Raw genomic sequence first — 121,896 nt, 5'->3', positions numbered from 1 at the left:
ACTCCAGGAAATCCAGGAAAGCAGGTTGCAAGGACGTCCAAGCTTTTTTTGTGGGGTAAACTGAGGTTTTTTTTTTTAAATTTGGAGGAGGTAAACAACCCTATACCCCCCCCCCCTTTGACGTCTATAGCAGGTTGTATCAATAAAGAAATTAATAAGATACTTTCTATTAAACCTTTAAGATCTTTTATAATTATGAAAGACAATGTTAATATCCATAAACGTCGTATAGACGGACGTAATTTCCTAATTATAAAGTAGCTTCGCTTCTGAAGATATCGACAAAAAAACCTTGATATTCATATGATAAAAAGCATTAAAGGTTAATCTGGCCAAATCTTGTGCAGGATTGTAGTGCATCAAAAAGTGATCAAAAGATCATATTAGGAAAAACACAGCGGTCTAAAGTAGCATATAGACGATTACGTCCAATTTTAGTAGATTTTTTTGGTGCCTTTACACAAGGTGAATTTTGCTCACTGATAACTCAAAACCTGCAGACCTATCTTGTTCCCAATATGACCTGACCTAACCTGGCTTAAAGTAATGACTAAACAAAAAAACGCCCTTATTTTTAATTAATTTCAAGTTTATGGCGAAGGGTATCAGTACTCAACAGGGTACTTTTTGTGAAGTCCTCTGAATTTTTTATGTAGCTCAAAAAATCAGCCACGTGACATCATCAAAATAAGGGATGAGAGGAGAAGTAGGATAGGAAGCCCCTAAAAAAGAGAAGGATTTAGGCTTAATTTATTACGTTACGCGGCTGATTTTTTAAGATACTTTGTAAAGCTACGTTTTTTAATATGACTCTTGTAATGTTTGTAAAAAAAGAAGTTTTGTTTTGATTAGCAAAAGTAGAGAAATGATGCTTAACTCAAAGAGTAAGAGAGGGGACAATGCTACATTTTTAAATATGACTCTTGTAATGTTTGTAAAAAAAAGAAGTTTTGTTTTGATTAGCAAAAGTAGAGCAATGGTAATAAAGGAATGGGACAATGGGCAATTAATTCAATTTAAGAGTTTTTACTGAAAGGCCATGAAGACCAGAGTTATCCAGAAAATTTTAAGAAAATAGTAAAGTGTTCCTGGTAATCTAAGTTAGAAAAAAATAGTTCTAAGAAAAAAAGCATTTACTTAAAAATAAGGTTACCATTACATCGCAATGTAGTAAACATTCTGTAATTAATCACTAGAAAAATCACCCTTAAACTTTGTCATCCCTTCTCCTATATCATTAACTGCCACCTTAACTTCAATATTACACATTAGGGTTTTTAGAATGTTTATTACATGGAGATCACAGTAGAGTTTCTATACATGAAATGACATTTTCTTGGTAAAAAATATTTTTAGAACCACCAACAATAATTTTATTAAATAAAAATTTTTTTGTCTGCTAGAAATTGTGTCATTATATTTATTGATTTTTGTCTGCTATTATCATAACAAATTTAGTGGCAATTACGCGCTAGTACACAAAGTCTCCAAAATCTTGCTAAATAATTCTTGAACACTTTTGGCTGGAACCCAAATTGAGACCCCTATTAATTGAATATTTGATCCATTGTCCCCTCTTTTACTCCCTGTACTTACCTCAATATTCCAATTTTCATCTAATATAAGGAAGGGGAGAGGGGGAGGCACAATTATATTATATTATAAAATTTTTAGTAATTTGTAATTTTTAAGTAGGCACTAAGCTGTAGTTTTTGAAAATATAAGACTCGTTTTTGTGCTATTTGTAGGTAAGGAGCTATGTTGAAAAATGTGAGAAAAAGGATGAAAAGTTTAAAGTAATTGGAACTTTTTACTACATTGCTCCTATACTGTACATAGCACAGGAATGGTTCTTATATATTAAAAAAACTAGAGGCTATGACGGTTCTAACGATATGCATAACATTTTTTCTACTATTAACGCAAGCCACGCAATTCGAATTTTAAAAATGTGTGTATTAAAATACACCCTTTAAATCCATAAATCTTCGAAAAAAAGGCCTTTGGAAAAACCGGTTTTTAGGGCATAATTTGTTGAAATAATCATTTTTAAATATTTGAAACATAAATGTCCCATAATAGGTTTTCCAAATATGTAAAGGATTTTACATAATTGATTTATTTTCTATGCATAATTAACTTTTAAAAAAAATCATTTCTCTTGAATGACCCTGTATAATTATATCCCCGGAAAGCTGTTAATAATCTAATGCAAGCAATAACTATTATTGAATTTTGCTTGGTTGGTTCATTTAGTTGAGTGTCCAAAAATTTCAATAACCAATAATAATCTACAGATGGGGAATTTTGTGTTTCCTCATTAGAGATGTACATCAATTTATGGGCCATTGTCTTATCCCTTTAGATCCATGAGTAATTATAAGTATGTGCATGGCATAAATATTTGTTTGTGAGAATTTATTGTGGCATTGCGCACAAGTGCATCTGAGTCACTAGGCAATTCTGAAAGGTTTATGTGACACTAATTTCTAACAATATAGGAACATTTTACATTTATTCACAGAAACAGACCAATATTAATATAAGAATTTGTGTTTTTGGAAAAATTCTTTTAAATTAAGTAAAACAACTTTTGTTGATCCTGTTGAATGTGTAAGTCTAAAAGTAAGTCTTGCTAACATAGCTCTAATAATTTCAGCTGTCTATCCTGAATAGGAGCAGAGAAAATCACGTTTCCCCCACAGCGTTACGGACTGACTGACATACAGACATAGTGAATAATAGAGTAGCTTTGCTGCTAAAAATATAATCATGATTAAACAATTCTAAAACAACAAAAAGTGAAATTCTAGATATTATGGTGAAAAATATTATTTTTTTTGTTATACTTGAATCCACTGTGTTTACTTATTTATTATGGGTTTTAATAAATACACTTGGGATATATTCTTCATAAATATACATTTTGTTCAGCAAAATCCATGCTTTATTACATGTGTTTTAGTAAAAACATGTAAATATATAGAAATATTGACAATTTTATTTTACATGAGTAATGTAGATATAAAAAGCTATTTACATATCTTAGAAAAGAACAGTATAAACCTTTACATATACAATATTTCTTTTCATAGAGCAAGAGTAGAATTTAAAAAAAACTTAATTAAAGTGTAGCATTCAATATTTAAAGTATAAGCATTGCAGTTTTTTTCCTACTAAGTCTGATTAAAATGGTTTGTAATCGTCATCTTGAGTTGAACAAGGATGACAAAAAATATGGATGGACATTTAGAAAAAAAATTAATTATAGAGAAGTGAAATAAAAAAACATGAAACTTAAAAAAATATATCACGAAACTTTATAACGTGAAAATGTAGGAATCCTAAGAATATTTTTAACAGACGTAGACGGACTGTCTATTTCTAACAATGGTTGTACAGTAACTACACTACAAAATGTATAGCTGGAGCAACACCTATAACTATATGTATGAAGTTTAAGACAGCACTGAAAATTCTATTTATGTTTACAATAATTTGACATTTGATTCCCAACTTACACTGTATGTATTATATATACTTATACAGCTAGCACAAAAATATCAACGAACACAGGGAGTAAGGGGACATTGGGCTGTTTATTACACTAGCCCCATAGATTTTTAATAACGTTTTCTTATTTGTTTACTTAAAACTTTGAGACTTTTTGAATTTTGATTGGTTAGTATATTAATTTGAGAGTCCAAACTAATTTTAGATTACAGAAGGGGTAATTGTGTGTATCATTAATGGTAATGTACATCATTTTATCGGCCATTTTCTTATCCTTTTAGATCCCTGGGACAAACAGGCAAAATTTTACTCCGTTAGTCGTTACCAGGGCTTTAGAAAAGTATTCGTTGGATAAATTTTCTTTTTTTTCTTTCAAAAATAGCATTTTTTAAATCTTTTTTTAGGCGTTTCGTGTTCTTTTCACACCCCTCCCACAAACTAAATTTTACATATTTTGGTATAAAAAATATTGTTTGTAACCTGTGTTAGGTTACCATGATCTCTTAGGGTTCAACACGACCTGCAGGGTTACGCGGCTATAAACAGAATTAAAAGAATTATGGAAGTGGATGTGTGTGGTTTCCTGGTGGAGTAGATATTAAGGGTGCCCTGCGGGGATATCGCCTCTGTAAGGGCTACAAACCCGTTCAGCAAAAACGAAAATAAGATAGATAGATATATAGATATGTATTTCAATTCAACATAAGCAGAAATTCGATTCAAATTTTTCTAATTAGTGTGTTTCATATAAATTTTCAAGTAAAATATTTTCTCGTATTCATTCGAATCCGGTGGATAGGAACCGGTTGTCATCCATACGAAAAAACCATGTCTAGCATCGTATTATATCTAGCTTTCTACGAATATAAAAATGTACAATCATAAGATTAAAACCAGTTTTTTTAGCCGGTGCCTTTGTCACCTCGGGGCTAAAAAAACTAGTTTTTATCTTATAATTGTACATTCTATATCCGCGGAAAGCCGTTTATAATACGATGCGAGAAATAACTATTCTGAAATTAATGTCTTTTTTTGTCTGGAAATTTGTCCCCTTCCCTGGGCGTTAGCTGCAGCCTCTCTCGCGCTCCGACGGAGTCATGAATAAAGGAAGGGGAAAAAATCCTAAAACTTTCTATTTTGAAAAAATATATTAAACACAAATTATACATATAATATTTGTAGTAGTTTTTATGACAAGGGCAAATTTCATTATTTTGAGTCGTAGAATTGTGGAAAATTAAACTATTTAATGGACTTGGTGTAAAAAGGAGGGAATAGTTATTTGTTGCATCGTATTAAAAACAGCTTTCCGCGGATATTAAAATAAAAACTTACAATATTAAAACCAGTTTTGTTAGCCTTGAGAGGCTGAAGGTCAGTGCTAACAAAACTGGTATTACTTTTATGATTTTTATTTTAGTATTCGTGGAAAATTGTCTGTAACATGATTTTTCAGTATGGATGAGAACCGGTTCTAATCCAGTGGATAACAATAAAAAGTTGAAGCCTTACCATGGAAACAATAGTTTTAGGGTTTTCTTTTCGTATGTTTCAGGCAAATGTACAGCATAAACTCTGGTCAAACTGTCCCTATAAGAATTATCCAAAGAAAGTAGTACTTTGATTGCATAACCTTTTCATTGATGCCCTACCCCTACTCTTTTAAAGTAAAGTGTTTGGCATGGAAACACTAAAATATTTTGTAACATCTTTTAATATGCCGGGATTTTGCAATTTATAGTTCATATCCATATTCCTGATATCTCCTAACGAAGCGAACTCTTCAAAATATAAAACAAATATAAGTGTATCAGGAAGGGAGGGGACATTGGGATGTTTATTACACTATTCCCCAAAGTTTTATAATAATGGTTTCTTATTTGTTGGCTTGATATCTTTTGGGACTTTTTGAATTTGATTAGTTGGTTCATTAAGTTGAGTGTCCAAACGTTTCAACCACTAATTATAATCTACAGTAAGAGTAATTTAGTTTATCATCATTTGGAATTTATCGACCATTGTCTTATCCCTTTAGATCCCTGTAAATGTATGCATTTAGAGTGTTTGTCTTATTACCTACAGATTTGATAGCAAATTTACTGGGATAAGAAAATAAATATGGATCTTAAGGGATAAGACATAAACAATTGAAAGTAAAACTTATGGAAAACAAAATTACCCTTTATTTAAATTAGAAATATTAGCGGAAATATTCGGTCAATCTAGACACCTAAAGTCAACGAATGACAAAACGTGTTTTTTTTAACATTTTTGTCGAAACATAAATTTGAACTATGTTCTGTAAACATATATGCATACAGGAGAGACAAGAAAGAGAAAGCAACCGGGATCAGGGATCTAAAGGGATAAGACAATGGCCTATAAATTGATGTATATACCCAATCATTATACACAAAGTTTTCCCTTCTGTAGATTAAAATTAGTGGTTGAATAGTTTGAACAATCATCCAATCAAAATTCTCCAAAGTTGTTAAGAGACGAATAAGAAAACGTTAATATAAAACTTTAAGGACTAGCTTTTGTGCAACATAAGTATATTCTTAATTTAATCCACAGAATATCTTGACTTAGTCGTAATTTTTAGTATTTTCTAGTAATAAAAAGATAATAAATGAAAAAGAAAATTTCCTGATTTTAGCAGGAAGGAAAGGGCTACGAACTTTACAACCTCCCCTCCTAAAAAAATTATAAACTAACATAAGCAGAATTTGACTAAAAAACTTTTTTGGGGAATATATTTATCGTCCATTTTCCTATCTCTTACTCCCTGGAATTTGTATGACTAATGTTTATGTTTAAAAGTGATTAGAATGTGTAAAAATTTTAGTAGCATAGCTACTACATAATCACAAATGTCCGTACTTCCATTTGGTTGTCAAGAAGTCCTTGCGCCTGTAGACGATAAATGGGATTTTGGTAGCTGTTTCTAAAGAATTTGGTAGCTGTTTCTAAAGATTTTGGTAGCTTTTTCTAAAGATTTTGGTAGCTGTTTCTAAAGATTTTGGTAGCTGTTTCTAAAGATTTTGGCAGCTGTTTCTAAAGATTTAGGTAGATGTTTCTAAAGATTTTGGCAGCTGTTTCTAAAGATTTTGGCAGCTGTTTCTAAAGATTTAGGTAGCTGTTTCTAAAGATTATGGTAGCTGTATCTAAAAATTTTTGGTAGCTGTTTCTAAAGATTTTGGTAGCTGTTTCTAAAGATTTTGGTAGCTGCTTCTAAAGATATTTGCAGCTGTTTCTACAGATTTTGGTAGCTGTTTCTAAAGATTTTGGCAGCTGTTTCTAAAGATTTAGGTAGCTGTTTCTAAAGATTATGGTAGCTGTTTCTAAAAATTTTTGGTAGCTGTTTCTAAAGATTTTGGTAGCTGTTTCTAAAGATTTTGGTAGCTTCTTCTAAAGATATTGGCAGCTGTTTCTACAGATTTTGGTAGCTGTTTCTAAAGATTTTGGTAGCTGTTTCTAAAGAATTTGGCAGCTGTTTCTAAATATTTTGGCAGCTGTTTCTAAAAATTTTGGTAGCTGTTTCTAAAGATTTTAGTAGCTGCTTCTACAGATTTTGGTAGCTGTTTCTAAAGATTTTGGTAGCTGTTTCTAAAGATTTTGGTAGCTGTTTCTAAAGATTTTAATAGCTGTTTCTAAAGATTTAGGTAGCTGTTTCTAAAGATTATGGTAGCTGTTTCTAAAAATTTTTGGTAGCTGTTTCTAAAGATTTTAGTAGCTGTTTCTAAAGATTTTAGTAGCTGTTTCTAAAGATTTTGGTAGCTGTTTCTAAAGATTTTGGTAGCTGTTTCTAAAGATTTTAGTAGCTGTTTCTAAAGATTTTGGTAGCTGCTTCTAAAGATATTTGCAGCTGTTTCTACAGATTTTGGTAGCTGTTTCTAAAGATTTTGGCAGCTGTTTCTAAAGATTTAGGTAGCTGTTTCTAAAGATTATGGTAGCTGTTTCTAAAAATTTTTGGTAGCTGTTTCTAAAGATTTTGGTAGCTGTTTCTAAAGATTTGGTAGCTGCTTCTAAAGATATTGGCAGCTGTTTCTACAGATTTTGGTAGCTGTTTCTAAAGATTTTGGTAGCTGTTTCTAAAGAATTTGGCAGCTGTTTCTAAATATTTTGGCAGCTGTTTCTAAAAAATTTTGGTAGCTGTTTCTAAAGATTTTGGCAGCTGTTTCCACAGGTTTTGGTAGCTGTTTCTAAAGATTTTGGTAGCTGTTTCTAAAGATTTTGGTAGCTGTTTCTAAAGATTTTAATAGCTGTTTCTAAAGATTTAGGTAGCTGTTTCTAAAGATTTTGGTAGCTGTTTCTAAAGATTTTGGTAGCTGTTTCTAAAGATTTTAATAGCTGTTTCTAAAGATTTTGGTAGCTATTTCTAAAGATTTTGGTAGCTGTTTCTAAAGATTTGGTAGCTGCTTCTAAAGATATTGGCAGCTGTTTCTACAGATTTTGGTAGCTGTTTCTAAAGATTTTGGTAGCTGTTTCTAAAGAATTTGGCAGCTGTTTCTAAATATTTTGGCAGCTGTTTCTAAAAATTTTGGTAGCTGTTTCTAAAGATTTTGGCAGCTGTTTCCACAGGTTTTGGTAGCTGTTTCTAAAGATTTTGGTAGCTGTTTCTAAAGATTTTGGTAGCTGTTTCTAAAGATTTTAATAGCTGTTTCTAAAGATTTAAGAAGCTGTTTCTAAAGATTATGGTAGCTGTTTCTAAAAATTTTTGGTAGCTGTTTCTAAAGATTTTAGTAGCTGTTTCTAAAGATTTTAGTAGCTGTTTCTAAAGATTTTGGTAGCTGTTTCTAAAGATTTTGGTAGCTGTTTCTAAAGATTTTAGTAGCTGTTTCTAAAGATTTTAGTAGCTGTTTCTAAAGATTTTTGTAGCTGTTTCTAAAGATTTTTGTAGCTGTTTCTAAAGATTTTGGTAGCTGTTTCTAAAGATTTTAGTAGCTGTTTCTAAAGATTTTAGTAGCTGTTTCTAAAGATTTTTGTAGCTGTTTCTAAAGATTTTAGTAGCTGTTTCTAAAGATTTTAGTAGCTGTTTCTAAAGATTTTTGTAGCTGTTTCTAAAGATTTTGGTAGCTGTTTCTAAAGATTTTGGTAGCTGTTTCTAAAGATTTTAGTAGCTGTTTCTAAAGATTTTAGTAGCTGTTTCTAAAGATTTTGGTAGCTGTTTCTAAAGATTTTGGTAGCTGTTTCTAAAGATTGTCGTCTAAAAATATAAAGTATGCTTTCCTTCAAAATCATCCTACCTGTAGATTAAAATTATTGGTTGGAAAGTTTTGACACTGTTTGTTTGAACCAACCAATCATGACTTCATCTGTATTTCTAATTTTCGCTACTTATTGTTATCCTTGTTACTTTAACATTTACTAGCAACTACGCCCCTAAAGGCCTCTACTTGTGGGTAGGGAATTATTTTTTTTTGGGGGGGGGTTTTCCCTCTCCATTTTTAATTTTAGTTTAAAAATTAAACTTTTTTTTTTTGGGGGGGGGAGAATTTTTTCTATGGGCGATTTATCTTGGGATGGTAGTGGCATGACGTGAGTCATGGGGGAGACGTGATTTTCTTTGGTCCTATTAGAGATAGACAGCTGAAATTTTACGTGAAAATTACTATGACATATGCTCATCTAATCTATACATTGTTTTGTCCATCTGTTATTTAATTGGGGTGCTAGATCGATTCCTAGATTATTACATTTTTTGTAATTTTCTCAATTCCTGTTCAAGATGAACTGCTGGAATGTTCAGATTTTAAATAAATTCACACTCTACATATTTCCATCAAGTTTTATTAAGATGCCTGTATTGGTTAGGGTGCTAGATCGATTCCTTGATTTTTAAGTTTCCATGATTTTTTCGATCCCTATACAAGATATACAGCTGAAAGTTTTAGGTATTGTATAAGTTTACACTCTACACATTTCCATCAAGTTTTATTACGATACCCTTATTGGTGTGGGTGATAGATCGATTCCTAGTTTTTCAAGTAATAGTCCTTGTTTAACATGCCGATCGGTGTTTGTGTGTGTGTGTGTGTGTGTGTTTGTTTGTGTGTGTGTGTATGTGTGTGTATGTGTGTGTGTGTAATGTGTATGGATGGGTAGGGATGATAACCAGAGAGAGACATTAAATCCGGAGCTACTACGGCCAAGGTCAATTTACCACAGGTTTCAAAAATCAACCAGATTCTTACAAAATTTTTAAAAAATAATCTACCTTAACTAGAGGATGTATGCAGATCCTTCCGTACGACACAGGAAACCCCCTCCCTCCCAAAAAAGGGATAGCCGTATGCAATTTTTAAAAAAATCTCAAACTCACCAAAAATTTTCTGGCGCTTCACGCCATAGGAAAAAATGTTTCACTGTATAAAATTTTTAGACATTTCTAAAACGTGGTTAAGGTGTTAACCCCTCAAAATTTTTTCACGGGGGCAATTGATTCTTGTATGTCAAAATCCTATTCCCTAGGTAAAACGTTTTGAGTGACAGAGTTGTAAATAAATTGGAGCAATTATCACGCTGACGTTTTATCCCCAATCACCTTCAGAGTTGAATTAGTCCCAAAGAGACAATACTAATATTATTTGATTTTGCAGTTTCATTGGTTTTAAATCCACATTTGATTAATAACAAAATACATTTATTTCAAATAAACGTGCTGCTCTATGACCTAGGTATGTTAGGTTAAGTAACATCCGACAGACAAATAAATGATTTTGGCCAAGGCATATTTATATAGGGGTCTAAAGGGATATGCCAATGGCCAATAAATTAATGTACAATGCAATGTTCATCTCCAATGTTGATACACTTAACTATCCCTTCTGTAGATCAAAATTAGTGGTTGAAACGATTGAAATCAACTTAATAAATAATAATAATGAATAAGAAAACTTAAAACTTTGGGTAATACATAATAGTGTATTAAATAGCCCCATTGTCCTCTCTCTCTGTATTTATTTGCCAACCTTTTTAAAGATATTCCTTGCTTTCCCGACAGGGGAAAATATTTATGGGCCTCATAAAATACAAAACTATTTTTCTCTCGTTCAAAAATGTTTTTCTTCGTTGGTTGCTCAGTTAGTGCAGTGGATATATAAAATGTATGGATGTGTTATTAGGTGTTATGAGTACTATTTAAAGGCGACTGCGCTCCTTCCTTATTTAAAAGCTTTAAAAGTTCTAAATACAAGGACAACCAAGTGGTCCTGGGGCAATGGCTATAAAGCACCCCAAATTAAAATAAATATTTATACCCCATCAAATTTTTAACCCAAAGAAAGTTGATTACACACAGAATAATGCACTGGTAGCACTGGTTGGGGTCGTGATTTAAATCTGTACAACAATCATTTTTTCATTCTCAATTTAGGCGTTTTTATATAATTGCAACATTAATTCCTAGCGATAAATAATTAAGTGTGTACCACTTTTTGTCAAAAATTACATACCTGTGCATATTTTTTTGTAAGATATATCTGTTTCTTAATAAATAAAACCCTACTTATTCAATATATGTAGGACATAGCTATAAAAAATCAAAAATAGCTAAACGGGTGATTGCGCACCTTTCTCTTTTTGTCGACAGATGCACTAGAATAAATTATTTTAAAGAATAAAATATCTGTATTTCCCATTTCGACGTCAGTGTAAATTCTAACGTGTGCTACATTATTGGTGGCATTATTAAATTTTGATAGAAGCATTTCTAAATGAAAGGGAAAGTGGGGAAGAGAACAAGGAAGGGGGTAGAACCGGTAATAATAATGTCGTATTACCCTTTCCCTATTGAGATTTTGTATCATCCAAAAATATAAGTAGCTTGGACGTCCTTAGAGGCTAGATCTAAAATAAAGTTTTCAAAGTTTGTTGCACCAACTATAAAAAAATCTTGTTTTCTTAAAAATTATTACTGTATAAAAATTATTTATCAAAAAGAATTAGAAATATAAATTGTTACCATCCTCTAGTTTAAAGTAGTAAGTACATAAAATATATATTGCTTTATATGGAAATAAGGTATTGATTTTTGTGATGTTTTCTCCATATAAACTAATTTCTAAGTCTAGTGTGTAACTAGAGAAAAGTTAAAGGATGGATCCAAAATTTATGGTAAATTGTTCAAAATTTATTTCTAACCCAAACCAAGTAAAATCGGTAGATAACAAGAATAACATGATCCATAAAAGGGAAGCTCTCAGTTGATTAAAAAAAGTTACATGTCTCAATTACTACAAAATAAAACCAATAAAAAACTATAGCTATTCATTTCTATGTTTTTTAATCATTTACTCCTATTTCACACCCGCGATCGTGGCTCAACACGTAGCGCATCCGCTCGTCGTCGGGAAGGTGATAGGTTCGAATTTCGGTCCGACACCGCGTCATAACTAGAGACGTTAAAAATAGTTCCTACTGCTGCTATGTCAGGTGCGCGACATAAATAGTTAGAGTAGGGGGAATACCTTGGCCCAAAACAGGCGCAACTCACTACCATGCACAGTTAGGACTTCTCAGACAAAGGTCGTGCAATCAAAGGGTTGGTTGTCTGATATGGCAAATGGACGCTTTACACCGCAATCATAGGGCTTAGGGCTGACAACCCTATCCCTTATCCATATAAAGCCACATTGTTACAGAAACACTGACAAATTGTCAGCGGCCTATGCTCCCCTTGTGGAGTGAAAAGGGCTTGTTACTGTTACTGTTACTCCTATTTCACAGCAAAACATTAAGCACTTTTTCCCAGAAAAAAGTATATTTTTAACCGTTACTATTTACTAGAATTAGCGTAAGAAACCTGCGCCAGAATAATTTTTCTTTGGTAAAATATCCACTCTTGTCAAAATTGAAATAAAACATTGTATACAATGCAGTAATAGTTATTTCTCGCATCGTATTATAAACGGCTTTCCGCGGATATAGAATGTACAATTATAAGATTAAAACTAGTTTTTTTAGCCCCGTGGTGCCGAAGGCACCGGCTAAAAAAACTAGTTTTAATCTTTTGATTGTACATTTTTATAGTCGTTGAAAGCTGGATATAATACGATGCTAGACATAGTTTTTTCGTGTGGATGAGAACCGGTTCCTATCCACCGGATTCGAATGAATACGAGAATAGTTATTTCTCGCATCGTATTATAAACGGCTTTACGCGGATATAGAATGTACAATTATGAGATTTAAACTAGTTTTTTTAGCCCCGAGGTGACGAAGTCACCGGCTAAAAAAACTAGTTTTAATCTTTTGATTGTACATTTTTATATTCGTAGAAAGCTGGATATAATACGATGCTAGACATAGTTTTTTCGTGTGGATGAGAACCGGTTCCTATCCACCGGATTCGAATGAATACGAGAAAATAAATTATTTTAACAAGTGCACTATATAGCTGCTTATTATGAAAAAGTGATTTGCCAACTGAAGAAAAAATGCTATTCATTTTACAACTTTTGTGCCAGTCAACAGTCAAATCTCACATTTTTTAAGACAATAGACAATAATTTGATGCATATGCACATACACAATGATATTAAACTAAATTACCCCTTCTGTAGATTGAATTGTTTTGTTTGAAAATTTTTGTAATAGACTCATACTTTTTGTGCCAACGAATAAGATAAAATTTGGATACCAGTAAAGCAATTTAATGTGTGTGTTTCTGTCGTTTTTCAATTTTTTATTTTACCTAAAACTTGCTTTTCTATCCACCCTTTTTACATAAGACTGTTTACTTTTTGATCTATTAAATACTTATCACTAAACTTCTATTAAAAAGTTCCGCTTTTATTTAACAAAATCGTTCTGTCATTGATAATGTATGTATTTTATTTTAACATAGCCTCAGAATGATGTAATGCATAGAAAAAGAGCGAGACATTCACTGGGATATAGACAAATATTCTAGAAACAAAAAGAGCGAGACATTCACTGGTATATAGACAAATATTCTAGAAACAAAAAGAGTGAGGCATTCACTGGTATATAGACAAATATTCTAGAAACAAAAAGAGTGAGGCATTCACTGGTATATAGACAAATATTCTAGAAACAAAAAGAGCGAGACATTCACTGGTATATAGACAAATATTCTAGAAACAAAAAGAGTGAGGCATTCACTGGTATATAGACAAATATTCTAGAAACAAAAAGAGCGAGACATTCACTGGTATATAGACAAATATTCTAGAAACAAAAAGAGTGAGGCATTCACTGGGATATAGACAAATATTCTAGAAACAAAAAGAGTGAGGCATTCACTGGTATATAGACAAATATTCTAGAAACAAAAAGAGTGAGGCATTCACTGGTATATAGACAAATATTCTAGAAACAAAAAGAGTGAGGCATTCACTGGTATATAGACAAATATTCTAGAAGCAAAAAGAGCGAGACATTCACTGGGATATAGACAAATATTCTAGAAACAAAAAGAGCGAGACATTCACTAGGATATAGACAAATATTCTAGAAACAAGCACGATCAGGTACAATAGTTTCTAGAATAGTTTCTAGGTACAAAATTTTCTAGAAACAAGCACGATGAAGTCCAATAGTCACGGATCTACAGGGATAAGACTATGGCAGATAAATTGATGTACATCCTTAATTTTGATACACAAAATTAAATCTTCAGTAGATTTCCATTACCAGTTGAAACTTTTGTATACTCAACTTAATGAACCAACCAATAAAAATTCAATAAAAGTCCCCAAAGTTGTTATGCCAACAAATAAGATACCTTTGGGGACTAGTGTAATAAACAACCCAATGTCCCCTCCCTTCCTGTCTAAAAGAAGAAAAGCTGTTTGGAACTAAAAGCTAGAAACATTAAGGAATACAATAAGAGAAAGAATAAAACAGGGGAAGGGGAAAATAAGGAAAGTTTAGTGATGGGAAAATAAAAGAAAGGGAATTATCTGTACTTCTAATAAAATAATAATACCACCTTAGCATTACTGAAAAATAGACATAATTACTTGGAGCCAGATTTTTTTGGTATAACCTGAAACACTATTAATCGTGACAACCAGGGGCGTCCAAGTTTTTTTTTTTGGGGGGGGGGATTTTTTTAAGGGGGGGTAATTCTTAATTGGGGGGGGGGGGGGGAAATAGCGCCGCAAATTTTTAAAATTCGTTTGGGGGAGGGTAATCCCCACTTTACCCCCTCCCCCCTTGGACGTCCTTGGTGACAACTATCCCTTTTATAGTGCCTATAAAAAATGTCGTCATACTGGCCTGCCATTGGTTAATTAAAATGTATACTAGCCTGCCATTGGTAATTTAGTATTTATCTTGGCCTATAATTCGTCATTGCATTTTATGACGTCATTTTTGTAAAGGCACTATAAACAGCTTCATTTACCTCTTATGTTGTGTACTATTTTAAATTTTAGATTACTTTTAAATATCTTTGAGAGACAAGAATGTGTAAACAAACAAAAGTTATTTTTCATTTTACATTCATGTAGTTAGTCCAGGGATATGAGGATATGACAACAGAGGATTAATATTTTACATTCATGTAGTTAGTCCAGGGATATGGGGATATGACAACAGAGGATAAATATTTTACATTCATGTAGTTAGTCCAGGGATACGGGGATATGACAACAGAGGATTAACATTTTACATTCATGTAGTTAGCCCAGGGATACGGGGATAGGATAACAGAGGATTAATATTTTATTTTCATTTAGTTAGCCCAGGGATACGGAGATATGATAACAGAGGATTAATATTTTACATTCATGTAGTTAGTCCAGGGATACGGGGATATGACAACAGAGGATTAATATTTTACATTCATGTAGTTAGCCCAGGGATACGGGGATATGATAACATAGGATTAATATTTTACATTCATGTAGTTAGTCCAGGGATACGGGTATAGGACAACAGAGGATTAATATTTTACATCCATGTAGTTAGTCCAGGGATACGGGGATATGATAACAGAGGATTAATATTTTACATTCATGTAGTTAGCCCAGGGATACGGGGATATGACAACAGAGGATTAATATTTTACATTCATGTAGTTAGTCCAGGGATAAGGGGATATGATAACAGAGGATTAATATTTTACATTCATGTAGTTAGTCCAGGGATACGAGGATATACAGAGGATTAATATTTTACATTCATGTAGTTAGCCCAGGGATACGGGGATATGATAACAGAGGATTAATATTTTACATTCATGTAGTTAGCCCAGGGATACAGGGATATGACAACATAGGATTAATATTTTACATTCATGTAGTTAGTTCATGGATACGGGGATATGACAACAGAGGATAAATATTTTACATTCATGTAGTTAGTCCAGGGATACGGGGATATGACAACAGAGGATTAACATTTTACATTCATGTAGTTAGCCCAGGGATACGGGGATAGGATAACAGAGGATTGATATTTTACATCCATGTAGTTAGTCCAGGGATACGGGTATAGGACAACAGAGGATTAATATTTTACATTCATGTAGTTAGTCCAGGGATACGGGGATATGACAACATAGCATTAATATTTTACATTCATGTAGTTAGCCCAGGGATACGGGGATATGATAACATAGCATTAATATTTTACATTCATGTAGTTAGTCCAGGGATACGGGTATAGGACAACAGAGGATTAATATTTTACATCCATGTAGTTAGTCAAGGGATACGGGGATATGATAACAGAGGATTAATATTTTACATTCATGTAGTTAGTCCAGGGATACGGGGATATGATAACAGAGGATTAATATTTTACATTCATGTAGTTAGTCCAGGGATACGAGGATATACAGAGGATTAATATTTTACATTCATGTAGTTAGCCCAGGGATACGGGGATATGACAACAGAGGATTAATATTTTACATTCATGTAGTTAGTCCAGGGATAAGGGGATATGATAACAGAGGATTAATATTTTACATTCATGTAGTTAGTCCAGGGATAAGGTGATAGGATAACAGAGGATTAATATTTTATTTTCATGTAGTTAGACCAGGGATAAGGAGATAGGATAACAGAGGATTAATATTTTACATTCATGTAGTTAGCCCAGGGATACGGGGATATGACAACAGAGGATTAATATTTTACATTCATGTAGTTAGTCCAGGGATACGGGGATATGATAACAGAGGATTAATATTTTACATTCATGTAGTTAGTCCAGGGATACGGAGATATGATAACAGAGGATTAATATTTTACATTCATGTAGTTAGCCCAGGGATACGGGGATATGACAACATAGGATTAATATTTTACATTCATGCAGTTAGCCCAGGGATACGGGGATATGATAACAGAGGATTAATATTTTACATTCATGTAGTTAGCCCAGGGATACGGGGATATGACAACAGAGGATTAATATTTTACATTCATGTAGTTAGTCCAGGGATACGGGGATATGATAACAGAGGATTAATATTTTACATTCATGCAGTTAGCCCAGGGATACAAAGATATGACAACAGTGGATTAATATTTTAATATTAAACATGAAAATATCGATCATTTTATTATTTGTTAGACGCTCTTTATAGTGTCTATAAAAAGGGGATAAATTTAAAAACTTATGGACAAGGTATCCCGAGACATTTCTGCCAAAAGTTTTCAAATTTATCCCCTTTTTTATAGGCATTATAAAGAGCTTCAGATAAAACTCACTATGGATGTTGTTTTTCTTGTTATTCAATATTCCATCTACACTAGACAGTACAAGAACATTCATTATAATAAATCTATATTTATTTCTTACACAAACATAACAAAATATTCAATAAACAAATAATATTTCAGAAAATACTATATAATGCTGTAAAAAGATATTCCAGTATGGCTTCGAAACCGATTAATATCCGCTGGATTAGAAATGGTTCTCAACCATAATGAAAAATCATGTATAGAATCGTATTATAGACAATTATAAACAAGGGATAAGACAATGGACAATTAATGGTTGTGCATTCTCAATGATGACATACAAAATTAACCCTACTAAATTGCCAATAAAAGCTGCAAAGGTTGTTATCAAAGATAGAATGTTGATCTTTTGTTTGAAGATTCACATGACAATTGGGTTTTTACTCTACTATTTACTATGTCCGTCTCTTATGCTGTGTTTGGAAAAAATATTAGGTTTTATAATTAAGAACTTCGCTACTTATAAATTAGTCACCCTTGTTTGTAAATCTTTTACATAAACGTTCTTCAATCTCATTTTTTCCATCGAACAAATTAAGTTTGTTAAAGTCTAATAAAAATCTATTAAATTTTTGATAGAAATTCTTGATTTTTTGTGAGAAAAAAATATTACAAAACTTTTAAAGTTTTTTAAAAAAAATATTTGAGCAATATTTCTTTAAAATTGATCTAAAACAGAGGTAGCTTACTTTATAACATATACATATTTAAACAATTTAAGTGTATTAAGTGTAAGATATAAGGGATTTTCACAGCTACTATTTAATGTAGATTTATGAGTTTTGTTGTTGTTTTGGTTTTAACTATTTAACTAAGTGATTTTTTTACTTTGTCTGTATGTTGAAGACACTATCTAAAGTCCTAGGAATCCTTTTTTTTTTTGGGGGGGGGGGTGGTATGATAAGATTATCTCGACCCAATATAATAAAGTTAAGTGTTACGAAATTTCTATGGATTTGCTACTTTTGTAAGCTGTCATCCTTGTTAATACTAAATAATATATAAAGAATTCTAATTAAATACACTAATTAAAGAAACATTTAATTTTAATTGATTGCGATAAAAAAATAATTCGATGGAAAATATAATTAAACTAATTTATAAGGTTATAAATTTTTTAAACAAATTTTCTTACTAAATTTACAAATTACAAAACTTTAAAATTACAAAATAAATTGACAATGCTTTTATAATTTTGTAATCGGAGCAATGAAATACGAAAGAAGATGTTTTTTCTTTGACTTATTAATCATGTTTGACCTCAGACTGTGTTTAAAATTGCAAAAAATACCTTTACCATAAAAAATAAAAATAAATGTACATGTTTTTAACATTGTTGCATTGTATTACATATTATGGTTAGAATTTATCAAAGTTATTTGTTTTATGGCAAAAAAATAATAATAATATTTTAGGCGTACAGAATATTCTGTCATAATGATCAAAACATTTGATTCATGTTTAATATTTTGGTAAAAATAAAATAGGTAGTTCTAATTGTTAGTAGATCTATAGATCTAGATAGACTTGGATCTTGTCGGGTAAAATTGGCAGCTGCAAATTTTAATACAAAACTGCGATAATTTATTGTTGAAGACTTTCAAAGAATGTCTGCAGCTTACTTCAACATATTGCAAAATCAGTTTGTCTTATGATTTTTTGATTGTTTGCGGCTGGCGATTGTCTCAACATTAAGCTGGCAGCTGTGCGTATGCAGATTCTGAGACTGATAAATCTAGCAATCTCCAAACTCAACAAAAGTCAGTTCAATTTATCACAGAAGATCTTTTAACGATAGAGAACAGAATAACGAATGTCGTCGTTTATCCGCCAACAAGCAAGGGTCACCACAGTAGAATATCTGAAGCAATAATTAAGATACTTATTTGTGATAATAGATTTATTATTAATTGGATCTTAAACCAGATTTTTGTAAACTCTAATAAAGTGAAACCTGTAGCTGGCAAAAGTAACAATCCACCCCATCACCTCCTTTATCCCGTACCATTCCTTCTTAATGATGATAAGAGGTGGCTATGTTAGCAACCGAAATTGATGAATTTTTTCCGCTGTCATAATATCCATGTCAGGGGCGTCCAAGCTTTTTATTTTTTTTTTTGGGGGGGGGGGTAATTCGTTTTTTGGGGGGGTAAAAAGGCGCGCAAAGCACGCCGCAAATTTTTTTACCCCCCTCAAAATTTTTACCCCGGGGGTAAAATTTGCTTGGGGGGGGGGGGGTAATTACCCCCCCTGAAATCTGTTGGCAGGGGTAAATTTAGTTTACCCCCCCAAAATTTACCCCCGGGTTAAAATATTTGGGGGGGTAATTTAAATTTTATTAAATATATAGTATTAAAAATGCGCGCGAAGCGCGCAAAATTTTTTTTTATTAGAGATTTTTTATTTGGGGGGGGGGGTAAATACCCCATCCTAAATGGTTGGGGGTGCCTACGGCACCCCCAGGGTAGGGGTAAATTTTCAAGGGGGGGGGGGGTAAAATGAAAAAAAATTTGGGAGGGTGGGGGGTAATCGCCCCATTACCCCCCCCCCCTTGGACGTCTATGATCCATGTATATTCTATACTCATTTTTTTGTGATAATGACAGGAAGAGTTTTGGTCATAAAAAGTTTTATATATAAATGAAAAGCTACAATTGTATCGAAAACCCAATTGAAGGATATAAATCTTGTAAAAGAAAGAAGCTAACAAATATTCAATATATACTAGCGGTTGAGCCCCTAGCGTATAGGGAAAATGGTAAAATAGCCTGAAACCACCCCAATACATTTATATTTTATAAAGCTTCTGAACAAACTCCGCTTAAACAGCTTAAAATTATGATATTCCAATGAATGTAGAATTTACGTGGATATTATGACAGGAGAAAAATCCCCTGTTATTCATTGGTTAGTTCGTTTATGCAGTAGGAGGAGAAGGGATGGGGTATAGGGTGTGGAATAGTGGAATCGTTATTTTAGACCGCTGCATGCTTTACTTTATTAAGAACATGAAAATCTGGTGTAAGATCCAGGAAATAATATATCCATCAAATTAAAAGACTTTTTCTGTCGCTTTAAGGTCTTCAACACTCCATATTGATAATAGGCCATTACAAAAAAGTATCTTTCCTGTTTGCAAGTTTGACAGACAGTCTCGCAGCGCCGCTCCTCCCCGCAGTGCCCGCAGATCCGCAGCCGCATGGCCATCATTAGCCTGTTCTGTATGAGTTGGTTTGCTGCGGCCTGATCTGTGTCTGCAGTCAGGCGGATAACGTCGCAGCTCTCCATATCCTCAATTTTTCCGCTGCGAACTGTAAAAGATTTCAGGAAATTAAAGGAACTGTGAACGTAAATTTTTCTCATCTTAATATCAAATCTTAACATCATCTCATTCATAATATCTCACAGATTGAGCAAAACGCGCTTTTGTTTGCTTAAAAAACGGCTTTTTCCGACGATTTTTATAAGGTACAGGGAAAGGAAGAAATTTTCCGTATTATATAAAATGTGCATTAAATTGCTTTTTTCTCCCATTATAGCTAAAATTAAACTTTTTCACATAGTTCTAGATTTTTCCTAACGGTTAAGCTGACTTTTAACATAATCCTTGCTTTAAAACAATGTATAGTTACTTAGAAATTGATAAAATAAGCAATATTTTTTATTGAAAACCAAATACAATAACAAAGCCAGAAACAGGTTTTTTATTATTATCCAATTAACTTTAGATGGCCCATCTCTCGCCCACCTTTAATTACAAATTTGTAAAAAATAAAGACGCAATATTTCTTTATGAAAAGTCTGATAAAAGTGTAAACTAATTCTCCAAAGTGGGTTATTTATTGTCCAACACAATAAAAAAGGATATTATTATTTTAAATAACCTATGAGATTCAACCCTTTGTAGACAGTGAGGTATTTTTTTTGTCAATAATACGAATTTAAAATAGGTCTTTATTACCTAATTACTACGTTATAAAAAAACTAATTGGCAATTTTACAGCATAAAATAAATCCTTAACAGTAAGTAAATTGTTTCAACTATATATGACACGTTGAATATCCCTACAAACATTATAAGAAATAAAAATGTTCATATTTTCCCTGTTTTTTCCTTTTTCCCTCCCAAAATACCATAAAATCAAGGCATTATTCCTGGATATTTTTGTTAATAGGACGTTTTTGGTTGATCAGTGTAGTGAAATGTGCTTAGAAAATGTTAAGATTTGATAATCAGATGAGAAATTTTTACGTTCACACTCCCTTTAACAATAATAATATTAACCACACATAGCGCAGAAACAACGTAAATAGTAGCATAATAATGATATGTAATATTTCTCAAACGGCTGTACCGATTGTACGTTTTAAGGTTATCCTGCACTGACAAAAACTATTGTTTTATGCTATTTTCTTGTGTGTGTAAAATCTCTTTTAAATAATTCATAAGCCATCGATTCTGACATAGGGCTTTATAAAATTTTTACATTACATTAAAAAAATTCATAAACATTTATGTCTTTGACTGGAAGCGTCGCACAAAACGAAATTGTAAAGTATCTGTACTTATAGAAAGCGAAGAAATAGAGATAGCAAACCCACTGATACTCCTTTTTTAAACCCAAAAATTACAAGGACGAACATCATTTTCTTATTTCATAAAAGAGTAGCTGCGCTACTAAAAATTGTACCTTTCTGTATATCATAAGACAGAGAGCCAGTAAGACCAGGAAGACTCAACTTCTCAAGAACATTCAGCTCTATCCTAGGACCTAGAACAATAATACATTTAGGAAGACTCAACTTCTCAAGAACATTCAGCTCTATCCTAGGACCTAGAACAATAATACATACAGGAAGGATCAACTTCTCAAGAACATTCAGCTCTATCCTAGGACCTAGAACAATAATACATTTAGGAAGACTCAACTTCTCAAGAACATTCAGCTCTATCCTAGGACCTAGAACAATAATACGTACAGGAAGGATCAACTTCTCAAGAACATTCAGCTCTATCCTAGGACCTAGAACAATAATACATTTAGGAAGACTCAACTTCTCAAGAACATTCAGCTCTATCCTAGGACCTAGAACAATAATACATACAGGAAGGATCAACTTCTCAAGAACATTCAGCTCTATCCTAGGACCTAGAACAATAATACATTTAGGAAGACTCAACTTCTCAAGAACATTCAGCTCTATCCTAGGACCTAGAACAATAATACATACAGGAAGGATCAACTTCTCAAGAACATTCAGCTCTATCCTAGGACCTAGAACAATAATACATACAGGAAGGATCAACTTCTCAAGAACATTCAGCTCTATCCTAGGACCTAGAACAATAATACATTTAGGAAGACTCAACTTCTCAAGAACATTCAGCTCTATCCTAGGACCTAGAACAATAATACATACAGGAAGGATCAACTTCTCAAGAACATTCAGCTCTATCCTAGGACCTAGAACAATAATACATACAGGAAGGATCAACTTCTCAAGAACATTCAGCTCTATCCTAGGACCTAGAACAATAATACGTACAGGAAGGATCAACTTCTCAAGAACATTCAGCTCTATCCTAGGACCTAGAACAATAATACGTACAGGAAGGATCAACTTCTCAAGAACATTCAGCTCTATCCTAGGACCTAGAACAATAATACGTACAGGAAGGATCAACTTCTCAAGAACATTCAGCTCTATCCTAGGACCTAGAACAATAATACGTACAGGAAGGATCAACTTCTCTAGAACATTCAGCTCTATCCTAGGACCTAGAACAATAATACATACAGGAAGACTCAACTTCTCAAGAACATTCAGCTCTATCCTAGGACCTAGAACAATAATACGTACAGGAAGGATCAACTTCTCAAGAACATTCAGCTCTATCCTAGGACCTAGAACAATAATACATACAGGAAGGATCAACTTCTCAAGAACATTCAGCTCTATCCTAGGACCTAGAACAATAATACATAAAGGAAGGATCAACTTCTCAAGAACATTCAGCTCTATCCTAGGACCTAAACACAACAATGTTTTTATTGATTTAGTATAAAGATATTTGTGTTCAAGAAATTTACATACAAAATACATATTATGATACAAGTAAAAAATAAATTTTGATATAAATATCTGTGTTTATTTTTACCTGCCGATTTGTAGACGTCCAAACCATTGGCCACATACCGGAATATATTACTGAAAATATAACAAACAATTAATTTTTCGTGGCGAAGCTACTCTATAATTTACTTTGTCTGTCCATCCATCCGTTAGTCCGTCTGCAATTGGCCACATACCGGAATATATTACTGAAAATATTATATACAAATAATTATTATCATATTTTATCAAAACTATCATATATTTTAAAATGTAGCATCAAAAGAAATTTTTATTATCCTCTAAAAATGCTAAGAATATTAGCGGTTCTAATCACATCACTTTTAAAAGGAACTTTCTGCAGTAAAAAACTCAATTCTTTGATAATTCTTGTATGAAAGGTTAGGTTAAGTTAAGGGTATATAGAGTTAATCCGTTTCCTTATCTAGACCAACCCCCGCTTATTTCAAATTTTAAAAATAAGACTTTGGCGAAGGGTTTTAATAGTCATATAAGATATTTGATAGGTTATAACCATATAACAACGCTATGACCGTATGAGTATGGCATTGTCCTAGAAAATGATAAATCTATCAAAGATAGACAGACTCTCAGTGAACAAATCTGTCAAGTACATATAGACAGACTAACAAGAACTAAATATCAACAAAATATTGAAAGGCATACTACACAATAATACAAGGATAAAACATCGCGATAAAAGCGAAGTTTTGAAACGGTAGGACAAACAAACATTGACACTTGTAAAGTGTCATTACTGAATAAGCAGACTATACATGTATAAAATCTATCTAAACAAAATTGTTAGTAAATTTGTCGTAAAACTGCTTGAATAGAGGATACAAAAGGTTAAAAATCAAATGTTTTAATTGGATGTACGGACATTCTGGTAACGATTTTAGAGTTGCTGCGCTTTCAAAATCGTACCTTATTATTATAGGAATCATCATGCAAAGTTTAATATAGCTTCGTTATCAAAAATTTTAGATATCAAATAATCATTGTCGTTCGTCCCATATTCTCCGATGAAGGGAGGTTAGGGAAATAGCCTTAAACCACACAAAGACATATAAAAAGAATCCCTAATAGGTAAAACCTTACTACGTAATATAATAATAATGAATATTTTAGACAAAAAAAGAACAGTAATACTTAGATACAGTATTAGACCAATCCTAAGAACACCACTAGAAGATATGCAGTAAAGACAGGGATTTTAAGGGTTAAGACAAAAAACGATGAATTGATTTACATCCCCCATAATGATGAACAAACTTACCCCTTCTGAGAATAAATTATTGGTTTAAAAGTTTTGACACTGTTAGTTTAAAACATGAAGCCAAGCTTTAATAAAAAGCCCAATGAGTTGTTAGGCCAACAAATGAGAGTTTATAAAACTTTGGGAACCAGTAAAATTTCCAGTCCAATGTCCCCTCTCTCCCTGAGAAAGGGGACATGAAAAGAAAAGCTTTACAATAAAATGTACAACATACATCTTAAGAGAAACAAAAAGATCAGGGATCTAAAGGGATAAGACAATGGCCGATAAATTGATGTATATCCGCAATGATGGTACATAAAATACCCTCTTCTGTAGATTACAGTTATTGGATAAAACGTTTGGACACTCAAATTATTCAATCAAACAATCAAAGTTCTGCAAAAGTTCTGCAAAAGATGTTGAATGAAAACTATGGGGACTAGTGTAATAAACTGCCCAATATCCTCTCCCTCCCTGCAAAAAGATTGTCTAGAAAATGTAATGTCATACTTGGGAAGTAAAAAAGATTTATTCATATTCATATTAAACGGTTCCAGGACAAACACAGGAGTGACAAACATCATAGTGGAAAAACGCAGGATTGTCCAAAATATTAAGTTGATTAAGTATTTACAAACAGCTTGGGTTAGGTTAAGATATGAATATAAAGATAAGCTCCACGCAGGGGTAAGGCATTTGGTTTTAAAGAGGTTAGGTTAGGTTATGTATCCACTCTGACGTTTGTCACTCCTGCGTTTGTACTATGACCTGTTAAAGATATTTTCCAACACGGTTAAGAAAGCAAACCAACCGGGTATAAGTCGTGATAAAAATAAGTGGTACATGATTTTATAAAAATTGTCCATTAGTAAGAAATAAGGGGTATAGTCCAGTTAGAGCCCCCCCGCAGGGACTGAAATAGGCTACTGAGAAAATAAGACGAAACGCCCCTAAAGAGGCGTTGCCACGAAAGGGACTATACCCGAAATAAGTTTTGATTAATGAAAAGACTAAGAAAGTAAATAAATTTGTAAAAATAAAATTAAAGTCTATTAGTGATAAATTTATTAATTTAAAAATATTTCTAAAATATTATTTTTTCTTTATCATATCAATATATTCTAATGAAACTTTAAGCTGGCTAAAATAACGACCCACCCATCCCCCCTTTATCGCATCTTCAACCCCTCCTAATGGATGAACGAAGTGATGTCCATGTTAGCAACCTAAAATGACGACAATCTTAATATCCACGTATATTCAATATTCATAGCTATACGAAACATTAAGATAATAATAAAAGAAAATTTATTATCCCTGCTTCCTTATCCCAAATAAATGAAATAGATAAATGTATTTATTTTAATAAAAAGTTGTTATATGTCAACAATCTGTGCACATTATATTAATGGTTACAAAACCTTCTCAACAGTAAGGGATCGACAGCCGCAAAGTATTCTTATTATATCTGCTCTATTAAGGCTTAGCAGCCGCAGATTACTCTAATACTCCTGTGCTGCTATTCTACAAACATTAATGCTCTACGGTCGCGGATTATTAAGGAATATGTCTAACCAATTACAGCTGTTCATCTTTTTATATGCCAGGCAATTAATGAGAACTTTTATATCCTTATACTAAAGTAACAGGATGTGTGTCTGTGTGTTTGTGTGTTTGTATGTTTGTGTGTTTGTGTGTTTGTTTGTACCGAAGGATCTCACTAACCGCTGAACCGATCGGGTTCTCCTTAACAGGGTAGCTTCTCATAGGTCCCGGGAAGGTTTATAATAATTTTCTTGGGGGTTGGGACACTTTCCCCCCCCCCCCAAAATTTTTTTTTTTAAATTTTTTAAACTAAAATTAAAAATTTTTCGCTTCCCCAAAAATTTATTTTTTTACTTTTTAAAAAATCTAAAATAAGAAATTGGGTTATCAAATTCGACTCTCCCCTCCTCAAGTGCCCCTAGAGGCCTCTAGGGGCGTAGCCGCTAGTCCTTATAAAAAAGTAACAGAATGTCTGTGTGTTTGTGTGTTTGTTTGTACCGAAGGATCTCGCTAACCGCTGAACCGATCGGGTTCTCCTTAACAGGGTAGCTTCTCATAGGTCTCGGGAAGGTTTATAACTATTTTGGGGAAGGGTACCACCACCCTCCCAAGAGAAATGACAAAAAAATAAAAAGATATAAAATTTACGGGAGACTTCAACGTCAAATAAAAAGGTATCGTACGTAAAAAATTATCGTAGAGACTTAAACAAACAAAAACATTTAAAGTGCCACTAGAGGCCTCTAGGGGCGTAGCCGCTAGTTATGTCATATAGTCGACAAATTCTAGTGTTGATCTACATCTACAATATTGATAAACAAAATTATCCCAACTGAGGATAAATGATTGGTTTAAAAAGCCCAAAGACTTACATCTGCGGCTGTCGTGCCCTAAAACTTTCTTTGCTCATTTCTTGTGACCCAAATATTATCTTATTTTTTTGGGTTTATTCCTTTTATTTATTAATCTCTAAACTGTATATATTCAATAAAAACTTTCAAGAAAACACATTTTTCTTCTTTTTCAGATTTTGAATGATAAGTATTGCCAACTTTTTTTATTATGTACATTGATTTATAGTCCATTGTCTTATCCCTTAAGATCCTACATCAATAATTTTAAAAAGCGAAGCTTTTCTATAATTAGGGTCGGTCAGTCCGTCCTTCCGTAACGGATAGCTTTTTTCGGTAATTTAGGAATGTTAGAATTGTCCTATAGATTTCAAACTTTGCATGGTGATTCCTGTAGTAGTTAGGTTCGATTTAGAAAGCGTAGCAACTCTATAATCGTTACCAGAATGTCCGTACGTCCATTTTAAACATGTTCATTTCTTAACTCTTTTATTAACAATTTTTTATATGATAAAATCATCCGATTGATCTGATTTTTGGATTACTGATTCCTATTACATTAAGGTAAAATATTTTAAGCGAAGAATCTTTATAATCAAGTCCTTAAAATTTCAGCGTGTCCTTCTGTATTTATGGATGTTGTCATCCTTGTTATTTTGTATTAAACGCTATTCGGAAGTCAAATTGTCTCAAATTATCATGTTATATATTCTGTTTAATGAACACAGTAATAGTGTCTGACTGATTATGACGTAACAAAAAAAAAATAGCCAATGAGAGGCCAATATAAATTTTACCATTGGTCAATAACGGCCTCTCATTTTTTTTTGTTACGTCATAATCAGTCAGACACTATTACTGTGTTCCTGTTTAATTTTCTTGTAATATTAATGATTATCAGCAGAGCGACATTGCAAGGCACGTCTGCCTGTCTGTCATTCAATGTATAACGCCTAGGTCAACTTAAATTACACTAATATATATTCTAATATGTTTATATATTTTATGTAACAAACAACTTAACGTACACCAATATATTTCAATATGTATATTGTATATAACAACTAACTTACAAAACCATTGGTCATATGGTTGGTAACGTTTAGGTTAATTATAACTTTTTTTCAGGAATCTACAGGGATAAGACAATGCCGATAAATTATTATACATCTCCAATAATTATAACCCCTTCTGTAGATTAAAATTAGTGGTTAAAACGTTTGGACACTCAACTTAATGAACCAACCAACCAAAAGCCAAGAAAATTTCCCAAAGTTGTTAAACTAACGAATAAGAAATCGTTATTATAAAACTTTGGGGACATCTGTAATAAACAACACAATGTCCCCTCCCTCCCTGACTATTTTAATGTTCTGTTTACATTTAAAAAGATTTACTACTGTTGGACGATATGTTCCTTGTTATTTTCTTTTGTATCAAATTACTCTTTCTATAGTAGATAAGAAATTATCTATTGAAAATGCAAATCAAATATTGTAAACAAAGTTAAAAAAATTAAGAAATTTTTCTTTTAAACCAAAACTGGACAACATGCAACCTTTAGAAAAACAAGTTATTTATCACATAGTATTATAGACAGCTTCCTGCGGTTATTAGAATAAAAAATAACTAGATTTAAACCAGTTTAGCTTGCCACGAGTGGCCGAAGCCTAGGACTAACAAAACTGGTTTTAATATTATGATTTTTGTTTGAATAATCGCGTAATTCTTGTAATACGATACTATACAAGAATTTTAGTATGGGTGAGAACTGGTTCTAATTCAGCGGATTTTAATCGGTTTCGGAGCCATACTGGAAACACTTTTTAGAAGTTTAAAAAGGGGGAGTCTTTAGTTCAATTTTCATTTTAAGGAATTATACCAATAGAAATTAATTTAAAAGTTACATAACAATATAAAGATTATAAAACTTAAATTTTGTTGAAATGTTTATAAAATATTTTAAAAATCTATATTTCATCCTTTTTAGAAACTTTTATAGTGCCTATACAAAAAGTGGATAAATTAAAAAACTTTTGGCCGAAGTATCCCAAAGAAACACCGTAAGTGCCGCCAAAAAATGACGTCATACAATACAAGTGACCAATGAGGGACCATTGGTCAATTACAATTAATACTAGCCTATCATTGGTACTTTGTACTGTATGACGTCATTTTTTTTTGGAGGAACTTTACGCTGTTTCTATCCCGAATGACATATTAGCATAGTCCAATGTTCTAATATGACGTCATCTGTGATTTTTTGGCCAACAGTTTTTTAATTTACCCCTTTTTTTTATAGACACAATATATAGAGCTTCCATTATCAATGAAGAATAAAAAAAATCACACATGAAAAGTTTTTAAAAAGAGCATTGGTTATTTAGATAAAATAAATGGCGAACTTTTATTTTGATGTATTCACCCAGTATTTAGAATATATTATGATCTAGCATTTTTGTATCGTTCTTTTTGTTTCTTGTGTGCTATTTATGAAAAAAATTGTCTTTGTTTTAATCATTTTCAATGAAATAATGATAATGTTGGGCTAGGCAGAATTTACTAGAGCTGACGCCACACATAGTCGCGCAGTTCGTAGAAGCCGAACCATTGCTGCAAAGTTTTGAGTCTCTGTCGGCTACTGCTGCTTTAAGTTAGTTTTTCTTGGCTAACGCAGCAGTTACTCTCAGCTAGTATGTGTTTAAGCTGCAGCCGCAGATATAATCGGCTGCCCTGTTTTAAATAAAAAGGGATCTAAAGGGATAGTACAATGGCTGATAAATTGATGTACATCCCTAATAATGTTACACAAAATTAACCACTTCTGTAGATAACAATCAGTGGTTAAAACGTTTGGACACTCAACTTGAAGAACCAACCAATATAAAAATTAATAAAAGTCCCAAAAATTGTTGAGCCAACGAATAAGAAAACGTTATCTTAAAACCTTGGGGACTAGTGCAATAAACAGCCCAATGTGCCCGCCCTCTCTGAAAACAACCAACCTTTGAACAGAGCCTGTGGAGGCCTCAATGAAGATGCCAATGCTCATGAGAATACACTGGAATATGTTGTGTGTCATCTTGGGACGGGAGGTGCCACCACATATAATACCTGAAATATATATTTGGTGTCCGAAAAAATGAACCGTGTGACGTTATAAAAATGAGGGATGAGAAGAGAAGTGGGAAAAGGAAACCCCTTCAAAAGAGATGGATCTATTGACGTCACACGTCTTATTTTTTCGGTCACTTTGTAGAGCTTCTATGTTTGGTTTTAAAATTCAATAATCATCTTACAAACAACCCCCCCCCCCTCCCGATAGTCTAGGAACATCTTCCCGAATCCAAAAGACGTCCAAGAAGTTAGTTTTGGGGCTAATAACACCCCCAATTTTCTTTAGAATGTGTAATAGATTTCCCCCTCCCGCTAACAAAATTGTAACCCACTTTTTGAGTTTATTTATTTTTGTTTTGCGGGGATTTTGCAACCTCCTAATTTTTAACCACCCCCCCCCCCCTAGATATACCACACTTTTCTGGGATCTTGCTGAGTCAAGTATCAACTGTTGGGAATATCAAAGGATGACTCCATACACAATTTGAGCCGGATCCGGCCAAAACCGGCCGTGAATTTTATGAAAAACCGGTTTTTTTCCGGTTTTTAGGGGGTATCTGTAAATCGATTCAGCTGGAGCAAAACCAGTTAGAGGTACAAAAAATTTTACTTCACATGAAATTTAGCCAATGCAATTGCCTACAAAAATGTACTTCATCATCAACTTGATTGGACAACTCTTTCCCCTCCAAAATGTCCATTAAAACCTCGGAAACGGCAAAATCGCCAAAAATCACGCCTTCGGCGGCAAATAACGGCTAAACGGTCAGCCGGAGGCGAATGAAACATAAATAAAGAAATGTCTGCCTCAAAAAGTTGTTCAAAATCAAAGAGATGCTTGAAGTCTCTAAAACGACTCCTTCCCCTCCTTTAAGGGGAAAAACTGAAAAAACGTGATTTTCAAAAGTATGCCCACTTCGTGGGTGTGGGGGGCACTGAACCCGTCACCCCAGGGTCACCAAATATAAAGTGTAGGCGGCCCACAATGCTGAATTTTCACCAAGTGAAAGTCTTGTGTCATTATCTCTTATGAGAAAAAAGTTATTAATTAATTAAAATTTCAAATTGTGATTTTTTGATGGATTTCTTTGATGAAATGACAGGCCGGTCAATTTTTAGGCCATTTTTTGCGGTTTTTGGGCCGTCACGCCCAAACGGTTTGAGATAATCTCACGGGACCTTTTGCCCGACCTAAGCCTGGTTATTTCTGAGGTCTAAGAAAAAAAAAATCCCGGATTGGATGAAGCACGACGTCGCTGCGTGCCGTCAAAAATCGCTTGTCGGCTCATTTTGCCCCCTCAAACCCTCACCTCGTGCCATTTTTCTGTGTAAAGATTATAATTATAATCTTTTGCGTAAGTCTGTTTTTTTTCCTAGACCTCACAAATAACCAGACTTAGGTTGGGCAAAAGGTCCCGTGAGATTATCTCAAACCGTTTGGGCGTGACGGCCCAAAAACCGCAAAAAATGGCCTAAAAATTGACCGGCCTGTCATTTCATCAAAGAAATCCATCAAAAAATCACAATTTGAAATTTTAATTAATTAATAACTTTTTTCTCATAAGAGATAATGACACAAGACTTTCACTTGGTGAAAATTCAGCATTGTGGGCCGCCTACACTTTATATTTGGTGACCCTGGGGTGACGGGTTCAGTGCCCCCCACACCCACGAAGTGGGCATACTTTTGAAAATCACGTTTTTTCAGTTTTTCCCCTTAAAGGAGGGGAAGGAGTCGTTTTAGAGACTTCAAGCATCTCTTTGATGTTGAACAACTTTTTGAGGCAGACATTTCTTTATTTATGTTTCATTCGCCTCCAGCTGACCGTTTAGCCGTTATTTGCCGCCGAAGGCGTGATTTTTGGCGATTTTTGCCGTTTCCGAGGTTTTAATGGACATTTTGGAGGGGAAAGAGTTGTCCAATCAAGTTGATGATGAAGTACATTTTTGTAGGCAATTGCATTGGCTAAATTTCATGTGAAGTAAAATTTTTTGTACCTCTAACCGGTTTTGCTCCAGCTGAATCGATTTACAGATACCCCCTAAAAACCGGAAAAAACCGGTTTTTCATGAAATTCACGGCCGGTTTTGGCCGGATCCGGCTCAAATTGTGTATGGAGTCATCCTTTGATATTCCCAACAGTTGATACTTGACTCAGCAAGATCCCAGAAAAGTGTGGTATATCTACCCCCCCCCACACACACAAACCATAAGTAAGTGTTAAAACAAATTAGTTTAATTATATCAGGTCTAGACATCGCAGCTCATTTTATTGACATCCAATAAGTATTCATATATGAAAAACATTTAGTATAGTAGTTGTACAGTGTTACTGGCTTATCCCCTAGCCTCTAGTGACATCAATAGGTTGGGAGGAAAAGGGACTTTATCCCTCTACGTTTATTTTGTTGGTCTAAAAAAATATTTTTTTTTGTGAGCAAATTTTTCCTTTTCAAAAACCCAAAAAATCAAAAGATTTAAACCAGTTTTGTGAGCCCCGAGGGGCCAAAGGCCCTGTCTAACAAAACTGGTATTAATTTTATGAATCATATTTTTATATTTAATATATTGAAAAATGTCTGTAATACGATGTTATAAATGATTTTTCAGTATAACTGAGAAACGGTTCTAATCCAGCGGATATAAATCACCTTTTTGTATAATTTTCTTGATTAGTATATAATATATATCGAGAATTGTTCTATCAAAAACATAATTATCATTATTCATTGTCTGTCTGTAAAAATCAAACAAGTTGGGAGAAAATAGCGAAGCTTTTTTTGTAGTAAGAGCAGTTCATTCCGTGTGTCAGTTACGAAAAGCTATTATCATTAATTTATGCAAGATATAATTGTTCTATCGATTTTAAAAGCGGCATGATGATTCCTCTAACATGCAGTTAGGTATAATAATTTATATATAAAGCGTAGTAGTTCTACATAACTATACCGAAATGTTAGTACTGCCATTTAAAGTTTTTGGGCATAACTTTTATATAATGATACCAATTTAGATTTTTAAAATGGACATGAAGTTTCTTATAGAACCAAAGAAGGTTTAATTATTTTTGGAAAGGATAAATCTAACCACCCAAGAAAAATCCCCCCTAAAAAATCTACCCTCTCTCCAGTGATTTATTTTATTTTTTTCCGTTTAAGACTACAAGTAAGTATTCTCTCAATTTCCCCTAGAGTCCACTAGTGGCGCATCCGAGCATTAGATAAAACAAGGATGACAACATCTATAAAAGCGAAGCCCTGAAACGGAAACGGTGGGGCAAATGAACATTGACACTTGTAGAGTGTCAGAACTGAACAAGCAGAATATTAATGCATAATTCTAACAAAATTGTTTAAATCAACAAAAAGAGCTAACTATCCCAGACGGACGGACGGACCTACCCTAATTATAGAAAGGCTCACATTTAATAAGCGATTACGACTACAAAACTTTATGGGGACCTTATTGTAAGTTAGGAGGTTATTGTCATTGTTAAAAGATACATTTATATAAAACATCAAGTCCCAAACTATCAAACTGTTGAAGGCAATAAAAATATGGTTTTATTGGGTCTCCCACTTTTTCTATTCACGTCAAAATACAGAAAAACGACGTCGTTTTCCATCATAATATATTTGAAAACTGTTTATGTGGGAAAAATATCACTTCCGTATTAATTTTATATTCGTAAAAATCGTAATAGGAATGCATCCCACAGTAAAACATTATTATAATGGCCAAATATAAAATCATCATAATAAAGTAGCGAAGGATCTCGCTAACCGCTGAAACGATATGGTTCTTTTTTACAGTGTAGCTTCTCATAGATTTATAGCTATTTGGGTATCACCATCCTCCTAAGAGATATCCCCAAAGATACCGAAAAATATGTAGAGCCGACTAGCAGATATTTTTTGGTAAACAGCTGACCTTAAAATAGATTGAAACGAAAACATTTCATATGAACCTAGAGGACTCTAGGGGCGTAGCCACTAGTAGCAAATATATTGTGAACGCATAAAGCCAAAAAACTGGCCAAAATCAGATCGTAATCGCAATTTATTTTCATAAATATAGACATAAAAATCATATCAGATAAAACGTAAAAAACTAATTAACTATTTACATTAATAACGAGACCATTTTAATAAGTATACTTTAACCAATATTTTGAAAATACATACATGATCTTATTTCTAGATGAAATGGCTATTTGCGATTAAAATAATTGTACGGAATTTATAATACACCATGAGTGTGAATATTTATTTTATATCTAGAATAATGGATGTAAAATATACATGGATATTATGACAAGGGAAAAATTGTCGTCAATTTAGGTTGCCAATATAGACCTCTCTTGATATACGCAGGATTAAAACCTGTTCTCAGTCATACTGAAAAATCATATTTAGCATAACAAAAGTTTTCCACGAAAATAAAATCATGAAATTGATTAGTTAGCCCCTATCGGCCAAAACTTACAATCCTTCATTTTAATATCCACGGAAAGCTGTCTATACTACGATGCTATAAATAACTATTACTTGACACCTCTTTCCCTGAACATATATCATATACTTATATTGGGAATTAAACATGTGTTGATCATACAACGATACCCCATGGCTATAAATCTTTAAGCAGTACAGCGGCGCTTTCACATAAAGTACCTTGTTTAGCACTGATAACCCCTTTCCATTTTTTTTGAAATAAACTTAAATTAAATAGAGTGGGGGAGGGGGCGAGATTTTCATTTTTTTTTGTTTATTACATTTGGTCAGTTTTGGTTAGGTTATATTGGGTAATGTGTAACCTTGCAGGGTTAGGGAGAGTTATAGGACAAGCAGAGTTAGGGGGTAGGCATTGGCAATGCATAGGATAAAAAAACGTAGCTTACCCCTTAATTTAGATTTATTGCAAAGATAATTTAGGGGTGTGGGGGATGAAAGGTTATCAGTACTCAAAATGCCTTTGGTGTGCAGCTTCTATATAAATATAGGATATTTTTGCAACTGTTCTACATTATTCGTCTTGTTTTAAAGATTTTTTACGTCTTTTTTCTGTTAAAATTTAATGATTAATTTCCCCATCACACTGAAATTCTAAAAGAAATCCTACATACATATAATTGAGTATATAGTTACATACTTCTCTGTCGGACAGACTTATAGACACACACTTACTATATAGTAGCTGTGCTACTTATAACCTATAAGACACATTTCTATGTTATTATCATTGATTGTTGGTTCTGCTCCATTTTGCACCAGAAAAACTAAAAAAAATCAAAGAATGAAGATTTAATAATTATTGAAAAGCTTAATTTTGTAGTCAAGTTAAAATTTAGTTGTTTTCTTTTTCTAACTATAATACAAAGTAAAATGATGTCTGTCCGTCTATCTGTCTGAAGATTAAAAGCTGAACACATTGTCTACTCTTTAGGGGACATATCTACTGGTCCTGTTGAGGTTTTAAGGTATTTTCTAGAAGTCAGGGCTGCCGTAGCTATGGATGAACGCACAAACGTTTAAATTATACTCAGGGGGCGAGGGGACATTGGGCTGTCTATCACTATAGTCTCCAAAGTTTTATTAGTTGGTTTAATAACTTTGGTGACTTTTATTAAGTGCTTATTTGTTGGTTCATTAAGTTAAGTGCCCAATTGTTTCAACCACTAATTGCAATCTATAGAATGGGTAATTTTGTGTATCATCATTGAGGATGAACATCAATTTATCAGCCATTCATTTAGATCCATTTATATCACTACTAATTAAACCAAGACTGCAGTTATGAAACTTATTAGAGTTAATAATTAAAGAGTTGCAGATGAACAATTATATAATTCAAGTATAATATAGAGTAGCTGCTCTACTTATTAAACCAAGACTGCAGTTATGAAACTATTAGAGTTAATAATCAAAGAGTTTCAGACGAACAATTATATAATTCAAGTATAATATAGAGTAGCTGTTCTACTTATTAAACCAAGACTGCAGTTATGAAACTATTAGAGTTAATAATCAAAGAGTTGCAGATGAACAATTATATAATTCAAGTATAATATAGAGTAGCTCCGCTACTAATTAAACCAAGACCGCAGTTATAAAACTCATTAAAGTACAATCAAAGGGTTTGTTGTCTGTTGGCTGTTAACCTAAAAAGGGCGTTAAAGTATTACATCCTATTACAAACGGATGATATCCTTGTTCTTTATTATTTATTGTAATTATCTCTGGATTCTCCTTCGATTTTTAAGAGATCATCTAGAGAATCCAGGGTATCATCCGCATGGGATGCGATACTCTAACACCTAAGGATATCAGGTTAAGTAACATCCAACAGACAACCAACCCTGTATTGTTTTAGTATTGGGTAGAAATTAATGTATTTCAAAGAAAGAAAATTTGGAGAATAAAAAATTCAACCCTTATCACTTCAGAGGACAGCTGCCAACCTCCAGTTGACAGGATTTAGTTAATTACTTGTAAGCAATAGTAATAAGCCCAAAAAGTAAAACAAAAAGTTTTTAATGTGGTAAAAAAATGATAATCTTAATCTTAATTTTGGGGATGATGATCTTAAAGACGCTCTTGTTGTTGATGATGATGACCCAGATGGTATCAAAATACATGAGCATTATGACAACTTGTCTATTAAACTATGGTCTGAGTAGTTTTTAAAAAATGGTCATATTTCTTGTTACAATTTTTTATTGAAGGCTGCTAAAAATACAAAAATTGGACCATAGTTCTATAGATGAGTTGTCATAACGCTCATGTACTTTGATACCATCTGTAATAGCGTCCTTAAGATCATCACCCCCAAAATTAAGATTTAGATTATCAAAAATCAATGTATAAATCCCTTCAAGAATAGCCAATTTAACAGAATAAAACTTTAAAAATGAGAGAAAAGTAAAAATAAGGAACCCAGTAAAAGTGTCGGACTGATTATGACGTAAGAAAAAATAATTAGCCAATGAGAGGCCACTATAAATTTTACCATTGGTCAATAATGGCCTCTCATTGGCTATTTTTTATTTTTACGTCATAATCAGTCCGACACTATTACTGGGTTCAAAAATAAGTATTTTTTTCTGTTGATTTTATGGTATCTTTGCAAATAAAAGGTAACACAAAAATTTGCCTTTTTTTGATATTTTCATCAATTTTCCTTAAAATATAAAGATATCTTAAAAAATGATTGATTGGGCTTGTAAAGGAACCATTTGAGAATCTTCGGTCGAAAAAGGTCTGATTTGTGAGCATTTTTGACCAAGTTGTGGCCAAATAATAATGAAACATATAAAAAAGGTAACACACTTTCCAACATCCTATTACAAGCGGATGATATCCTTGGGTTCTTTAGATAATCACTTCAAAGATTAGGAGAATCTCGCCCCAATGGTATTACCGTAATTATCTCGGGATTCTCCTTCGATTTTTAAGAGATCATCTAGAGAATCCAGAGCATCATCCGCATGTAATAGGATGCGATACTCTAACACCCAAGGATATCAGGTTAAGTAACATCCAATAGACAAACAACCCTTTGATTGCATGATCCTTATCTGAAAAGACCTAATTGTGCATTCCCCAAACTCTAACCATTTATGTCGCGCACCTGACATAGCAGCAGTAGGAAGCATTTTTAACGTCTTTCGTTATGACGCGGTGTCGGGGCGTGATTCGAACCTATCACCTTTCCGACGACGAGCGGATGCACTACGTGTTGAGTGAGACACGGTTGCGGGTTATTTAATAGGTTATTTTAACGGACAAATTATAATCTATGCTATAGAGTAGCTTTTGTTTAATTATAATTACCTAGGCCGCAGTTATGAAAGTTATTTGAGTTGATATTGTCATTTCCTTTGTTTCTAATACACACAGCTCCGCTTGTCAACTAAAACAAGAACAAAAATGTTAGTAGGAAGCACAGCAATAACACAGGGATCTAAAGGGATAAGACATTGAACCATAAATTGATTTATGATGATACACTAAATTACCCCTTTTGTAGAATACAATTAGGGGTTGAAACATTTAGAATTAAAACGTTATTGTAAAACTTTGGGGACTAGTGTAATAAACAGCTCAATGTCCCTACCTCATTGACAATAACAAGATGTAACATATTAGATAAAATGATGAGCGAATTGTTACACACTAATATTAAAAATATCCAATTATGTCTAAAAATGCAGAAAGGGAGGGGAAGACAATGGGCTGTTTATTATGCTAGTCCCCAAAGTTTTATAATAACGTTTTGTATTAGTTGACTTAACATCTTTGGGGACTTTTATTGAATTTTGATCAGTTCAAACTTTTCAACCAATATTTCTAATCAACAGACTTAGGTCCAAACCCTAAGAGACTATGGCTAATCAATCAATCAAAAGAAGTGATAATTTGTTTATTCTAATTAGTGGTGTACATCAATTTTTTGTCCACTGTCTTATCCCTTAAGACCCATAGTTGTTTAGTTAAAATCTCTGCTCAAAAAACAGTTCTGTTTCAATATGCAATAATGTATAGAACTTAATTAAATAAGGATGACAACATCCATAAAAGCGAAGCTCTGAAATGGTAGGACAAACGGACATTAACGCTTGCATAGTGTCATAACTGAATAATCAGAATACAAAAGTATAAGAGTCGAAGCAAAATTGTAAGTGAATTTGTTGAAAAACTGCTTGATACTGAATAATGTTTATGGACATACTTACATTTTTAGGACTTGATTATAGAGTTGCTTTGCTTATAATATTGTACTTTGTTGTCCCAGGAATCAATATACAAAAAATCTGATCAAACGGATAATTAGATCACATAAACATTTGTTGTTAAAAAAGTAGAAAAATCAACATGTTTAAAATGAACGTACGGACATTCTGGTAATGATTATAGAGTTGCTACGCTTTCTAAATCGTATCTAACTACTACATGAATCACCATGCAAAGTTTGAAATCGATAGGAAAATTCTAAGATGCCTAAATTAACGGAAAAAAGCTATCTATCTCTGCCAGACGGACGTACGGACAGACCGACCCTAATTATAGAAAAGCTTCGCTTTTAAAAAGAAAAGATAATTTTTTCGGCTGTATAAAACAAAAGAAAATAATTAGTGTTTTTAAGATCAGCTGAAATAAATTTCCTATTCGAGCCCTAGTTTCCTAAAGTGTACAGCAGATAACCCAATTATTGCAGACCCTATTTTCAGCGACTCCGGTCAAATGGAAAAGCGATTTAATGTATAAACGATTTATACATTATACATTCAAAAATTTTAATTTTTCAAATTTTGATTTTTTTTTGAAGTTTGAAGCTTTTTTAGCTAGTAGCAAATATTGAGATAGGACGAGGAAGCTACGCACACTTTCGGAAACTAAATTCAGTTCATCGTTTTTAAAAATATAGTGTGGAATAGGTTCCGCTGTATAAAAAGTGTTTCTTGTTTTATCAAAATGTCATGGAGGCAGTGGACTGTTAATTAGTCTAGCAGGGGCGTCCAAGCTTTTTCATTTTTTTTGGGGGGGGGGGTAAAAATTAAAAATCCAAAATTCATTTGGGGGGAGAGGGTAATCACCCCTTTCCCCCCCCCCCTCCCCCTTGGACGTCTATGTAGTCTAGTACCCAAAGTTTTATAATCAGCAATCACGTTCATATTCGATGCCTTAAATACGTTGGATACTTTAAATGAACTTTGGTTTATTGGTTGGTTTATTAGATTTTTTAAATAATATTTTCAATCACCAGAAGGGATAATTTGTTTATCCTAATTGGTGGTGTGCATCAATTTATCGTCCATAGTCCTATCCCTCAAGCGCCCTGCCCAAATGCAAAATACAATAGCATAAAATTTTTAATGGGTGTTTAAGTCCAAGGAGATTGTATACTGAAGTGTGATTCAAAATAACTGAGTTTTCCGATTTTCAGAAACGACCAAAAGGAACACATAAAAAATGATTATATGTCCTTGTTCTCTGTAAAAAAAGCATCATACGCACATTTTGAAATATTTAAGCTATAAAATGCACCGTTATTTTAAGAAATATGGAAAACACCTTTTCTATGTTTAATGTATTTTTTTACAGAGAAAAAGAATTTATTATTTTTTCTGTATTCCGTCTGGTTGTATCAGAAAATCGGAAAACACAGTTTATTCTGAATCAACCTGTATAGTAATAAATAGCAGAGTATTGTTTTCAGACATTGCAAAAAAATACTTTTTCATACAGAGATGATGGAACACCATACTATAAAATGTTACAAGGATCTAGAGGGATAGGACAATGGCCGATAAATTAATGCACATCCCCAATGATTGTAAATGATGTAATTATCCCTTTATTAGATTACAATAAGTGGTTGAAACGTTTGGACACGTAACTTATTGAACCAACAAATAAAAGTCCCCAAAGTTGTTCAGCCAACTAATAAGAAAACGTTATAATTAAACTTTATAGATTAGTGTAATAAACAACCCATTGTCCCCTCCCTGCCAAAAAAATGTTACCTCGAAACCATTGACGTCAATTTCTTCATTCTGAAACTCTTCACCTACATATTAAAAAAATATCAGGGCTTGACAGCCGCGCATCAGCCGCACATAAGCCTCAAATTTTAATCCACTAACAATTCTCAAAAAGATGGATTGTCTGTTTAGGAGCAGACTTAGACATCCAGCTGAATTTAAAGTTATAATAGGACGATTTCAATAAAGCTTACACGCCGCTGATGCGCATCTGCCGAGCCCTGAAAAATATTGAGGATTAATTTGGTAGAAATTCAGGTTTGGTTGCATCGTGCTATCTCAAACTCTGCATTGGGATTCCTGTACAAATTATGTATAACTTTTTCATCGTGGCATCTCCATGATTGTTATTGGAAAGTACGTTAAAATGTGTTTTACAAGGATCTAAAGGCATAAGACAATGGCCGATAAATTGATTTGATTTACATCCCCAATGATGAAAGGCAAATTTACCTCTTCTGTAGATTACATATATTGGTTGAAACGTTTAGACACTCAACTTAATGAGCCAACCAATAAGAATTCAATTAAAAGTCCTCAAAGTTGTTAAGCCAACAAATAAGAAACGTTATTATAAAACTTTGGGGACTAGTGTAATATACAGCCCAATGTTCCATCCCTCCCTGGTTTAATCATGTATATTTTGAAGTAAAAAGGACAATGCTAAAATGCCCTAGTAAATGCTAAAATTATGGAGGGACATACGGACAAACCTTTTCATAATAGCTTCACTTTAGATGAAAAACAAAAGTACTTAAGTTTTCATTAACAAATTAAAAAATTCCTCATCGTATTATAAACTGCTTTCCGCGGATATAGAATGTACAATTATAAGATTTTAAAGTTTTTTAGCTCCGAGGTGCCGAAGGCACGGGCTAAAAAAAAAAGGTTTTAATCTTTTGATTGTACATATTTATATTCGTAGAAAGCTAGATATAATACGATGCTAGACATAGTTTTTTCGTATGGATGAGAACCGGTTTCTATCCACCGGATTCGAATGAATACGAGAAAAACAATTCTTTCTAACTCTTAATCATTGTTACCAAAATATAAATTAACAATGATATTAATATCCATAAAAACAAAGCTCAATATTCGGGAAAAAATGATTATTAACGATTAAGAGTGAAGTTACTTTTCATGTAGAATACAGAAATTCATGAGTAGGATAATTTTATCATAAAAATATTAAGTGTCAGAAAAGCTGCAAAAATATTTAAAACGTTGATGGTAATGCCCTTAGAGTTGAAGATTATACCTTGTCGATACAAGAATCTTCTTATTATTTTATTCTAAACATACTAACATAAATTAGACAAGCTTCGCTTTTAAAAATTAAGTAAAATCGATTTGAATCATCCAAAATTTAAGAGAAAATAGGAATAGTTGCATCCAAAACATGTTCTGCAACATGTTTGAAACCGATTAATATCCGCTGGATTAGAACCGGTTCTCAGCCATACTGGAAAATCATGTGTAGCATCATATTACAGATAATTTCTCAAGAATATCAAAATTAAACTCATAAAAACCAAAACCAGTTTTGGTAGACCGGGCCATCGGCCCCTAAGGACTTATATAAGGTTGGTGTTATGTATAAATTATTATCATTTCTAATATCCGTCAAAAGCATAAATCGGATGGACGGACGCCTATTTATAGAGTAGCTGCACAACTTAAGATAATTATACCTATATCAATAACACAATTATTTTCAAATACCAGATCAGATTCAAAACAGCTCACTGCCGTCTTATGATTTCTAAATTAAAACAAAATAAGATAGATATAGATAGAAAAACCTGCGAGACCCTTCTGTCACCTTATTTACTTTACTTAACCTAACCTATAATAAGACTTTTTTTTTATAGAAACGTGCGTTTGTTATTCAATTCCTATTTGAGAGAAACCGCCCTTTTAAAATTGTATCTTACCTTATAAGAGATTTTGCAATATTTGTCTTGCTGTTTCCTTTAATTAAAACACCTAAAATTAAAAAAAAAACTTTAAGTTATATTTAAGATGTTTATGATTATGAAGTTTGAATATAATGCAGAATAAAAATGCATGCACAGAATTGGTACACCGACAAACCTCCTAAAGGGACAAACGTCCTAAAGGAAGTAAAACCTTGTAAAAAAAATTTTATCTTTCAAAAAAAATCTTCGAAAATTGAGGCTTAATCCACCAACAGTGAAACAATTTAACAATCAAATCCAATATTCAATTTTATTAGCTAGGGGTATATCTCTGAAGCTGGGGAATAGGGGGATAGGCATGCCTTCCAAATATAAATTTTATAAATTTCTAATCTGGCGGGAAAGTTTTCTCTCTTGGGATAGATAATAACATGAACATCAAGCTAGACCTTTGAAATAGTTTTCTTTTAAATTTATGTTAAAATCAGGTGTTTACCAAATATGCCCAAACGGCCGCTAGATATATTTTTTTTGCGATTTCTTTGGGAGGATGGTGGTACCCTCTCTCCCTAAATAGCTATAAACCTTCCCAGGATCTATATGAGAAGCTACACTGTAAAGAAGAAACATATCGGTTCAGCGTTTAGCGAGACCCTTCTTTACAGACAGATAAACAAACAAACAAACAAACAGACAGACAAACAGATAAACAAACAGACAGGCAGGCAGAGATCCTATTACTTTAATATAAGGATACCTGTGGATTTTTGAGTTGAACCTTCTATCAACGAACCTCTGAAAAACATATTTCAATAAAGGAGAACCATATATATTCAGTGGTTAGCGAGCTTCTTCGGTACAGACACACAAACAGACAGATAGACAGACAGAGATCCAGTTTCTTTTATATCATACTATATGAATACATTAAAAAGTAGTCTGACTGCCGACGCTTTTTTTAATAAATCACGTCAGGGGAATCATCACTAGTAAATACCAGATGAAAATAACTTTAATGAATAACCACCTTCATCTAGTTTCCCTGTAATGAACGGAAGAACTAAAAAAGTGACCTAAGTGACCAGCTATAATTATACCCAGGAAAACTAATATTGTTTAGGCCTAGCTCTTAATATATTCCGATCACTTTCAAACTTATGTGCTGTATTATAACTTAACTTCATTAATGTCATCAGAAAAAAAGTATACAGTTTTTTTTAGCAGAGAGGGAGGGGACATTTGGCTGTTTATTACACTAGTCCCCAAAGTCTTATGTTTTCTTATTCCATGGCTTTTCAACCTTTTATTGAATTTTGATTGGTTTTGATTTATTTGAGTGTCCCAACGTTTTAACCAATAATTATAATATACATTAAAACTAAAAGAATGATGTGCTAGATAAAGAAAAGCTGTAGCTCTAATGAGAAAATGAATGTAAATCTGTCTGATATAATCAATAATCAAGTATCTATACTTCTTATTTACACACCTGGCTAGAACTATATATAGGTAAAAATATCTGATATAATCAACTATCAAGCATCTATACGTCTTATATACACACCTGGCTAGAACTATATATAGGTAAATATGTCTAATATAATGAACTAGCGGCTTCGCCCCTAGCCTCTAGGGGCTTTGCCCCAAGAGGTGATAAAAAAAATTTGGGCGAAATACGTAAAAGGACCAAGGAAATCCCCTACAAAAAAAAATGGGTGGTGGATTTTTTGTGTTTGGGGAGTTGGGGGTGTCCCACCCCCCAAGAAAGTAGCCTAAAACCACCACAGGACCAGTAGGTATATTCTCTGAAGAGTAGAATCCGATCGGTTCAGTGGTTACCGAGATCTTAAGGGACGGACGGACAGACTGACAGACAGACAAACATCTTTCTACTTTGTATTATAGATAACCAAACATATATAATTGTTATACACACACACACACCTGTCTAGAGTAAATTAAATAATTTATAAAGCACACACACTTTCCTAGAACTACACAAAGGTTTTTCCACCAACAATAAGACTAGAGCACTGAGCGTTTTGTAAAATGCTTCACCTTAACCTTTTTTCTCTCTCATTTTCTTTTGTATAATGATAGAAGACTGTAGATATTAAGCGACTGTATACACAACTGAGATTTTATTACAATCAACTTGTATGATTATTATGATTTTACAAATGTATAATGACATAAATTCTTCAAAAAAAAAACACTTTATACAAATATCAAATGCAACGGAGTAAATATGAAATTTCTACTATTTGAACAATTTTATCAAAAATAAAATTTTCTGAGTATTTTGGAAAAAAGACAAATTTATTACAAAAAAAGGCAACAATTTCCTTTAAAAGTTTTGACCTCAGATGGGTTAGGTAGGAGCTAAAATATATGTTAAAAGGTCTATAAAAGTGTTATGGCATGCATTACAAATAACTCAACACTAACTATGGCCTGTCTTACATATTTCAAGTACTTTGTTAGTTCTAAGCCAAATTTTTTAGACGTTTTACTTGTACAAAATACTTGAAATATCAGAGAAAGACCCTAGCTTGTGCCAAGTTATACAATTCATAAAGCATGTCAAGATGCTTTTATGGACACCTTAACATTGATTATAGGTCATTCTTAGCCTATCTGCCGTCAAATCCTAGAAACGTAATGTTTGCCCTTTTTTAGAATCTTTTGTCTTCTTTCCATGAACCTTTACGTAATCTGCAATTAGCTTATGTATTATTATTAAAATACTACAGTTTATTATTCTTTTGTAAACTTATAAATTTTAGTTTGATGTTTTTATGATACTCGGACAATATTATCAAAATAACCCAAATCTTGTTAAATCCATGTGTTTATATTGACGCAAAGCCTTGGATAACATAAGGGCAAGAAAATAATTATATTCAACAATCTATCAGGTAATAATGTAATAACAAGGAAAATTCTTATTAGTGGCCAATAAACATAAATTATGTTTGTGCAGTCGGAGGGAATATTTTAGGAATAGCTTTACTTCTAACACACAGAGATATAGGTATGCTTTATTCAAAAAGTGTTGCTTTAACACACATTGGGCTCTTACTTTTTAATTGTTAATGTTAATTTTTCTTCTCCTATCATATAAAGTATAATTTTTTTTTCTGTATAGCTTAAGATTTGGATAATTACTGAACCGCTTATGTTCTTCATTTTATGGAAGCTTCCTAAAGGTCTCAGGGTTGTTTTATGCTACTTGATTTTTATAATCAAGTCTTGGAATGGTTTTAGGCATTTTTTTGCTTTCCTTACTCTTCATACATAGCTCCTATGTAGATGCTATGGTCGGTTGTAACTGCTATCAGTATGAATACTATTAAATATTAATTACAGTTGTCATTTTTGGTTCTTTTTTAACATTTCACAAAAACACTTAAAATATAGAACTCTTTTTGATATCTCTTATTTAATTCTAGAGATGCCTAATAAATTGACGTCTAAGTATACAGTATACAATATACATGCTACTTTTTCTTATAATCAAATACAATCAATTGCAACTATAACAATCAATTATAATAATCACTTATAATTGAAAAATAAATATCCATAGTATTTTCAAGAATACAGGGTCCTATTACCTAATATTTAGTATATTCATAGTATCTGCAAGAATACAGGGTCCTATTTCCTAATATTTAGTGTAGCCATATTATCTACAACAATACAGGGTCCTATTACCTAATATTTAGTGTAGCCATAGCATCTACAAGAATACAGGGTCCTATTACCTAATATTTAGTATAGCCATAGTATCTACAAGAATACAGGGTCCTATTACCTAATATTTAGTATAGCCATAGTATCCACAAGAATACAGGGTCCTATTACCTAATATTTAGTGTTGCCATAGTATCTACAAGAATACAGGGTCCTATTACCTAATATTTAGTGTTGCCATAGTATCTACAAGAATACAGGGTCCTATTACCTAATATTTAGTGTAGCCATAGTATCTACAAGAATACAGGGTCCTATTACCTAATATTTAGTATAGCCATAGTATCTACAAGAATACAGGGTCCTATTACCTAATATTTAGTGTTGCCATGGTATCTACAATAATACAGGGTCCTATTACCTAATATTTAGTATAGCCATAGTATCTACAAGAATACAGGGTCCTATTACCTAATATTTAGTGTTGCCATGGTATCTACATGAATACAGGGTCTTATTACCTAATATTTAGTATAGCCATAGTATCTACAAGAATACAGGGTCCTATTACCTAATATTTAGTATAGCCATAGTATCTACAAGAATACAGGGTCCTATTACCTAATATTTAGTGTTGCCATAGTATCTACAAGAATACAGGGTCTTATTACCTAATATTTAGTATAGCCATAGTATCTACAAGAATACAGGGTCCTATTACCTAATATTTAGTGTTGCCAAAGTATCTACAAGAAGAACACAGTAATAGTGTCTGACTGATTATGACGTAACAAAAAAAATTAGCCAATGAGAGGCCACTATAAATTTACCATTGGTCAATAACGGCCTCTCATTGGCTAATTTTTTTTTGTTGCGTCATAATCAGTCAGACACTATTACTGTGTTCCTACAAGAATATAGGGTCCTATTACCTAATATTTAGTGTAGCCATAGTATCTACAAGAATACAGGGTCCTATTACCTAATATTTAGTGTAGCCATAGTATCTACAAGAATACAGGGTCCTATTACCTAATATTTAGTATAGCCATAGTATCTACAAGAATACAGGGTCCTATTACCTAATATTTAGTGTTGCCATGGTATCTACAAGAATACAGGGTCCATTACTCCCAGAAATTTGAGAATTAAGAAGACTAACTGTTGAACCCTCATGGATGCGAATTCCTAAAAACAATATTCAAAGTTAATTCAGCGCTTACTCTCTCTCTCTGGCTACTAATCTTTTTTATCATAATTCAAAACAAGGATGACAAAATCCATAATCGTAGATGGACAAACGGACAAAGTAAGTTGTAGAGCAGATGTTCAGTGATAAAAAGAGAGAAAAAGAAAAAAATATATGATAAAGAATTGTATCATGACAGAAGTACTAAGTGAAATGGAGGATCCTGATAAAAATCAGCAGTCTATCCTGAGTAAACACATTTCTCCCATACTTGAACGGACTAATGGACGGACAGATAAAGCAAATTATAGAATGTCCTCGCTAATATCATCTTCATAGGTCATAAAATATAAGCAGCTTATAGTGCCTAATAAAACTTGACGTCTTATAATACAAACGACCAATGATAGGCCAGTAAACATTGAAATTGACCAATGGTAAAATAAATACTGGCCTACCATTGATCATTTGTATTGTGATGACGTTATTTTTTACAAAGCACTAGAACCTGCTTTCTATCACATTGAAATACCATAATACCATAATTACTGAATGCTAGCAGAAAAGTAATTATAATTCACCTGTTATGCAATTATAAATCCAACTGTTTGAAAGAATCATCGTGCATTGACTGAAAAAATGCAAATTATTAATATTAATTTCATTTTTAATCATCTAATATTTTTGAAGGCTAAAATATATTTTCTTGCAAGGTTTATGGACAGTTGACCTTAATTTAGGCGTAAAACTACTTTGATCCAGGTAGGGAGGGGACAATGGGCTGTTTATTTCACTAGTTCCCAAAGTTTTATAGTTTCGTTTTTGTATTTGTAACTTTGGGGACTTATTGAATTTTTATTGGTTGGTTCCTTAAGTATAGTGTAAGTAACGTTTCAACCACCAAAAGTAATATTCTACAGAAGGAGTAATTTTGTGTAACATCATTGGGGATGTACATCAATTTATTCGCCATTGTCTTATCCCTTTAGTTCCCTGACCAAAGGCCCGGGCTAACAAAACTTGTATTAATTCTATGATTTTTATTTTAATATTCGTGGAAAATTGTTTGTAAACGATGCTATACATAATGTTTTAGAATGGCTGAGAACTGGTTATAAACCATCGGATTTAAATCATGTATAGCATCGGATTACAGACAATTTTCCACAAATATTTAAATTAAAAAAAAAATTAAACCAGTTTTGTTAGTGCGATCCTTCGGCTTCTCGATGCTGACAAAACTGGTTTTAAACGTTAAGTCTTAAAATTCTTTAATTTATTATCCGAGGAAAGCTGCCTATAAATATAAATATCTTTTACTGCATTAATTTTACAACATAAACATTTTTACAGCTTAAAGAACAAACTTGTGCAATGTCAACAAAAAGTAGTCCAAAGGATGGATAGATTGATAGAAAATAGATGGATGGATGTATAGCAGGGATATAAAGGGATAAGACAAAAGTCAATCAATTGATTTACATCCCTAATGATAATATACAAAATAACCTCTCTGTAGATTACAATTAGCGGTTGTAACGGTTCGACATTCAACTTATCGAAATCATTCAATCAAAGTTCCCAAAGTTGTTAAACCAACGAATAAGAAACCGTTATTATGAAACTTCGGGGACAAGTGTAATAAACAGCCCAATGTCTTCTCCCTCCTTAGATGTATATATATATATACACGGATATATATACGTTACAGACAGCTTGTTAAATAACTTCGTAAGGTTAATAAGAAAAGCAATGTCTTCATTTCTTTTTAAAATCCTGGGTTATTAGGTAAAGTAACACACACCAAACAACCGACCCTTTAATTATACGACCTTTGATAGGAAGTTTTAGCTGTGCATAGTAATGTTTTGCACCTCCTATTTTAAAGGCTCAGAAATTACTAAAGATGTCATGCGCCTAACATACAGCAGAAGGTAGTATTATTACGCGACGTAGTTCAGACTTGAACCCGTCACCGACAGCAAGCCGACACGTTACTAATTTTGCGTAGCTGACTATAGTGCCAAATCAAAATGGGGATATATGTCACTGCTTTTGGCCTACATATTCTATTGACATCAGAAAAAACTCTATATCACATCTATTTTCTAGGGGGTCTCTTTCCCTTTACTAAGACGTTAATAGAATATGAAGGCCAAAAGCGGTGACATCTATCCCCATTTCCCAGGGCACTAATCGTGGCTACAAATGATGCGAGTTCAGATAAAAATATTTCATTAATATTTTAGAAAAATCACGTAGCATCTATTCTGTACAAAAATATCTAAAATCATATTTATAATTAAATTATAAAGAAACTTCTTTTACATCAATCAATTTAAATTTAATAAGAAGTTGAAAAATTAAAAACAATTTTTAAAAATTAAGTTTTTCAATAACATGATGTAAAATGAGTTGCAACTTATTTTTTTAAAGAATCCTTTTTCTAAAGAATCTAGAACAAATTCATTAGACAGTAAGAATGGATATAGAATATGCGTGGATATTATGACAGGGAAAATTTACGTCAATTTAGGTTGCTAATATGGAACTCATTTTTTGGTAAGTTCGTTTATCCAGTTATGTACCTCTTATCATTGTTCAGCCCACTGAGAGTTACACATTATTTGAGAACATAAAAATTTGGTGTAGCATCCAAGTAATAATATATCCATTACTGTAAGAAAGCTTATTATTTAAAATTAAATAAAGAACCAAAAAAACTGGATGGCCTTTTAATTATTATTCTTTTCGGAACCCTGTTCTTGGCCCTATGGGGAGACTCATCCATGTGGGATCCAAAACCTTTCTAACAAAATTGTAACTTTCGTATATAAATATACGCATCGTCAAGAAAAAAAATACCAACAAACTAAACTTTTAAAGAAGCGTCACTTTTTAAAATCTTAAGAATTTGAAAATAAGGGAAGCGGGTATTTTTTTTTATTTTATACTTTAGGTCAGGTTAGATTCGTTTATATTGGGTATTAGGTAGCCACGCAGGTTTAGGGCACCTCAAGGTTAGGCAAAGAGACAAAAATACCTACCCCTCCTTATTCTTAATCTATTTCATGAATAAAAGGGGAGGAGTTTCAGTGCTCGAAAGGCAATTTCAGGAAAAGCATCCAAATATTTAAGATGAACCAAATTTAATAAAATCATCGAATCCGGATTTAATAAAATCTTAATTTGGTCGACAAACAAGAAAATTAACTATTGTATATTTAAATATATAACAAAATATTGAACTTTCGTAAGATAAGGTAATTTAATTTAGAAATTTAGCAAATTTTATCTATACCTAATTTCTTTTAATTAATAGAAAGTAACGGTATAACTTTTATTATAAAACAAGTAAAGCAACATCCACGAAAAAGAAACTTTAATCCCAGGTAAGTTATTAGAGAAAAACAATAAAGGGGAAAGGGGTTAAATAACTGTATGTCCCTATCCCAAGGACCCTGTGCCTACTTTTAATTGGGTCTTTGAAAATACATCAACTCCGCGCTATAAAGGGAGGGGGCGGAAGTGACACTTCTTCAAACCAAAACTAAAAGTCAAAGGAACTCAACTAAATAAAGAGCTACAGCTTTGACATTTAGCATGGCAGTTGCTTTTAATAGGTACAATATGGAACTGTGAAGTATCGGCGGCGGAACCGCCGCTCACGCCGAAAACCGCCGAATTAATTTTTTGCCTTTTATCGCCAAATTATACAATTTTCAATCATCTCACTTAACTCTTATAATATTTCAAACATGTCAATGTTAAAAAATCACAAGTGTCAAGTGCAAATATAAGGAACGTCATCATACTTCTAGTTAAACCACACTTCTCCGCTCCTTATATTTGCACTTGAAACTTTTTAAAATATTGACATGTTTGAAAAATAGTGTCAAGTGAAAATATCAGAGAAATATTTATTAAAAAAAGTTTATCTAAGATAATTTAAAATTTTCTAATTTGGCTAGAAAAGGCAAAAAATTTAGGCGGGAAACGGCGATTTCCGGCGGGAACAGCGGTTCCGCCGCCGTTTCTTCACTGTTCCATATTGTGCCTCTTTCAAGCAACTGCCATGTCAAATCTCAGAGCTGTAACTCTTTATTTAGTTGAGTTCCTTTGACTTTTGATTTTGGTTTCACAAAGTGTCACTTCCGCCTCCCCCCTATATTGATAATTCATGGGTAGTATATTGTGAATATGACAGTTAATTTAGTGGCCATGGCTGTCCTATTATCAGTATGTCGATTTTTACTATAATGCCATTTTTATGTCGATTAAGAAATATAAAATGAAAATAGTCTTGGTTAAGAAGCTAGAAAAAGTCCGTCCACGGAATATGACGTCATACGATATAATAACCAATGAGAGGCCAACATATATTTTACCATTGGTGTATACTGGCCTCTCATTGGCTATTCTATCGCATGACGTCATAATCTGTGGATGGACTTTTTCTAGCTTCCTTGGTTAATATATTTTACAGCAATAATCCTTCTTAATCATTTTTTAATAAATATAAATATAAAATATAATAAATTTAGTTAACCTTTCACATTTTCAAATAATTAACAAAATTCTCTTTGCTACCCGGATAAAGTTTTAAAAGTTCTATTCCATCATGATTCTAAATTGAAAGGTTAACTAAATTTATTATATTTTATATTTATATTTATTAAAAAATGATTAAGAAGGATTATTGCTGTAAAATATATTAACCAAATTAACAAAATTCTCTTTGCTACCCGGATAAAGTTTTAAAAGTTCTATTCCATCATGATTCTAAATTGAGTATTAGTCATTTATCGCATCGTATTATAAACAGCTTTCCGTGGATAAAAAAATGTACAATTTTAAGATTAAAACTAGTTTTGTTACCTCCGAAGATGCCAAAGCTACGGGTTAACAAATCTGGTTTTAATGTTATGATTGTATTTTTTTTATATTTATGGATATATAATACGATACGATACATGATTTTTCAGTATGGCTTATAACCGGTTCTATTCCAGTGGATATTAATCGGTTTCTAGGCTATACTGGAAATTTTGTCACCTGTTTGCAAATATGGGAGGATTCAATCTGCAATCAGAGAATATGCAGGAGTTTATCAAGAGTCGGATACATCCTGCGGATACGTCGCTTCCCTGAAATTAAGAAAGGCCTAGGAATTTATAGGAATGTAGCCGTTAGATTTATTCATTAACAAAAAAATCGAAATCCACTTTTTTATTTACAATTATAACCATGGAGGAAGAGGAATTGGACTAAAAAATATACCTGTATCCAAAGTTTTTTATAAAAACATTGTTTTATAGGTGAGCTTAACAACTTTGGGTACTTTCAATGAATTTTGATTGCTTTTTTTCTAGTTGTGCCAAAACTATTCAAACAATCATTTTATTCTACAGAAGGGTTAATTTTTTTTATAATTAGTGGGGATGTCAATTAATAAATATTTTAAAGAATTTTTGAAAGAGGTATCAAAACATCTGTAGAATCATACTGCAGATTTAAAAATAAGAACAATAACCCACATCAATTCTTATAGGGATTTTAAATTTTAATTTCTTTTATTCATTGGGTCCATTTGGTGAAATGCTTTGTGACTTTCCTTTTGGGTAAATTCTTGCTTGAGTCATTATTCTTATTTTTAAATCTTTCAAAAATGCTTTAAAAACAGTTTAATTATCAGAACGGACCTGTAAATATTCCGGGTTTTGAAATTCTAGTTCTAGCAGGCTTTGATAAAATGCTTCTTCTGCAATTAATATTCCTCCACTCTCCTCCTCTCCACCGATAAACAGACAATCTCTGGGGAAAAATAAATAGTAATAACCAGACGAGTGCAACGTATTACAAAAATTTTCCACGAATATTAAAAAAAATATAAGATTAAAATAAGTTCTGTTAGCCCCATTTTCATGTCCGCAGAAAGCTGTCTATAATACGATGCGATAAATAACTATAATACATTTAATAGCGGATACGCCCCTAGAGGCCTCTAGGGGCACTTGAGGAGGGGAAAGTCGAATTTGATAACCCAATTTATTATTTTAGATTTTAAAAGAAAAATTTAATTTTTTTTTTTGGGGGGAGAAGTTTTTCTAGGGGCGATTTCGATCGGTTCAGCGGTCAGCGAGAACCTTCGGTACAAACATACAAACACAGACAAACATCCTGTTACTTTAGTATAATGATAGTTAGGGGTTACATTAATTTATCATCCATTGTCTCACCCCTTAAGACAAGGGGAGGCCACCCCCTCCCTTTAACCCTTTTTTTCTTTTGAAGGGTGAGGGCAGCTAAAATTTTGGGTGTAAAATATAATAAAGTATTTTTAAAAACATGGTGCGAAGCGCAAAAAAATTTATTTGAGGGGGATTTGAAGGTTTTTGGTTAAGGGGTATAAATCCAAAAAAAAATATTAGGTATTCCAAAACTATGGGCCACCCTCAAATTGGCTTGCCAGAAATTACCCCAGATATCTGTATTGCTTTGCTTACCTTATTGTAACATTTTCTGGTGATATAACAAATATGTGGGCGGCGTTGGATTTCATTTTTTCATTGCCATCATCTTCTAATTTCTGGTCTTTAGAGGATTTTCTGCTGGGTCCACTGGTTTCCTGCACTTTTTCCTTGTTCAAATAATTAATTTTCATTGCATATGTTTTATAGAAAAAAAGAGAAAAAAAAAATGCCTGCCATTTCTTTGCTTCTAAAACTATGCTCAGAGGCGTGCGGCAGAAGAAGGGGGGAGTATCCAACCTATCTTGCAAAGTTAATTGAGATGGACTGTATACACTCCGCTAGGTGCCCAACCCCCTACAACCATCTACACTCCCATTGAAAAAGGTCCTCTATCTTCCCCCCCCCCCCACAAAAAAACAACCCCTAAAAAGCTATTTAAAAAACACACCCCTTCTAAATTTAAGGGCTTTAAACCCAGGGAAAAATAAATACCCAAGGAGGTTTTTACACGGGTCCCCAAAGTTTAATAATAAAATTTTATATTTGGTGGCTTTACAACTTAGGGGACTAGTTTAATGAATTTAGATTGGGTAGTTCATTAAGTTGAGTCCAGACGCTTCAACCACTAATTGTAATCTACAGAAGGGGTAATTTTGTGTATCCCTTTAGATCCCTGATAAATACCTGTTGTTGGTGTGTATTTTTACTAGATTCTTCCTCCTCACAGCTGCCTATCTTGTTTCTTAATAAAACAAGAATGATAACATCTATAGAAGCAAACCTCTGGAATTAAGGGACAAACAAACATTAACACTTGTAGAGTGTCAGAACTAAATAAGCAGAATATAAATGTATGAGTCTAAACAAAATTGTAACTAAAACCAGATGAATAGGATAATTATAACATACAAAAAATATTATCAGACAAAAAAATCAAAAAATTGCATGCTTTTATTGTGCGTGCGGACTTTTTGGTGACAATTATGGACTATATACTTCATAAATCTTACCTATCTGTGTTACAGGACAATTATAATTATAACAACGATAAGAGCTAATTGTTACTTACGAACCTTACCGGACAGGACCTTAATATAGACAAGCTTCGCTATAACAAGGATGAAAACATCCATAACAGCTTAACAAATCAAGAAAGCTATTCATGCTTTATATTGCCACAAATAACCCTTGTAAAAGTCTCTTTAATTTGATAATTTTATCATTTCATTGTCCCTAAAAAACTAAACTGTCCTAAAGGGATTTATTACAGGAGGAATTCTCATGCAAGTAAATGCCTTGGCCCAAAGAAAGGTGAAATTCAAATTGTCAGATTACAATGTGTCCTTATACTAAAGTAACAGGATGTCTGTCTGTTTGTGTGTCTGTGTGTTTGTGTGTCTGTGTGTTTGTTTGTACCTAAGGATCTCGCTAACCGCTGAGCCGATCGGGTTTTCCTTAACAGGGTAGCTTCTTATATGTCCCGGGAAGGTCTATAACTATTTTCTTGGGGGTGGGACACCCCTAACTACCCAAAAATGAATATACCTTCCACCCCCAAAAAATTTTTTTTTTTATTTTTTTCAACTAAAGTTAAAAAAACTTTTTCTTTAAAAATCTAAAATAAGAAATTGGGTTATCAATTTCGACTCCCCCTCCCCACAAGTACCCCTAGAGGCCTCTAGGGACGTAGTCGCTAGTATCTTATATAAGGTTGGTTGTCTGTAAAAGAAATATTGTTAAAGTAATAAATTCTAGTCAAATCTAGTCTTTATTGGTTAAAACGTTTTGACACTCTTAATAACGAAGACCAAACTGCATTACTTTTGCACCACTTTTGACGTCATATTCTCCATCTCTTTTTTAGGGGTTTTCTTTTCCACTTCTCCTCTCATCTTCCTCATTTTATTACGTCACAGGAATCAAAAGTAATGCAGTTTGGTCTTCGTCCTCTTAATGAATCAACCAATCAAATTTCATTAAAAGCTCTCAAAGTTGTTAAACCAGCGAATAAGAAAACGGTATTAAAACTTTGAGGACTAGTATAAGAAACAGATCATTGTCCCCTTCCTTCTCGAGTTCTATAAAAACTGACAAAGTTTCACTAAAATTAAATATATTTATTATTATTCAAGAGTTTTTAAAAAATTATAACAATTTAAGAATTCCTTTCCATCCCTAATAAACAATAAAATCAATAATTCTTTTGAAACATTTTAAAATACGTAATTTGAATAAGAATAGATTTCATAATTAAAATCAGTCTTACAACTTTTCCATCCTTACTGCTATTCATCTTTAAGACGGAATATTTCAACAAAAAAAATAGTTTTCGAAAATATCATGAACTTAATTTATGCGAGGAATAAGGTATCAAACATCATCAAACATCAAACATCAAATATTTATTTCAGTCAACATATTAAAATACAGTGATAATGACAGATTAAGAATATTTACATATAGCATAAGTTTATATAAATCATTGATACTAAATAATAAACATAAGAATATTTTGCTAGAGGCAGGATCTAACGCAAACAAGCTAAAGGACACCATGGAAACTGTCCCAATTTTGTATAACTTTTGCGGAACATGTTCCAGTTACGTCATATTTTTCTTTCCCGAAAAAGGGAAGGGGGGAACCCTGTTAAGGAGAACCTGATCGGTTCAGCGGTTAGCGAGATCCTTCGGTACAAACACAGACAAACACACAGACAAACACACAAACACACAGACATCCTGTTACTTTAGTATAAGGATAACCCACCCACAAATAAAAAGAAAAAAAACGAAGCCTTTATAGGGCCTATAATAAATGACGCCATACTGGCATGCAATTTGTCAATTAAAATGTATACTGGCCTGCCATTGGTAATTTAGTCTGTGTATTGGCCAATCATTGGTCATTTGTATTGTATGGCGTCATTTTTTATAGTCACAATAAATAGCTTCTTTTTTTATTGGTGGTTATAAACTATTTTTATCAAGGTCAAGTTAATACACCCTAAAATAATACAATCCCCTCCTAATGCTCTGATTTCGATTGGTTTTAATGAAGTTCTTTGTTAATTAAACATTTGAGAGATAAATACAAACTAACATTAACAAATAATATAATACATTTAATATTATTCACTATTCAAAGTCTGAACAATAATTTTATCCTAAATTTACATTTACATTAATTAAAATAGAGATTCTTCGCTTATTATATTGTGCATAATCGCCAAAACACGTAGTAAATTGTACCATATAAGAAAATATTATTGCCAGAAAGCTAAACAAATATCATATTTTTTAAATACAATCTAACTCTTACAATTAGCACTATACAAAATTGAAACTAATTATACAGTTAAAAGCATAAATTGACGATCAGGGCTATGGACGGAACGACACTAAATATAGAAAGGCTTGGCTTTAAAAAGAATAACTATACTGTTGAAAAAAAATTGGCATGGATTTAAATCTTAGCAATCTGAGTTTACAATATACAATTCACGTATAAATTGATGTCAACAAGATTTATGTTTTCAATTCTAGGGAACCATAAAAGAGGGATCAAAAAAGAGAATAAAATAAAAAAAAAATTTATAAGCCCCTTGGACATTTTTAGTAATACATAAGCAGGTTTAAAAAATATTTAGAAGTTCTACAAGAATATTTGTCATTTATAAAATTAAAGTAAAAGAATAGAGGGAGATAGGGGTTATACGGGACAGGGACCATGGGCAATCTTTCAATTAGGTCTTTGAATATCAGCCACAAGCAGCGTCGGAAATATAGACACAGTAAATACCCTGCAAAAGTGCAGAAAACAATTTGTTAGAAAACGAAAAAGATCCCCACCACTTGAACCAGGTAGCAGTCTGGTTAAAAAATCTATACATTTATAATTGTCGTAGAAATTTGTTATTGTTGCCCTAATTATGGACATAATTGTCCTTGTACAAAAAAGCTACATATTTATTTTAGCTACTAGAGAAAGACACAAAAAGGTACATTAGAGTTTATTTCTGCAACAAGTAGTCAATAATCTAAATCTAAAAAGTCGTGAACCAATATTCTTGAATTCAGTTTTATGCCAGGGTTAAAGGATTAGATTCATACCCTTAAAGTGCCCCCCCCCCCTCCTCTTATTTTCTATTTATGAAATAAAATAAATAGGGAGGGGGTGCTTATGCCTAATTCCTGCGGGGGCCTATAAATCTGTACCGAATTTAACCTAACATAAAATAAAGTAAAATGCAAACAGAAAATAGGGGGAGGGAGAAAGCCCTAAAATGACTAAAAAATCAGCAATATGACGTCATAAAAATATAATTGATTATCCATCTCTTTTTTAGGTTTTTATTTCTCACTTCTCCTCTCATCTCCCTCATTTTTATGACTTCATATGGATGATTTTTGTCTGGGAAGGCTATTTTCCCTTTGTGCTATAATTATACTAATTTTAGTCAGTTTGACTGAAGAAAAGCATTTGACGATATTTATACTTGTGGATATAATATTCTCGCATACTCTGATAAATCTTTTTATTTCATCAGGCTACCCCATTTACCAATCTCCTTCCCTCTTACTAGATGAAAGAACTGACCAATAAATAAGGAGCATTGTTGCAACCTAAACTGAATACAAAATTTATACACATATTCTGTTTCCATTGAGGTTAAGGAAAATCGTCTTTTTTTCATTATAAAATTCCCTTTTTCCTGATTTTATGCAGATAAACTATAAATTTATTCAATTTGATGCCAATACATCTTACACTAAAGTACCATTTATATATACAACATACACAACAAGAATATAAACATTAAACAAAAATATAAACACATTTATTCAAGAGAGAGGGGGACAATGGGCTGTTTATTTTACTAGTCCTCAAAGTTTTATATAATTTTTTATTCGTTGGCTTAACAACTTGGGGGCTTTAGGGAATTTTGATTGGTTGGTTTTTTAAGTTAAGTGTTCAAACGTTTCAACTACTAATCTTACGCTACAGAAGGGGTAATTTTGTGTACCATCTCATTGGGGATGTACATTAATTTATCGGCCATTGTCTTATCCCTTTATATTCCTGCAATTATTCACATTTTATAGACAATTTGAATATCAAATGACTATAAAGAGAATTGCTTATATTAAAATTTTGCATCAAATGTTTTTGGATAAATATTTTTTTATTTCTTTCTAAAACAAGAATGACAATATCCATATAAATGAAGCTCTAGAACCAGACGAAGGATTTTACACTTAATAAGCAGAATGTATGTAGATGTCTAAACAATTTGTTGCAAAATTGCCTAATACGGGATACTATTTACATAGTTTTAGGACTTGATTACAGAGATCCTTCGCTTAAGATATTATACTTTAATCTTTAATGAATTATGCGCAAGTCAGTTTTAAGTCAGTGGGAACATTTTACCACGTAGCTCCTTTACTTAACGTAGCACAAGAATCGTTTTTATATTTCCTAAAACTAGAGTTCATAGCGGTTCTAAATGTATGCATAACATTTTTCTACTATAAACACAATCCGCGCCGCGCAATTTTATTTTTAAAAAGGTCCGCATTTTTTTGCACACCTCCTATAAATCATTGTTAAAAAATCAGAAAAATAGGATAAATATATCACATTAAACAATTTTTTAAAAGTAAAAAATCAGCATGCTTTGAAAAATTTACGGACAATCTGGTTGCGATTATACAATTGGTACGCTGTCTAAGTTGTTTCTAAAAGTTACAAGAATCATCATGCAAAGTTTAAAATTGTTAAGACACCATTAACATGCCAAATTTCTTATCTACTGTCTTATCCCTTAAGATACTAAAGTAGTGTTTACCTGAATTGTAAACGAGCCAGAACTATGGATTGTGAGGAGCTCGAACTTTTGCCCCCAAGAATGTGAATTGTCGGGTTACCTAAATAAATAAGGATGACAACACAAAAATTAAGCTCTGAAACCGGCCTATATTACCCTTAACATTAACACTTGTAGAGTGTCAGATCTGAAAAAGCAGAATATAAATGTCCAAACAAAATTGTAGATAAATATGTTGCAAAACTCCTTAAATACAGGATACAGTTTATGACCTTACTTACAAATTTGTTGTAAAAAAAGTAAAAAATAATGTTTTAAAGAGACGTACAGACTTTCTGATAATGTTAGAGAGTTGCTACGTATCCTTAATCATACCTTATTGTTATAGGAGTCAGCATGTGAAGTTTGAAATCAATAGGACACTTCAACTTTCTAACATATTTAAATCAACTTAACAAATGGACGAAGTGACCCTAATTAAAGAAAAGCTTTGCTTTTAAAAGTGTATCACGCAATTTGTGTCTTATAAGCCTTTATAATTCTGTCTTTATTCTATTCTATTAAGTATTGGAGTTTTTTTCTGTTGATTCTTTAAGATCTCGCTAACCATTAAATCGACTAACTTCTCCTTTTTTTAGGCTTCACGGGATGGTTTTAGGGTTTTATCCCTCCCCCCCCCCCCCTTCAGACATTTCAACGCTATAAATTATGTATCAGGAAAATGAAGAATTTTGACAAATTTGATAAGAAATACTTGACATAATTTGAATTAACATTTAATTTAATATCAAATACAATATTCCAAATGAAAATAAATTTCAAATTTAAATATTTTCAATTCTTACTTAAAATTAGACAAGGTAATAGTTATTTCTCGCATCGTATTATAAACAGCTTTTCGCAGATATATAATGAACAATTATAAGATTAAAACCAGTTTTTTGGCCCCGAGGTGCCGAAGGCACGGGCTAGACATAGTTTTTTCATATGGATGAGAACCGGTTCTGTTTAAAACAAAAAACACTTGTGACTCAACAAAGAATAGTTATTCATCGCATCGAATTACAAACAGATTTTAGCGGATTTAAAAATGTACAATTATAAGATTAAAACCAGTTTTTTGGCCCCGCGGTGCCGAAGGCACGGTCTAGACATTGTTTTTTCGTATGGATGAGAACCGGTTCCTATCCACCGGATTCGAATGAACACGAGAAAATTCTTTACAATCGAAGTTAAACATTTAAAACATATGAAAAAAACACATTTATAGAAAAAGATAATTTTAAAAAATTCTATATTAATTTTTGGTAAAGTAGATTTATTTCATGTTAATCGTACAATGAAAAACAATTGAAAAAAATAAGTTAATAGGGTGTTTTTTGTTCAAATATTTTTATTATCGTCTTTAGAACTGGAAAATAGCAGTTTTTTGTTGTTGTTAGTACAGTTTATTACACTAGTCACTAGTCCCCAAAGTTTTAATAAAAGTTTTAATATTCATTGGCTTAACAACTTTGGGGACTTTCATTAATTTTGATTGGTTGATTTATTAAGTTAAGTGTCCAAACATTTTAACCCCAAATTGTAACCTACATAAGGGGTGATAGTGTGTATCATTATTGTAAATATACAATTTATCGGCTATTGTCTTATACCTTTAGATCCTTGTATTTACCCTCTATCTAGGACCTTAGTGAGATTATTGTCGATAACAAGAACAATCAAATGCAACTCAGATCACCTTTACTGACAAGAATACAGCCACGGGAGCTGGCGCCAATAATACTACAACTCAGCTTACCTTTGCTGACAAGAATACAGCCACGGGAGCTGGCGGCAATAATACTACAACTCAGCTTACCTTTGTTTACAATAATACAGCCACGGGAGCTGGCGCCAATAATACTACAACTCAGCTTACCTTTGCTGACAAGAATACAGCCACGGGAGCTGGCGCCAATAATACTACAACTCAGCTTACCTTTACTGACAAGAATACAGCCACGGGAGCTGGCGGCAATAATACTACAACTCAGCTTACCTTTGTTTACAATAATACAGCCACGGGAGCTGGCGCCAATACTACTACAACTCAGCTTACCTTTGCTGACAAGAATACAGCCACGGGAGCTGGCGCCAATAATACTACAAATCAGCTTACCTTTACTGACAAGACTACAGCCACGGGAGCTGGCGCCAATAATACAACAACTCATCTTACCTTTACTGACAAGAATACAGCCACGGGAGCTGGCGCCAATAATACCACAACTCAGCTTACCTTTACTGACAAGAATACAGCCACGGGAGCTGGCGGCAATAATACTACAACTCAGCTTACCTTTACTGACAAGAATACAGCCACGGGAGCTGTCGCCAATAATACTACAACTCAGATCACCTTTACTGACAAGAATACAGCCACGGGAGCTGGCGCCAATAATACTACAACTCAGCTTACCTTTGCTGACAAGAATACAGCCACGGGAGCTGGCGCCAATAATACTACAACTCAGCTTACCTTTACTGACAAGAATACAGCCACGGGAGCTGGCGCCAATAATACTACAACTCAGCTTACCTTTGCTGACAAGAATACAGCCACGGGAGCTGGCGCCAATAATACTACAACTCAGCTCACCTTTACTGACAAGAATACAGCCACGGGAGCTGGCGCCAATAATACTACAACTCAGCTCACCTTTACTGACAAGAATACAGCCACGGGAGCTGGCGCCAATAATACTACAACTCAGCTCACCTTTGCTGACAAGAATACAGCCACGGGAGCTGGCGCCAATAATACTACAACTCAGCTTACCTTTACTGACAAGAATACAGCCACGGGAGCTGGCGCCAATAATACTACAACTCAGCTCACCTTTACTGACAAGAATACAGCCACGGGAGCTGGCGCTAATAATACTACAACTCAGCTCACCTTTGCTGACAAGAATACAGCCACGGGAGCTGGCGCCAATAATACTACAACCACAAGTTACTCTGTAACCCTCTTCTCTAAAATATATGATTGTTATTAACACAAAAATCGGGTATAGTCCCTTTCGTGACAACGCCTCTTAAGGGTCGTTCGTCTTATTTTCACAGTATATTTTTTCCTATTTCTAGTCCGTGCGGGGCCAATTTCCCAACCCTACGGGGCTATCACCTAACCTAAAATAACCTTTCAAAAGCTTCTGTAAACAAAAGACGCAACGCCCCTAAATAGGCGTTGCCACGAAAGGGACTATACCCCAAAAATCCTTCATTTGCTTGGATCCATCCACCCTGGCGACTAAACACAGCCCCCCCCCCCCTGATTGATTAAGGTCCAGAAAGGGGCCCGACCGTTAAGAGTTAAGTTAGACATGTTAGAATTGTCTTTTAACAATAAGTTACGATTAGAGAAGCGTAGCAACTCTGTAATTGTTTCCAGAAAATCCTTACGTCCATTTAAAACTTGTTGATTTTAACATTTTTAACAACATTTTTTTTATGGGATATAATTATCTATCATCCTATTCATCTGATTTTTGAAATACTGATTTCTTTCACAACAAGGTACAATGTTATAAGCGAAGCATCTATATAATCAAGTCCTAAAATGTCAGTATGTTCTAAAAGAGTATCCTATATAGAAGGAATTTTGCAACAAATTTTCTTAAAATTTTGTTTCAACTTCTGCTTATTCAGTTCTGACACTATACAAGTGTTAATGTTCGTTTCTACCGTGTCAGAGCTTCGCTTTTATGGATGTTGTCATCTTTGTAATTTTTTAATTCCCTAAAGTTGCAGTTGGCCTTTAAAAAAATAAGAAAAAAAGGAAAAAGAAAAAATAATAATAAGAAAGAGGTCATATTTGCGAATGTATTTTTGTGCACTGTAATATATGGGATCATTTTATAAGGAATGTTGCAATATCTTACAGTTACCAACAACAGTTATGTCCATATGCAGCGCACCACTGAAAGGCTTATAACAGTTTAGTCATGTTTAAGTATTCTTTCTATAGTTCTAAAAGAGTAAAGTTTTATAAATAAGCGATTTTTACATAATGTAGTAATTAGGTATAGTAAATAATAAAGGTATCTAAAGGAATTAGACAATTGCCGATAAATTGATGTGCATCCCCAATGATGATACACAAAATTACACCTTCTGCAGAAAACATTTAGTGATTGAAACGTTTAGACACTTAGCTGAATGAACCAACCAATCAAATTTCACTAAGGTTCCCAAAGTTGTCAAGCCACGTTTGTATAAAACTTTGGGGACTAGTATAATAAACAGCCCATTGTCCCCTCCCTCCCTGAAATATACATACTTTTAAAACCTGATCGAGCTGTTTTGATCATCAACGAAGTTTCATTTAGTTTCATAATTACTAAATAATTCTTTTACACCTACAAAAGATTTTGAATAGATATGTCAAACTTTTACTGACATAAAGACGCACTGAAGTTATAATAAACAGACCCTAATCATAGAATTGCCTAGCTGCTTAACAAAGTAACTTTTACACAATTGCCAGGTCAAGTTGGTTTTTAGTAGTGCAGTATTGATATATCAAAAAGTAAAGAATAGTTATTTCTTTCATCGTATTATAAACAGCTTTCCGCGGATATAGAATTTACAATTATAAGATTAAAACCATTTTTTTAGCCTCGAGGTGCCGAAGGCACGGGCTAGAAAAACTGGTTTTAATCTTATGATTGTACATTTTTATATTCGTAGAAAGCTGGATATAATACGATGCTAGACATAGTTTTTTTCGTATGGATGAGAACCGGTTCCTATCCACTGGAAGATGCGTAAAGTCCCTCCACAGATTATGACGTCATACGATATAATAGCCATTGAGAGGCCAGTATATACTGTAATTAACCAATGCATTGCAATGGTAAAATTTATGCTGGCCTCTCATTGGTTATTCTATCGTATGACGTCATATTCTGTGGAGGGACTTTAATCATCTTCGCTGAACAGATGTATACTTCACCTATAAATGTAGCTACTCATGGGACCATGGCAGGTTTAACTATTTTTGGTGTGGGTAACCCCACCATATGAAGAGAAATCACCCCTAGAAAATATGCCTCCACCCACAAAAAAATTATTTCTCACTTTTGCCCCAAGATGCTCCAAGGATCGAAGCCGCTAGTACCTTATATAAAACCAAAACCAACCAGCATTATCGCGTTTTTCTAAATGTTTTCTAAAATATAAATATTTTTATAAAAAGTTTGAAAATCCACAAAACCGAGCATAAAAAGCATAAAAAGTGTTAATGGTAAAATGACACAAAAGCGGTGTTTTCACAATTAAGCATAATATAAGAATACAGAGTTTAAAGTTTTAATCTCGAAGCAACCCTACAAATCATTTGTCTGTACGATGGATACACAATGTGTGTGGTCGTTTGTATGAATGCAGGGGCGTCTAAGCTTTTTATTTTGGGTGGGGTAAAATTTTTTGAAGGGGGGGGTAATTTGTTTAAATTTTTTTTACCCCCCCCAAAAAAATTTTTTACCCTGGGGGGAAAATTTGCTTGGGGGGGGGGGGAGGATAATTACCCCCCATGAAATCTGTTGGCATGGGTAAATTTTTTTTACTCCCCCCAAAATTTGCCCCCAGGTAAAATTTTTTTTGGGGGGGGGATAATTTAATAATGTAAAAAGGTACCTAACTAATAATGAAATACTATTAGATATTTAGGAGCAAAAATGCGCGCGAAGCTCGCCAAATTTTTTTTGTTAGGGATTGTTTATTTTGGCTGGGTTTTTCCCCTCCAAATTGTTAGGGAGGGGGGTGGGGGTAATCACCGCTTTACCCCCCCCCCCCCCCACTTGGACGACCTTGTATGAATGCATATATTATTACTTGGATCTTACACCAAATTTTACTGTTCTTTAATGAAACTCACAGTTGGCTAAAATAACGAACCCACCTTCCACCCCCTTTACCCCATCTCTTCTCTACTACTGGATGAAGAAATTCTATGTTCTATATTGACGACAATTTTTCCCCTGTCATATTATCCATGTTTATTTGTGTAGGTGTGTCCCTACTGCCCCCTCCCCCTATCACTTTATAGCCATTGTGACTAATTTGTTTGTAAAAGTTATAAAAATACTCAACCATTTGTATTTTGATGTGTTTAATTGCATGAACAATATTTTTGATAAAATATGCTCATTCACAATGAATTCAAGGTAAATAAATGTGGTTCTTTTTATATCAAATCATTATAAAAAATAACCTATTTGTACTATGTTTAAAAATGTACCAAATCACTTTAATTAATTTTATTGTTTTTGATTTGCTAATTGTGGAAATAGTGCATTTGTAATATTTGTAATAATGTGTGGACTCTAGAAATAAGATGTGTGTAGACAAGTGTTCGTTTAATTCAGCAAAAAACTGAAACAAAATTTAAAATTCCCAATAATATAACTACTAATTATTGCCCCCCCCCCCCCCCAATATCTTGGGGCTCTATTTTTAATGGTGTAAGATTGGGCTAAAAATTTAATATAACTATCCCAAGGCTTGAATCCTAAAATTAAATAACCTAAAACGATCTCGGAACCTAAATGGAGCTACCCTGTAAAGAAGAACTCAATCAGTTCAATGATTGAAATCTTAATCTTTAGACAAAAAACCTTACTAATTTATATAAAATGAGGTATCACAATCAATTCGTTTAGGTTTATCAATATTTTGTCATTCTGATTTAAAGCATTAAAACTATCATAATAATTAAATGTATTTTACAATCATTTTTACTTTGTAGTCTACAGGGTGTAACCAAAAGACTGTGTTTTCCTATTTTAACAACCAAATTAATATAAAAAAATAAATATAGGTACTTCAATAAATATACATCAATTTAATTTATTTTCTTTTTTTTATGTATCTTAAATGCAGCCACACTGATAGATGCACAGTTGAAAGAAAAGTCACAGCAGTTTATATTGCCTATAAAAAGATGACGTCATACAATACAAATGACCAATGATAGGCCAGCAAACATTTTACCATTGCCAATTTAAATCTATACTGGCCTAACTTTGGTCCTTTGTATTGTATGGCGTAATTTTTTTTATAGGCAACATAAGCTGTTTCAGTAAAGTCTTAATTCAAATAAGATACGGTCATACCAGCTTTCATATCAAATTAATTTAGAAGGAAAGTGCCAATTAACTTGTTGATAATATTTTTTTACATCCTTGCCATGTTATTCTATTTTTGGCTATTATACTGATCTGTTTTGTTTGCTAGAATGTTAGGCCACCGTGTGGAAAAGTTTGTATTCAAGATACAGGTCATTAATTTTCATAACCAACAACACAAAAGTTTTAGTAGAGCAACTACTTCATAAATTGGTCTGGTCTGTACGTATTTATGTCAAAATAAGTTACAAAATGGTTACGCCCCTAGAGGCCTTAATGGTGCACTTTAGTTCGCAAAATTTTAGTTTTTAGAAGAATGTCAAAAAATTTGGGAAGGGTTCATTTTCTCTAGTTTTAAACCTTTCCAAAGAAGATGCATTGTAGAGAAGAACCATATCGGTTCAGTGGTTTGCAAGAAACTTCGGTACAGACAGATAGATATCATGTTACTTTTATTTTAGGATTGTCGGATTAAAAATAATTTCAAAAGACATAATTACCATCGAAAATATTTTTTTCAGGATTATGTTTACTTTACTGTTCATAAAAAAGATGCAAACAATAAATTGTTGTGGATTTTTAGATGTAATTTATGGATCATTTTAGATGTAATTCATGGATCATTTTTCAGATACATTTTTTAAGAACTCATAAATACATGAATAAAGATTACAGTATAACTATACAAACATTATATAATGTAGTTTTGTTTGAAGCTTAAGATCTCAATAACTGCTGAACCGAATAGGTTCTCTATTTTAGGTTAGCTTCACAAAGGTCCTGTGATAGGCTCAGGCTATTTTGTTTTCAGATTTAAGTCCTTGGATGGTTTAAAAATATTTTTCTAGCCCCGCTCTGTCCCTTTGAATAAAAAGACCCTAGATACGAGGGGCATATCCGATAGTTTGAGATAAAGAATAGTTATTTCTCGCATCGTATTATAAACAGCTTTCCGCGGATATAGAATGTACAATTATAAGATTAAAACTATTTTTTTTTAGCCCCGAGGTGCCGAAGGCACGGCCTAAAAAAACTGGTTTTAATCTTATGATTGTACATTTTTATATTCGTAGAAAGCTTGATATAATGCGATGCTAGACATAGTTTTTTCGTATGGATGAAGACCGGTTCCTATCCACCGGATTCGAATGAATACGAGAAATCTAGTTAAACTCTCATTAATAGTTGATTAATATTCCTTAGCGTTCTATAATCTACCCCTTCTTGTTTCTTCCTACAGTTAGGGAGTTGAATCCATTTTTATAGAAGCAGAAATATAATCTAGGATTACGGTTTTGACCCTCTAAAAAACGTAATCTACCATTCAAGTTTCCCCTCTCTTGGTGATGATATCATCAACGCCGATATGATTTTTTATAATCTACCATTACAATTTTGCCTCTCTTAATGATGATATCATCAATGTCGATACGATTTTTGAAATGTAACATTCCACTTTCAAAAGAGGGTAAACTGGAATGGTGGTTTACACTTTTAACAACGACATAATTGAAATCATACATACTATTTTTAAATTATGTCAATTGCAGGAATGTATAAAATACTATTTATAATTAAAAAATCATTATGTAAAATAAAAATAATAACTAGAATATACCATTACTATTATGTTGATTTAAATAAGGAAATCAATGTTTATGAATACGTTGATGATATCATCACCAAGAGAGAGGAAAGTGGAACGGTAGATTACGTTTTTAGAGGGTCAAAACCGTAATCATAGATTATATTTCTGCTTCTATAAAAATGGATTCAACACCCTAACTGTCCTAAGTTTGATTAAGAGTTTATATCTAGTTTGTTTGTTGTTTTCAGTTATTATATTTGCTCTAATAAAACTTGGGATCATACAGTACACACAGTTTAATAAGTATGTATAAAGTGTAGCAAATCCACTCTATATCTTACTTTCATACAAGTATGACCTTATCCTTAAGAAGTGAAGCACATGGATTGGACAAACGAACAAAGTGAGATAGAACTAAGAAAATAAGGTTTATGTCTTTTTAATAATAGCCGAGAGGCAGACAGTCAAACAATTTATGAACTAGATGCACATATGTCATAGAAATCTTCACGAAAACTTTCAACAGTCTATCCTAAATTTAGCAGCCTAGAAAATATCACATTTACTCCATAGCGTTATGGACTGACATACAAAGTGAGTTATAGAGTAGCTTCGCTACTAAAATGCTGCTGTCTTGAATGGAATATTGTCATTATGAGGATAAGATACAAAGATAGGATTTAAAGAAATGTTTAGTACCATATTCTTAAATATTTTAAAAAGATAAAAGAGATTAAAATGAAAGAATTATCTATAATACAAAGTAGAATGATGTCTGTCCGTCCGTCCCTTAAGATCTCGGTAACCACTGAACCGATCGGATTTTACTCTTCAGGGAATATACCTACTGGTCCTGTGGTGGTTTTAGGCTATTTTCTTGGGGGATGGGACAACCCCAACCCCCCCAAAAACAAAAAATATCCCCCCATTTTTTTTTTGTAGAAGATTTCTTTGGTCCTTTTACGTATTTCGCCAAAAATTGTTTTTATCACCTCTTGGGGCAAAGCCCCTAGAGGCTAGGGGCGAATCCGCTAGTCTATAATACAAAGAAGAATGATGTCTGTCCGTCCGTCCCTTAAGATCTCGGTAACCACTAAACCGATCGGATTCTACTCTTCAGGGAATATACCTTCTGTTCCTGTGGAGGTTTTAGGCTATTTTCCACCATTTTTTTGAGGCAATTATTTTAAAATAAATTGCAGCACCAGAAATACTTAATTTTTTTTTAAATTATCTCTTGGGGCAAAGCCCCTAGAGGTTAGGGGCGAAGCAGCTAGTAATATATACAAAGTGAGGGGTCCGAACTTTATTAATCACATTTCATTTATGTTTCAACTGTGGTCGATCAAGCTGTAAAAATATATTCAAATTCCAAGCACCAAAAAAGATAAAATAAATTTTTATAAGAGAAGCTTTTTCTATATTTAGGGTTTGTCCATCCGTCCTTCCGTTTCGGAACGGTTAGCTCATTTTGTTAATTTTCGCATATTAGAATTTTCCTATCGACTTCAAACTTTGCATGGTGATTCCTGTAGTAGTTAGGTACGCTTTGGAAGCGTAGCGACTCTATAATCGTAACCAGAATGTAAGACTGTCCTCAAAAACAGTATCCTTTAATTGAGCAGTTTTGCAAACTATTGGTATGTCTTAAACAGTATCCTGTAATTAAGCAGTTTCGCTACAAATTTACTCACACTTACTTAGATTATTACAATTACGTATTTTGTTTACACTTATAAACTTTTGTCTATTCAGTTCTGCACTCTACAAGTGTTAATGTTCGTTTGTCCTACCCCAATCTTCGCTTTTATAGATGTTGTCATCCTTGTTTTTATATGTAAACAAATGTATACCAATGACGTAAAACTCTTACACAAGTACATTTTATTAAAAACAAATATTCTTTTCAAATACAAACAAATATTTATAAGAAAAGAAAACAAAAAGAAGACACTTAAATTCAACTTCAATAAAAAAAAGGAATAACAATATCCATGAAAGCGAAGCTATTTCACTAAAAATAGAACATTCGAAGACGTTATTCTAGATGTGTTATAATAACGTTTTCTTATTCGTTGACTTAACAACTTGGTGACTTTCATTGAATTATGATTGGTTGGTTCATTAAATTGAGTTACCAAAATTATCAACCACTAATTGTAATCTACAGTCGGAGTTAATTTGTCTATCATCATTGGGGAAGTGCATCAATTTATCGGCCATTATCTTATCCCTTTACCTGCGATCGTGGCTCAACACGTAGCGCTCCGATCGTCGCCGGGGAAGTGATAGGTTCGAATCTCGGGCCGACACCGCGTCATAACTAAAGACGTTTAAAATGGTTCTTACTGCTGCTATGTCAGGTGCGCGACATAAATAGTAAGAGTAGGAAGAATGCCTTGGCCTATAAACAGGCGCAACTCACTACTATGCACAGTTAGGACTTCTCAGACAAAGGTCGTGCATTTAAAGGGTTGGTTGTCTGATGAATATTACTTAACCTAATATCCTTGGGTGTTAGAGTATCGCATTCCATTATACGTGGATAATGCTCTGGATTCCCTAGATGATCACTTAAAATCGAAGGAGAATCCCGCCTTTAAAACATTACCTTGTTTTAAATGATTTTTAAAGTTTCTTTATGAAATGATCATGGAAGCAGGGCTCGACAGCCGCGTCTCAGCCGCGACTAAGCCACAAATTTAAATCTGTTTGGATGCTTTGAAATTTTTTTTTCGACTAGAGGTATTGCCATTGATGGTCTGGTTTAGAGTTCCAGCTAATTTTTTAAATGATAAAAGGTTGATTTTTACAGTCCTTAACGCCGGCTGTCGCGCGGCTGCCGAGCCCTGCCATGCTTCAATTCATTTTATACAAGGTTTATAATCAACAGAACGATTTCAACAAACTGTCCATAACGGATGTACGGACGGACTAATATGTTATATACAGAAAAGCCTTCCTTTCAAAATCTAAAACTTTATTACTTGTTCACCTAAAATTTAAAAGTTTGGTTATACAACAATAACAAGAAAGTTTTATTCCAAATGCAGTAAGACCTAGAAATTCTTGAAAGACTATTATGATATCCAGCTGTGAGAAAAATTTTCTCAGGGTATGCGAGAACTTATCACAATATAAACGTAGTCTATTTCCATTTTTACAATTTTAATACGCCTAAAATAATGAATGAAACTATCCGTTAGGGTGGACGAACGGACTGTAGTAAGGAGTGACGCTAAATATAGAATAGCATAGCTTTTAACAACGCTTTTAAACCTTAAAAAATACTTTTTATCGCTGTTGGTATACAAACACCTCCCTCTCATAAGTTAAAAAAAAAGTAATATACATTTTTAGGTTAGGTTTAAATAGAAGAGCTCCGAAGAATTAGTGGCTTGAAGATCTTAAATATCATGTTTGGGTAAAACTTGGGTTTTATAAAAAAAATGTTGAAATAGGATGATGGGGGGGGGGGGGGTGATGCTATGGGCGGTCCAATGATGATATAAGTTAATCTGCTTAAGTATATTAAATCAAGTATGATAACATCCATAAAAACGAAGCTCTAAAATCAGAGGGTAGGTCATAACTTAATAAGCTGAATATAAATTTGTAAGGATAATAAAAAAATAATATAAATGTTTTTCCAAATTTTGACGTTTGGACTTCCTGGTAACGATTATAGAGTTGCTTCGCTTTTAATACGTACCTTACTGTTACAGGAATCATCATGCAAAATTTGTAATCCATAGGAGCTACCCGTTACGTACGTACGTATGGACAGGACGACCATAGTTATAGAAAAGCTTTGCTTTAAAAAAGATGTAAAAAGTGACCTGAAATAAAATCCTTTCTCAAGAAAAATGACAGTTCCATCTTTGGCTGCATTAAGTGCCTCCTGTAGGTCGGTGAACATACCAACATTGTCCTAAACAAGGAGAATTATGTCCACAGCGATTGACAGTAAATTAAATTGTGTGTCTGTCTATGTGTCTGTATCGAAAGAGCCCTGTAAACGTTGGACCAATATTTACCTTTTGGGGGGAGAATATCCGATACGGTTGGGTTTATTGAGTAATTCTTTTCAATAATGAGCAATGCTACTAGAAGCTAGGGCGAGACCAATAGTTTAACTAAATAGTCTTGAACGTTGAACCCAATTAATTTTTCTAATGAAAGACAGCCACACATACATAAGCTAGTTACAGATTACCTTCACTTTCTAAATCTTATAATAAATCTTAGAGTTAATGTAAATTCTAAAAGAGTAATGTCTAAAAATGCGTAGCATTTCAAAATGTATATAAATCTAGTTTTTGTTATATAATCAGGATGATAACATCCATTAGTAGCAGAGCTCATGAATATAATAATAAGAACAGCCATTCAAATGAAAGAAAATAGGGTACAAAACAAACATACAGACGGAAATAGGACATTTATCTTTAATAATAGCTGAGAATATTTGTTTTAGAGCATTGCCGATAATCCAACGGACAATATAATTAATAGTTTATAGGTACATGTTTAATTCTATTTTACTTTTTTCATGAATTTTTATATATGAATTAAAATATGTCCCTCATTTGTAATCTGTAAAAATAAAATAAAGGGCGACAGAAGAGTTTATTCAAATAAGCTATTGAAATTCACTACAGAAAATTTAACAGGTTTCCTAAAATTATTTCACTATTTAAAAAACATCAATATTAGGACAGTTAATGGTAAAAGGTATTGTGTGATTTTGTAGGTTTTAAAATTTTAGAAATTTTATTGTTTATTGGATTTGTCTCCTTCAGTTGAATAGTTGATTTTCTTTATTCTTTTCTGGATTTTTTTTCAAATCAGATAATAATTTTTAGGTAGCTGTGTTTAGTGCCCTAGGAAAATGGGTATAGTTGTCACCGCTTTTGGCCTACCTATGCTATTGACGTCATATTAAGGGAAAGAGAAAGGGAAGGGGGAAAGAAACCTCCTAGAAAAGAGATGTGGTATAGGGGATTTCCCGACGTCAATAAAATAGGTAGGCCAAAAGCGGTGACATTTATCCCCATTTTGAAAGGGCACTATAGACAACTACCATTTAGTAAGCCATTAACAGACAGACTGAAAGACTAACAGCCTGACAAACTGCGAGACAAACAATAAATAAGACAGACGTACATACAGACAAACAGACTGACTTATGAATAGACAGACTGTTTCACAGCTTAACAGACAGGCATTCTGACAGGTAGACATACAGAAAGATAAACTGAATGACAGACAGAAAGAAAGATAAAAAGACAGACAGAAAAAAAGACAGAAAAACAGACCGAAAACATTCTCATAGACAGACATTTAGACAGATAGACTGATAGACAGATAGACTGACAGACCTACAGACAGACTTGTAGACATACAGACTTATAGACAGGTAGACAGATATATATATATACTTGTAGACTTACAGACATATAGACAGAAAAAACAGTCATACTAACAGATTACAGACTTACATACAGAATTAAAGAAAGACAGAAAGACAATAACACAGACAACAGAATGACAGACGTAAGTATTGACGGCCATACAAAACGACGCACAGACCGACCGACAGCCAGAAGGACTTGAAGAGTAGTTTCCCCATCAAAAAAAAAAAAAATCTCCTAACCTTTGTACCAGATTGGCTGACTATAAAATTAGCTTTTGATCTTGCCTTGTTCAAATCATCTGCACTCCATCCATCTGAAAATTCATGAAAACAAGGATGAAAATATTCATAAAAAGTATGGAAGCTACTCAAAACTCACTTGTTGCAACGCGTTGGCTTCAAGAAGGTGTAGTATTAGCTAATAGCTTATTGATTGAATGCGTGTAGAAACAACCACTTATTTAATGCTTAAAATATGATTGATTTAATAATTAAATGGCCATCCTATTACCTCAAAATTTTGTTTTATAAATAAAAATTGAAAAGATTGGGTAATTCCATTTTTTGATCTATCAGATTCTTAAATGTAAGTGAAACCTATCATAAATGAACAAAAACGAAAATAAAAATTGAATAGACGAGCAGGTATCTTTTTGAAACCATGGAAAAAATTAAATTGAAAATTTCTATTCCCCGTAATTTTCCTCATTTTAAAGTGCACATGATTTTGCTCATGGCAAAATACATAGACTGCTTACAGGAATAAGCCAATGAATAGGACAGTAATAATTTTATGTCATTTTTTCTTGGGGTATTTCTTTTTTTTTGGGGGGGGGGAGGCGGACGTTCAAAATGGCGTATGTTGAATCAAGCCGCAAGGCGACCAATTATTTCAAGTTTTTTTTGAACAGGTGTGCCAATGAAACCCCCCAATAGTAGATAAAATTTATCACCACTGGACCTCCCCTAATTTTTTCTCTGTTTAAAAAAGGATATATGAATACATATTTTTTTAAAGCGAAGCTTTTCTATAATTAGGTTCGGTCCGTAAGTCCGTCCGAGATAGATAGCTTTAATTCATTATATAGGAAATAAACGTCTATAAATGAGCTTGAATCTTCCAAAAGTGGAATGTTTAATACTCATAGTGCTCCAATAATCCATAATAAACTCTCATTGACCAGAACAATAAGACCCATTATTTTACTCTATGAATAATAAATTCATTTTTTTATTTAATGTTGCTATTTGAATTATATTAAAGTATTAAATTTCTATTCATGAAATAGAAAATTTAAATTAATAAAATAGTAAATCAAAGAAAACTTAGTTTTAAAATAATTTGATACTAGCGACGCGTCCGTAATGTGTTCAGATATTAAACTAAAATTTAACATTTAACAAAACATTTTAACCCTTTCAGGAAGATAATTTGAAAGAAAAAAAATACTAGAATCCTAAAATATCTTAAAGAAAGAGAGACAAAATTATAAATAAGGTTTTAAATAAAAATAATGAAATTTAAAAAAGACGGAAGGAAAGGGAAGTGAGAGAGAGGGACATTTAATCTTTAAAAAATAATGAAAAAACGAAACTTAAGTCGCAGTAATCTTTATGTGTAGTAACTTTTTTAGTAGTTGGGTTGATATTCAGGGATTGGACACTTAAAGAAAAAGATTAATATTCAATCTAGCCAATAGCGGGATAATTTTAGAACGCCGCCTCTAGTACTTTTATATTCTGATTATTCAGTTCAGACACTATACAAGTGTTAATGTCCATTTGTCATACCGTTTCAGTGCTTCGCTTTTATGGATGTTGTCACCCTTGTTTTTATTAGGTCAATACAATTTATGAAACTCTTTGACCATCCTTTATACAAAGCTTAAAATATTGAAAGTCAATGATATTACAAAATGAAGACAATCTAAATAACAACAAAGACTTCAATAGTGCACATGTATATAATTTATTGGTCAGTTCGTTCATCCAGTAGAAGACAAGGGGATAGAGTAAAGTTTGTGAATGGGTGGATTGTTATTTTAGCCAGCTACAGGTTTCACTTTATTAGAGTCGTGATAATATGATGAAAGATCCAAGTTATAATAAATCTATTATTGGAATCTTTAAGGGAACCTATTTCCATATTCTATCAAAATTTAACAAAAGCTTCTCAGACACGTATTTAAAACAAGGATGACAACATCCATAAAATCGAAGCTCTGAAACGGTAGGACAAACGGACATTAACACTTGTATAATGTCAGAACTGAATAATCAGAATGCGAATGTATAAGAGTCAAAGCAAAATTGTAAGTAAATTTGTTGAAAAACTGCTTGATACAGGATAATGATTATGGACATACTTACTTTTTTAGGACTTGATTATAGAGTTGCTTCGCTTATAATATTGTACTTTGTTGTCCCAGGAATCAGTATACCAAAAATCAGACCAATCGGATAATTAGGTCACATACAAATTTGTTGTTAAAAATGTTAAAAAAATCAACATGTTTAAAATGGACGTACGGACATTCTGGTAATGATTATAGAGTTGCTACGCTTTCTAACTCTTACCTAATTATTACAGGAATCACCATGCAAAATTTGAAATCGATAGGACAATTCTAACATGTCTAAATTAACGAAAAAAGCTATTTAAAAAGTAAAAAAATCAACATGTTTAAAATGGACGTACGGACATTTTGGTAATGATTATAGAGTTGCTACGCTTTCTAAATCGTACCTAACTACTAAAGGAATCACCATGCAAAATTTGAAATAGATAGGACAATTCTAACATGTCTAAATTAACGAAAAAAGCTATCCGTGACGGACGGACGGACCGACCGACCCTAATTATAGAAAAGCTTCGCTTCTGGGGCGTAGCCACTTGTAAAAAAAAATATAGTAGAGTGTCCTTTACAAATTTTACACGTTTTTTGGTGATGGTTTAGAAAATAAATATATTTAGGTGATGAAAATTGCCAATTTCTTGTAAAAGGAAACAATTTTGTTCCATCAAAGTAAAAATTTCTGCAGAAATTCTTTATTTATCACATATTTATTGGCAGTACAGCTACTCTATAAAAAGTATTTTTCATGTATTTATGTATAGAATCAAACAAACAATTTTGATCAGACCTTTCAGTGCTTCACGGTACTACACACATACACACATTAACAAACACACACAAAATTACACAGATACACGAACCCACACACACAAATGTACTGCAGTTGCTCTTTCTCCCTCTCTCGCTCATGATTTCAAATTTGTTTATTTCTATTTTGAAGTCTTTGTTAAAAGCGAAGCTTTTCTATAATTATTAAAAGCGAAGCTTTTCTATAATTAGGGTCGGTCCGTCCGTCCGTACGTCCGTCCGTACGTCCGTCCGTCCGTCCGTCCGTCACGGATAGCTTTTTTCGTTAATTCAGACATGTTAGAATTGTCCTATCGATTTCAAATTTTGCATGGTGATTCCTTTAGTAGTAAGGTACGATTTAGAAAGCGTAGCAACTCTATAATCATTACCAAAATGTCCGTACGTCCATTTTAAACATGTTGATTTTTTCACTTTTTAAAATAGCTTTTTTCGTTAATTTAGGCATGTTAGAATTGTCCTTTCGATTTCAAATTTTGCATGGTGATTCCTGTAATAGTTAGGTACGAGTTAGAAAGCGTAGCAACTCTATAATCATTACCAGAATGTCCGTACGTCCATTTTAAACATGTTGATTTTTTTTACATTTTAACAACAAATTTGTATGTGACCTAATTATCCGTTTGGTCTGATTTTTGGTATACTGATTCCTGGGACAACAAAGTACAATATTATATGCGAAGCAACTCTATAATCAAGTCTTAAAAATGTAAGTATGTCCATAATCATTATCCTGTATCAAGCAGTTTTTCAACAAATTTACTTACAATTTTGCTTTGACTCTTATACATTCGCATTCTAATTATTCAGTTCTAACATTATACAAGTGTTAATGGCCGTTTGTCCTACCGTTTCAGAGCTTCGCTTTTATGGATGTTGTCATCCTTGTTTTAATATCCTTATACTAAAGTAACAGGATGTTTGTCTGTCTGTGGGTCTGTACCGAAGGATCTCGCTAACCGCTGAACCGATCGGGTTCTCCTTAACAGGGTAGCTTTTCATAAGTCCCGGGAAGGTTTATAACTATTTTCTTGGGGGGTGGGACACCCCCAACCCCCCCAAAAATGAAAAATACCCCCCCCACAAAAAAAAAATTAAAAATAATGGGGAGGGCACCTAGGGGCGTAGCCGCTAGTTACTATATTTAGTTTTGGCCGTGCACCTACCATTTATTGGCGAAGACGAAGAAAGTCGCTCAAAAAATCAGCATGTGACGACATAAAAATGAGATATTATTAATCTCTCTTTTGGAGGGTTTCTTTCCCACTTCTCCTCTCCTTATCCCTCATTTTTATGACGCTAGAATTTTTTTGAGCGACTTCCTTCGTATTCTATATTGGCTAGCTATGCTAAGAAGAAGGCCCTAACCAACCTAAGATATTTCTTATAGACGAATTACCCTTAAACCACTCCGGGAGCAATTTTAAGCTTTTGGAGAACTAAATTAGTTCAATGGTTAGCAAGGGGAATGGGAAGTTGCAAAAAATATACGATCCTAAGACTTGAATTAGAAAATACAACAGCCTAAAACCATCCTGGGACCTATGTAAAGTAACTCTAATATGGAAAACTCAATTGTTTTAATGATTAGCAAGATCATAACGCATAAACAAAAAACTTTCTACATTGGTAGTTGCACGAAATACATTTAAACTTGAATTAAATGAACTTTTTCAACCATGTGGTTTAAAAAATATTTAGACTTGAAAATCGTATTCTAGTGATAAATGCAACATTTATAGCTGGAATATTATCACAAAAACAGCATGACGACTAATTTAGTGACTAATTGTTTGTTATTTATTGCAATACAAAATTATGTATGTTTGATGGTATACTTGTAACTTATGCTTGAAATCAGTTTTCTAAAATGCACTTTATGCAACTATCCCTTTAAAAAAAAGAGTAATATAAATATTGTTTTATTCTATTTCAATTTAAAGAGTAATGTGGACCAAAAATGCTGCACCACTAATGGAATCAATTGTCCTGGTTTGTCTTTATTTATTGCAAAAAGGTAAAATTGATAATAAATTACACGTTGCCACCTAAGACTATTAATAGTTATTTATTGCATCGTAATATAGACAGCTTTCCGCAGGTAATAAAGTAAAAAAATTCTGGGCCAACAAAACTGGTATCAATTGCATCGTAGACAGCTTTCCGCAGTTAATAAAGTAAAAAAATTCTGGGCCATCAAAACTGGTATCAATTTTATGACCTCTTTCTTATTATTCATAGAAAATTGTACATAATATGATATGATATATGATTTTTCAGTATGGCTCATGAGCGTTTCTACTACAATTTCATCCATCCATCTTTTATAGCAGCCAAAAAACATTTCTCTTAAGAAGGAAGATTGATGCACTCCGAAGCTTTACAGATAGACCAACAGACCAAACAAAATAATAGAGTTGATGCTCGTCAACATACCGACGAAAAATGTTAATAGTATGCAAATGGGTAAGTGGAGTCAACTTACACAATTTTACAGTCTACTTTAAATTGCACATTCACTATTGGAGATACGATCAAGACAAAGTAAATTGTAGAGTAGCTTTCTATTAAACAGAAAAATAATGAATATAAGCGAGAGAACAAAGGAGCCGCCGAAAAACGACGTCATACAATAAAATGATCATTCAGAGGCCAGTATAAATTTTTCCATTGGTCAATTACAACGTAAACTGGTCTATAATTGGTCATTATATTGTATGACGTCATTTTTGAGGCTTTTATGCTGTTTCAATATAAGCTCACCTGTATCTAAAAGGTATTGCTCGAAGCATCCAAAATACTCTGATCTCTTACTGAAATAAGAATAATAAATGTTTCTTCAATTTCAAGTGTATATCTTTAATGGTAATTAAATTTAGTTTTTACAAAAAAAAAAACGAGAATGACAACATTCATAAAAGTACAGCACTGAAACAGTAGGACAAACGGAAATTAACACTTGTATAGTGTCAGAACTGAATAATCAGAATAAAAATGTATAAAAGTCGCAGCAAAATTGTAAGTAAATTTGTTGAAAAACTGCTTGATACAGAATAATGTTTATCGACATACTTACATTTTTAGGACTTTATTATAGAGTTGCTTTGCTTATAATATTGTTCTTTGTTGTCCCAGGAATCAATATACCAAAAATTAAACCAATCGAATAATTAGATCACATATAAATTTGTTGTTAAAAGAGTAAAAAAAATCAACATGTTGAAAATGGACGTACGGACATTCTGGTAATGATTATAGAGTTGCTACGCTTTCTAAATCGTACCTATCTACTACATGAATCACAATGCAAAGTTTGAAATCAATAGGACAATTCTAACATGGCTAAATTAACGATAAAAGAAAGCTATGCGTCACGGACGGACGGACGGACCCTTATTATAGATAAGTTTCGCTTTGAAAAATACTTTAAAATGTAAATATTTAAAATACCAAGCCCTGTCAGCGACTTTAGTTGCCTGAAATATCTTTGAAATTAATATACATAAGCGTACATTGAATGTTTGGGTATAGTCCCTTACGTGGCAACGACTCTTTAGGGGCGTTTCTTTGTATTTTCACAGTAGCTTTTTTCGGAATCCTACTTCTAACCTAAAATAACATATTAAAAGCCATTGTGAAAATACGACGAAACGCCTCTTAAGAGGCGTTGCCACGAAAGGGACTATACCCGAATGTTTTAATGGAAAAGATATTAAATTATAATTCATCATGTTAAAACAAAATTTAATCCATATGTTTTACAAAAAATAAGTCACAAAATGCAAGTTCTATGAAAGCTTTGCCATTAAAAGTTTTAAATCCCACCATATTTTTATCCTTTAGATTTATTCGCAATATCCAAAACATGAAGTTTGGGCTTGCTAATTCTACCCCCCTCGACTCATCATAAACTTGCGTAAATATCACATAAAAATATTTTGAGTTTAAAACATTTTTTTAAGGCTTCTTATAGTGCCGATAAAAATGACCTCATACTGGCCTACCATTGGTCAATTAAAATGTATACTGGCCTGCCATTGGTAATTTAGTCTGTGTATTTGCATGTTGAACTTTGCTTTTATGGATGTTGTCATCATTGTTTGTTTGTTATGATATTATAACATCTAAAAAATATGTAGGGGGGTATGAGAGACCCAACACCAACATATATAATTTTTTTTAGGATTTATTATCTTCATTTGTATGCAGGGTTGTGGAGTGTTTGTTTGTATGCGCTCAGAATATGCATTCAAACTACACAAATCAGGACAAAAGGTATAAACTCTTGTATTCGTATTCCGGGATCTAAAGGGATAAGACAATGGCCGATAAATTGAAGAACATCCCTCATGATGTTACACAAAATAACCCCTTCTGTAGATTACAATTAGTGGCTGAAACGTTTTGTTACTTAACTAAATGAACCATCCTATCAAAATTAAATAAATTCCCCCAAGGAACCTAGTAATAGTGTCTAACTTTTTATCTTTGTGACGTAACAAAAATCGAAGGATGAGAGGGGAGGTGGGAAAGGAAACCCCTAAAAAGAGATGGATTTTTGTTACGTCACAAAGATAAAAAGTTAGACACTATTACTAGGTTCTCCCCCAAGGTTGTTGATCCAACGAATAAGAAAACGTTATCAAAAGACTTTGGGTACTAGTGTAATAAACAGCCCAGTGTTCTTTCCCTCCCTGATGGGATTAAACATTTTTGAAATATCATTATGTTGATATTATGTCAGGTATGATCACTTTTATTTAATGCAATATAGTCGATATAAATCATTAAAATTAGATGTCGACTAAATAAAAAAAGTTTTCAATGGGGTATTGTACAGATTTATGAATCAAAGAAATGCTTATCCCGACTAACAAAGTAAGTGAGAGGTTCTCACATACCCTGATAAAAAGTTTCCCCTAAATGGCTAATTTAACAATACCCTTTATTAACTCCCATGGAGGAACAAATTGACCAATATCTGAAGTAATATATTAGTAACATATATTGACGACAAAAATTTCCGATGTCACAATATCTACATTTTCTATATCCATAGTGGTCTACTAATAGCTATATGGACAATAACATTACCATTTAAAAACCCCATTTTTTAAAAGTTACTAAAAACCATGGTATGGCTAGTATGAATATTCACTGTAAAGCAGAGCTTAATCGGTTTAGCGGATGCCGTGATCTTAAGCCTAATACGGGCAAACAGACGGACAGACAGACTGACCGACCTAAATGATACCCTTGTAGAAAATCAACAAAAAACACTACATATTACTTTATCCCAATACAAATTATAATTGCCACTATTTTTCAATTTTATATGAATTTTATTCTTTAAAGAGAAGAGAAATATATTTTAATTCTCCAATTTGTCTGGCAATTTTAAAATTTGAATAAATCTTTTTTAAAATGTTAATATTCGACAACTGAATTAAAAATCTAATAGTTATTTATCGCATCGTATTATAGACAGCTTTCCTCGGATGTCAAATTCAAAAATTATTAGTTTAAAACCAGTTTGTTAGTCTCGAGGGGCCGAAGGCACAGGCTAACAAAACTAGTAATTATACTATGATTTTTATTTTAATACCCGTGGAAAAGTGTCTGTAATACGATGCTAAACATAATTTTCAGTATGGCTGAGAACCAGTTCTAATCCACCGGATATTAATCGGTTTCGAAGCCACACTGGAATAGTTATTTCTTTCATCGTATCATATACAGCTTTTCGCGGATATAAAATGCCTTTGGCACCTCGGGGCTAAAAAACTGGTTTTTATCTTAAATTGTACATTTTTATATTTGTAGAAAACTGGATATAATACGATGCTAGACATAATTTTCAGTATGGCTGAGAACCAGTTCTAATCCACCGGATATTATTCGGTTTGGAAACCATACTGGACAGGGAGTAAGGGAGGGGACAATGGATCGAATATTCAATTTTTAAGAGTCTCAGACTTTGGGTACTGGCTTAAAGGGAATGTGCAAGAATTCAGCAGTTTCTGACTGACTTTGGGTACTAGCGCATCAATGCCCCGCTAACTAGCTGAGTTAGTTTTGAATCTAGCAGACAGAAAAATTTTTCCTTAGATGACTGGTTTTAACAAATATTTTTTTCCGAAGAAAATGTCATTTCATGTATAGAAACTCTACTGTGATAGTTATGTATTAATCGATCTAAGAACCCCTTGAATTTAGGTAGCAGTTAAAAATATATGAGAAGGGTTGACAAAGTTCTAAGGGTGATTTTTTCTAGTGATTAATTACAGAATGTTTACTGCATTGTGATGTACTGGTAATTTAATTTTCAAGTAAATGATTTTTTTCTTAGAACTAACTCAATTATATTACCATAATCCCTTTACAATTTTGGTCAAATTTTTTGGATAAATCTGGTTTTCATTGCTCTCCAGTAAAAACTCTTAAATTAAATTAATTGCCCTTTGTCCCCTCCCTTACTCCCTGCATACTGGAAGATGTTTACCTGAACGGAATCGGCCAGCCAGGATCCTCACTGATGGATAGATTACAACACTCTATAGCTTTCCTGAAATTTATCAATCAGTAGTTTTTAATGGAGCACCTTTTCATATATAATTACTAACTAATGTGGTTTTTGAGATTTTATTTGCTTTGCAATACATACCAGAGAGAGAGGGGACAATGGGCTGTTTATTACACTAGTCCCCAAAGCTTAAAAGTTAAAACTTTACTTATTCGTTGGCTTAAAAAACTTTGGGGACTTTGGTCAATTTTTATTGATTGCTTTACGTAGTTAAGTGTTTATACGTTTAGCCATTCATGGTAATGTACAGAATTGAGTGCTTTTATTTTTGTGCGTAGCGTTTTTAAAAGCGAAGCGTCTGTCCGTGACGGATAGCTTTTTCCTTAATTTAGGCACGTTATAATTGTCCTATCGATTTTAAATTTTGCATGGTGGTCCCTGTAGTGGTTAGGTACAAATTAGAAAGCGTAGCAACTCTAAAATCGATACCAGAATGTCCGTACGTCCATTTTCAACATGTTGATTTTTCACTTTTTTAACAACAAATATTTATATGATCTAATTATCCGATTGATCTGATTTTTGATGGTACTGATTAATTCTGGGACAACAAAGTGCAATATTATAAGCGAAGCAACTCTATAATCAAGTCCTAAAAATGTAAGTATGTCCTTAAACATTATCCTGCATCAAGCAATTTTTCAACAAATTTACTTACAAACAGTTTTGCTTCGACTCTTATACATTTATATTCTGATTATTCAGTTCTGACACTATACAAGTGTTAATGCCCTTTTGTCCTACCGTTTCAGAGTTTCGCTATTATGGATGTTGTCATTCTTGTTTTTTTTTATAGAATTCTAAATTATTAGGTAATTCATAATTGGTTTTAAAGGAACTTTTCTTGATATTTATGATGTTATTTCATATGAAAATGAATATCTAAAATCAACAACATATTCATGTATTATAACAAGAACAACCATGCTAATCAGAGCGGTGTCAATAATACAGTTTAGTTAGACAGATGATTTATATATAACGTGCTTGTAAGCTATAAAAATTGGAAAGAATTTTAATGAATATAATAGATTTGAAATCTGCATAAAATTTTAAGGATTTTTAATAAAATTCGGTTTTTATATAATTCATTATTTAAAAGCGCAAATCCAATTTAAGTCAATAAATTTTGACCAATAGGATAGGTGGATTGGAAACTACCCGCGCTCTAATTGGTTGAATGATGTACGTCACTTAAGCTTCTCCAATCAGGGCGCAGATAGTTTTCAATCCACCAATCACAGATGTCAAAATTATTTAACTTAATTTGTATTTGCGCTTATAGATAAAGAATTATACAAAAAACGAATTTTATAAAAATTCCTTAAAATTTTATGCAGATTTCAAATCTATTATATTCATTAAAATTCTTTTTCATAGCTTAATGCTTAGATTTTAAGTAAATCACTTAATGTGATATATACGTTGGATATATTTTGTTGTAAAATCGGTCAAGAGGAAATTTCTAAACCCATCTAGATGGCAAAACTTAAGGACTTGTAAAAGACATGAAATATATAGAGTAGCTGCGCTACTAAAAACACGTTAAAATGATTAATATTTTACAGAAAATCATCATCAATAGATTAAATGAAAATCAATCCTAAAAATAATATTAATCAGTTTTCTTAAATCATGAATCTACGATTTTCTATATGAAAAATATAATTTTGCAGACGAGATCTAACAGCGATTATCGTCATTCAATTTAATAAATCAAGAGAAAATTAAAAATTAATCTGCTTGCAAAATGATAGCAAAACTAATACAACAAGTACAATAAGTCTCTAAGAAGCACAACAATAATATAAATTAGCCTAAATCAATTGTAGTTATGAAATGTAATGAATAAGACATCTTAATATCTTTTAAACTTGTACCCTAAAATGGGGACGGAAAAGGTTGTATTATACAGTGCCTTATAATTTCACATAAAAACAGAATTTAAAAACGCATATAAAAAAGGGGATAAATTTTAAAACTATTGGCCGTCATATTAGAATAATGGACTATTCTAATAAGATGCCATTCGAGATTCTTTAACCAAAAGATTTTAAATTTATCCCCCTTTTATAGGCGCTATAAAAAGCTTAACAAAAGATAATAGATTGACTTATAATGTAGCTTTGTTATTTATAAATCTTGATTACCTTGGATTTGAAAGACCTTCGTATGCCAATGCTTGAAACATGTACAGAGCACTGAAAAATAATAAATCTCAATTATTACCAGGGATCTAAAGGGATAAGACAATGGCCAATAAATTGATGTACATTTCAAATGACGATACACAAAAGCTACGGAGCTTACAATTATTGGTTGAAACGTTTGGACACTAAACTTAATGAATCAACCAATCAAAATTCAATTAAAGTCCCCAAAGTTGGTAAGTCAACGAATAAGAATACGTTATTAAAAACTTTAGGGACTAGTGTAGTAAAGAGCCCATTCTTTATTACTAAGATGAATTGAATTAATTAAATCAGCCACTGGCTAGGATTTATTTTAGGTTTACCACAGGTTCCTTCTAATTGCTTGAATTTACTTAATTAAACATTAACGTAAACATTATTGGATGTTTTCATTGGAGGATTTTTTCTCTCAATGTTTTTCAGTTCGAAGATTTTTGCTTACAATATTTTTGATAACATTGAAGAAAAAGCAAGAAACATTCAAAATAAACATTAAAAAAAAAGCTTGGTAAACATTGATGTAAAACCTTTATGGGTATGGGGGATAGAAAACCCCACAAAGGGGGGGGGGGGGCGTAGAGTTTTTCTATGTAGTTTATAAGAGGCTAAAATCTAACATATCCCAAAAATTATCTTAATTTTGGCGGAGGGGGGAGATATTGGTTAATTGAACGAAGTAGCGCGTTTCTTCGTATTTTCACAGTAGCTTATAATATGTAGATTATTTTAGGTTAGATTAGGCAAATGTTAATGATTGTGCTGCAGGGTTAAGAAATAAGCCCAGCAGGGGCTAGAAATATCAGAAAGCTGCTGTGAAAATACGATTAAATCCGTTACTTCGTTTTCTTTCCATGATCCAGTTAATTTATTCTGAAGGCAGACACAAAAATAATCTTGCTGCCTTTTTGCTCTCTTTCCTCTCGAAACCATTTAGACAAATTGTGTTTATGATCAGGGGGGGGGGGGACAATGGGCTATTTATTACACTCGTCCCCAGGTTTTACAATTACGTTTTTTTTTTATTTTTTCAACTTTGGGACTTTCATTAAATTTTAATGGTTGGTTAATTAAGTTTAACTTTATGAACCAACCAATAAAAAATACATATCGTTCCCAAAGTTGTTAAGCCAACGAAAACATTATCATAAAACTTTGGGGACTAGTGTAATAGACTGCCCAATGTCCCCTCCCATCCTGTGATCATTTACAATCCAATTCTCATCATCTTTTTACTGGCAAAGTAAAAGATTAAGTGAGTTGCCATGATTCTGAAAGATTTGTCCAGTATGGCTTCTAAACCAATTGATATCAGCTGGATTAAAACTTGTTCGCAGTCCTACAGAAAAATCATGTATATACCATCCTTCTTTCTAAATTAACATTTTTCATAAAAAAGTTTACTTTTGAGTCATATCAGTTTGAACTCAACAAAACATTTGATAATATTTAGTCGCAAAATGCCTAATATTTTAAAGTTTTATTCATATTTAACCATGGTTAAACTAAACTTTTTAAATCGATATAATGATATTAAACATAACTCTAGTATATTCAACAAAAATAATATTTTGAATCACTTCTGGAAGGTGCTTAGAATCACTCTTGTTCGTAAATAGTCCCTTTTAAACAGGCTTAAAATTAAAAGCACAAAATAAGAGATTTTTGTGCGTTAACTTTAGCCAACTTCCCTTTCGCAACAACCTTATACTTTTGGGCTTCAAATTTAACTTTATTAATTCTGAACATATTAAAAATTGTTTATATCATTCTTGATACTCAAAGGCATAGGGGTGGGATGCCCCCCGCCCCCCTCAAAAAACTTACCTTAATGTTGTTTTCTTATTTTGTGTTCTTTTGTATATCTTATAGTCGCCAAAGCTGGCCAATCCTTGCACATGCTTTACCAAATCCTAAAAGTTCAATTTAATTTAATACCAGCAATTATTAACTGTCAAGGTTCGAAACTAGGTGTAAATTACCACGTCATAACTAAAGGTAAATTCTTGTACACATTTCATTAATGGCTAGCTTTCCCTAACGATATTCTGAGGGGGGGGGGATGCAGAAATTTTTTGTTGAAGGAGGTAGTTCTTTACGATTATAGACAGCTTTCCATGGATATTAAAATAAAAATTGTAAGATTGAAACTAGTTTTGTTAACCCGGTCCCAAATGGGCCGAGGGCCTGGCCTAACAAAACTGGTATTGATTTAAGATTTATATTTAAATATTAGTAGAAGAGTGTCTGTAATACGGAGATATAAATGATTTTTCAGTATGGACGAGAACCGGATAAGAATCGGTTTTGGGGCCATACTGAAAAATATTTAAATCAAACATGAAAAGGATAAATTTAATGATTTTAAACTGCTACAACACGCAAAAAAACTTTTTATAATTTTTTATCAGTTTACATCCGGAACCCAGATGATGATTTATTTTCAGAAATAAAATTAATAAAGTCTGAAAAGATTAAATTTTATTGATTACCGCCTATTCAATAAAACTTTAACAGCAAAAATCTACGAAACTTGAAATTTAATTAGTTTTCACAATAATTTGATTTGATGTTTTATTCAACTACGCAAAAAATATCTATGTTCTAAGAATCTGCCAAGTAAGAACAAGCAACCTTGGGGGCGGGGTAAAAACCCACCTAAAGTGATTGATGGAGTTAAGTGTCCACCTATAGAGAGTGTTTATTACACTAGTCCCCAAAGTCTTATAATATACAATATATATAAATACAGTCTTCTTATTCGTTGGCTTAACAACTTTAGAGACTTTAGTGCATTTGTAATTTGTAATTTTAGAATCAAATAGAACCATGTCATTTGAAAATTTATTGCCAATATAAAGAAACATATTCTATAAAGTTGAATTACATTCCATATTATACAATTTTCTAAAGTAAATATTTGTTTAAGGTTTAATTTCGATATGCTTTTCATATATATTTAATTAGTTATTAGAGTTATTCTTTATCCATTTTTGGCAAAGAGACACAGCAGAAAAGTAGAAAAAAAGCTTGAATAATTTTGGAGAAATTTATTAATAAAAAAAATTATCTTATAATATAAAGTATTAAGCTTTGCGAATGATCTCGCTAACCGCTGAAACGAAATGGTTCTCCTTTAAAAAAAGAAAAGGTAAGATTTTTAACTATTTTGGGGGAGGGTATCTTCACCAAATTCCCGATAAAAAAATTACCCCCCCCCTCCCCAATCTATAAAATTTTATTTATTTTCTGTTTACAGCTCAACTTTTATAAGTTACCCTAGAGGTTCTAGGGGGGGCATAGCATCTAGCCTTTAAAATAATGAATGTAAAAATTTGATTACAATTTTGTAATTATATTTATAGTTTGAAACTTTTAAAGCATGCAGAGCAATCATAATTATACTAGGATTAAATTATAATTTACAAGCGAAAAAAAACTAAAAAAGAACAGTTAAATGGACATCCAGAAGGACAGACATATTTTTAAATAGATCTATTTGGCAAGGAAAAGACTCACAAAAAATCCGCCAAAAATCTAAAATGCAGCAAAAATCTTCTGATAGAAAGTCGGACACTCGATCATTTAGATTAACTTCGCGTCATTAATTATCTACTATTATTAAAGATGATAAACAAATTAAGTAGAAGTGTTATTTTTAAAGTTTAAAGTTTCAGGGAAATTTAAAATTGCAAGTAATTTTGTATAATTATGAGACTTTTTTGTTTATAACTTTTCATGATTATTGAACATTCAAATAATAATTGTATTAGTATTACATAGAATGAATAGAGTAATGAATTTCAATTAAAAAAGTCGGTACACGGATTAGAATAGTTTAAGTGAAGTTGTTTATTGTACTTTAGAGGGAGAACTGGTTAATTAACTGTATGTCCCCTCCCAGTGCACTTTGTGCCGACTTTCAATTGGGTCTTTAAATATCAGCCAAAAGCATCCCAAATATTAACACAGCCAAGTCACTAAAAAAAAGCAGCATTTTGTCTGGGTTATACATCTATTATTATTACATTTATTGTACAAACATAAAAAAATATGTCTTAGTGTCAAGTCAATAATATACGGTATCCGGATATTGAAACTATCCGGTAATTTGCCAGATATCGGTATCCAGCCCAACCATAATAATATGTCACCCATGATTAATTTTATTATGCGAAATAGTCAATATAAATTATGTCAAAATATCCTCATATAAAAGTAACACGATATCTGTCTGTAGCAAGGATTTTGGTAACCGCCAGACCGATATGGTTCTCTTTTACAGTGAAGCCTCAAATAGAACCAGAGAAAGTTTATAACATTTTGGAGGGAAGGGCACCTCCACATGCCTATCTATAAAAATTAAAAAAAAGGCCTCTAAATCTAGGGTCATGGTCGCATATCGTTAAGAATATGTAATCGAATGGTATGTTATCCATAACCACCTCTATTTAATGCAAGCTTCCATTGAAATGAAGTGCCAATAAAATTCTTCCATATTTGTTTAGGTAATGTTAGTGTAGCGGGACAGACGGCGTTCATATAAAAGGTCTATTTACGAAAGGTCAACTCTACAAAAGGTCTACTCTACAAAAGGTCTAAACACACAGGGACGAAATTCAAAACCAAAATTTATTTCTACAGGCTGAAATTTAAAATTCCGTCCGACAGTTTGTCCAAAGTCTGTGTTGGCTACCCAACAGAATGGTTTCGGACCCGATAAAACCTTTCTTTTAAAAAATCGACCCTTACCTCGCACAGTAAATTTGTAACATTAGATCTTTTGTAAGGGTACACCTTTAGTAGGAGTAGATCTTTTGTAGGGGTAGACCTTTTGTAGCAACACCGGACAGACTTATTTGAAGACTAGTTGTGCACAATGTGCATGCCATAACAATAATATCCTTGTATTAAATCTTTTATACAGGGTGTTTCAAGAGAAATGCGTTTTTAAAAAACTTAATTAGACATAGAAAATGAAACATTTATATAAAATGCTTTTTATATTTAGAAAACCGATCCTGGGACATTTATGTTTTAAATATTTAAAAATGATTTTTTTTGACAAATTATGCCTTAAAAACCGGTTTTTCCAAAGGCCTTTTTTTTTGAAGATTTACAGAATTAAAGGTTGTTGAAAAAATGCCCTCAGTTTTAAAATTCAAATTGCGCGGCTTGTGTTAATAGTAGAAAAATGTTATGCATACCGTTAGAATTGTCATAATCTCTAGTTTTTGGATATATAAGAACCATTCCTGTTCTACGTATAGTGTAGGAGCTACGTAGTAAAATGTTCCAACTTACTTAAAACTTTTTAACCTTTATCACACTTTTCAATGTAGCTCCTAAACTACAAATAGCACTTATATTTCCAAAATATAGAGTTTATGACAATTCTAACGGTATGCATAACATTTTTCTACTATTAATACAAGCCGCGCAATTTGAATTTTAAAAATGTTCAAATTTTTTCCACAACCTTTAAATTCGTAAATCTTCAAAATTAAGGTCTTTGGAAAAACCGGTATTAAGGCATAATTTGTCGAAAAAATCATTTTTAAATATTTGAAACATAAATGTCCCAGGATCGGTTTTCCAAATATAAAAAGCATTTTACATATTTGTTTCATTTTCTATGCCAAATTAAGTTTTTAAAAAACGCATTTCTCTTGAAACACCCTGTAGTAGATCCTATTGTAACTTTGTATTATCTTTTGTTTTTTGAGATTCCTTCCCCCTAAATATATAAAGGGAAGGAATCTATTATTATCCTATTTAACCCATCCTAATTCTGTAGATATTGAAAAATAAATCCTACCTGGAACATTCTGGCAGCCTCTGGAAACCTGGCATGTCTGAGTGCCAGGATGGCTTTGTTAAAATCCAGACGGGCTGTGGGATCATACAAACTAAAAGAAATAATAGTTATTCATCGTATCGTATTTCAAACAGCTTTCCGCGGATATTAAAATAAAAATAAAAGATTAAAACCTGTTTTGTTAGCCCTGAGTGGCCGAAGGGCCGGGCTAAAAATTAATCATATATAACAAAAAATTGTTATATATGATTTTTTTCTGTATTGGTGAGAACTGGTTCTAATCCAGCGGATATTAATCGATTTAGAAGCCATACTTATACTTTACTTATAGAGTGTCAGAACTGAATAAGCAGAATATTAATGTAGAAAGTCTAAACAAAATCGTAAGTAAATTTAATGCAAAACTGCTTAAATACAGGATAATGTTTAAGGACTTACTTACATTTATGAGACTTGATTATTGAGAAGCTTCCAAAAATGAGAAAAATATGATAATTACATCATATACAAATTTTGATGTCAAAAAAAGTTAAAAATCAGTATGTTTTAAATGGAATTACGGACTTTTTGGTAACGATTATATAATTGATACGCTTCCTAAATCGTACCTAACTGTTAAAGAAATCATCATGCAAAGTTTGAAATCGACAGGACAACTCTAATATTTATAAATGAACGAAAAGAGAATGGAATCAAGGACAAACCAAAGAAAAATCTTTATAAAATTTAAAAAACTGTCAAGAGAAAATGTAAAGATTGTATAATGAATGTTATTAAGTTTTATTTATGTAACTCATCTCTTTTGTGTAAAACTATAAACAAACACTTTGAGCTCTATTGTATCAATAAATACAGCAGATAAATTTTAATCTACTCTACTTCTACAAATAAGAAAGAAACAAGGATGACAACATCCATAAGTACCAAATCATACCCAAAAGGTGATTTAAAGAGCATATGTTTAAATCATAAACTTAATCATTATTATTATTGTAGCCCTGATTCTCTGAAGTTAGGATTCAGATGCAGACGGAGATTGGAGGTGCGAATCCTTTGATCAATCTTAGATTGGTAAGCTTCGCGCACAGCTAATTGTATTCTATGGCAATTACAATATGACCCACAATTCTCGTGGAAGCCTAGAGTTTTGGCAGGTGTTCCATATTAAGCCATCCTAACAAATGGCACTCTCATATGAAGAGCATGGACGAGGGAAAGCATGATTTAATTGCTCGAAAGTTAGTATCCTAACTTTATACAAATCTCCATCCTTACAACCTTAGGGCATCTCAGGGAAGGTTTATAATCTGAAAAATTGCGACGATATTTGTCAACCAAGTGCAAAGTCTATAAGGGGGACTTGAACTCGGTTTCTCCCAACCATAGCGTAATGCGCTAATCAATACACTATGTGACACCCTTAGAACTTATTCATTGGAAAAATATCTCTGTAACGAAGGATCTCGCGGACCGCTGAACCTACAAGGTTCTCGTTCACTGGGTATTTTTTTTATAAAGTAATGATATCAAGTATAAGGGCACCTAAGGAAAGGAGGGGGGAAGAGGGGGTCGACCCTCCATCTTACATTTTAGTTTTAAAAAGAAAAGGCAAAAAAAATTTCTCACTCAAACCACCCTTATAAACCTTCCCTGGACATATGAGAACCTTCATTGTAAAGGAGAACCATTTTAGGTTCAGCAATATTCTGCTGTACATACAAACAGACTGACACACAACCTGTTTCTTCCATATACATGACAAAAATGTCTATCCCCTTTTCTGTGAAAATATCCAATCAATGAAAAGTATTATGTGATAACAAATTGTTTGTAGAAATGATTACAAGTAATTACACAAGTGTCCCATCACTTCACAATATAAAACCAGGGATAAGACAATAGCTGATAAATTGATGTACATACCCAATGATTACACACCAAATTTCCACTTCTGTAGATTACAATTAGTGGTTGAAACGTTTGAAGTTAATGAACCATCCAATCAAAATTGATTAAAAAAGTTGTTAAAACAACGAATAAAAAACGTCATTAAATAACTTTGGGGCCAAGTGTAATACACAGCTCATTGTCCCCTTCCTCAAATGTTATAAACAATGGTGCTTCCACATAAAGTATATATTGAACACTGACAATGCCCCCCCCCCCTCTACTTTTCAAATAGATTAAAATTAGTGAGGGGGGGGGAAGACCTTTTCTCCTCTTTTTCTTTCTGGATGCCCTAACCCTGCGTGGCTAATACATTTGATGCCCTGACTTTGCAGGTACTCAATATAAACTAACCTAATCTTACCTAAATCAATAAACAAACCAACAAACGAACAACCTTTTGTTCAATTTATGTCAGAAATAAGTGGGAGGATGTTTATCAGAGCTCAACAAGACATTATTGTGTGAAAGCGCAAGACATTAGTTTGTCAAAAGTTAAAACAATTAGATTGACATCTCAGGGTAAAATCTTGGGCCATTTTGATATTCTTAATATTATTTTGATATTTTCTATAAAGCAGCTTATAATGTCTAATAAAAAAAATGACGTCATACATTTTATCATTGGTCAATTACAATGTATACTGGCCAATCATTGGTCATTTGTATTGTATGACATCAATTTTTATTAGGCACTATAAGCTGCTTCATTAATTTTGGCTGCTATGATAGAACAGCCTAATTACTTGGGGTTAATTACTCACCAAAACATCCAACATTTACACCATACACTTTTTTTTACAATCTTTTTATTTACTTTTTGTTATAGCCAAGTAATATTTATAAAAAAACCTGGCTACGATATAACTACTTATTATGTTTGAAGGGATATGGAATGGAAGGGCAGAAAAATAACCTAAAACTATACCCAAACTTATTTATAAAAATAAAAAAGAAGCATCACTGTATAGGAGAACCATATCGGTTCAGCAGTACAGACAAAAAAAAACTTACTACTATATAAAATAGGATACCAAAAAACATGTAACTGTGAAACTTCATCAGATAAGGGAATCTCTTTTTTTTTATAAATTTAACCATTTAAATCTAAATTTACTGTTTTACTTTATAACTGAAGTAATAAATGTTTTTTTTTGTTAGCTTGTTATTGCTTCACAACTTTCAGTTTGTTTTTATACTAGAGGTTGTACCCATATCATCTAATGGCTTTGTTTTCCAAAGCTAATTAAAAAGTGAGCGAAAAATATAATTAAACCACCCCATACTTTATATACTAGGATATAAGCGATGAATCTCACTAACCGCTGAAACTAAGTGGTTCTCCTTTACACTGAAGCTTTTTAGAAGTCCTGGGAAGGTTTACAACTATTTTGGGGGAGGTTATCTAAGCCCTCTCAAGAGAAATCACCCCTAGAAAAAATTAACCCCTCCCATCCCAAAAAAATTAAAAATAGGGGGGAGGATCAACTTCTCCCCTCCTTAAGTACCCCTAAGGGCTTCTAGTGTATAGATACAGTTATAAAGCTTTATATGACTTACCAAACCATGCTCTCCATAGACACACAGTCAGGAGCATCTGATCTAATCCCATCCTTGCCATCAGCTGATTGTATGTCGTCTTTATATCCATTAATATCGTCTTTGTTCGGGGCCCCTCCATATTGACGATGATACACAGCGTCATCCTGGCCATTTTGTACATTGTGTTTATGATTAATTCTTTAATAAGTTGGCAAATTTCCGAGGACCATTAAGTGGACCATCTAACCCAACCCTTATTTCGATTTCGACTATTTTAGATGTTAAATTTCGGTTTTAGAAGCAAGAGTAAGAGCTGCCAACTAACTAGAAATTCGGGGTATAGTCCCTTTCGTGGCAACGCCTCCTAAGGGGCGTTTCGTAGTATTTTTACAGTAGCTTTTGATGGGTTAGGTTAAGTTGGGTTAGGTGATTGCCCCGCAGTGTTAGGCAATTGGCCCCGCAGAGGCTAAAATAGGGGAAAAGCTTCTGTGAAAATAAGACAAAACGCCCCTTAAGAGGCGTTGCCACGAAAGGGACTATACCCAAAATTCGTACATTACAAAAATAGAAAATAAGAGGGAAGGGGTTGCTGCTCCACTTATCGATCTGGGATAAGTAATTATTTTGTTTTCTTGCAAATTATGAGTGCACTTAAATTTAATTTATAATATTTGTTCAAAATATTTTATGTTTTCACTTGATGAATAGCTTATTAAAGAAGAAAACAAATTTATTGAAAATATTTAAGATTGATTAAACTGCAATGCCTGGATATTTTCTGATAAATCTGGATCTTTGCACCTAGCACAATAGAATTTCTTATTAGTAATAGCGTAGCTACTCTTTAACTTTAGTTTTGTATGTCCGTCCAAAAGACTGTCCGAATAATAAAAAGAAAATCACATATACTTATGTGACTGTTTGCCCTTTTTTAATTGCAAAAAACAAGGATGACAACATCTATAAGTAGCGAAGCTCAAAAATGATGAAGGGATATCGTAAAAAAATTTGGATCTACTGCAGTTCACGGTAAAATATTGCTGGTAAGCAATATTGCCAAAAATATATGACTTTTAAAGGCTGCTAGCTGCCAAACGGCTGAACGTACAGATCATACCCGCACACCATTTTAAGCAGTATAAGAAGACCTACAAATAATCTGAAATAGCCAAGATCAAATGATGTACAGGGAAAGTTTTACTGAAGAAAAAACGCGTAAAATAGGTTGTTTTTGCGCATTTCTCTGCACTGCAAGATAATAAATGCATTATTGATTTATGGCTATTCCAGATTATTTGTAGGTCTTCGTATGCCGCTTAAAACAGTGTCCGGGCATGATCTGTACGTTCAGTCGTTTAGCAGCTAGCAGCCTTTAAAATTCATAGGTTTTTGGCAATATTCGTTACCAGCAATATTTTACCGTGAACTGCAGTAGATCCAAAAATTTAATATAGAGAAGTGTCATACAATAAACATTATACTTGATAAAATAAGGAAATCACGAAATCTTTAAAATCACGCAACCTTTAAAATCATGAAAACCTAAAAATCTAGGAATCTATCTAGCACCCCATTTTATAAACAAATCTTTATATTTAAAACTTGGTGAAGATATGTAGAATTTTATAATGGGAATCTTCACTAAAAATTTCAGCTGTCTATCTTGAATAGGAGCCGAGAAAATCACGTTTCCCCCATAGCGATACGGACGGACTGGCGGACGGACGGACAGACAAAGTGAATTATAGACTAGCTTCGCTACTAAAAACTTGGGCTGTGATTCAGCAAATTAATTCCATTAAGAATTGCTGAAAATAAGGCGTCTTAACTTTTTTGCTTTTTATTTAAGATAGCTAGCCGGTTCTTTTAGTTAGTAATAGGTGTAAAATGGTCCATAGAATTCAAATATGCAAGCGGTTTTTTTGTAGACCTCTTATTTTTGAAGTAATTTAAGTTAAAAAAAAATAATTAAGTCAGTTTTAGCTATCCTAAATAAAAAGCAAAAAAGTTAAGACGCCTTCTTTGGATATTTTGTGGTACGCCACTTGGCGAAAACCTTATTTTTTTATATAACTAAAGCACAGGAGGGGGGAGGGATAAGGAAGTGGGTTGTGGGGAATTTTCTATTAATATTGTTTGTCATAATCACTGTCCTTTGATTCAGAAAAAAATTCAATCGAAATTATTAAATAAAATCATATGATGCTTTTATAAGAGAATGAATAATTTGTTAACTTAAATAATTATTATAGACGTACAGAAATACCCAATTTATAGAGTAGCTATGCTACACAAAGTTAATAAACCTGCTTATTTTTCGACCCTTCTTCATCAATATATTTCTGTTTTGTTCTACAACGACACATTTTTTGTTTAAAACCATTGTCATTCACTTTAAAGATTATTTTCTGTAAATCGTTTTTGTGGGTAATTTTTGTATGCGCTTACGTACAAAGTAATTTGTTGAGCACTTAGAAAATTTTTTGTAATTTGTAAATTTAGATCAGATAAGATTAGGTTATATTGAGTACCCTGTATCGCAGGCATAGGCCCCTTAGGTTTAGGGCTTTTCGCTGTGGTTAATCTTAGAAAAAATACCCTATTGCCCTATTAAATTTTTAAAAAAATAATGGATCAGGATTAACAATAATAACTTTTCACTCGTAAATATTAATACATTTTTAAATTTATCAACTTTTCACAAATGTTTTGCTAAAGTCTTAGTTACACAAAACTTAATATCATTTAGTTCACTTTTTATTTAAATTTTAATAGATCACGCAAAACAATGTTTATAAATTATCAATGATTTCTACTCTTTAAAAATCTTTGAATTGAGACACTTTACAAAATATCTATAACAAAACATAAGGTCACTTCAAGGAATTATCAGCTGATTTTTGTAATAAATCTTCACGGATTTTTTTTCACAAAATTAAATATTGTTTTGAAATAAAATGAAATATGAAAATTACTAAATAGGTCAAAAATTATTAAAATATCAACCCTACAACCTTTTTAAAAAATTGTAAATAATATAGAGTCAGCTTTTGTTTGAAAATAAAAATAAACTCAGTCTTATTCATTTCCTTGAAATAGCCTGTTTATTTTCTCCCAATTATCTCCCTCCCCCCCCCCCCTCCCCGTGCATAACTGACAGAGGCGGTCAGCCTATACTGTAGACACTTCTCCCCCTTTCCTTTTAAGTTTCCCCTCAACTTTAAGGAATAGGTCTCCTACACTCCCTCTTACTTTTCCCATATAAAGAAACGGAGCTTTCTTTCAGGGATTGAAGTATAGGCAATATTCTTCAGTAATTTATAACCTTTAGCCTATACATTAAGGTAAAAAAAGGGTTGTAGATCAATGTTCTCCCTGGCTTTCTTCCCCTTATGTTCAAAGTATTTAGATCTATTGTTAATTTTAGCTATATACTTAAAAAAAAGTATGATATAAGCAAATTAAAAAGAAAAGGAATTATCTAAATTCTTTAAAAACTATCAAATTTAAATGCTCTAAATTGTTGATAATATGTACCTTAAAATAAATTTTTTTTTTAAACTTAAATTCTGTAAAAAAAAAGTGATCTCACTATTTATTTAATAACAGAGAAACTTATGTCCATAAGTAGGTTGCAAAAGTACAGCTATTTAGTAAAAAATAATTTCTATATCAATTAATGTTTTAAAGTAGTACTTTTTTAATTTTAGTTCCACATTTTTTATATTTAACATTATTAATATGGAAGACTATGACTGCCTTCTTAATCATCAATGAACAAAAAAAATCAAAATTTCACACAGGCAGTGTTATAACCCTACTCATAGAGTACCTGTGCTACTTAAAAGAAATAAAAATATATTTAAAACTTAAATATTTTAAAGCTTCTTTTTATATGAAATGTTTTTACTTGCTATTTAAGTGTTTATATGAATACTTGTGTCTTCTAAGATCTTTAAAAGATGTATTTTGTAATTTTCAGGAAAGATTTGAATAAGTTATTGATTTGTTTTAAATTTTTGTTTTTAAAAAAACGTAAGACAAAATTTATTACTAGTTCTATTTATCTTGAATGGGTTAATCTACCATTTCAATACAGATTTAAAAACTGCCTAGACAGACCTATTTAGATAGTATAAGAAGCTTCCACGAAAAGAAGAACGTTTTGGTTACAGTTATTGGTTATATATTTGGAACACTTAGGTATACAGAAATTATAAATCTCAAAAGGGATGTTCTGAATTATTTTTATAAACACCATCAAAATATCTTTTTTTAGGTTAATAAAAACATTTCAATATTTAAAAGTCTTTTTTATATAAACTAATTTTTTGTACTTTCTGTCTGTATAATTAGTTTATATTTTGAAATCAAAAAGTTTAAAGCTTGATAACCTAATTTTAAAAGCTTTAGAGACTTTTCTATCTAATGATGGCTGTCTGTCATTTGCTTAAGATCGCGATAACCGCTGGATCGACAAGGTTCATTTTAAGAGTGAAGCTTCTTAAATGCCCAGTGAAGGTTTCTAAATAGAGAAATCGCACCTACTTTTACTTTTTCTTGTAAAAACTAAAATTGATGCTGTGAGAATTGGTGCAAAAAATATGACGTAACAAAAAAAATTAGCCAATGAGAGTCCACTACCATTGCCGCCAGTGGTCAATAACGGCCTCTCATTGGCTAATTTTTTTTGTTACGTCATATTTTTTGCACCAATTCTCACAGCATCCTAAAATTTAGAGTGTAGGGTCGACTTCCCACTTCCCTCGAGTGCCCCTCGAGGGAAGAAGTCGCTAGTAGTAATCTAAGTTAAAAGGTTGGGCGTTTCTTTTCAATTTTTGTTCATAAACATACAATAATATACAATCAGGAATTTAAAGGTATCAGACGATGGCGGATAAATTGATGTATATCTCCAATGATGATACACAAAATTACCTCTTTTTTTAGATTAAAGTTATTGGTTGAAACAATTTGACACTCAACTTAATGAACCAACCAATCAAATGTCAATAAAAATCACCATTGTTGTTAATTTAACGAATAGGAGAACGTTATTATAAGACTTTGGGGACTAGTTTAATAAACAGCCCAAATGTCCCCTCCCTCCATGATATACATTACATCCGCATTCTTTTAGGTTCAAGGAAAGCTGAAATATTTGTCCTACAAGGAAGTAGATTTTGCAGTCCTGTATGCATACAGGGAGGTAGGGAGGGGACATTGGGCTGTTAATTACACTAGTCCCCACCCCAAGATTATGATTTTACAGGAACGTTTTGATATTCCTTGGTATAACAACTTTGGGGACATTTACTGAATTTTGATTGTTGTCCAAACGTTTCAACCATTAATTGTAATATAGCTATAGAAAGGGTAATTTTGTGTATTATCATAGGGGATGCACATTGGGAGAGCTACATCCCGGCCAGATCTGACAGTAATTTGTACAAATGTCCGACTGTCATCTTAAGATCCTTCAGTATGAACCTTTTAATACCTATAAAAAATGACGTCATACTGGCCTACGATTGGTCAATTAAAATGTATGATGGCCTTCCATTGGTAATTTAGTCTGTGTATTGGCTTATCATTGGACATTTGTATTGTATGCATCATTTTTTATAGGCACTATAAACAGCTTCATTCAGAATAAAGTGTCTACACACAGTAATTACACAGTATAGACTTTAGGGTAAAAGTTTTTTTTTCCATCGAACAGTAATTTTAACAGGAATTACTACAGCTCTGACTCTCAATAGCTAAGATAGAAAAAAATGTTATTTTTCAATTTATTTTTATATCTCATATTCCTTTGTAATTTATATTTGGGGTAAAGTCCCTTTCGTGGCAACGCCTCTTAAGGGGCGATTCGTCTTATTTCACTGTAGCTTTTTATAAGTTATTTTAGGTTAGGTTAAGTTATGTTAGGCTAGGTGATTGCCCCGCACTGTTGGGCAATTGGCCCCTTTAGGGTTATAGCCCCCCGCAGGGTTAGGCAATTGGCCCCGCAGGGTTAGAGCCCTCCGCAGGGGCTAGAAATAGGAGAAAAAGGAAATACGACGAAACGCCATTTAAGAGGCGTTGTCACGAAAGGAACTATACCCCATATCATATTAGTATGCAGCAAGGTCTGTTTTAGCAATTATAACACAATATGTAATTATGTCTAATAATATTCTGCAAACTGCATTTATAACAAGGACGAGAATATACAGAAATAAATAGGAGCATATACAGAAAATGAATAAAGCACAACTAAAATTTTGCTATAATCAAAGAAATTGTATGATATAAAAAAGTAAGGTAATGTAAAGTAGTCCGCGAATTCAAGTAATCTTTGTATCATCGAAAGAAAACGAAGTTGCGGGTTTCGTCGTATTTTCACAGTATTTTCTCCTATTTATTGCACCTGCAGGGGACTCTAACCCTGCGGGCATTCATAAACATTTACCTAAACTAAAATAATCTATAGAAAGGTAATGTGAAAATGCGACGAAACCCGCTACTTCATTTTCTTTCCATGATTCTTTTTTTTTCTGCTACATATATTTTGTTTAAAACTAAATATTCTTCAGTTGATATAAAATTATACTGAATAACTTGGGGTATAGTCCCTTTCGTAGCAACGCCTCTTAATGGGCGTTTCGTCGTATTTTCACAGTAGCTTTTCCCCTATCGCTAGCCTCTGCGGGGGGCCCTAACCCTACGGGGCCAATTGCCTAATCACCTAACATAACTTAAACTAACCTGACCTTTCAAACGTTACTACGAAAATACGACGAAACGCCCCTTAAGAGGCGTTGCCACGAAAAGGACTATACCCAAATATTGTCTACTATAGAGTAGACGTACTGCAAAAATTGGTATGGGAGGTCTGTGTAAATATCATTATTATTATAATTATCTGCATATTCATAGTTGGATCCCAGAGAGAGAGGGGGGGTGGGCAATGGGCTTGTCCCCAAAGTTTTCTTATTTGTTGGCCTAACAACTTTGATGACCTATGATTTGCTTGTACATTCAGTTGAGTGTTCAAACGTTTCAATTACTAATTTTAATCTACAGAAGGGGTATTTTTGTGTATCATCATCGGGGATGTGCATCAATTTATCGGCCATTGTCTTATCCCCTTAGATTCCTGGTTGGTTCAATTAAAGCCTCTCTGAGGCGGTTGTAACCTTCCTGGCGGTTCCTTCAAAGTGCATAGTCAAGCATAGAAGATCAACTCCCCCCATTTTGAAAAAAAACGAATTAAGTGGAGAGGGTACCGTTCTTGCATGTGTTTGTGTTTACTTTCGTTCAGGTTAGGTTAGGTTATACTGAGTATAGGTTAGCACCACATGGTTAGGCACCGAACGTAAAGGCCCCGGAAGGTTAGAAATCATTCTACTTTGTATAATTGTTTGTTAACCTCTGGGAGGGATGGGACATTGGCCAGTAAATTACCACGTTATCTAATTTGTTGTCTAAAAACCTTTGGGTACTTTTATTGAATTTTGATTAGTTGGCTCCAAACTGATAAGGCCAAACTTTTCAACCAATTATTACGTGTCGATGTCCATTTACTGTCCATTTTCTTAGCCCTTAATATACCAGGTTGACCTTGACATATTATTACAGAATCTTTGTACTCTTTCTCCTTTATTTTCTCATCACAAACAAATCAGGGAGGGAATGGGCAATGGGCTACTTATTACATAAGTCCCCAAAGTTTTATACTAGCGTTTTCTTATTTGTTGGCTTAAAAACTTTTGAGACTTTTAATGAACATTGGTTGTTTTTTTAGTTGAGTGTCCAAACGTTTTAATCATTAATTATAATCAACCATAGGGGTAGTTTTGTATATCATCATTGGGGATGTACATCATTGTATCGGTCATTGTCTTATCCCTTTAGAACCCTGCAAAGCAATTCATAATTAATTTTCAATTGGATATTTATTACTTTTATTACAGCAGCCAAATCTAGATTTTCATTTATATGATATATTTATTTTTAGTAGCGAAGCTACTCTATAATTCACTTTGTCTGTCCGTCAGTCAGTCAGTCAGTAACGCTATGGGGGAAACGAGATTTTCTCGGCTCCTGATTGACAGCTGAAATTTTTAGTGAAGATTACTATGACATATGCACATTTAATTTATAAATTGTTTTGTCCGTCTGTATATTAATTGGGGTGTTAGATCGATTCCTAGATTTTTACATTTTTGTAATTTTCTTAGGGATCAAATAAATTCAAAATCTACATATTTTTATCAAGTTTAATAAAGATGCCTTTATTGGCTGGGGTGCTAGATCGATTCCTAGATTTTTAGGTTTTCATGATTTTTTCGAACCCTATACAAGATAGACAGCTGAAATTTTCAGGGATTGAATAAGTTTAATTAACTCTACATATTTTCATCAAGTATCATTACGATACCCTTATTGGTTGGGTTGCTGGATCGATTCCTAGTTTTTAAAGTTTTTGTGTGATTTGAATCCTGTTCAAGATAAAGGTCTTACTATTGGTTGGGATGCTAAAACGAATTTTGATTTTAACGTTTTTCTTATTAGCTTAATGCTTAAAAAAAACATCATACATTTTTAAAAGGTTTCGTGATTTTTATTATTAAAGTTTTTTTATGACATACTCTATAGATCAATTTCCCAGATGTTTATTCGTAATTTTTGAGCTTCGCAACTTATGGATGTTGTCATCCTTGTTTGGAACTATAGAACATAAAAATTAAGTATGTCAATTTTCAATAAGACCTTTAAACCGCTGGATTAGAACCGGTTCTCGGACATAATAAAAAATTATGTGAATCATCGTATCACAGATGAATTTCTACGAATAACAATAAACTTAATACTAGTTTTTGTGGCTAACAAAACTGGTTTTGATCTTATAATTTTTCATTTTGACATCCGCGGTAAGCTGTCTATAAAACGATGCGACAAATAACTAGAAAACAATTAATTTTTGACATTTATATTTATATTAGGTACATATCCCATTTTTATATGTTTTTAGTTTCGATTCATAGGACGATTATGCTCTATTTCATAGGCGAAGCATCTCTATAATCAAGTTTTAAAATAATAATTATAACCATATTGAGCATCTTAAATAAACTTCTAAAACACACACAGCTTAATTCTTCTGTGTACATAGAATACCTAAACTACTTAATTTATTTCCTTAATTCTTAAAAGTTTAAATCTGCGTCCTATATATGATTATCATTTATATACTTATGACACATAGAAATGAAAAATGATAAAGTATATTATACTTTTCACTAGAAGTATTTAGCAGAAATATTACTCTACAATTCAGTAAATATTTTAAAATAGCGAATCATTGTTTAATTTGAAAATACTAATACTGTCTAACTTTAAATTAATATTATAGTAGTGTGTAGGAACACCTTTACTAAAAGTAGTAAAGAAAGTGGGATTACCTAACCTTTACATTGATATTATACTAGTTGTATAGGACAGGGAGCGTTCCTTGAGTCATTCGTCGTGCTCTTTGTGAAAAACCTTATGTCTCTTAAACCTTACTCCATTGAATCAGAAAAGACGACATTTCCTCTAAATTTACCTCTGATAGTGCGGCATTTGTGTGCGCAAGTTTGTTGTTGTCTCTGCGAGCGCATTTTCCTTTGTTCATCAGAGAATGCAAGGAACAGATGTTTTGTGCCACGGAAAGTGTGTTTGAATGTTGAGACCCCACTGTAGGTCTGCTTGGCTTGCATGAGACGTAACCCAGGTAATGATTATTACATGCATGCTAAGTATAAGGCCTAAATTGCATTTAAATTCTTCTGTTAACCAAAGAGCAAATTGATTTTTTTGTTCAAATAATGAATAGACCAAATGTGCCTGTTTAACCTGATAATATCAATATGTTACGCTTATTAATGATGCTTTGTGTTCGTTAAACTAAATCATGATCATTTTAATTGTCTGATCTGTTTATCGTATTGTATGTATTATTTGACTGATGTATTTTATATTTTTTTTAGAGCTTTGGTTTTTATCTCGAAATACAAAGATTTGTGAACCTTCTGGTTTTTCTCCCTCAGAGGGCAGCGTGTAGTGGGTCAATCGCCTATCAAGCGGTTTGACTACATGTGTAAGATCTCTAGTCATATTGCGGTTTTACACTAGTGTGTAGGAACACCTATACTAAAAGTAGTAAAGAAAGTGGGATTACATAACCATTACATAGATATTATACTAGTGTGTAGGAACACCTTTACTAAAAGTAGTAAAGAAAGTGGGATTACCTAACCTTTACATAAATATTATACTAGTGTGTAGGAACACCTTTACTAAAAGTAGTAAAGAAAGTGGGATTACCTAACCTTTACATAAATATTATACTAGTGTGTAGCAATACCTATAATAAAAGTAGTAAAGAAAGTGGGATTTCCTAACCTTTACATAAATATTATACTAGTGTGTAGGAACACCTTTAATTAAAGTAGTAAAGAAAGTGGGATTACCTAACCTTTACATAGATATTATATTAGTGTATAGGAACACCTATAATTAAAGTAGTAAAGAAAGTGGGATTACCTAACCTTTACATAGATATTATACTAGTGTGTAGGAACACCTTTACTAAAAGTAGTAAAGAAAGTGGGATTACATAACCTTTACATAGATATTATACTAGTGTGTAGGAACACCTATAATAAAAGTAGTAAAGAAAGTGGGATTACCTAACCTTTACATAAATATTATACTAGTGTGTAGGAACACCTATACTAAAAGTAGTAAAGAAAGTGGGAATACCTAACCTTTACAGAAATATTATACTAGTGTGTAGGAACACCTATACTAAAAGTGGTAAAGAGCAGGAAGGGAGGGGATATTGGGCTGTTTATTACACTAGTCCCAAAAGTTTTGAAATAACGTTTTCTTATTTGTAGATTAAACAAATTTGGGAACTTTTATTGAAATTTTATTGGTTCATCAAGTTGTGTGTTCATACACTTCAAGGTGTAATTTCGTGTAGCAACATTGGGGATGTACATCAATTTATCGGCCATTGGCCTATCCCTGTAGATCCCTGGGTAAAGAGGAAGAAAGTGGGATTACCCAACCTTTTCATAAATCTTTCATCACACAAGAAATTTTATTCAGGCGACAAGATATTGCTAAACAATAAAAAAAAGGATTTGTTAGATCTTTAAAATATACTAACGGCTACACCCACTAGAAGCCTCTAGGGGCTCTCAAGGTGAGGGGGGGGAGGGTTGATCACAATACAATTAACAATTTTACTCAGGCGACAAGATATTGCTAAACAATCAAAAAAGGGATTTATTAGATCTTTTAAAAATACTAACGGCCACACCCCCCCCCCTTTAGAAGCCCCTAGGGGCACTCAAGGTGAGGGGGGGGGGGTTGATCACAATAAAATTAACAATTTAGGTTTGAAAAATAAAAATAGGAAAACTTGATAGGGGGCGTGAATTTATTTTAGGGGTGATTCCTCTTAGAAAAGAGAAGATACCATTCCCAAAATTAGTAATCAACATTCCTTGGAACTAAAGGAGAACTATATCAGTTCAGTGGCTAGTGTGATTCTTTGCTACTGACAAAAAAAAGCTTACTACTTTATATAATATCCATAGACACAGTGTTTCGCCCTTTTAGGGCTCATGAGTATGGCTCAATTAATCAGAGTTAATTCTGCACGTGGCGGGACTTGAACCTGGAACCCTTAGATACAAGGCTAACACCCTACCCATTGCGCCATTACCCCATGACGAGTAAGGAATTAAATTTCGACCAGAGAGCTCAACCAACTTATGACTAGTTGGGGGGTCTTGCACTTATGGTTATTAGTACTGTTCAGAGCTGACCTAACGAGCATTTATATCCATAGACACAGTGTTTCGCCCTTAGGATGTAAGCTAAATGTTGTTGTTATAAATAGTAAGAAGATTAATTTATTGTCCATTGTCCTATCCTTGAAGTTAAAGCAGTATTGAAAATCATAATCTTTTATGGATTTTTTTTCATTCAAGAAGAACTCCATTATAAGGTCTTAATAGTCAGGGAAGGAGGGGACATTGGGCTGTTACACTAGTCCCAAAAGTTTTATAATAAAGTTTTCTTATTCGTTGGCTTAACAACTTTTGGGGCTTTTACTGAATTTTCATAGTTTGGTTAAGTAAAGCGTGCAAACGGCTTAACTGCTAATTGTAATCTACAGAAGGGGTGATTTTTCATCATTGGGGATGTACATCAATTTATAGTCCATTATATTATCCCTTTAGATCCCTGCTTAATAGTCCTAACCCTTCTTATTTTTAAAACATTCATATATCCCCATTTTATACAGGGTTGGCAAAATTCGGGACTTTTGTAGGTTTAATCCGCGGACAAGCAAAAGTCCGGATTTATTGGTTTTTTCCAGGAAAAGTCCGGACTTTTGAAAAAAAGTAAATTAAAAAAAAATAATCTTCGTAAATGTCAACGTATTGACCCAATCTTTTGTATTTAGGATGTGAGAGGCAATAGTGAGCTGAGAGGACTTCTTGGTAGTACAGATACTCTACAATTCTCTTGAATTAATGAACGTTAGTATAAAATTTAGGATTGCCTCTTAAATTATAAAATTAACTTATCAACATTAATGTTAAATTATTAAGGGAGTCAAAAGATCACTGTTCCTAATTTAAGCTAAAAGTATTTTTTAGTTTATGAATTCTTATTCTATGTTTCATATACAAATTTTGTAGCGTATTTAATAAAAAAATTGTAACTGTTAGTTTTATAATTTAAGAGGCAAGCCTAAATTTTTAAGGTACTATCGTTCATTCATTCAAGAGAATTGTAGAGTATCTATACTACCAAGAAATCCTCTCAGCTCACTATTGCCTTTCTCATACCTAAATACATTTTTCAAATAAAAATGTTGCTTTCTAAAAATAAGTTTTTGTTGTTGTAAATTTTAATGTTTTAATGCTGTGTGTACAGTCATTTTAAGAGAAAATAAGAAGTTTCGTAAGAAAAAGTAGTAATTTAGGGCCTTTTCGAGGCGAAAATAGCATTTTTTTTTCAAGGTGGACTTTTGTAAAGGATTTTTGTTGACTTTTATTGGTAGTTAATACCGGCCAAAACCATGTGGTTTTAACTGCCCTGGACTTTTCGTGCCAACCATGATTTTATATAAATTCCACAAATTAAACGGTATTATTAAAATTTATATCCATTTACTCATTGACTTTTTATAGCGGTTACTCCCCTTAAGGCTTTGAGGTGTTGGGTGAGGGGGGGGGGTCTCCGACCCTCCTTTTGTAATTCTCATTTAAAAAAGATATTGTTAAATTATAAAAAGGGGAGGGGGGGAGGGGTATACAGTCCCCAAATATATTACCGGTACTTATGATCAGCTTCACTGTATAGAAGAACCATATCGGTTCAGAAGTTAGCGAGATCCTTCGCTACACACAAATATGTACATTGTATAGGTAAATAGCTTTGATTATCCACCCCTAATTGGGATAATAACTCATTTACTATAATACAAGGAAAAAGAGAAGAAAAATTTCAGAGATTTACAGGGATAAGACTATGGCCGATAGATTGAAGTACATCCCCAATGATTATACACAATATTTCGTATTCTGTAGATTACAATTATTAGTTGAAACGTTTGGACACAATCATCTTAATTAATCAACAAATAACATAACTCTTTAAAGTCCCCAAAGTTAATAAAAAAAGAAAACGTTATTAAAAACTTTGGGGACAAGTGTACTAAACAGCCCATTGGCCCCCTTCCTTCCTGCAAAATTTTCTAAATTAAAGCAAAAAAAAACAAGAAACGTTAAATATCTTATTAAGATTTTTCCAAAATAGACTTTTTGGATGTATTATTTACTGATTTGTGTTTTTTTCAAGACGATTGAGAATGAAAACTTCTGTTTTTGAAATATATATTTGGCCTGTGTACAAAGATGTTAGTTTGATAAAGTAGTCTTGGGTTGAGAAGGATCACTAGCTTTTAAAACTAAATTAAATTAGATTGGCTGCCAAGTGTAATCATAACCAGAGAACTTCGTTACATCAGGGATAGGACAATGTATGACAAATTAATCTTTCTAGCATTTCCCAAGCTTATATTTTGTCTTTGGTAGCTGATATACATTGAAAAGAAGAGGATATATAATCTTATGATTGTACATTTTTATATTCGTTGAAAACTGGTTATAATATGGTTCTAGACATAGTTTTTTCGTATGGATGAGAACCGGTTCCTATCCACCGGATTCGAATGAATACGAGAATAGTTATTTCTCGTATCGTATTATAAACGGCTTTCCGCGGATATAAAATGTACAATTATAAGATTAAAACCAGTTTTTTTAGCCCCGAGATGCCGAAGGCACGGGCTAAAAAAACTGGTTCTAATCTTATGATTGTACATTTTAATATTCGTTGAAAACTGGTTATAATATGGTGATAGACATAGTTTTTTCGTATGGATGAGAACCGGTTCCTATTCACCGGATTCGAATGAATACGAGAAAATTTATTTTAATATTCTTTTTTCTACATAACGTACAAAAAAAATAGAAAATAGTATGTTTCTCTAGAACAACAGGATCTGAGTGTGCCTGTGGGTGTGTTCCGAAGGATCTTTCTAACCACTGAACCAATATGGTTCTCCTTTACATGATAGATTATCATAATTCCTGAAAAGGTTTCTAACTAGAAAAAATGACCACCCCATAAATTTTCTTTTTCTTTTTTAATTGATTTTTGAAAGTGGGGAGGGGGGTGAGTTCTTCCCCCACCTAGAAGACTCTAGTATAAGTTTATGTATAAATTGAAAAGCATTTGAAAATTTGAAAAAACTTTAAAAATTAAATCAAAACACTTGTGACTCAACAAAGAATAGTTATTTATCGCATCGAATTACAAACAGATTTTCGCGGATTTAAAAATGTACAATTATAAGATTAAAACCCAGTTTTGTTAGCCCCGAGATGCAGAAGGCACGGTCTAACAAAACTGGTTTTAATATTATATTTGTACATTTTATATTCGTAGAAAACTTGATATAATACAATACGATACATGATTTTTCAGTATGACTGAAAACCGATTCTAATCCAGCGGATATTAATTGGTTTCGAAGCAATACTTGAGAATAATTTACTTTTATGATTTGTTTTATATACTTTTGGGGTTTTAAAGATTTAAAAATAATTATAACTTTTTAATTAAAGCTTTTAACTTATTAATCTCTTTTTAATTAAAACAAATATTAATGATTTTGGATAACAGGACAAATAAATCCAACGATAACGAAACTCTTTTAGATGATGATAAGATAATCAGTAAGGGATAGAGAAAGAGAGAGAGAGAGAGAGAGAAGGGAAAAGAAAGAAAGAAAAAAAGAGAAAGAAAACGAAAGAGAAAGAAAGATAGATAGATAGATAGATATATAGATAGAGAGAGAGAGAGAGAGATAGAGAGAGAGAGAGAGAGAGAGAGAGAGAGAGAGAGAGAGAGAGAGAGAGAGAGAGAGAGAGAGAGAGAGAGATATAGTAAATTAAAGGGAAAAAAGAGGAAGAAAAGAGTTACAAGGGAAGGGAAAAGAAAGAAAGAAAAAAAGAGAAAGAAAACGAAAGAGAAAGAAAGATAGATAGATAGATAGATAGATAGATAGATAGATAGATAGATAGAGAGAGAGAGAGAGAGAGAGAGAGAGAGAGAGAGATATATAGAGAGAGATGTAGTAAATTAAAGGGAAAAAAGAGGAAGAAAAGAGTTACAAGGGAAGGGAAAAGAAAGAAAGAAAAAAAGAGAAAGAAAACGAAAGAGAAAGAAAGATAGATAGATAGATAGATAGATAGATATATAGATAGATAGATAGAGAGAGAGAGAGAGAGAGAGAGAGAGAGAGAGAGAGAGAGAGAGAGAGAGAGAGATATAGAGAGAGAGATATAGTAAATTAAAGGGAAAAAAGAGGAAGAAAAGAGTTACAAGGGAAGGGAAAAGAAAGAAAGAAAAAAAGAGAAAGAAAACGAAAGAGAAAGAAAGATAGATAGATAGATAGATAGATAGATAGATAGATAGATAGATAGAGAGAGAGAGAGAGAGAGAGAGAGAGAGAGAGAGAGAGAGAGAGAGAGAGAGAGAGAGAGAGAGAGAGAGAGAGAGAGAGATAGAAATAAAGTAATAGAGAGAGAGAGAGAAAGAGTTAAAATAGAGTATCAAATTTGTAATAAGAGCTTATATTAAGTATTAAATTTTTTTGTCTGTAGCCAAGGATCTCGCTAACCACTGAACTGATATGATTTCCCTTTACAGTAAAGCTTTTTATAGGTCCAGGGATGGTTTTAGGCTATTTTATTTAAATAAATAAGTCTTTGCATGTGTTTAGGCTATTTTCCCCTTCCATATCCTTTCAAATATAGAGCCCCTACACGCCAGGGGCGCAGCCGCAGGTTTAAAATATTTCACATTATGACAAAGACCTAATTGTGATAGAAAAATTCATGTGACGTCATAAAAATGAGGGAGATGAGAGGAGAAGTGGGTTAGAAAAGCCCTTAAAATAGAGATGGATAATCCCTCATTTTTATGACGTCACATGGATAATTCCTCATAGTAAAGTAACAAGATATCTGTGTGTATGTGTGTCTGCACCAAAGGATCTCGATAACCACTTAACTGACATGCTTCTCCTTTACAGGGTAGCTTCTTTTAGGTCCTGGAAAGGTTTATAACTATTTTTTGAAAGGGTATCACTATCCTCCCAAGAGAAATCGCCCCTAAAAAATACCAGCCCCTCAAAAAAATAAAAAAAAAATTTCTTTTCAAAACTACAATTGAGAAATATGGGGGCGGCATAGTCGTTAGTTTATAATGATAGAAAAATTGAGTCATATGAAGGAAACGTAGTTGCGGGTTTCGTCATATTTTCACAGTAGCCTTTCTCCTATTTCTAGCCCCTGCGGGGCCAATTGCCTAACCCTGCGGTTCAATCACCTAACCTAACTTAACCTGAAATAACCTTTTAAAAGCATCTGCTAAAATACGACGAAACCCACAACTTCGTTTCCTTCACATGATCCGAAAAATTGTTTAGTTTACAATGATTATATATAAATGGTGAGAGGTTACTTTTACTTTTGGAAGAATTGTCCTTGTTAAAATCTTTTTTTATAACGGTTAGCTCTTATCGTTAATTTAGAGATACTATAATTGTTCTATTGATTCCAATTTCGCATGATGATTCCCATTACATCAAGGTGTAATATTATATCTGTATAATCAAATCCTAAAACTGTAAGTATATCCTTAAACAGTATCATCCTGTATTTAGGCAGTTTTGCAACAAATTTATTTACAATTTTGTTCAGACTTATACATTTATATTCTGCTTATTCAGTTCTGACACGATACAAGTGTTAATGTTCGCTTGTCCTACTGTTTCATAGCTTGTACTTTTATGGATGTTGTCATCCTTGTTTTATATAATTTTTATCCCGTGAAGCGTTGAGATTTATTTCTTTTATGATTACACGGAATATAAGGGTAAAATATCACTTCCGCATATAGTCTTTACATAATTGCAAAGGCTCTCAGCTTCGCAAATCATAATTATAGCAAATCTGCTTCTTAGATCACTTAGACTTCACTAATCTTTTATAAACCTGTATTAATTTTCTTTTCGTTCTATGAAAAATGGGGAGGTAGGTTGTGCTAAAATTCCGTAAAAGTGTGAGTTTTAAGGCTTAAAAACAGTGTTAGAACGATAAAATTTAGGTTGACCTTTAAAAAAAGTTGTCTTTAGTCTTTCCAATAAGGAATACACATATTTAGTAAATATTATCGTTCTACTATTGTTTTAACCCCTAAAACTCACACCTTTACGGAATTTTAGCACAACCTACCTCCCCCTTTTTTTATAAAAGATTATTGAAATTATTAAAGATTATTTAAGAATTCTTTTGTCTTTTGTATGGTTTTAGGGTCCTCTAAAACGGTGTTCTCAAAAAAGTGTGTTCGTCTGTATGTTGCACTTTATGAAAGTTAGCAAGCAAAATGGTTCTCTTCGGATTTTAGATGCTAGTACCATAGAAGTAATTAAATGGGGTTTTTATTTTATATCTTAACCAAATATGTGTAATGTGTATTCCTTATTTGAAAGAACTAAAGACAAACTTTTTTTTGAAAAGTCATCATAAATTTTATCGTTCTAACACTGTTTTTAAGCCTTAAAACTCACACTTTTACGGAATTTTAGCACAACCTACATCCTCCTTTATTTAAGAATTTATTTTCGTCTTTTGTATGGTTTTAGGATCCTCTAAAACGGTCAAAAAAAGATGTTCTCCAAATAGTTTATAAAAATTAGCAAACAGATTTGTTCTCTTCAGATTTTAGTTGCTAGTACCATAGAAGTCATTAAATGAGTTTTTTTATATCGCCCCTAGAGGAGGGAGGAGTTGAATTTGATAACCAAATTTTTTATTTATTTTAGATTTAAAAAGAAAAAATAACTTTTTGGATGGCCAATTTTTTTCTATGGATGATTTCTCTTGGGAGCGTGGTTGTACCCTTCCCCCCCCCCCCCCCCCCCACTCAAATAGTTATAAACCTTCCCAGAACTACCCTGTAAGGAAGAAACTGATCAGTTCAGCGAGATCCTTCGGAACAAACATACAAACACACAGACAAAAAGACATCCTGTTACTTTATTATAAGGATATGCAGTATCAAGAATTGTGTGCCCCTTTAATAAATTGGCATATATTACCTTTTTTAGTAGCGAAGCTACTCTATAATTCACCATATCGTTGGTGTTTATGAACCGATTTTCAAAATTTTCAGTTATAGATATCAAAATCAAATTTCCCGTCGTTTGAAGAAAACAACTATGAAGGTCAGACTGCCTTTTTGCAGGTTTTTGGCTATTTTATATTTTTTTTACATTTTCTCCCATATCTTTGGTGTTTTTAGTCCAATTTTCAAATTTTTTTCAGTTAAAGATGTTAAAATTAAATTTCCCGTCGTTTGAAGAAAACAACAATAATGGTCAGACTGCCTTTTTGCAGGGTTTTGGCTATTTTCAAATTTTTTTACATTTTTCCCTACATCTTTGGTGTTTATGATCCGATTATCAAAATATCTGTTTTAGATATCAAAATTAAATTTCCCGTTGTTTGAAGAAAACAACCATGACGGTCATTCCCATCCACGAAATTTTGTGCTTCGCTACTTATGGATGTTGTCATCCTTATTTTTTATCTTATTACTTTGTCTTCTGTATTGTATCTTTTAGCTTAAATGAGACAATAATGACCCATAAGCGGAAACTATGGCACATCGAATATGAAATATTAGTTTTACATTTATACCGAGACAGGCAGAGTTAGGGAGGGGGAGATAGATCAGGGAGGGAGGGGACATTGGGCTGTAATTTGTAGCCATACTGAAAAATCATGTATAGCATCATATTACAGATAATTTTCACGAATATTAAGATAAAAATCATAAAATCAATACTAATTTTGTTAGCCCGGGCCTTCAGCCCCTCGGGGCTAACAAAACTGGTTTTAACCTTTTTTAATCTTTTCTTTAGATGTCCACGGACTGTATATAAAACGATGCGATAAATAACTATTCCACAGCGTAATTTTTAAAAGCGAAAATTTAATATAATTAGGGTCGGTCTGTCCGTCCGCCCGTCCGTCAGTCCGTAACGGTTAGCTCTTTTCATTAATTTAGGCATGTTAGAATTGTCCTATCGATTTCAAACTTTGCATGGTGATTCCTGTAGTAATTAGGTAGGATTTAGAAAGCGTAGTAACTCTATAATATATTACCAGAATATTAACATCAAATTTTTATGTGATTACTTAATTATTTAATTGATATGATTTTTGGCATACTGATTCCTAGGACAACAAAGTACAAAGTTATCAACGGAGCATCTCTATAATCAAGTCCTAAAAACATTCTCCTTTATTCAAGCAGTTTTTTTTTTAAATTTAAGTTTTTTACCTAAAATTTTTTTACGACTTTTATACATTTATATTCTGATTATTTGGTTTTGAAACTCTTCAAGTGTTAATGTTCGTTTGTTCTACCATTTCAGAGCTTCGCTTTTATGGATGTTGTCATCCTTGTTTTACAAATTTTTATCCCTTCATTCTTGGAGTATGATACAGTAAAAGTCAGAAAAATGGAGAGAAATACATAGAAAGATAAAATCACGGACCTAGGGATGGAGTAATTTATTATTCCAGGTCATTGTCATACGTACTTTTTGTTAATTTAATGCTATAAAAATGCATCTATTGTTGATTCTAGAGGTACAGTATGATCATATATCACTGAAATAAAGTAAATAACATTTACAAGTATACATGTAATTTATTAATTCTGTGAACTGGATGCTCAAAATGACCTGCATTAGCATCAACACCTAATTGAACCAAAAATCGTTTAAAAATGGTAAATGTAAAGGTCTGCAACCTGTGCCTCCATATCTATCCACCATTGCAGTGGAATATAGTTTTTGAAGTTATATGGTAATGGCCAGAATAAAAATAAATTTTCGGATTTTGAAGACTAAGCCCAAAACACATAACTTTTGCACCACGTCGTCTTCCTGTGACGTCATATTTTCCCTCTTTTTTTAGGGATTTTCTTTCCCACTTCTCCTCTCATCTCCCTCATTTTATGACATCACAGGAAGACAGTGCAAAAGTTATGTTTTTTGGGCTTCGTCATTTCGAACAACATTTATTTACGGATTTTTTATCATTTTCCTTATTTCAGTAATATACGATCATACTATAACATAGAGTGATTTTTAATCCAATTCCAAAAATGATATAATATTTTTATTGAATTTTAGATAAGTTATTGGATATTTTAGCTTTATCAAATAAACTGCCAATTCATGTTCCTTTATCCCTGGATAAAAGTGAAGTGTGTAATCAAACTACAAAGATTTAAGGGGTGTAGACTAGGTTTCAGGGTTTTGAGGATAGATACATTCTAGACAATAAACTGAAACAATTTCCAGAGAGAGAGAGGACAATCGGCTGTTTATTACACAAGTCTCTAAAGTTTTCCAATAACGTTTCCTTATTCGTTGGCTTAACAACTTTGGGGATTTTGATTGTTTGATTTAATAAGTTATTTATTCACACGTTTTATCTAATAATTTTAATCTACAGAAGGAATAATTTTGTGTATCATCAAATTATCAGCCATTGTATTTTCCCTTTAGATCCTTGGTTATGATAACATTTATGTCGATTACATGACAATTGTGTCAACGATTATGTCGACATATAAGTAAATGCTGACATTGATACAATAACAGCATAAACATTTTCATTTATTCAAGTTTCAGACACCACAGGATAAATTACAACCTAAGATTAAAAATTTTTACAACTCAGAATTCATATCAAATACTACAAATTATCCTTATCAATTTTCCAGTCATGGAGATGTATTAAACAAGGATGACAACATCCATAAAAGCGAAGCTATGAAAGGGTAGGACAAACGAACATTAACACTTGCGGAGTGTCATAACTGAATTAGCAAAATATAAATGTATAAGTCTGAACAAAATTGTAAGTAAGTGTAAATTTTTATTAATTAATATTCATATATATTTAAAATGAAATCGCGAAACCTTTCTACATCTTCTATCTCTAGCTGTTATTTAGGAAACTAGGGGATACGCCCCTAGAGGCCTATAGGGGCACTTTAGGGAAGTGGAAGGGGAATAAGTCGACCCCCCCCCCATTCTTTCAATTTTATTTTTAAAACGAAAAAGGAAAAAAATGGAGTTGGGGCAATCATTTTCTTCTAGGGTCGATTTCTCTTGGGAGGGTGGTGATACCCTCCCCATAAATAGATATAAAACTTCCCAGGACCTATGCAAGGATTCGTAGTAAAGGAGAATAATATCGGTTCAACGATGAGCGAGATCCTTCGCTACAGACAAAAAAAAACCTTAATATAATAGGATAATGTTGAAACGTCTGGACACTCAACTCAATGAACCAACCAATAAAAATTTATCAAAAGAATCCAAAGTTGTTGACCCTACGGATAAGAAAACGTTATTATAAAACTTTAGGTACTAGTGAAATAAACAGCCCATTGTCACGAAGAAAATAAGATTTGGTTAGTAAATTATGTAGGGAGGGAAAAGGACCCTGAGGTGGATTCTTTAAAAAAAAATTGCCCCACTAATCGCTTAGTGGGGCAAAATTGTTTTCGTGAAAAATCCTCCAAAATCACATAAAAAATTTACAAAAATTAAATAAAATCTTATGTTAATAACCCGTCTATGATTTTGTTTATCTTTTGTAGATTTTTAATGTGATTTTGGTGGATTTTTCACGAAAACAATTTTTCCCCACTAAGCGATTAGTGGGGCAATTCCTTTTTAAGAATCCACCTCTGATATTATGGAAAAAAAAGTTGAGATTGGATCCTTTTTTCTCTTCCACACTCACTTGTATCCTTTGAACTGGTACTGGACAGTTTTTAAAGCATAAAAGATAGATTTTCTAATAACAGTTTTTGCGATTGAAATTTGCAACATTTGCGCATGAAAAATGACTGTGATTTTGTCTGTTGCTGAAAAAAAATCTGGATGAAAAAAACGGATGCCAAGCCTTATTCTAAGTCTAAAACACGTGCTTAATTAATTCATAAAATAAATTTTTAAAAAATGCGCATTAAAATGGAAAAAGCGAGTATAAACTAATTAATTTAAGAAAATTTTCAACATTTCATACTTTAATTAAAGAAGTGTATATTCTAATTAATTGACTATTGACGTATGAGGGGATGTACAGACAGACTGGAATACGAGTATAGAGTAGCTTCGATACAATTAAATATCAATAATATAACAAAGGTATTTCTAAAAAATACAACATTTATTAAACAATTAAACTGGTTAGAATAGGCAGATTAATGGGATTATTATTGTAGGATATATTTAATATGATATCAATTAAAGGCTTGGACGTCTCGTTTTCTGTACAGGACAGAAAACCACGTGCACGGGAATATGGGACTAAGACTGTCGACAACCTAGCATATAGGTATACAGTCTACCAAGTGCAAGCTGAGGGAGAGATGTTCTCACAAGGCCTGCATAAAATCAACTAGCCCTCAACACAGCAGGATGGAGTATAGTGGCGGTTACAAGTGGAGGTCTGACTCAGCCAGAGAAGTATAGGAATGTGGACAGGGATGGAGATACATAAACTTGGATGGTGAATACCACACTCGCCCCCTTCTGAGGGAATATGAAATATTCCCTCACAGTTGACCTGCACGCCTGCTTCTGCGGGTTGCTGTTGTACTCGCAGGTTCTTCGATTGCGGCCATAGCCCTCTTTACGATATCAACAGGATTGGGTTCTGAGGAAGTAGGATCTTCTGGAGCTGCTGGAAGCTCTGGAGCAACAGCATTCTGGAGGGCCAACACGCCCTCACAGGGAGCCGTGGCCACTGGATCTTCAGAGGCAGCGCCAGCCTGCGGATTAACAGGCAGATCAATTCCAGATGGAAAGAGCTCACTGATTTGAGCATCGAGCTCTGTGTCACTGTTTTCCTCTGCAGGATCCAGGACCTCGGGATTGCCTTCTCTATCGGTGGGCCTGTACTCATCAGAGCACTCAGAACCACCATAGTGGGAAACCAGCTCAACTCCATCATCATCTGGCCGGGATACGTCCTCAGCGGGAAGGGATGCCTCTATGGTCGCCACATTCTGCCCAGGTACATTCATAATATTACAACGAGTATTAATATATTTAATTACCCTGTCGGAGTTTTGGTCCAACAATCGACTAGTGGCCTCAATAACCGTGGTCATTCGTGATTTTAACTCAACGGTCGAGTCCTCAGAGACAGTGCGAATTTTTTCGCGCAAAGTTTTGCGGTTCCGCAGTAATTCTGCGGAAATTTCAATAAGGCGCTTGCCATGTTGTATATATGCTTTCTCAACGAATGAAGCATTGCTAGCAATTTTAGATTCCAGGCTTCTTTGGAAGGGGAGAAGAGCTTCCTCCATTGCTTCTTTTACAGTGGAGGATAGGACTTTTTTCCATTCCTCAGCAGTCACCCAAAAAGCCTTAGGCTCAGTTTTGCTTTCTGCTAATGTCTCTTTCTTTTTAGGGGGTAATGGAGGCGGTTGAGTTTCCACCTTAGCCTTCTTGGCTGCTGGGCCGCCGCTGCCTGTTGGTGTTGGCGGACGTTTTTCTACCGCTTTTGGGGCTGATTTTACGGCGACTACCTCCAGTTCAGGTGAGGCACTACGTTTTGGTGGCGATTCCACCCGATTTTTTTGCGGTTCCCCTCCCCTATTTTGTTCCATTAGAGGCCTGGCCCTAGGCCTGGCTTTATCGGGATATTCGTTGGCCTCTAAATTTTTAGCCTGCCGCAATTTTTCTTGCAATTCAAGGAGTTCCTTTGGAACATCTTTTCTCGCGGTGCGGTAAACGTGGATCGATCTTGAGACGCATTGAAGTTCACTGAGGTTTTCAGGGTTGCGTGGCGGTTTTACTCGCGGCTGATACCTGTTCTCGTCAGGTTCATAGTAGGCTTCCTCAGGGCCGCCCTGGGGATAGCCATGATTGCTGTCGTAATAATAGTCCTCTTCATTGTAGAAGGGTGCCTCTTCATATTCTCGACGGTATGAAGAGTGACCGGCCCCATGGGAGTGGTGGAAACCCCTTGAAAAATTCCGCCTGGGATATCCTAAAATAAAAATAATAAACTTAAAATTAAGGGTCATTAATTCCTTATACCGAATAAGGAAATATTTTTACAAAGACGACCTTTAGGGACGACAATCTTATAGGTATATATGTCTGTTTACAGGTCGTCCGTTTTTTGGAGATTAGTTTTCCCCATTATTTGTAAAATCCCGCAATTCGTGTGTTTCACTCGTACCTCCTTCTTTGTACGCGTGAATTTTGGTGCAGGCTAATATATAAATGATAAAAGCGACGCATAATAACGACCCTATTCCTGTAAGGATGGCTGCTACTACAAGCACTATATGATACCAAGTACTAGATAGAAAATCAACCACCTTATGATACGTTTGAATAAACCAGGAGTCAGTTATTTTTACTTCGAAATTATTGGAGTCTGCGGCAAGTTGGCTGAGGTATAATTCCTCGGCACTTTCTGAGAAATTAGTTTTTTCTAGGCTTTGCCAAGAATGATAAAGAAATAGGTTAATCGGTTTATCCATAAGATATTGGTTTACATTTAATATTTGCATACCCTGCCCTTGATTCCCAAGGAATTTTCCTTGGTACAAATGTAAGAAAATTGGATTTTCGGAGCATTTAGTCGGAGTTAAATGGGTGGTGTTAACCAATCTGCGTGAAAATGGTGATATTCCCATAGTCTTATTATTGATTGAAACCGAAAAATGATCCACAAAACAGGGTAAATTTTCTCCCAAAGAAACATTGATTTTAAGACTATCGCACTGTATTACTAAATCCAGTTCACCGAGCGCCCTAACTAGTTTTTTACGATGAGTCTGAATACTACTTTTAGACAGAAAATGGTTCTGTAAACAGCGAGTTTCGGGGACAATTAATTTACTATATTGTTGGTAGGAATAGAAAATCTCTAGTGGTAACATGTCATCCTTTTCCTTAGCGTTTAAAAGTGGGAAATATGGTTTTACAGAGTTTGTGAACCATATCATTAAGTTATCAATATTAGTTTTGTAATAAGATAATTCGGGAATTAGATTTTCAAAATGTTTTTTATCTTTAAGTTCTAGCGCTAGCGTAATTTGGGGATCGATCACTAGATATTTTTGGGCACCCTGTTCTCCTTCAAATGTAAACAATGAAATATTAAAGATGTCTACCGTTCGCCAAGGAGAAGTGAATTTTTGTGCGTTATCAGATTTATCATCTGAGATAATTCTATCGTAGCCTATTCTAAGATTGTGATCTAAACAATTGTTTCCCACCCAGTGACTGCCCAGGTAACAGCCCGCTTTTGTTTGTAATAATTCAACAGGCTCAGCCTGGACCCCTATTTGTTTTTCCTCAAATGTCCCAGGGATAAAAATGCCGTTAATGGTTACGCCGTTTCCCTCGCAGGCGGGGTCGATGCCGTTAAGGAGGTCGTTGGGGTAAGTAAGCGTCCCGTTTACCAGGAAACGCGTGTATGACATCTGGTGTTCATACACTGAGACTGATTTTCCTTCAAAGTTAAATATTTTAGTTTTGGACATGGTGTAACAGTCTTCATAAGTTACGAGGCTCGGTATCTCCACGAGTGCTGGAGCAGCGAGGTGGATGTGGCTATATCTGCCACAATACCAGTAATGAGTACTGGTTCGGAGGTGGCAACGAATTCCAGGTATAATTTTTCTTTCAACCTTTTGCAGTAGGTGAAATTGTTTTTGTTCAATATTGGTAATATTAAGAAACGCAGCGCATTCAGAGATTTTCAAACGCGGATTTTCGTTTGCTACACATTGAGTCGCATCTATTTGTATTATTTCGGACGCATTTGATTTTGCCAAAATAATAAAAAGCCCCAAGAATCCCAAAATAAATTTACCTCGAGCTCCTGGTGCCTTTGCCAAATGATGCTGCATTTTATTTTTATGCTTCTT

General features: G+C 33.0%; 1 protein-coding gene across 1 annotated transcript; it reads right to left on the bottom strand.

Annotated features, from left to right (window-relative positions):
• Positions 1-19,028: 19,028 nt before the first annotated feature.
• LOC145319915 (uncharacterized) lies at positions 19,029-97,630 on the bottom strand. Its single transcript, XM_080162317.1, has 29 exons — positions 97,527-97,630; positions 95,988-96,021; positions 95,239-95,384; positions 91,732-91,822; positions 87,741-87,826; positions 85,875-85,925; positions 83,644-83,706; positions 79,905-79,954; positions 74,218-74,291; positions 72,401-72,492; positions 62,743-62,819; positions 59,823-59,901; positions 54,658-54,715; positions 54,007-54,140; positions 53,203-53,314; positions 52,556-52,647; positions 48,082-48,131; positions 47,394-47,499; positions 43,373-43,410; positions 42,631-42,682; positions 42,388-42,458; positions 40,676-40,719; positions 37,983-38,061; positions 35,363-35,428; positions 30,038-30,146; positions 23,401-23,450; positions 21,932-22,012; positions 20,302-20,551; positions 19,029-19,101 (listed from the first exon to the last, which is right to left on the bottom strand). Exons 1-29 carry the CDS (start codon positions 97,607-97,609, stop codon positions 19,029-19,031), a joined length of 2,391 nt encoding a protein of 796 aa, XP_080018443.1. The 5' UTR covers positions 97,610-97,630.
• Positions 97,631-121,896: the final 24,266 nt, after the last annotated feature.

The sequence above is a fragment of the Acartia tonsa genome, chromosome 5 (genome assembly GCF_053477335.1).
Source record: "Acartia tonsa isolate MP-2025a chromosome 5, ASM5347733v1, whole genome shotgun sequence".
Classification (NCBI taxonomy): Eukaryota; Metazoa; Arthropoda; class Copepoda; order Calanoida; family Acartiidae; genus Acartia; species Acartia tonsa.
This window is presented reverse-complemented; position numbering and strand designations above follow the sequence as displayed.

Bases quoted from the DNA above. Each gene is read 5' to 3' on its own strand.
- LOC145319915 (XM_080162317.1), bottom strand. From the start codon at position 97,609: ATGACAATGGTTTTAAACAAAAAATGTGTCGTTGTAGAACAAAACAGA. The intron at 40,720-42,387 runs GTATAATTATCT...TTTAATATGTAG, and splicing joins TAATTGTGTTATTGATATAG to GTGAAGAGTTTCAGAATGAA. The intron at 20,552-21,931 runs GTACAATTTTTA...AATCTTTTACAG, and splicing joins GTCTTATGATATACAGAAAG to TTCGCAGCGGAAAAATTGAG.